Below are 144,179 nucleotides of genomic sequence, written 5' to 3' on the forward strand. Positions count from 1 at the left end.
AATCGAAACTAATGAAGGACATGTTCATATGCAAGTATATTCTGAAAAAAGACACCAAGAATTCAGAACCACTGATGGTTAGCTGAGCAATTTCATAGGAAATAGCTCTGCTTTAATCTCTGTCCAAAGAAATGTAATGACAGAAACACAAAAAAGACTACAATAAAAGAAAGACAAATGCTTCAAGATCCACTTTGCTGGAAAACTCCATTGCATGTCTGTCAACTAACCATATAGCAAGCAATCTTTTAATTGACACATATTACTATATTATCACACTTTTCTGGAAGAGGAAAGAAAGTGCAATATTTTTAAATGTTAAACTATATCTTAAAACAAAATGGACGGATACAGTCAGACAAACCGAAATACTTTTTGAAGCCGAAGTGGAAAAAAAGGAAGAATTGAGTCTCTCTCTCTCTCTTTTTAAGTTTAAAATGGTGTGGCATAGCTATCACAACCACCAATATTTGAAGAAGAAAATAATCATCTCTCGGAAAGGATGACTATCTCTGTTTAAAAAAAAAAACATTTTCAACTATTTATGTGTAACTTTTCCTATTCAAAGCTATTTGCCTGTTATTTTTCAGTCTCAAAATCCCAGTCACAGCTCCACTATTTGAAATTCTTGCGGGAACTCCTTGAAAAGTTCTCCTTATGCGATGTGCAATACAGATATTTTCTGAAAGCCTGTTCTACGTACAACACAGTATGAATGGTGCTGAGGGGAGAAAGCTAAACTATGGTCTCTGCACTAGAAACTCTGTGTCTACTGGAGGCAGTGACAAAAAAAAAATTAAAAGGTAGGATGACAAGAACTGTATAAAAATGAAGAACTTTATTTTTTCTGAGACTCAGTATTTTGCTATCAGATTCATTTTTCTGTATGTGTACTTTGAGGGTAAATTGCTTCCCATATTCTTCGAAATCATTGTTTTGAAATGAAAACAGAGGAAATGTGTTATTAGCATTTACCAGAATATGTATTCTGTAGCTTTATTTCCATTTAATCAGGGTAAAGTTCCTGATTTGAATGAGGCAAATTCATTCTGAACCAAAGTGGAAAACTTTAAAATGAGTTTTTGCTGAAGGAAGAATTGTGTTAAGTTTAACATTAGGTTACGATATGCAAAGGGTATGTAAAGTTACAGATAGTTTTGTGGAATTGGCTCAAATTCATCCAGTGGATCAAGTTGCGTATTTAAAGGACTTTGTGATATGGTATTTGAGGAGTCAAATGCTACGTTGACTTACACTTATGCATCATTGTATTATAAAAAGATCCAAGAGAAATTTGGCTATGCCATTTAGCAGGTCTGACAGCCTTTGTAGGAGTGTGAACACTCAAGAGGCCATGTAAAAATGCAGTGTCTATGACTGAACATTTGTGCTCTTATACTGTTGGTTTGGGTTACAAAGTTTACGATGTTTTTAAAGGCACAGCATCAATTCGATTGATTTTAAAAATTGGACTATTAATGTCAGTTTTGCCAGAGCTTTGGAATGAAGTTTTAGACAGATAGCTAGGGAATTCAAATTCTAGAGGGACGTTTAGCGTCAATGGTCTGAATATCTGACTAAAAAAAGATTTATCATTAGGGTGAGACTTGCTTCGATTCCTCACATCCCATTTGGCAACGCTGATGCCAAAAGGGATGACTATTTGGAAACATCCTCGGCGACTGAGTTTTTCAGTGTTGTTCTGGATGTTTGGCACCATACAGCCGTCGTCCTCACTGATACCCGTACCCTTTACAATGATTCCCTAACACGGAACACTATTCCATGTGAGGCATATTTTAAGAGCCTATAATTTGAATCGGTTTGAATACTAAATCCTGATGTCATTCAATTTACATTTTATCAAAGAGACACAGTGTTTTCTTAAAATAATCTTAGTCTTCCAGTAACTGCCTAACACTATTCATAATACAGTGTAACTCTTCGCAGACAAATTCGCTGAAAATTCTGCTTTTGCGATCCTTTATGTAAATTTACCAGTTCTCTAAGAAATATCTTTCCTCCCTTAGAACTGGTCCAAAAGTTTGGTAATTTCAAGTTAAAGTGCCCTTTCCCAGTCGATGACTTTTCTTTAATGTACTTTCTCTTGGTCACTTAATAGAGTTGTGCATTAATAAAAATCTATGGATTAAAGCTATGGAGTTATTTTTCTAATGAAAAGCCTCCCTAAATATCTGGCATTTCGGATCAAATTTTAATGTTTCCAATTTTGAAATCTCAGCATAAAACTGTTGATGTCGGTCCCCTTTGATAAATTATAAAGGTAAACTTTAATGAACATTGAATGGGATCACCTTTGCTACTTGGGGTAATAGAATAAAATAAAACAAGCAAACACATTTTTCTTACTGCCACATGCCTCTCCTTAATAATAACTTTTGTCTCTTCTGCAGAAATAGATGCAGTGTAAGTCTCATTAAATTACCTGACTGATGGAATAAATACACAGCCCATAGCTCGGCAGTCCATAGTCAACTGAGCAAGGGTCTTGATATCTCAGAGTTCTGCTTATTTACACATGCCTTGGACTCTTCTCGCAGATATGTAAATTATTCTGGTTAAAACTAAATGCTAAAGTCTACACCATTAGTCTTCCACTTCATGATCTCCACATGGGGCTGTTAGAGGGATAATGTACCATACAATACACGGTTTACTTTTAATTAATAGAAAAAAAATGTGAAATGAATATTAAATGTAGCTTAATGTGAAAGAAAGCTCAAAGCAGTTTGGTTGTTATTTATTTATTTTAAAAAATATTCAGTCCTGCCTTATCATCAGGAAATAAGGAATGCTTTAGAGGACCAGAAGCTGCGCTGGGGGCTTTGGAAGAAAAAGCCAGCTTGGGGAGGCCTTAACAAACCAGATGATGGTACTGGGCTCAGCACAAAGCAGGGGGTGCTGGAGGGAGAGGCCCAGAGGCCCTGCTCTGTGCCTTCGGAATCCTAGCAGAGCTTTTCCGCCGGGCTCTCTGCATTCCCTGCTAAGATTGTCCCTTGCTCTATACCATACGAACTGTAGGATCTGGTATTAAATCTTAGACTAAAAAAGCTCATCAAATAGAGCATTTAATTAAAACACAAGATCTGTTTGTCTGTGTTATAATTCAATGTGTCAAAATTAATGCCTCTGTTTTTAATAAATAGAATTACCAATTCGCAAACAGTTTATCACACTGTTCCCAACCACAGAATGGAATTTTAATTATATAACATTATTTATGGCAATGAAATGATCGTGTTTCATAATATTTGCCAACAGCACAAGTTAGGATTTAAAAAGAAACGCTCTCTTAAATAATCCCTTGCTCCAGCGGATTCCCTTTTGTCTCATTTGGCTCACCTAGGATAAGGTAAGGACCTTGGGAAAAGACAAAGAACAGGAATGACTCTGGCTAGGCTTTCGGGAGATAACAAAGTCCTCACTGAAGGCACTTATTTGCAAGATTAAAGGGTTTGAAGTAAAGCCTGAAATTAGTAACTTTTCATCTCCTTTCACCCAGACAGCCAGTGTTTTGTAATAAAATAAAGACCTTGCACTTTCAAACCTTCGTGCCAGACAGACTGTGAAACTGAATGCTACTCAATTTTAAATTATTCATACATTCTTAATTGTGATGTTATCCTTATAAATGATAGTAATGGTACCGTTTAAACCCTAAAAACCAGCAGGCACCTGCCAGTGAAACGGGTTCATTTAAAGCACAACCATTGAATCCTTAATATGAGAGGCCATTGAGAAGACTCGGCTAGGAGAAAGTCACTAAGACATTTGATTTTACAGTTAGGAATTAGGTAGCTTGATGTGATTAGCAGAAGGGAAGTGAAATGCCAGAGCTTAATTTACAGAGAATTTACAGACCATTTGGAAAAATCACCCTGGGCTTGGAGAGTACCTGCAGAAAATTCGACTAGCTCTCCCTATAAGAGCATTTACTGCAAACAGTTGTTTTTGTATTATTTAGCAGCGATCAAAATATATCTCTGGGCAAAGAAGATATGTGAGATCATGAAAAAAAATGACTTGCTCACTTTAAAAAAATATGAAAGTGTGTGTGTGTGTGTGTGTGCATGTACATCTGTGTGTGAATGTGGCTGCCTAAAAAATAGTTTTTGAGAAAGATCCATGTAACTGTCCAAATAGTTCTTCTGAGTATTAAGAGAACTGAGTTAAGAGTCTGTAAAAAACGAAGGTCTTTATGAGACATATATACCAAAATCATTTTACTTTCTCCAGCATTTAAAAAAAAAAAAAATTGATGTTGCTTTGAATTCATTTTCAGAATCCTTTTAGTGATATCAACACTTGTCATGGTGTTGGGAGAAGAAATGTCTCTCTGAAATGTGGCCATATTCTTTTGGAACATACTTGTTAAAAAAAATAGAAACTTTTTGAGGTTGTGTCATTTTTAGATGGACATTTTTATATGCATCAATTTCTGTAACCTTTTAAGCAATTTTTTTCTGCTTTTTTTCCTGTTTGTGATTTCACATTAAAAGTCTTTAATAGAAAAAAAAAGGAATTTAGCTGTTAAATATTTTATTCGGCTATCAATTTTCAGACAGGGTAAATAAGGAAGGAGATAAATAACAGATTTTTATGCATCCAACTTTGAGTCCAAGACAGGAATGTCTCTAGGACCCTAATGATACTGTTTCAGGTACCATTAAGGGATTCTAGCCTGCGTAGCATTAAAGGCTTAGTTGAACTGGTGTTAGGGATCCACACTTGAACGCCTAGAAATCTGTTACTTATTTTCAAAGCCTTTTCTTGTATCCATCAAGAAAAGGTATTCTTATGGCCACAAGTCTAAAGTGACTAATATGAGATCATAACACTGTATTCCACAAAGCTTCAACCAAAAGGGTGTTTGTTATTGTTGTTTAGTTGTTTATTTGATTGCTTGTGTGTTATATGTGTTATGTGGCCTCACTGAAGTGAATTGCTTTTTCCACATGCATGTATATGGACAATATTTCTTTTTAATCAGGGTAATAAATACAGTGGTCAGATAGGAAACCTATAATAGTACACCATTAAAATAAGGTGTCTCAGATTTGAAATGTATTTTGCACTTTGAATTTGAAATTTTAGAGGTGTAGAAGAAAATGTACTTTACATCTTTCAAGCATGTTTGCCTGATTCAGATGACTTGGATTCAAATCCAGAACCTGCTGCCTGCTTATAGCTCGTGAGTCCTTTGGCTTAAAGGGGAAGAAGCAAAGTCATATGATTAAAGCATTTAGATAGGTGATTGAGTCCTAGAAATAGTTCGATAGCTATAAACTAGTTTGAAGGTCAATTTTTGGACACTGCTTTTTGTTTTTGTTTTTGGCCGATTTATTACAAGAATTCTGAAGATCAAGTTTTGGAGAAACCAGCTTCGTACATTGTGCTTATAGCCTCACCAGCAAATGACTGGGGCCTTAGCATACTGAATAAATGAAATGCAGTAAGACCAATAATGAAATACACTTTATTTCATTGTCCCGCTGCCCCTTTAAATCTTTTTGTTGGGGGGTGGGTGGGTAATTCTTACCTTGCTCCTTGAGGAAAGTTCCAGCAGGCCCCATGATTTCCTGATTATCTTCAGGTCAAAAGAACAAAACAAACAAACAAACAAAAACCGAAAGTGATCTACTGCTTTCTTAACTTCAATATTCAGTTTCAATTCACTATTTAAAAATACCCAGTTTCAAAAAATAATGAAAAACAATTAACCTAATTTAATCTTAAATATTTCCCCATCCTCTACTTCATCATACCACTAAGGGCTGGCATGTACAGGGGAACACCATCGAAGTCTGTTTTTGCCCTACACGAGGTGCGTCAACCTCCAAGGATGCTGACCGATGTTTCTGGTTCCAAAGGCAAAGGCTGGGAGGAGGAGGAGAAGAAAATGCAACACATGATGCTTTTACTTATGCATTATATCTCTCTAGGATGTCCTCATCAGTATGCTTGAACTTTATTTTGTTTTTTAAGAACTAGGTAGTTCACCATCACCAGTCTTCATACAGCTTTCCTTGATTTCTCCAGTCAGAATTAACGGTCCCTATTTTATGTTCCCCTGACACTCCGTGTATTTCTTTATTAGGACATTTACCACTTGACACCATAAGTAATTATTTATAAGCCTTTTCCCTTGATTGACTGTGAACCACATGAAGGAAGGAATTTGTGTACAGCTTACTCATTCCTTGGGTCTCTAGACCATAACACAGCTTCTGAAACATGGAACGTAATAGTTAAATCGAATTTTTAATTGCATTTGGACAGAATGGATTGATACTTTCAGTAGAGTGATAATTTACACTTAGAAACCACTTGACCTCCATTGTTCTAACACTCAGTATATAAATATTTGTGTGCAGTGTTTTTAGTTTATGGAACAATTCTGGCACCTTCCCTACATTTGGAATTATTTTTTCTTGGAAAACTTAAGTTTCTAATTCTTTTAATTTTGATAGTAAAAATTTGTCATTAGGCAAATCTTCTTATAATAAGGAATTTATTTCCTTCACATAATTCTAATGCTGGCTTAAAGTTTTAAATTATTTAATATGTGATCAAATTATTTATAAAAATACATTGGAGTACATAGAAAATCGAGGAAAATGAACAAAATAGTTCATTATCCCGTTTCTTACAAAGGAATGGAAACGTATTTTAATTTCCCTGCCAAATCTGCCTGATTTGTAATGACTCCAAGGCAGTGAATGGAGAGATTCCTTGGCCACACCTGGCCACAGTACCTGTAATTGATCAAATGTCTCCTGTAATGCAGAAAGAAGTGGCATGTATATGCCATCTTCATCCTAACATAACCATTAATCACATGTTAAAAATTTCTTTTCAGTCATATTCACCTATGTACATTGTTTATATCATTGTAGTTACGGTGATAGGCAAAAATTCTGGTCACTTACATATGTGACTTGAAGTATAATATGACCAACTGTTAATCTTCCTCTGGTGAGCCTCATTTCTGCTCCCGAATTTATTGAGATTACCAAACCCTAATGAATTTCTCTTCAGTATACAAGATCAGCAGGAAGGTTCTATCAATTTTAAAATTCCATGTAGCAGAAAATACACATCCACAACAGTGCTGTATATATTAACTCTATAATGAACTATCTTTGTTATGTTGAATACAAATATTTCACTAATGTTAAATATTTAAGTTATGATTCTCGATTCAGAGAATTAGTACCACACCTTTTCTTGGTGTTAAAACAATTGGAATAAACTTTGATAAACTTCTGGACAGAATATTTTTCATTCTGTTATACTTCACACATAGGCAAATAAGCTTGAATGTATCCAAGAGGATGGACTTTATTAATGCCCAAACACCAGATGGATAGACACATACACACACACACGCATGAACATAGGTTTGGGCATTTAGTTTTGGTGGGCACTTTCTCATCAGAAATCACTACATAAATAATGTGTCCTAACGATTAGGATCAAGGCTGTCTCTCCTAAAGATAAACATTAACTGTAACTTCTACTCATATATCATATGTTTTATTAAACTTTTTATTTTAAAAAAATTACAGATTTGCATGCAGTTGTAAGAAATAACAGAGAGGTCCCGTGTACCCTTCACTAGTTTCCCAATAGTAACCCTATACAAAACCATAGTAACATCATATCATAATCTGGTTATCGATATCAATACAGTCAAAGCGTAGAAAAGTTCCATCATCAAAACTATTTATTTCACTGCTTTTTTATAGCCAAACACATCCCCTCTCCTACCCCCTGCCCATTTCTATAATTCTGTTATTTTATAGAAGTAAAATCATGAAGTATGTAACCTTTGGGAGATTGGGTTTTTTCCCTCAACATAATTCCTGGACATTCACCCAAGTTATCAATTATTTGTTCCTTTTTGATGATACACTGTATTCAGATACAGATTTACCACAGTTTGTTTAACCATAGAACCATTGAATATGTCTGGGTTTTCTTTTTTTCCATTTTCTGGCTTTTATGAATAAACTGTCATGAATATTTGTGTCCATTGTGAGCATAAGTCTTCATCTCTTTAAGATGAATACATAAGAGCTCAGTTGTTGAGTTATTTGGTAGTTAGTTGCACATTTAGTTTTATAAGAAACTGCCAGATCATTTTTGAGAATGGCCTTACCATTTTGCATTTTCACCATGGATGTGTGAGTGACCAGCTTCTTCAAATCCTCACCAGCATTTGGTGCTGTCATTATTATTTTTTTCTAACTATTCGGATAGGTGTGTGGTGATAGTTCACCGGTTTTAAATTACATTATCCTGATGGCTGATGATGTTGAATATCTTTTCATGTGCTTATTTGGCGTCTGTCTATCCTTGAGGTAAAATATCTTTTATGTATTTTCTTCATTTTCTAATTATTATTATGTTTTTAATTTCTGGGTTTTGAGAGTCTTTTTGGTATATCCTAGAAACCAGCCCTTCATCAGGTAGGTGGTTTGTAAATACTTTCTCCCATTCTGTACTCTGCTTATTGTCTTCACAAAGCTATCACGGGGCAAACTTTTAAATTTCAATGATATCCAGTTTGTCAATTTCTTTCTCTTATGGATAATATTTTTGCTGTCAGTTATAAAAACTCCTTGATAGACTAGATATCAAAGATCCTGGCCAATTTTTTTTTTCCTAAAAGTTCTTTTTTTCTTTTCTTTTTAACTTTTTCTAAATGTTTTACATCTATAATTTATTATTGGCTGAATTTTGTTTATGGTGTGAACCTTATGTTGTGGTTTATTTGTTGACTATGGATATGCAATTTTTTAGGCTTATTTGGGGAAAAGGCTAACTTTCCTCCATTGGACTATTCTTGCATCTTTGTAAAATGTTTGGCATATTTATGTGAGTTTATTCATTTCTTGGGTCTCTGTTCTGTTCCACTGATCCTTTCTATCCTTCTGTCAGAATCCCAGAGTCTTGATAATTGTTATCGGACAGGACTTGATATCTAGTAGAGTGTTTTCTCCCACTTTTTCTTCTTGCCCAAGATTATTTTAGCTATTCTAGAGCCCATGCTTTTCCATAGAAATTTTAGAAGAAGTTTACCTATATCTACGGAAAAACTTTCTGGGATTTTGATAAGACCGCATCAAACCTATAGATCAATTTAGGAAAAACTGACATCTTTACTAAGTTGAGTATTTCCATCTTTGGTCATAGAGTCTTCTTTCATCAACATTATGTCATTTGAAACATAGAGATCCTGTACATGTTTTGTTGATAGCTTTATACTTAAGTAGTTAACTTTTCTGGAGTAATTATAAATTATATTATGTTTTTAATTTTGGTTCATGTTTAAAATTCTTCAACTGCCCAACGGTTCTTTCCCTTCTCAGTTTCTGTCTAATTTGCAGTGAGATTATATGATCATTCACTTCTGGACAATGCTTCAGCTTCTTTATCTTAACCATTTCTTCCTTATCCTAAAGTTTATAATGCAAAACCGAAAGAAGAACCTAGCATTACTAACAGAAAATATGATGTTTTCAAAATCTACGTATAGCCATATCATTTGAGAGAATGAGGCTAGAATGAATTTTGAAGATGTAGACTAATGGGCAGAATAGAGGTTTGCATGCTGGATGATGGCGAATGTGTCACAGCCACTGATTAAAACCTTGGCTTCCATAGTTTGAAGTGGTGCACTTATGTCTGTATAACTTTTCAATCACCCCCATCATATACACCTCTGTTATTTGCACACATCCATGTGTGTATAAACACACACACATGCACACACATGTATACGTAAAACATGTGGATAACGGTCCTGTAATTTGTATTATGAAAGAGACACACAATCCCTCAGAACTGTTTAACGGATGAAAGAAACATAAATAGAAATTTCACACTCTTTTTCTCTTATCTCAAAGGATCATTTGCATGCTTAAGAAAAGTGTGCTTCATACTTTTGAGACCACAGGTTTAATAACCATATTCAAAAAGGTGATGACTGAGGGACACATCATGATCTAAACATTGTGGTTTGAGCTTAACCCTGCTCAACACTTTCATTGATGTGTTTTCATTCTTCCTCTTACGAACATTCAATCTGTTATGCACACATGAGGTGAAGTGACCTTCATAAAATTTATATTTTGGATTACATCATACAATGGCTTTCTAGAGCATATAGGGGGAAAAGTCCAAACCCTTTGTGACTGCGTGCCCAATCGGGTGCACTCTGACGCTCCCCTCTTCTCTCCTGTGAGTATCTCTCATACTGTCCTCACAGTGCTGACCTGCAGTCTTTTCCTCAAATGCACGCAGCTCTACTTTCTCAGCCTGCACTATGATTTTCCCTGGCCTTCCCCTTGGTGCACCCTGCAGCTTAACACGAGGGTTTCAGATTACATGTGGATTTTTAAATGTTGTCTTCCTTAAGCTTTCCATTAAGTACAGTTGGTCTGACTTCCACCTCCTCTTCCTTCTTATTCTCTATCTCAGCACCCCATCCTCTCATTACACTAAAAATGATAATCATTGTGTTTGCCTGTTCTCCTTTGTTTTCCATTTATCTCATCCAAGTGACTATAAACTACAAGAGGGGAGGGTTCCCATGCTCTCATTCACTTTTTTTTTTTCTTCTTCAAGATTTTATTTATTTATTTGTCAGAGAGAGAGCACAAGCAGGGGAAGTGGCAGCCAGAGCAGACAGAGGGAGAAGCAGACTCCCCACCGAGCAAGAAGTCTGATGCAGGACTCAACCCCAGAACCCTGGGATCATGACCCAAGTCAAAGGCAGACGCTCAAAGACTGAGCCTCCCAGGTGTCCCGCCCTTATTCACTGTTGCTGGCACGAGCAGTAGGTCTACACAGGATGAATGAATGGACACAGAAGATAAGCAGTAGTTAAGAAGAAACAGAACTGGGGTGTGTGTTGAGACCTATACTTGACTTCAAAAATCAATTGCATATAATCTCCTACAAATAGCAGATTTGCAATTTTTCATGACTGCATCTTTACTATGAACCAGCGCTGCCATGGCTGAAAAATTAAAGTAGGAAAGTCTCCAGAACCAGACAGGTGATAGCTTCAGTGCATTAATTTCCGTTATGTTCTCATTAGATGATGCCTGAGGTAATGTGTTTCATTTAGGTGGGATGTGTGTATATATAGATATATGTATATATCTATATATACACACATATATATATACACACACACATATATGTGTGTGTATATAAGGATAGATACATATATATGTATACACACATATATATGTGTGTATCTATCTATATACACATATAGATAGATTTATATCTATCTATATATACACACACATATAGATATATACACACATATATATGTGTGTGTGTATATATATAGATATATAGATATATAGATATCACCTTAATGGTTTTGTTTTTCTTGAAAGTATCATTCATAGTCAATAAAATTTGCCCATTCTGTGTGTAGTTTGATATGCTAATTTTATAAAATCATCTACACCCCACCACTATCAAGATCGAGAACAGTTATTAGAGTGATACTTTAAAAGGGAGCATCAATAATTGAAGTGTTTATATAAGAAGATCAAGATTATGGAGTATAGAACATATGCATGATGGGGAAGAAATGGAAGGGATTGGGCATATTTTGACTTGGAGAAAATGCAGGAATGAAACATGACAAAGTCCTTCACATATTTGAAAAAGCATTGTTTGAGGGAAAAAAAAAGGATTAGATGACTTTTCGGTCTTCAAGGCCAAATATATGAAGATGACAGATACGTAGATTGTAGCTGTACTATGGGGAAGATGCTTTAGGAATTGCTGCATTGCAAAGTAATGAGCTTCCCATAGTTGCATTTAACCAACAGTTAAATATGTCAGGAATTTCAAAGCAAAGCTTCTTAAATTGGGTAGAGGTTAGAGAGGGTCATCTCTAAGCTGGCTCTTACAAAATATTTGTTGAATGAGATCCCCAAGGGTTAGGAGGGGCAGGCAGTAGGATACTCAGAGGGAAAATGGGATTTGAGTTGAAGTAGGGAGGCCTTGGGGGTTTCAATTAGGTACAGAGGAACATAGGTGCAAGTAATATTCAGAAGAAAAAAGTATTAGAAAGGCAAAGGTATGCAACAACACATTTCCAATCAGTTTGGATTGTTCTAAATAAGCACTTGGATTTTATGGATCACAGACCACTGAAGTAGGAATAAAGAGAGTGCTTTCTTACATTGCTTTCTTTATCCTCTTCTTTATTCCTACAATATAAGAGAAGAAAGATTTTTATCTACTTGCACAAACTCCTTGGTCTCTTAAGCAGGACTAATGATCTTAAATTTATAAATAGCATACAGCTACAAACAAATATATATTTTTCATTTAAAAACACCATGTAGGTTTGCTTTTCTTTCAGGAAGATAATGGTCCTTTCCCCCTTGTAGTTCAACTGACAAAGAATTGGTAGATTTTCTCTATAATTTGCTATTATCCTAAAACTCAAAAGCAAACCCAAATGCCATCAGTGGTTATAAGCTGTGATGTGTTTGAAAATGGAAATTTGACCACTTCAAATAGCAAAATCTTCATTTCCATTAGAGTTTTATGAACTGTCTGATTGTAGATCAGGATAAAACGAACACTATTCTGTAGCCTGCTACGATGCACCAGGCGAGATGATGAAAACAAAAGCAATTATTTGTACTAGAAATAGCGTATTTCATTAAGCATTTCATGCATGAATATAGCCACATTGGTGCACATTACCTTTTGTTGGCTTTATACGCTCAAACTTATAGAGAGGTCTTCTATTTTAGCTAAGGAGATTTGTCTCTGAATATCTGTCTTGTGTATATCTTTTAATTATGCATCTTAAATACAATATTTTATAAACCACCTACATTTAATAAACTAAATGGTCAATTATTTTGAGAATCATCTTCCCCATCAACTCATGAAAGACTACCCATTAAAGAAAATTTAAAAAGTTTATTTTTAATTACTTCAGCAAAAGAAAATCAGGATAAAAATTGAATAAATTATTTACATAGGATTAAACACAAGTAAGAAGCAAAGTTTAATAAATCAAAATTGACAAGAATGATGAAATATTTTATTAAAAATAGAGGTTCTGAATATGGTTTTAGAAAATAATCAATGTGGTTTTGGAAAATAATCAGAAAAATTGAAAAAGTCTTACTAAAAAAATGATGAAAATGTTAAGTGCAAAATTACGGTTCTGAATCTCCAAGCTAGAAATCAACTCTGACAAAATCTAGGTTATTTTACTTTTCTCATTGAAACAAAAATAATGTGATTAGAAAGTCAAGAGTTTTAGACTTTTGTTCTTTTTGAGGGAACTGACAACAAATATTGCACATTGGAATAAAATTGTTTGACCAAACAGTTGGCATAAATGAACATTCTCAAAATGAGTTTACTGAAATGTTTCTCCTTTTGTATAGTTCAGAAATACGGACTTTTTGTTTTTTTAAAGATTTTATTTATTTGAAAGAGAGAGAGAGAGAGAGAGAGAATGCGCGAGTGATCGGGAGCAAGGGGAGGGGCACGAGCAGGGGGAGGGGCAGAAGGAGAGGGAGAAACAGACTCCCTGCTAAGCAAGGAGGCTGATGCATACACCCTGGGATCATGGCCTGAGCCAAAGGCAGATGCTTAACAGCCTGAGCCACCCAGGTGCTCCCAGAAATGCAGACTTTAAAAGGCAAATCTTTCTTTAGATTCAAGATCTTCAGGTACTTCCATCTTGGATATAGGAACAGCTTATTGGTGATGCTTGTTGGCTGGGAATAGATTATCTGGATGTTGGTCATCTAGGCTTGCAAGTAGATCTAGAAATTTTCATATCTGTATAATCCCCGATGCTTTTTTTCTGTGCAGTAGAGTTACAAGGTTTAAATTGGGGACATATTTGGAGATTGAATCTATCACTTTTCAGCTCTGTTACTTTGGCCAAATTACTTAACTGTTCTGAGAACCAGGTTTTCACCATAAATTGGTTAATAATACCAACCTTTGAAAGATGGATGTGAGGATTAGAGAGAATGTATGAAAAGTAACCATAGTTGTGTTAGGTTTATAACACATGTAACAAAAAATAAATGATTGTATTTTTTATGAAGGGAGATATAATCAAAAGAGCATCATCATGTCTGGGTAGAAGAAATGTGACTCATTTTTGGACTATTTGGTCAAACCTGAGAATTACCAGATTTAGCTCTACTGGGGACTTCTGTACTCTTGGCTCCAACTATTCTCATCTTTATTCATTGTTAGTCCTTCATTAGACAAGCAGCTATTGTTAAGTGCCCACTAAGTTTCAAGCATTACTCTAAATCCCAAATTTACAAAGATGACTGGAATAGAGTTCAGTCCCTCTTTCCATGTTCCCGTTCCATTAGAAGAGGCTGATTCATAAACAAAAGTACATTAAATGCATTAGTGGAAGGACAGACAAGGTACCATGAGAGCCTAAAGAGCAAGCACTGAAATTTTAGAAAAGCCAGTGCGGGGGGACTTGGGTGGCTCAGTCAGTTAAGTGTCTGCCTTCGGCTCAGGTCATGATCTCTGGGTCCTGGGATCGAGCCCCACATCTGGCTTCCTGCTCAGCAGGGAGTCTGCTTCTCTCTCTTTCCTTTACTCCTCCACACTGCTCATTCTCTCTCTTGTTCAAATAAATAAATAAAATCTTAAAAAAAAAGAAAAGAAAAGAAAAAAATGGGAATTTCTAAGTAGAGGTGAGATATGGGTTGAATTTTAATCTATGAATAGCAGTTTGCCAGGCAGATAAGGAGGAGAAGGGCATTCCTGAAAAAAAAAGTCCAGCATATGCAAAGGCAGGAAATTGAGGAAAAGCATTACATGGGAGCTGGGTTGCACGTAGCTGAGGAGAATTGTAATTACATGGTGGAAGTAGGAGAAAATAAAGCTTAAAAAGTACACGGAGATCCCGCTACCATTCCATGCAATGGAGGTGATCCTGCAAGATGTTAAGCAGGAATCAGACACCGGACTTGCAGTTTACAATGAATTATTGGCATTGGTGTTGAGGATTTATGTATTTCATGGATGGGAAGTAGGTGCAGGGGGATCAGTTGGAACTCATGTAAGTGCTCTCACTCGTAGTATCTACTGATAATTTAGTATCGCAATGTTGTTAATCCAATCTAATTAACTTTTACACATCACCACTGTATGCGAGTGTCCATTAATGAATATGATCCCTAATTGCTTCAAAAAATTTTTACGTCATTTTCTGCTGAAATCTCTTGATTTATGTAGCAAAAGTAAATTTATAAGGTGATTCGAAGTGTCAAATAGTATTGTGGTTTTGTGTCTATTTAAGTAGTCCACCAACAAATTTCCTTTGCTGTTTGTGGAATTATACTGTGCAAATGTGCATAGTAAAGTGCATTTTTAATACTAAAACAGGTACTTATGTACTCAGACCTGGTTTAAGAAATAAAGTTGACCAATATCTTTTAAAGTCATCAGTGTCCCTTCTTATCACATTCCCTGCCTGTCCTATTATCCAGATTTTTGCATGCCTCTTCCTTTATCCTCCATAAGAATTTTGTAGTCTTGTTATTTCTTTGTTTAAGCTTTTCCCCCTGCCCCCATGCCAATTTAAGACAGGATTAAGATTTGTAGTGTCTACCCTATGTCTGATTGACATACATGAGAATATTCCCCAGTTGGTATTATAGCACAGAGTTGGTGAGGTGAAAGCACATTTTATGTTAGCACAGACTCAGAAATACTTGGAGCACTGGAATGCACATATGTTATCTTTGAACTCCTGCCAAATCATAAAAGAATGTAAAGAAATAGGAACACTACTATATAGAATGAGATATTGTCATTAAGATCATACATTCTTTGGTATCTGTTGTTCACATTTTCTTTAAAACAATTTGAAACTACTTGTACACTGTGACTGCTCGAAGATTATAAATATGCTTTTCCAATTCAATAGTAACTATTTTCTGGGTCTTTGACATTCTATGTAAAATTGTTCCTATCAAGTCCTTTCAGTAGTGCCCAGCACAAAATAAGTATGCAAGCAGGGCTAGCTCACAGTGTTGTTGTTGCTATGATTAGTATCATTGCCACCTCGATTTTTCCAGTGACATCCTACTTACTCTATTGAAAGAAATACAGTGGAGAGAGATGTTGCTGTATAATTTGGGGAAATCTTGCTACATTAGTGGCAAAACATTACTTTCAATATTGTGATGTTTTGCATATAGGTGGGAATTCAGTGACACTAGAATTAAATTTTTGTGCAACCTTTCCCTCTTTCCATTTCCACCAGGTTAACAATCCCTTATGAAAGCACCCTTTTCATATGGTTTAAAACATAAAGCTGCAGTGATCGATGCGACTATGACTTACCGATATGTCTCTTCTTCCTGAACCCACTGAGCTGTCTTCATGGAGGGCCATGTGACTGACTTTGGCCAATGAAATGTGTCAGTTCTGGATGAAGACCATGAAAAGCCTCTGCGTGGAATTCCCCAGCCTCTGTTCCTTCAGTAGAAAGCCTGGAAATTGTTTGTTGAGAGGGTGGAGCAGCAAGACTGAAACCCCTTAGCTTGTTACGTTGCCACGCGTAGGACAGCAGCCCAGGAGGGTGACCTGACCTCTACAAACATTGCATTGCACGAACTAGAAATAAATCATGTGCTAAGCCACTGAGATTTTTGAGGTTGTTTGTTACCTAGGCTGTCTTGACTAATACAAAATACTGCATTGTTTTTCATGCACAACTAACACTGGCATTCTTAAAGAAAAAGAGCACATTACTCATCTTAATGGACCATCACTGTGGTTATACTAAAAGGATGAAAACTCGGGAGATAGATATTTACTGCTGCTGGAGTTCACTTGCTTTTGTTCAGTATTCTAACAGTTTTTTCCAGATATTTAGGTACACATAATAAACTGACTGTAGCATTTTACCAGTTTAACGTGTAATACTGATCATGATGTAATCATTTATTGCAAGGATTAGTATTGGTTATGAACATACACAGACAAACATATTAATCTCTAACCCTTGTGATATCACAAATAAAGTCATCCAGATCATGATGACCTTGCTATTACGTATGAAAATACTGCTTGATTTTGTATCCAACATCAAAGTTGACCATGTAAGTTTGTGGATATAACAGATATTTGCTGGTGGAAAACTCTTTATCTGGTACTGAACAAGCCATAGCAAATACTGATTGGACAGAGTTTATGTTAGGCAGCTTAGACTTAAGGAACAGCCTCAAGACAAATGTCTCACAGCACATTTACTACTCACTTCTTTGTCTGTCATGGGTTGACTATGACTCTGCTGTATGTCATCTTCCTGAGAGCCGGGCTGAAGGAGTAGCTGCCAGCTATGACATTGCTGGTTCTTTGGCAGGGGGAAACAGAATATTAGAATCACATGATTACTTCTCTTAGAAGTGTCACACATATCTTTCCTCAAATTCCACCAAACAAAGCAAGTTATATGGCCAAATCAGATATCAGTGTGGGAGGGGTAGATAATCCCCCACAAGAAAGGGAAACATAGTTTGAACAGAAATACAATCTGGCCCAAGTTTAAGCGGGAGCTTGGTTAAGCTAAGGGTGGATTCAGGGAAAACAAAACAAAACAAAACAAAACAAAAAAACCTTTCACATTTCCAAGAGCACAGGTCACTATCAGCAATGCTGGTAGAAAATCAGTTGGGAAGCAATGATGAATTTCATCAAGGAGTCTGAGAACCTCATCTCTACCCCACACCAAAACAGGAAAACAGAAGCTCGAAAGAGTAGGAATGAAAAGGAAAATTAAAAAACAAAAACAAAAATAAAAACAAAAACAAAACAAAACAACAAAACAAAAAACCCAAAGGAAGCAGGTATATGTTGACAAGATTAAGACCAGAAAATCTGAGGTAGATTTCCAGCTCCAAATAAGATCTTAATCCAAAACAAAACAAAAAGTTTGGATTATATGCAGTTTCAAATATATCCACAAAGAGAGTAACAATCAACCCCTTATGCACTTTTCATTTGTATTTGGCAATTATTAAAGTATAACCAATTTCATTTCATTGCTGTTATTCTCAGAACTCTGATCAGATTAGTTTGGATCAGCTGCTGATCAACATCGCCAATAGATTTGAGTAGATCGTATTTTCAGAAAAGATGACAATACATTCTACAACTCAGTGAAAAGAATGTGGTAGAAATGACTTCTGGTCTCGGTTGTAGAAAGAGATACACTTTCTGCCTGACTTTCTCTCTCTCTCTCTCTTTCTCAAGACTCATGCCTTGAGAGCTCTGAGCTGGCATATAAATTCATCTACCCTGAAGCTATCAAGCTGGCAAGACCCCAGGGAGATAGAGAAACACACCTAAGTCGGTCGTACTAGCTATTCCACCTCTCAGCTCTGTAAGTCTTTTTAACCAGGCACCAAATTTGTGAGCCTTCAGATGATTCTAGTTCCTGGGCTTTGAGCCACCCTAGCTGACACTAAGTGGACTAAAGTGATTCCAACCAAAGATAAATATCATGTTGTTTTAAGCCACTGAGTTTTAAAGGTGTTTTGTTGTTATTGTTGTTGTTGTTGTTGTTGTGTGTGTGTGTGTTTTGTTTTTGTTTTTCTTTTTAATGCTAGACATTGATAAAACCATCAAGGAATTCAGTTTACTCCAGCAGGTATTTATAGATTTTCTACTATGTGCCAAGCATTGTAGAAGGTCATAGATATTCAAAGGGAAGTAAGACTTGGTTCCTACCATCATGTAACCCACCGGTCAACAAAATGGAATATAAGGGTCATGATTTTCAAGGTTCTATGAAATAGGGCGGGCCTTCATCAAAATATTCACCATTTATTACATGTGTGTCATATTATCAGACATTATGCTAGATGTTTGACATAATTATTTCACTAAACCTGAAATGAATCTCATGGAGGAAGCATTAGGAACCTCACTTTACACTTGGACACCCTGAAACTCGGAGAAAATGAATAAAATGCTCAAGGTAACCCAGTAAAGGGTAGAGTTGGAGTTTCTATTGTGATATGCCCGACCGTTGTGAATGCATAGTCTTGTTTTTCTATAATAGAATCTTTCAAATATTTTGAAGAATCTGTTTTAGTTGAATGAGACAAGCATTACCCATTTCCAAGTTAATTCCACCCTGATCCTAAACGATATTTAAAGTATACTCTTTCTTGGTCCACAAAGGAGGCAAGGATTCTTGGGGGTGCTTAGCATTGCCTCAAGTTCTAGCAGCTAGAGACTGGGGTAGGCAGTGATGGTGGCCTGAGCCGGTGGGGGCCACACACTCAGCAGTGGGGTCCAACTGCCTGTGCATATGTAGGGGTAGGGGCAATTGCAGACACACATGTAGTGGTCAGGGTCAGGGTCAGCCATGCAGGTGCATGAATAGCTGTGCAGGTCCTGGCCGAGGGTATACACTCCTGAGGCTGCAGAATCTGGCCGGAGGTACATGCACAGCCATAGAGGCTGGTGATGGGAGTCTGGCTGGCAGGGTGTAGGTGCACAGCTGGAGGGACTAGTTGCAAACAAGGCTGGGAGTGTAGGTCAGTGACAGGAGATAGCCCACAGCTGGGCCTCTGAGCAGCTGAGGAGTCCTGGTTGTCGGGAGCCCATCACTGTGGCTACGGGGTCTCACGATGGGTGCATGGCAGTGAGGCCAGTGTCAGAAGTCAGGCCAGGAGCATGCATATCCATAGCTGGAGAAGCAAGCTGTAGGGGAGCTCCGTGGTGCAGGTCAGTGGCCGAAGATGGGGCCGCACCTGGGCTGTTGGCATGCAATTCCATGGCTGCAGGATCTTGCCACTGAAGCACACACAGCAGCGGAGGCCAGTAACTGGGCTGTCGGCACACAGCAAGACCGCTGGAGTAGCTAGTCCCAGATGCGTGCGTGCGGCAGGGTTTGGAGGAGGAGCTGCAGGGATCCAGGTCGGAGTCTTATACTTTTGCTGCTAGTGCAGATCCTAGGTTTAGGCAAGGGGAAGGGAGAGAGCAGGGAAGGACTCAGGCGACTGGTGTCTGCAAAGGCAAATAGCTGTGGGCAAAACCTGGTGAAATCTGCAGGGGTCCCAGGAGCTGTGTTGGGTTGGTTCCTGCAGTGCTGAAAGCTGCTGGGATCTTCTGCAGAACAGGTCACTCTAAATAGTCGTGTCACCTGCTACGTGCCTGATACTGCAAACCCCTGCTCTTCTTTCTTGTTCTCAGCTATCTTTATACATCTTACATTTGTCAGTCTCTGGGTAGGGCAAAACCAAAGTGGGTCCTTCATGTGGGGCTCCAAAAGGCTGGAGGAGTGGCTTCTTATCCCTGCTCTCCCTTTCCGGGTGACAGGAACTCTTTCTAACTGGGGCATTTTCTCTTGATGCTAGGCAGTGCTGCGGGGGGAGGATGGGATGATGCAGGGAACACGAAGCTGTTCTTCCTTCCCTTTTCAGTTATTCTTAGGCTTTCTTGTTTCACCGTGATCCTGAAGTTTAAGTGGACCCTTGAGTCTGCCCGAACTATTTTGGTTCATAGATACCTGTCTAATTGGGATTTTTTTGTGGCCATGGAGGCTGGGGTCTCCTTCTCATCCAGTTGGACCCCTTTGCTTCTTTCTTGAAATGCTTTTCTTTATTTGCCTCCAGGGATGCCGTAATATCATAATATTAACTACTTCTCTGGCCTTTCCTTTCAGTCTTCTTTGTTTGCTTCCTCTGTTCTACCTTTATCATCGGCGGTCCCTCGGGGCATGGTTCTGCTCCCTTTCATCTTGTCTATCTATATAAACTCCTTAGGTGAGCTCTGTAGTCTCAGGGCTCCAATGAATCTCAAATTTATCTCCAGTGCTAACTTGACATTCTCAAAGGCATTACTCTAAGACTGTGTAAGTCAAAACATGGCCAAAGCAAAGCTTTTATTCTCCTTTTTTTCCAAGGAAGAGGTTTCTCCCCTATTCTTGTCTACATAAATGATCTCACATATACTTGTTGATCATCAAAAAACTTGGAATTATCCTCTTTCTATTCATACTATTCCCACCTCTTCTACAAGTATCCCCCATAAACTCTGCTTCCCTAATATATTCCAAATCCATTTAATTCTTCCCCTTTCCACTACCTGTCCCCTGTTCAAGCCAGCATCTTCTCTTGCTCGGAGTATGGCAACAACCAATTGACAAGCCTCTGGTTTAAATCCTGACTCTTCCATTCTTCCCACCTCAGCCTGAGGAAGCTCATAAAATCCTACACCATACACATATTTCCAGGCTTAAGAACTTCCAGGAACTTCAAATGGATCTCAGCTTATTTTTGCCTTTTGACCTTTTCACTAACTCTTCCTTTTAGTTGAAATGTTCTTCCCGTAGATTTGATCACAGTGAGCTCCTTTGTGTCATTCAGATATTCACATAAATATCACATCCTCAGAGAGAGCTTCTTAAATCCTCAGTCTAAATTTGCATTCACTGTCATGTGCGCTCTTAATTTTCTGCCAAATACTTATAACTACCTGAGAATCTCCTTGGTTATTTGTTTGTTGACAATCTGCCTCTTGGAGTGCAAGCTGCCTGATAAAAATGACATGCTTTGCCTCTTTCCCACTATGTCTGAGAATCCGTATCTATCGCTGTAACATAGTAAGCACCCGATACATCTTTTTTAATGGAGAGAAAATGATTGCATCTTCTAAGCAGACATATACAGAAATTCTAGAATAATTTAAGGATAAATTTATCCTATCTGTGCCAACAACCAATGTATGGGAGACCTTATTCCCAGTCTAAAAACTGATGCTGTAGGATGAATGAAAAGCGGTTGCTAAGTTCTATTTACTTCCGTAGCTGTGAAGTGGCAAGAAGCTAGGGAAAAAATGCAGAGAAGCTCATCAGTTAGAAGATTGGCAGGAAAAAAAAAAAAAAAAAAAAAATCAATGTGGCCCAAAGTTCCCAGCTAAAGGAAAAGTTTACAAAGGATTTGAACCTGTTGTGTGAAGCACATAAACGAATGCTATTAACGGCATTTATGAGTCACAAATAGTTGTGAAGGGAAAGACAAGAAACTAACCACAAGGTCAAATGTCACTGAAGGCAAGTTTATAGCAATCCTGTTGGACTGGAGCAGCAATGGGAAATGACAGTGCAACATCATAAGAAGTACATTATGTTGAGCTCAAGAACAAAGCTGATGAGTAGAAAATATTATATAAAGAGCAAACATCACAATAGAAGAAAGTGATTGTCATTATTGATATTCAAGATGATTAGATTATGCACTCTGGTAGGCAACTTATGGAATTAAATTCTCTCTACCCCAATGGGGACAATGGGAAACTAAACAAATATATATATATATATTTTGTAGTAGAAGCAGAGGAGGAACATCTAACTGGTTAATCTGACTGAATTAATTAACTAATTAATTAATATACTTGGCATCAGGTGCTTCCTTTAACAAACTCCTGAAATTTACAGCTCATCCATATAAAATAGGTGAATACTTAAGCATTGCTTAAGAAAACTCAGCTCACTAAACACTGTTTGGTTTATGTATTCTAAACCTGTTGGACTGTTGCACAAAAGGAATACGATTTGATTTTTAGTAGTGTGAATTCCCTTCCCTCCTCCTCAAGCAGTTGAGGTTGTGATGTCTAAGCCTTGCCACTCTTCTTTAGCCATGTGGCTCACTCTTGAACAACAAAAAAATTCAATAGAAAGGACCAGGAAAACAATAAAAAACATGACTCATCCACCCTCTTCAAATAAGTCCTCCATGTTTAATATGAATAAATAGGACAGTTTCTTACAGCAATCAGATGGTTCTTGACTGTTGGGGCCTGATTTGCATTGTAAAGGCTGAAGTAGATAGAAGGGGTATGTGCATGCAGGGAACAGAGTTCAGAGAGTCTGAGGGGAGGACAGGATTATACTTAATAATGGATATATTTTTGAACTCCTTAGGAATGTTTTGTTGCCTTGTGACTGCAGAACACTGTGGGATTTTGCTGTCCTGTTTCCCTAGGGTCTTATCATTAGATGGCTACCTAATTAGCACACAGCACATTCTTGCCTATGTTCTATTTGCACTGCAGATGCTTTCATTTCATACATCATTCACAACCTGCAGCAATTACAAAGTGGTAAATGACCTTATGCGATAATTACACTAATAGACCTGTATTGTTTCATTTGGAGAAGACTGGAGAAATGGGCTGTCTGACATGTAGGAAGAGTAGTTGTAATTTTGTTCTTTCTTTAAATCTGGAACATAAAGCAAGCAAAGGTAACTTTTGATCATAAAGGCTACGTCATATACTAAATTGGATGAATTCTTAGGTAGAGATTTCTCCTTGGAATGAATATAAACTTCCAACCAATAACTCCATTGTACTTTTACTTGGACAAACATTATTTGGATGTATCAATTAGAATTGATAGTTTAATAAATCAATAGTATCCTGGACTGTTGAAATCAGAAAAGAGAGAGAATGATTATTTTACCCTAAAACTATTTTAAACCCAGTTTTGTACTAATAGTTGTAAAAATCCGTAAATGAGCTATGATCCTAATCTTTAAAGTGGTTGCAGTTCAAGCCAGTGGTAATTTTCAGAGGAAATATACACTCATAAAAGATGAATGTCAATACAGAAGGGAAAAAAAAAAAAGATAAAAATAAGTGGTCCATGTTGGCTTCTTACCCCCCTCCCCTCCTTCTATATGGTGAGGTACCTTCAGAAGTTGTCTTGAGATGATTTTTAGAAAAAAATGTGTATCATCTGAGCACAGTAATAAAATAATCTAAATTTGTACAGCTAAATTTATACATAGAATTTCTAAACTGTAAATGTAGTCTACAGACATATTCACACTTTTTGGATCTATGCTTATGTATGTAAAACACTTTGAGGCTTACTCTATGATCTATTAATTAAAATGGAGTTTTATCAACTAATCAAGTGTAATAATTTTAGAGCAACTTTCTACACAAGCCTAATGTTCAGAAAATATGAAGTCTTCAATGATGAAATTCACAAAATATTGAGTCAGTCACAGTTTTACCAACAGCTTAAATATGAGTGAAGTACTATAGTATTTTTTCTGTAACTTTATTTGTCAATGGGTGAATACTATAATTAAAATGGTAAATGTGATCAAGTGAAAAAAACACTAGCTTTATAGTTAGAAAAGATGTGTTCTAGCCCTTGGAAAGTTTGTATTTCAGGGCACTTGAAATAATTAAACAAGAAAATCTGTACTTGTGGTATTCCCAAACTTCCATCATATCCATGATCTGCTCCTTGGGAATTCTGTTGTTGTTGGCTTTGATTTTAATCTGGAAGGTTTTTTTGTTTGTTTGTTTGTTTGTTTATCTAACAGAGGTGAGACTGTAAGACGGATCATAGATTTAACAACAGTTCTTGGCAGGGGTAGGTGGATAATAAAAGAGGGAACATGGGAAAGAAAAGAAGGAAAGAAGGATGAGAAGGAAGGAAAGAGGGATGGAGGGAGGAAGGAGGGAAGGGAAGAGAAGAGAGAAAGAAGGAAGGGAAGGAGAAATAAAGAAGGAAAGAAAATTTAAAAAAGAAATAAAACATGGACTTTTAAAATGTGTGCATTAAATGTAAATGCCCTCATATTTCAGAATTGTAATAATGTGGACAAATAAATAAAAGATATATAATGAAGGGATTAAAAATCATGTTCCCGGGTATGGCACACACACACTCACACCCTGTGCATGTACTCACTTGAATACACTTCTCTGACTGACTACCCTAATGGGATTGGAGAGTCACTTAATCTGTTTGAACTTACAGTTTCTTCACCTCAAGATGACTGAAGTGATAGATCACAATTCTCTAATATGACTTGCACCTTCCGATAAATGATCTCATTCTATACTCAAAGTATAGAGTAGATTTTCTTCTTTTTTGGAGCAAAATCTGGGACTCATCTAGGTGGGATACCCACAAATCTCAGGGGCCAGCAATCAAACATTTAATTTCTATTAGCAAATGAAAAACACTTAAGTGACTCCACAGAATTTCTGCTTATATTCCGTAACTGCTCTGGTTTTGCTCCATGAGGTTTTCTGTAATACTTCTAATATGGTCACCATTAAGGTCAAGTTTGTTTTCCGGCTGCCTGGCAATTTCTCTCTGCCCCTCACCAGCAGCTATCCTCAGAGACATTTTCTTCGAGTCTTTCTCATTTAGTCACCCAGTGCTTTGGTGACCCTCACTCCTACTGGGTAGTTTTAAACTTTGCATCTCTTGTAATTGTAAGGGTTTTTTTAAGATTCTGTTTTGGTAACATCATGGGACTCACGCCCCCCCCCCCCAAACTAGCTGCCGTCTGACAGAATCAGGGATTGCATTATTTCACCCTCTTCTCATCATCACTATTGTTATTTTATTTATTTATTTTTTAAACCACACATTGTTCTTCTCTGCTCAAAGCTTAGCATTCTGAACTCTTGAGCAATATTTCAAACAGGATGAAATGAGGTAGTGGGCCACACTGTGCCAAAGTGAAATGCTTGCCCCTTCTAATCAGTGCAGTTAAATAAAACCGACTTTGTTGAATATCTTATTATAAAGCATTCCTAAGTACACATTTCACATGTAGCTGGCTGAGTAAACAATTGGAGTACTGTAAGTTGCTTCACAGCATAAAGCTGAATAACACATTGAAACAACTTCAAGTACCACAATTCTCTTTTTGAGACCCGTGTTTTTCTTCATTAGAAAAGCCTTTTTGATATGTCACTTTTGGGGGAACTGAGAATCTTAATTTAGGCATTTTTTCATTTGATGTTTCTTGCCCCTTTCTTTTGTGTGGTGGTCATACTCGGAAATCAGCTACGATAATGCAAACAGACTTCTGTTAGCCTATGCTAATCATGCAAATACCCTTTCTGAGGCTACCCTACATTTTTGAGGCCATTTCCCCCTCTTATGCCAGTGGCAGTGTGGAGAGAGGGATGAAGGAGGAAGGCAACTTGAGAGAAAATCATTAACCAAGGCAATCTTTGTGATCTAGTTTGTTGGGTACCCGGGGGGCTAGTTTCTGGTGCAGGAGGAAAACAGCCCAGGCTTGTGTCGAAATTCATGCATGTGCTGAAAAGTCAGATGAATCAATTCAATGTCCTGACTGCCATCTCCTAGGTTTATGATTTTGAGCAAACCACTCAACTTCTCCAAACCTAAGATTCACCTTCTCTAACATGGGATCGTACATAGTTCTTACTTCTCCAGGCTGAGAACTTGAAATGTCACTTTCTTCTACGTTAGCATCTGCACAGCCTACAAACATGTAATACTGGTTAATCTTTACTATTGTTGCCACTGCTATTAGGGTATGGTGCTTTAAACATATATGATGAAAAATGACAAAGACAGTTAAAATGCTTTAGCCAAATCCCATTATCAGGCAGATATAACTTCACTCAGAGAATTAGTTGGAGGATGTATCACTTCTCACATCTGTGTCTTTACCTAGTATCCTCCTTCTTAATTTTTATGACGAATTTTTAAAAACAGATGGTTAAGCAGTACTTTTCTAGAAAAGATAAACTTACAAAATGAAGCTTAAGCATCATCAGAAAGAAGAGTAATTCTTACAATTAAAGATGTAGAAACCATTGATCTCGACAAAATTTTTTGCTTGGTTTTTTTTTTTTTTTTAAATGTATTTCAGTTTGTTCACTTGAGAAAATAATCCCAGTTATTTTTTGGCCTATGTTGAAATGTCATGAGTAGAATGGAACAGCGTAATTTTTCTCCCCTGGGGTTCAAGAGTTTATTCCTTCTGATACAACAATAAATCAACTGACAAGACGGAATTTCTTTGCAATACATATGCAACAAGTTAGGTTGCATTGGCAAGTTGAGCTTCAGCTTGAGTATAGAAACTCTGGAACATTATGTTATAAAGGAATTGTGCTTGGAAGCTCCTTAAAGAAGTGACTACGAAAGTGACTAGGAGAAGAAGGTAATGTGATTAACACTAGAAAACCTTAAAAAGTGATCTCAGCAGCTTTGGAAACATCTGCTGGCCAAGTCAAACAGCAATATATATTGGGTGAGTATAAAATAATGCTGATTTGCTCTATCTTCCTAACACCGTTATTTCCTTAGAATGGACAGGCTGGTAGAAATGTTACGTGAATTAGCATAGCTTTGTCTTATGCTCATTGCAAATGGAGCTTCTCAATCTAAGAGTCCACGCTCAGTATCACCATACCTTTATGTCATCATCTGTATGGAAACCCCCATAACCAGATCTGTCTCTTCAAGAGACAAAAGCCAACTTTGTAGTCATAGACAAGACACAAACGCTAAGCCAGCTCATATTTTCCTATAGCTTCTCTTTCTAGTTAAGTCTGCAAACTAATTTGGATTAAACTAAAACAGACTTTTGCTCCAAGCATTTTGGAAGTTTAAAGAGTTTGGCTAATTTTGGTTGTCTTTTCAAAATATTTCTTATATGGCTTCATGTCTGCGTCCTGGAAGGGGACCAATATGTGCTTAAATCTTTCACGAAGTTGCTCTTTTCTTCTGCCCAGGCTTCTGAAAGGCAGCAAATACATTGAAGTTCTAAGGATTTCTGTCTGCTTTTCTCAAATGGGATGCTGGACAAAGTTCATTGCCACGAATATTCAAATTCAATGATGAAGAAATAGAGACTATACATTTTAAATATACTATAATTATTCCTAAAACTTGGTAGGCATGTACAGCAATTTTTAAGAGAAATAAGAACAGAGCAGTAGGCTTTAAGTCCTTGCTCATCTTTGTTTCTCTCTCTTTCATATTCACTATGATTTTATTTCTTGCCAGTTGAACCTGAAAGCAGGTTATTTTAATTTCTGCTTTAGATTCTGTGCTATCATTGGTACATGGTACTACATAAGAAATCTACTCTTCTAAAAAATCTTTGCCACTGATGCCACATACAAATACCGTATGGACTAGCTCTCAGAGCCAAGGCAGGAAAAATCGCCAAAGGGTAAAAATAGTTCTTGATATGATGATATGCTGCTAAAAGCCACATGGTGTTTGGGTGCAGCATTTCACAGTCAAACAATCATAATTTCATGCCTAAAATGTGCATGTTATTTCAGGAAAATACAAAATCTGAGCATTGCACATTTGCTACAGAATGACCAGTGAGTGTTGCTATAATGATTTGTTTTTCTTTTACAAATGAATATTTCTTGCTGAGCCTTTTCATGCCATATTGCCTGGGGCGGCAATGGGAGTCAGGACAGGCGGAGGTGAGAATAGGAGGGAGTACTGAATATATCTGGTCTTTTCTGCTAAATTCCTATAATTCTACAAACTAGGTAGGGTACAAAACAACCCTCCCTGCTATCTCCTTTGAAATGTTAAGTACTATAGTCTTCATCTCAGAAGAAGTGAGCTTTGTGAAACCTCTGCCTAATGGTAGGGAACAACTTTTCAGTAGGAAGGTTTATATCCGGTCCCTAAGAGTCCTGGAATTTCCAAGAATTATTAATAAATGTTTATCACAGTAAAACACCCTCTCCCTTAAAGTTGTAATGGATTTGAGAGAACTCAATGGGTTTGAAGCTATGGTCATTGCAATGTAGACAGAAGAACCCAGTGCCAGTTCCAGGAAAATATTCCTGGTTTGTTTTTTAAAGAATTATCTATCTATCTATCTATCTATTTATTTGTTTGAGAGAGAGAGATTGAGAGAGAGAAAGAAAATCCTCAAGCGGACTCCACATTGAGCAGGGAGCCCAATGCAGGCTTGATTCCAGAACCTGAGATCATTACCTGAGCTGAAATCAAGAGTTGGGCACTCAACCGAATGAGCCACCCAGGAACCCTGAGAAGGATAGTGAGGTACAAGGAAGAATTGACAGGAGACAGAAATTGGGAAAAAAAAAAAAAAAAAAAAAAAAGGAAAAAAAAATAATTAGGGTGTATTTTTTTTGTTTCATTTTGTTCTGGTAACAAAAAATTGCTTACTCAGAGAGAAAAAGAAGCTCAAAGTTGTTATTAAGCAGCAGTTGAAGGTTTGCAGTATCTCACAAACTAGAAAAGTATTTAAAGGCCTGGAGACAAAAAGTATCTGTTGAAAGGTCATTACACTTGTGAAGATGGATGTTTAATCCAGGGGTCAAATCAGGGTAAACGGAAAAGGGTCTGATCCCTTACCATAATAACAATTATTGGCATTTCATAAAGTTCAATGTGTTCCAGGCACTTTACCAAAATTAACTCACTCAATTCTTTACCAAAAACAAATAAACAAACAAACAAAAAACCCTTATAGGTATAAATGCTATCCCCATTTTATAGATGAGAAAGCTGAAGAAGAGAGACATAAAGGTATCCCAGGCAGACCTCTAGAGTACTGGCCAGTTGGTAAGATGGCTAGTTTTGAGAATAGTTGAGAAATGAGGCTGAAGGTGCTGGACATACCCTGTCCATATGAAGACAACATAGAACTGAAACCGGCGGGTGGGGGCGGGGGGATTCCTGAGTGTTGGATTCATAAAAGAAGACTATATTAATAGGGAATTATATTATAAAAAGTGTTTAATGTAATTGAGTGATGTTACTCCATACATATACCATCTAATTCACTCCATACTTTCTAGCCAAGTAAAAATACATTTTAGAGCTGGGGAGAGTCTTACCAGCTATCGAATCCAGTGGAATTCAACCAGTTTCTGAAAGAAACTCACTTGGAGGGCAACAGTCACATGGAGGACACACCCTGAAATGAAGAAACTAGGGCCAAAGTGCTTAGTTCAATGCTTCACAGTTAATTAATAATGCAGAAAGCGCTTTCCCTCAGTTGTTCTGATCCCCAGCTAAAACGATCGTTTGAGTCTGTGTGGTGAGTGATAAGAAGGAGAAGACAATAGCTCCAAGATCATGTTGTTAAAATGGCTACTGGGCATATTTATGACTATCTATTATGTCTTAAGTGCTGTTATGATGCACAGAACAGATATAATTCCAATCATCATGTTTCCATAACTAGCAAAGGAGAGAAATTGGACAGTTGCAGTGTAGTTGTAATAGAATGCAGTGTTCTTAGATCATGGAAAACAAGTATCAAATCTGGACTCACAGATTTGGGAAAGGTTTCCCAGATGGTCTCTGAAAAATGGGTAAGCACTAGGCAAATTTGGAATTAAAGGAAAATAGATCCAGCCAGACCTGAAGTAAATTTGTATAAGGGAGAACCTAGAAGAAGTGTTGTTTGACTTGAATGCAGAGAATAATGGGACACAGTAAAGGTGAGTTTGAAGAGGTAGGCAGGGGCCAGGCATTAAAGAGCTTTCCATGGGGCACCTGGGTGGCTCAGTGGATTGAGCATCTGCCTTTAGCTCAGGTCATGAACCTGGAGTCCTACGATTGAGTCCTGCATTGGCATCGCTGCTCAGTGGGACATCTGCTTCTCCCTCTGCTGCTCCCCCTGGTTGAACTGTATCTCAAAGATCTTGAAGTGTTTTTAAGAAGATAGTGTTATCCATCAGATTTAAATTGGAGCAAGCTCACCCAATGTGTGGTGAGAATAGACTTATGACAAAGAAACCAGTGAGAGAGGTTACAGTAATAATCCAAGTATGAAGGGAAGTGGCTCATTGTTTCAGAAAACCCATGAAGATGGAGTGGAATTAATAGATTTGAGATGCTTAAGAGGCAGAATGATAGGTACTGTACTGACAAAGAACGAATAGGACTGTTGCCCTTATAAGAAGAAGGGACATGAAAGAAAGCTATCTCCATGCTTGCACAAAAGAAAAGCCATGTTAGGATACAGAGAGAAGGTGGCTGTCTCCGAGCCAGGAAAAGAGCCCTCACCAGAACTGAATTGGCCAGCACCTTGATCTGGGACTTCTAAGCCTCCAGATTTATAAAAAAAATAGTTTTGTTTGTTTGTTTAAGTCACCCCATTTATGAAATTTTGTTATGGCAGCCCAAATTGACTAAGCTTTACAGTTTGTCATGTACATCAAACCTGGTACATAATAGTAACACTTGCTGATTTTAGAAACATGAGATGGTGAGTTTTAATTATGATTCTCAGAAGAGGAATCTTACAAAAAAGAGAGGTTAAAGAGAAAAATTTTCAGTCTAGCATCACAGAAGTCAAGAGAAGAGAACTTCAAGGAGGGAGTGGTCAATAGTGTCAAATGCAGTGGAAAAGACAAGAAAATTAAGGACTAAAAAGAATTAATTGGTTTTATCCATTGGAAGCTTGGATGAGAATGATTTAAATGGTGGGGTATGACTGTTGATAAATTGCAGGGGGCCGAGTGTGTTGTCAAGAAAATGTCCCACTCTAGCATTCTGCGGCAGGAACAGAACTGAAGGATGGCTCCAGGCATTGTCCTTCTAGATTGACCACCATTGCAGCAGAGGCCATAATTCCCTTTGACTGTTCAAACCAACAACTGAACAGAGAAGGTAATAATGCAGGTCCGATTCTGAAAGACCTGGCATTCCTTAACTGGGCAACTTTGGTTTGAGGTGTTCTCATTTGCGGGGTTGATATTATGCTAGAGCTAAGCTACAGTCTGAGACTCTTTGTAAGGCACCTTCACCCCTGCATGCTCTTGCTTTCAAGGGCTCATATCGGCATCACAATATGAAAGCTCTACTCACCTTCTTCTTCTTCTTCTTCTTTTTTTTTTTTCTTTTTTAAGAGGGTGGGGCGCACACGAGAGGGAGAGAGAGAATCCCAAGCAGACTCTGCAAAGATCACAGGGGAGCCCGACGTGGGGCTCAATCTCACCACCCTGAGATCATGATCTGAGCTGAAATCAAGAGTCCACTGTTTAACTGACTAGACACCCAAGTGCCCCTCTCCTCACTTTCTTATATTCTCTTCCCTTCCTTCTTTGAAGACATCCCCTCAAGAAATCATTCCTTGTGCACTTGATCTTCTCTCTCTCTCTCTCTCTTTTTTTTTTTTTTTTAAGATTTTATTATTTATTTGGCAGAATGAGAGAGAGAGAGAGAGAGAGGGAGAGAAAGAGGGCACAAGCAGGGGGAGCATCAGGCAGAGGGAGAGGGAGAAACAGGAAGCCCAAGGTGGGGCTCAAACCTAGGACCCTGGGATCATGTCCTGAACAGAAGGCAGATGCTTAACTGAATGAGCCACCCAGACACTCCTTGATCTTTTCTTAGTAAAAGATTTTCTCCTCTGAAAAAGCAAACTGACACTGGGAAATCAATAAGATGAAAACTGGAGACATTATCACTCAAATGACATTTTCCAGAAGTGTGGTTACAAAAAAGTGACCATTAAATGGGTAGAAAGGGTTCTCTGAGAAGTCAGAAAGGATAGAATGGAGTCCAGCAAGTAAGTGGCCTGGGAAAAAGAAGAACCCTTCCATTTTTACACAGAGGGGGAGGTGAAAGTGGAAAACATGCAGATGATTGTGTAGGTTTCCTGGTGGGATCTTAAGGTGATCTTCACTTTCTGGTTTCTTTGTATTTTGTGAGATAGGAGGAGAGTCTACCTTGAGAGCAAGGGGGATGGTTAGGGGCCTGAGGAAAGAAATCTGAAGTCGATGTTGTGGTCCATGTAGAGTGTTAGATAGAGAACAAACTGAAGAAACACAGGAAGACTTTGAGGCAGATTCAAAGCCCAATGTGAATATGGTTGATTGCTTTTAACTTTTAGATGAGCTCACTACTATTGTCATTGAGTGAGAGAAGAGCTAAAACTGAATTTCAGTTTCAACTTCCCTGTTTTCAGATAATCCTTCTGACTACATAGATCCCTGTCACTATGCTCTGTCATTTGGCCACCTTGAATTGAAAGTGTTTCTGAGATTTTGAACTAGAATGGCAGTTGTGTCACAATCCCTTGCTCTTCAAAGACCCTGAGAGAAAGTCCCTTTATCAGTACTAGAATGATTCTCTGCCTTTGGTATGAATACTGCTACCTGAGTTCTAGTTCTTGACTAACAGAAGTCACAATGTTAAAACAAAAAGATTTCTCTCAATCTCTCCCACCCCTCCTTACATACCTCTCCTGAGGTGTATCTTGTCTTTCTGATAGACCCACCATCTAATCTTACCACTCATAATAACAGACAACCCAAAGCGAATCCCTGAGGGATGATATATAACCTTATGGATAGCCTGAAATACATTGTCATACTTGTAATTATTGTTTTATAGCATCACGTTTGTAGTTTTGGATGGAGGAATGAAGAGAAGTGAACATCTAAAGTATCCAGTAAAAAGGAAAAAACAATTATTAACACAAACTGCTGATAGCAGGAATCACAGATAATTATGAGTTTTATTTTTTAAGACGCAAATGAAAAGGTAATAGGATTAGCTAGGATACTGACATTGGATATTACCATATTGCCCACAGAAAAAGTGAATATCAGTTTCTTCATTGTATTTGTTAAATCTCATCAACAAAATCGTTGGTAGATTGGGGTGTAAAAAGAGAATTTGAGTATAAATATATTTCTTACTATTAATTATAGCTATCATTTACTGAAAATTCCATTACCTAAAGGCATAATAAAAAATGAAAAGCAAAGACTTTGACCTGACCACATAATGAAAAAGAGAATGGATGAGGTGTTCCAAAATAAAACAACAGAAAATGAGAGTAATTAGGAGATAAATCAATCCCAAATTATGTTTATTAGACTCCAAGAGATACTAGGTAAAAACTATCTGCATTAATGGAGGTTTTTTTTTTTTTTTTGCATTAATGGAGTTTTAACAATCATAAGTAAGTATTCATTGTATATTTTCTATTTCCCCTTCCTTTGTATGACATTTATTTGCTTTCTACAATGTTCATGAAAGCCCCCTATAGATTGTAGGGGATTTAAGATAACACAAATTCACACTCTCTTCCTTGGGGAAAAATGTTTATTTATGAGTACACTGAGGATTTAAGAATCATTATTAAATATTATGAGATCCTCATAAAACACTATAGAAAATATGTATCCTTATTCTTTTCATCAATGAGGTATTTTCTTCATCCTGCTTTTCTTTGAAAATGAAAAAGACATCTTTTCTATTTTCAATTTTTAACAAGAGGTGCATATCTTTTTTAATGTTTAATTTTAGCTAAGTTTTCTAGTCACTGTAGAAATAAAGGGTACTGAAACTAAGTAGAATTTCCTAGAATTGATTGAATTGTGTGTGTGTGTGTGTAATGCCAAGAAAATAAAATGAAATAAAAGATATTTTAAAAAGGATTTTCAAGGTAAAAAACAAATTTATTCTAATTATACAAACTCTCAATATATATAATACTTCATAAGTTATTGCTAGAAGGTGTTCATGCATTTGAGATACCATAAGGTCATTAAGATTTTCTGAATAATTTGAAAAAAGAACTTCACGTGTTATACAGTTTTTGTGGGAAGCATATGTTATTTCTTTCTTAATCAATAACCCATATATCATATATTAGTTAGCTTCTTTTGAGTACTTGTTAACTTTTAAATCACTATGACATCATTTTCAAATTATTTCACTTAAATAGCTTATTTAATATTTAAAATTTTTTTATTTTAAAAAAAGAAAAATGTATTTAATATCATTGTAAAATTTTCACAAACTGTGCTTTCATATAGTAAACAGACATTTCATGTTAAAGGCTTAGTATTTGTAAATATCAGATATTTTTATAATAATACAGATGATGTCTTTTAGGTATTTACTTTAAATTCTCAAAAAAAGGGTGTCCTATTACTACCAACTTTTTAATTTTATGTTTAAAGCATGCACATTGATGGTAGTTTTGAATAGCAAACAGAAAACTTAGAAGTTCACAAGCCAGCTTTTATATTCATGACCTAAATTTGTGTAACTTGCTTAACTTTTATAGGCTCCATTTTGATTCCTGTGGTCCTTGACCCATCTGGTGTTGTTTGTTATGAGTAGATTCAACATTTTTATGTCTTTTCTTACTATATGAACTAATTCATTTGCAATCAAATTTAATACAATTACGAATAAATAAAACAGACACTCTGTCAAACACAGAACTGTGTAGTTACAACGGAAGTCTCAGGATGGAAAGTCTACATGTTAAGGGAGTCTTTCTATCTTTAGTCTCTTTATAATGACTTGCCCTTATGACAAAAGTAAGAAAGGGTTGACCCTGAGTCGTAGAGTAATGCTTTCCTGGATGATTTCTTGATAAATCAGGCTCTCCGTTGGTCTTGATTTCCTCTGGAGAACATTTATCGGGAGGGTTTTGTTGTTTGTTTTGAAACTCAGTCAAACTTCATGAGAAAACAGCTTCCGAAATCATTCTCAAAATTCAGATTCACGCTATTTTTAAATCGGATTTGAGAGTGACAGGCAAGCAAGCCCCTGGCAGGGCCAGGCTCAGCAGAGGAGGCAGAGCCTGGGGCCCTAGCAGCTGAATGCCCCCGGCAATCTGTAAAGACAGAGCTGCTCTCTGAACTGGGAATGCACCTCACTGGACAGATTTGCTTGCTGGAGACATTTTTTTTTTCCTGGTTTTGAATCAAAATAGAGAAATCATTTTGCCATGACATTATTAAAAAAAAAAAAAAAAAAAGGAAGTCAGACAAGACTTAACTCGTGAGGTGTATATTCTCTTCTCAGTCTGTGCCTGTAACTCCTCCTGACAGTGATGGCAGTTATGCAGATGCACGCAGAAGAAAATAGACTCTTTTTAACATTAAACATCAGATTTGGGTCTCCCCAGAGAATGCTGGTTACTGGAGTGGCTGTGAATGATGCATTCTCGTGGAATGCTGAAGCCATAAATCAATCCTGAATCATACTTTTCCTAGAGTTCTTTCTCTCTTCTGAAACCCCAGTGTTTCACGCCTGCACCGACTCTATTTCCGATGCAGCCTAAATACATTTACCGAAATAAGATTCAAATAATTAAATGTGACTTTTATAATTGTTTTCCTCTGAAGATCCAGAGCCTAATCTGGCTCTGGTTAATCGTTTAATTTGACTTATAATACAGTGTCAGTTTATTTAGTTGGAATTAGTTTTCTATTTCTCTCCTTTTCGTAAGCGCTGCCTGTTTACTTAACAATATTTGGCTTTGCCTAATGATATGTACAGAAGACAGTGCTAAGTGGAACATCAGCTGTTTACATCAGCTCTAACAATTAATGCATGTTAATTTTTAATTACACTGATTGTACTAGAGGCAGAATGTATGTTTCTTCACAGAACAGATGTACCAGTCAGCTTGGCTGGTGAACATGCATATCGATCAGATGTTGATGCTGCCAGCAATTCGGCAAAGTCTGCTGAGCGTCGGCTTCTAATGTACTTACAAGTTTACGGCTCAGAGTCCTGGTGGAGGCAATACAGCTCGATGCTATATCCTCTGATGTTTACAGATAATCACAATATGTCTGTTTTGTGGTTAGCATTCTACAGTGTACGATTAGGAGATTGAATAGGTATGAGGGGATCCAAAGGTGTCTTCACTTGTGGATTGTTTTCTCCACCCTTGTTTTGAGGTTGGGTCTTCTAACATTTTTATTTTGCCATTAGAATTATTATTATTATTACTTTTTAACCCATGATTCTCATTGTAATGTTAGCCACCTATCACATGGGACAAATGTCACCACAAGGAGAAATTGAAAAGGTAATATGGTTACTGTACTGGGAAAGACAACCAAGCCAATTTAAAATTAAAAAAAAATGGGCAAACGATTATTGCTGGCATCTAAAATAAACTATTACTTTGTCCAATATATGAAAAGATACTAAATATCATTAGTTATCATAGAAAAACAAATTATAACCAGAATGAGATACTACTAGAGTCCTACCAGAAGGACTAAAATTAAAAGGATCAGGTGATACCAAAGGTTGTCCAGGCTATGGAGCAACTGAAACCCTCATTTATCACAAGTGGGAGTGTATATTGGAAAAATAATTTCAAGAAATTGACAAATGTTAATAAACCAAACATACATATATTCTATGACCAGTAAGTTCCATTTCTAAGAATATGCTAAGAACAAACAACTGTTTATGTCCTTCAAAAAAATGTCTGAAAAATTGCTATAGGAGCTTTATTTATAATAGCAGAAGACCAGTAACATTCAAGAGGATAATGACTAATTATCGTATATTCATACCATGAAATATTACATGGGAGTTTCACTTCAGGCATGCCGGTATGAGGAACTCTGCAACTCAGCAAAACTGGTGAAAATTATAAATAAAAATAACCATTTAAAGTTTCAAGGAGTAGTCCTAAGGACATATAGCAAATGAAGAAATATTTATTCAAGAAAATATACTATAACTCAGAACTGTGAGAATCTGTGATATCTGAGCAAAGACTCATGCCCTTCCTCTGTCCTTCCTCTTACCTCAAGAAGACAGAAACTTGGGGCACCTGGATGGCTCAGTCAGTTATGCATCTGCCTTCAGCTCAGGTCATGATCCCAGGGTCCTAGGATCAAGACTCACCTGGGGCTCTCTGCTCAGTGGGGAGCCTGCTTCTCCTTCTGCCTGCTGTAACCCTACTTGTGCTCACTCTTTCTCTCTCTCTCTCAATGCCAAATAAATAAATAAAATCTTCAAAAAAAAAAAAAAAAAAAAGAGAAGAAGAAGAAGACAGAAACTCTACTCCAGACTGCAATAGCCAAGAACATAGGTCTCCTCCTCCCCTTGAGCAACCCAATGAAGTTCTCTTTCCTAAAGGTGCAGAACATCAGCATTTCTCATCTTGCTCCCAGCTACCTTTTAATGAGGTTAAGTTCCTGGTGAGTGTGGCTGAGAGGTGGGGGCTCTCTTCTTCTGTCTAGTGCCCTCTGATAGAGCAGAGGCTCTATCTTGGGCACAGTGCAGCAAAAATACTGGAGGCCCCAATTGCCCCTATTCTGGCCCACTAGGTGGCGTTCCATGCTAAGAGCAAGGGAGGCAAGCGAAAGACTCCTATCCATTGAAGTGCTCATCTTCTAAAGTGGGGTGTCACTTAAACAGAAGCTCACCATGGTTTCTGCCACCATACCAAAGTCGTGGCTCAGAGATTTTGCTTAGGGATGACAAGCAAGCCATAAAACAGTGAACTCCAAATTCCTCTCCAAAGGAACTGACTTTATTTGCAAGATTAAAGAAGTTAGGCTTCTGGGCATTCTCAAAAACAATGGACATTTTGGTAAAAGGCAATTGATAAGAGATTAGTAGATTTATAGGATTTATGGGCTAAACTGTAGGACAGTTTACTGGAGATAAATGGAAAAAGAGCTATCTGGAAGAGCTCTCTTGGGATCAGAACAATCTTTGACCATGGAAACTATAACTTCAAGGTCCTCAAATTTGATAGGATTAGTCTGTGATAGAATTTGCGCTCCAGGGCATTGTTGACAATAGAGCAACGAGCCTGCATTTAGTGGAGCTTATTACTGGAGAGTGGGGAGTGTGGTGGGGATGGGAGGAGGAGAAACAATCGAAGAGAAACCTGCCAAATACATAGTCATCCCAGGGCCCAGAAAGAGAGACATGAAGGTATCACAGGGAGACCTCTAGAACATTCCCCAAGATAATGTGCTAGTGCCCTCCCTGTCCTCCCCCAAAACCTCAATAAATTGGAAAAAAAAATTAGAAATAATATAAAATATATTCTCTGACCATAGTAAGATGAAATTAGAAATAACTAACACAAAAATTTTTAAAAACTCACATATATGTAGAAATTAAACTTCTTCCTAAATATCCAATGGATCAAAGAACAACTCAAAAATTAGAAAATATTTTCAGATGAATGAAAATGAAGACACAATATACCAAAAAGCATGGGATGCAGTTTAAGCAGTAATTAGAAGTAAATTTATAGTTGCAAATGACCTCCCCCCAAAAATCAGTATTGATCTAATCTTTCACCTTAAAACCCTGGAAAAATAAACCTAAAGCAAGCAGAAGGACGGAAATAATAAAGGTTATTATCAAAATTAATACAATTAAAATGATAGAGAACTTAAAAAAAAAAGAATCTTTGGGAAGTAATGAGGTTTAGATGACATCATGAAAATGGCATCCCCATGCTGGGATTAGCAAAAATACAGGAAGACACACAAGAGATGATCACACAATGATGAAAAGCCCTGAGGCACACAGCGAGGTATCTGTCTACAAACTAGGAGGTGGGCTTTCTCTAGGAAGTGAATATACTGGTACTTTGGTCTTTGACTTTCTAGCCTCCAGACTTGTGAGAAATAAGTATCTGTTGTTTAATCTAAAAAACAAAAAACAAACAAACAAAAAAAACATGATAGAGAACATCAGTAAAACTAAATCTGTTTTTTGCTCAAGATTAAAACTGGCAAAGCTTCAGCTGGATTGACCAAGAAAAAACTCAAATCACTTGAACTGGAAGTGAAAGTGGGAATGTTACTTATGACCTTATGTAGAAAAATGATTATAAGATATACTGCAAACAATTGTATACTAATAAATATGATAACTTAGATGAACTTGCCCAATGTCCAAAAATCTGCAAACTCCTGAAACTGACTCAAAAAGAAATAGAAAACTTGAGTATATTTATGCCACGTAAAGCTATAGATGTAATAACCAAAAAGTTTACCACAAAGAAAACTCCAGGCCCAGATGGCTTCACAGGTGAATTCTACTAAGCACTTAAAGAAAAATTAATTCCAATTTTTCATAAGCTCTTCCAAAAATCAGAAGAGAAGAAAACACTTCCCATCTCTTTCTGTGAGATCAGTATAACCGTAATACCAAAACAAGACAAATATGTCACAAAGATAGAAAACTACAGACCAATATCTCTTATGAATATGGATGCCAAAATCCTCAACAAAATACTAGCAAACCAAATCAGCAACGTATAAAAAGAATTATACACCATGACCAAGTGGAATTTATCTCAGGGATGCAAACTTGGCTTCACATCTGAAAATCAATTAATGTAATAATATACCATATCAACAGAATAAAAAACAAAAAAACATATGTTCATCTTACTAGACACAGCATGCCAAAAAAACAAAACAAAACAACAACAAATGCAGAGAAAGCATCTGATAAAATCCAACACTCTTTCATGATAACAGCATTCAGCAAACTAGGAAGAGAAGGGAGCTTCCTTAACCTGATAAAAGGTACTAAGTTTAAAAAAAAAAAACCTCACAACTAACATCATATGAAACAGTGAAACAGTGGCTGCTTTCCTCCTAAGATCAATAAAAAGAGAAAGATGTTCCTTCTCATCACTTCTACTCAACATTGTACTATAGGTTCTAGCCAGGGTAATTAGGTAAAGAAAAGAAACAGAGAGCATGCAGTTTGAAAATAAGAAACTAACTATAGCTGTTTACAGATGACATGATTTTGTTTATAACCCTAAAGAATCTACTTAAAGTCTATTAGCTTTTTTTAATGAATTCAGTGTATTTGTGGGATACAAGAAGAATATATCTAAAATCAATAGTATTTCTATACACACTTGCAATTAATAACTTAGAAATGAAATTAAGGAAACATTTCAATTTATAATAGCATCAAAAAGAATATGTAAAGATACATTTAACAAAAGCAAATATTGCATTCTGAAAACTGAAATGTATTATGGAAAGAAAAAAACAAGATTTAAATGAATGGAAAAACTTCCCATATTCATGGATTCAAAGACTTAATATTATCAAAGTGGCAATATACTCCAAATTGATCTATAGATTGAATGCAATTTCCATAGAATCCCAGTTGGCTTCGTTTGAGAAATTGGCAAGCTGATCCTAAAATTCATGTGGAGTTGCAAGGAATTCAGAATAGGGAAAACAACTTTCATGAAAGAAGCACAAATATGGGGGACCCACACTTCCCAATTTCAAAAATAACTATAAAGCAATACAGTAAACAAGACATTGTGATACGGCCTTAAGAATAGACAGGTAGATCAATGGAATAGACTATCCTGGAGAGTCGAGAAATAAATCCAATTTCTTGTCAACTGATTTTTAACAAGGAGACCAAGACTGTTCAATGAGGAAACACTTGTGTTTTCAACAAATGGAATGGGAAATAGATATTTACTGGCAGAAGAATAAAATTGTACCCTTATCATATCGTAAACAAAAAGTCACTAAAAGTTTTTCAAAGACCAAAATACTAGATCCAAATCTATGAAAATCTTAGAAGAAATTTAAGGTGACTCTGAATGACTTTGGATTTGGCAAAGGATCCCTGTTTATGACAACAAAATATGAATAGTAAGAGAAAATAAATAAAATGAATTTTAACAAAATTAAAATCTTCTATGTTTCAAATGACACCAATACCTGAACTGTTTGATTCTTGTATGTAGTGTTCCTGTCTTCAAGAATCCATCAGTCTGCATACTCAGATGCACAGTTAGACCTAACATAAAATACAATGAAATAAGAAATTACATAAAATCACAGAAACTCATAAACAGAAGATGAATAAACACAGAATATGGAGGAAAGATCTGCTTGGGGGAATGTGGTAATGGTCATGAAACCACTCCGGAGGACAAATAATGTTTTAAAAGCATAATTTTCTTTGGCTCTTCTTATTTTCTGCCTTTCTAGTTTTTAACGATGGTAGAGAAAGTTAATTATCATAAGTAGCTTAATAGAAGACTTGTAGCTAGTTTGGTTGTAGAAAGATTTTACTCTCTTTACTGAATCTTAAAACATATAAAATATCTTTAAAAGCACCAATAATTAGAATTGCATTGTACTGGTACAAAGATCAAGAGACAGATCAATGAATTCATGGTCCAGAAATATATTCAAGCACATAAGAGAATGGAGCATCTCTTATCAGTGGAGGACAGAAAATTTTTAATAAAAGGTTGTTAAAATGAGATCATTTGGGAAGGAAAAAAGCAAAAAAAACAAAAACCTTAAAGCTGGATCTCTGTCAGTTACAAAATAAATTCTTGGTGGAAAAAATTTGTAAATACAAAACATTTAACCCAAATAGTCCTTGAAAAAACATAGGCTAATGTCAGGGGAAAAAAGCAGAAAACTTATTTTAGTCTTTATTTTAAAATAAATTACGCATTTTATTGGTTATTTCTTTTGCTGTGCAGAAGATTTTTAGTTTAACGTAGTTCCACTTACTGATTTTTGCTTTTGTTTCCTGGTTTTTGGTGTTATATAAAAAAAAAAAATCATTGCTAAGACCAATGTCAAGGAAGTCCATCCCTGTGTTTTTTTATAGGAGTTTTGTGGTATCAGGTTTTATGTTTAAGTCTTTAATTCATTTTGAGTTAGTTTTTGTGAGTAGTGCAAGATAGGGGTCCAATTTCATTTTTCAGCATATGGTTATCCAGTTTTCCCGGCATCATTTACTAAAGACACTAACCTTTCCCCATTGAGTGTTCTTGTCTCACTTGTCAATTATCAGTTGACTCTGTATGTGGAGGTTTATTTCTGGGCTATTTTTGTTTCTTTGGTCTGTTTATTCCAGTACCATACCGTTTTTAATTGTATCACTCAGTAGTATAGTTTTAAATCAGGAAATGCGATTCCTCTGGCTTTGTCTTTCTCAGGACGGCTAGGGCTATTTGGAGTCTTTTGTGTTTCCATACAAATTTTAAGATTACATTTTCTATTTCTGTGAAAAATGCCACTGGAATTTTGATAAGGATTGCATGACTCTATAGATTGCTTTGTGTCGTATGGACATTTTAACAAAATTAACCATTCCTACAGGATGGAAGAAAATATTTACAAATCATATCGGATAAGGAATTAATATTCAAAATATATAAAGAATTCATGCAACTCAATAACCACCCCCAACTCCCCACCCCCCTCAATAATCCAGTCGAAAATGGCAGAGGAATGAATGGACATTTTTCTGAAGAAGACATCCAAATGGCCAACAGGTACATGAAAAGATGTTCAACATCAGTAATCATCAGGGAAATGCAAATCAAAACCATGATCAGATACTACCTCGCACCTGTCAGAATGGCTATTATCAAGGAGACAAGAGATAAGTGTTGGTAAGGATGTGGAATAAGGGGAAGTCATGCTCTAGAGATTGGTGGGAATGTAAATTGGTTCAGCTACTATGAAAAATTCTGGATGTTCCTTAAAAAGTGGAAAAATAGAACAACAATATAATTCAGAGATCTCAAAAAACAGGATATCAAAAAGATGTCCGAAGAAGAGGTATCTGCACTCCCATGTTTATTGCAGTATTATTTACCATAAATATGTTATGGAAACAATCCAAGTGTCTGTTAATGGATGAATGGATAAAACAAATATGTTATATATATGTTATATATATTGTGTATATTGTTATGTAGGTATGTGTTATATATATTGTGTATATTGTGTGTGTGTGTGTGTGTGTGTGTGTGTGTGTATATATATGTGTATATATATATATATATATATGAAATAATATTTAGCCATGAGCAAAAAAGAATCTTGCTCTTTGTGATAACATAGATGGACTTTGGGGACCTTATGCTAAGTGAAACGAACTAGACAGAGAAAGACAAATTTTATATGATATCACTTACATGTATAATCAAAAAAGCCAGATTCATAGAAACTTATAGTAGAATGGTGGTTACCAAGGAGTAGAGGGATAAGGTAAGGTGGAGTAACTGGGGAGATGTTCCAGGGTATAAACTTGCAATTAGAAGAATAAGTTCTCAAGATCTAATGCATAGCAGAGTGATCAGAGTCAACAATATTGTATTATATACCTTAAAGTTGCAAAGAGACTGATTGTAAATGTTTTTACCACAAAAAGGAAATGGTGATTGTGTGGCTTGATAGAAGTGTTAGCTAACGCTAGGTTGGTAATCATATTGCAATATATAAATGTATCAAATCGACAACTGTGCTACTTAAATTCACACAATGTTATATATATGTCAGTTATATCTCAATACAAAAATAAATAAAAGTAAAACAAAATAAATCGCATTTGATAAAAGATCTAATTATATACAAAAATTTCAACCTAATTTTAAGAAGAAATATATGTCTATTTTGTCTTTTTACTCTTCAAGAAAGTAAGTCAGGGGCATGTTAAAATGCCCTGAAGCTCAATTTCTTACTTGATCTCTTGCTATATCCTCATAAATGCTCTTTTTCTTTTAGCCTTTGTTTTCATCCTCTATGATCTATTCTCTGTAGTGCAGGTAGAAGGATCCTTTACAATTAAGGCAGATGCAGTGTTGGAAAGCTCCCAGTGGCTTTTCCCATCATTGCCCACGAGGTTCTACCTGGTTTGATACCTGCCTCCTCTCTGACCTCATTTGTTTCTCTCTCTCTCTTTGGTGATCCACAAGGCCTTTGGCCTCTGCCATTCTGCCATTCTTCATACACACTCAGTAGGATCCTACCTTACCTGCTGTTTCTCTGATTGGAGACCCTTCTCTTACTTCTTTCTCGTAATTACATGCCACTCTCTGAGAGAGGACTTCCTCTACTCCTTTATGCAAATGACCAGCCCTATATCACCCAACACTGGTTCTATCTCCTGCCTCTCCTTTGTACAACATAGGAATCATCTCATATTTATGCAATTTTTATCTATCTCCTTTCACTAGATTATACACATTTCTAATCCTTTTATATCTCTGGCTCCTGGAAGGGAGACTGACACAATGTAGGTACTTAATGATAAATAGATAGAGGAAAGAATTTTTAACTATATAAAACTTGAAAAAATTAATAAAAAGCAAAATAAGCAAAGTTGAAATGAAAGACCAACATTAAACTGGGTAAATTTGTTTTCAACCTTGATCATAGAAAAGAGAAATTTAATACACAAAGAGCTCTTACATACCTTTAGGAAAAGACCAGTAATACATATATAAATAGGAGAAAAAGTAATGTTAAAAAATGTAAAAAATATATAAGGTTTCAAACCCACTAGTACTCAGTGAAATGGAAGTAGAAATACCATTTCTCACCAGGAAGATTAGGGAACATTAAAAAATGTGACAATCTGCAGGGCTGGCAAGCGTTGGGGAGGATAGAAACACTCAGGCAGTCTTGGTGTCAGGGCATGGTAAATGAAAATTGGAAAGTGATTTGGAAATATTTATTAACATTTTAAATGTGCATCTGTTGCACTTTTAGAAGTCTTTATAAACGAAAAACTCAAAGGAATGCACAGCATTTACAGGACGAAAGTCCATTCAGTTTCTTGAAATAGTAGACATGGAATGAGCCTATATGTCCTAATGATAACTCCATTCCCTAGTATAGCACACAAGTAAATTTATCCAAGTTTCTCTTCAAATAGACTCTACTGTTTTCTTTTCTTTTCTTTTCTTTTTTGTCTTTTAAAGATTTTATTTATGGATTTGACAGAAAGAGAGAGCACAAGCAAGAGGAGCAGCAGGCAGAGGGAGAAGCAGACTCCCTGCTGAGCAAGGAGCCAGATGCTGGGCTTGACCGCAGGACCCTGTTATTGTGACCTGAGCCAAAAGCAGACTCTTAACCTAACCCACTGAGCCACCCAAGCACTCCTTGATCACCTTATCTAAGGTATGCTCCAGATTTTGTCGTTTCCCAATACGTAAGGAGTACTCTAGTATTTATTAAAATAAATCTATCAATACTGTCATGAAAACATAGTCATGAGAAGTTGTCAAGATTAAAAAAATGAATCACGGGAAACTGCAAGAACATAAACCAATCTATGAACAATGATTTCTTTAGAGAAGCAGAATGGGGACTTAGCCCTTTTGTTTTATATCACACTCCACTGCTTGATTTAATTTTTACCATGGAGCATGTGTTTCCTTGACACTTTAAAATACCCAAGAACAACAAAATGCTGACATTGTCTTTAAAATAGATGGCTACTTGTACTTACTGCTATCCTTCAGTTGGAGTTGGTGTTTGGAATTATAACTTTATTGCATTATATTTTCTCTCTACGGAATGAGTGCACAAGAGAGAACATGCATTCGGCATCAGAGGACATACAAGCCTGCACACAGGTTTACGTCTGTGAGAATAACTTCTCACTCTGTCTCCACTTGGGAGGCATGGGGCATGTGGGCACCAAACACAGAGGACCTGCGATATACACAAGGGGAAGGAACACCCTTACTTTTCAGTTTTCACTCCTACAACCAGCCCCTCTTCCCATTACCACAAAATCAGTATTTTTAATAGAGAAAATGAAAATTGGCAACATGTGTCCAATGAGTCTCTGTTAGTTGAGGGGACTGGCATCTCAGCCCCTGTTTCATCCATATTGTTATTCTGTCCTTATTTAGGTGAAATTTATTTAGAACCAGGACACATTGTATTTCCAGACAGTTTTTAAATATGTGAATATAAATGTTTATTTATCTAAATAAATGTATATTTATTTATCTAAATAAATGTTTATTTATCTAAATAAATGTGTATTTATATAAATAAATGTATATTTATATAAATATAAATTTTCATCATCTTTCATAGATCCTTGTGACACAATCTCCTAACTTCTTGCTAGAACTGAATAGGACTTTTGGAATGCCCTTCTGGTGTGGGGCTGGATTTAAAATCTATAATAATACATGGAGTTAGAAAAAGTAGATGAGAACTCTACCCCATGTCTTTCTAATCCTATGACTGTTAACTAATGTCAACAATAGCCATTGTAATTGAGTGCTCAAATTATGCCAAAAACTGTTCCAGGTGGTTTATATATGTGTAGACTCTCTCTATATAAAGTATTTAGAAATGTGCTTGGTGCATATTAAATGCTCACAAGTATTAACTACTATTATTTTATATAACAAGGTAAGAACTTTTATAATTGTATATTGGAGAAAACCTGAAGCACTCAGTTTTAGGAAATTGCCCAAGGCCATGCAGCTGACAAGTGACATTATCAGGATTTGAATCAAGGCATTGTGACTCCAGCTTCCATTCTCTTAACATTAATTCCATACTTCTTTTCAGTAAAAGAAATCTAACATGTTATACTGTGTTGTATAAATGAGTCATATGATTTGATCCTTAAATGAGGTGGGGGCAGCAAGAATACTGAGAAAAATCAGTTCCTTCGCTGTATCTTGCCAGAAAATTCCAAAGAAGTCAGAACTAGCCACTCTAAACATTAGAAGAAATTATTTTACCCCAAACTTAAAAAGCATTCTTGTGTGTGGTGTAAGAAAGTAGGCTTTAAGTATAACAGAACTATGTTGCACAATAATCTGTGATTGAAAAGGAAAGGACTGGTTTTTTCAGGCTGGTGGATTGTAATTACCTAATTGGAATATTAAATCCGTTTGTCTTCCTTTGAAGGCTATTTCATCTTTTGTTTTACTCCTTGGTGGTACATCCAATTACTGAAAACAGGATGTGCCTGTAAAAAAAAATCAAAAATCGAATTCCCAGCATTGAAGAGTAAAAGCACATCTACTACTAATTGTTGTCATTGAAGCTAAGTACCACACAAAGCCACAACAACAAATGGTAATGTTAATAATTAAAAGAAGAAGAAGAGGAAAAAGAAGAACAATCTCACTATATTGTGTAATAGGAAAAACAGGGAAAATACGTTTCAAGGGTTAGGTTTCCTTCCCCAGAATCGAGACTAAAAAAGGGGAGAAACTTTGGAGAGAGTTAGTTGCACTTGTCAGTTTCATTTCATCTTACTTTGTGAGATACACAGAGGTGGTACAAGGCTCATATATTTACTGGACACTGCTCCACTGAAAATGCTGAAGTCCACATACTCACCGCCCATCTGAACTGCAGCAGCATTATTCACGGTGGACAAGTTCTTCCTTTGGCCTGTTTCTCTAATGATAACAGAATCCTTGGTCTAAAACTCAATGTACTATTGTACAAAAAGCAGTGTATCTATTGCAGTCAAACGTCAAAGGAGAAGAAAAGTAGGCCATTTTAGCATTTTGGAATAAAGCGTTGAAAATTCTTCAGAAAAAAGCTATCTATCTATCCATCTATCTATCATCTATATATCTAACTATCTATCTGGTAGAAACAAAGACTAGATGAGACCGTACCATGCTTTCAGTCAGGTCTGTGTTTATATTCTGTTGAATGTAGAAAACATGCTCCTTTATTAAACGTATATACAAACAGATAGAAGCTCCCTCATGAACTCCAATGGCAAGATGTATAGGGAAGATATTATTTACTTAAAGTATTTATTGATGTTCTACAGTTCTATAAACTGTAGAGAGATTATTTTACTTTATTGTTTGTATTGGGATGCTGCCATTTTGAAGGAACTAGAGCTGTCTCAGGTGTTTTATTTAGTGCTCAACTCCCCCTCCCCCCTAGCCAGGTAAACAAACAAAAACGTTTACTAGAGAATTCTCTTTTGAATTTACCAGACTTTAGATTCCATTCTGTGATTCATTAGCCAAAACTTTTCTAAGCACTAGAGGTTTTGTTTCCTTGTATGTGTCTGGATTGTATATTTAACTATTCTACCTCTATTTCTTCTTTTTAATGAGTGCACATTATTATCTTAGATGTGAGATTTCCCACATGTAGGGATTGTGTCTGTTATTTATTCTTTACAGAAGGCAGTACAATTCTTCATATGTGTTTTCTGAGGATGATGTTGAGGAAGAAGGGGAGGAAGATGACACCAGGCTAAATGTGGCCAAATAGTTTCAGGATGAGAGATGCTGACTTCGCCTTATGCTCTCCTTATATTAGGCGGGAGAAGCAACAGTTGAAATCATGGTATGCATGTCAAGTAGCTGTAATTGTCAAAGGTCAGAGCTGGGCTTGGTAACAAAGACCCTACTTTTAATTTCATGTGAATTAATACTTGTTAGATTTATCCTTTATAGGTATTCCAAGATCCTATTTCTGAAATCCAGTGTTTTTGATAACCCTCGAAACTTTGTGACATCTTGAAATTCATGAAATATGCTTTCTTTACATCACCCAAAAGATAAAAATGTGAGATTAATACAGTAGCATATCTCCCTCCTGAATGTGGTCAGTCCCTTCTTCTGGACTCCTGTTGGGTTACGATTGATCAATTAATTATACACCTAATTACTCAGGCCATGAGCCCTTACTGTTTCCACCTTCCCAGTGACCACCATGCCAGTCAGGATATGCTAGATTTATGCCATGATGACTAACAACCCTAAAGTCTCAGTGGCTGTGTCAGTTTCCTACTGCTGCCTACAATTTTCTACCATTCAATAGCTCAAAACAACAACATACATTTATTATCTCACATTTAATAAGTCAAAAGTGTGAGCATAGTTTACTGGAATTTTTTGCTTAGGATCTCACAAGGCTGCAAACAAGAGGTTGACCAGGTTGCATTCCTTTCTAGAGGTTGGGATCCTCTTCCAAGTTCGTGGTTTTTAGCAGAATTCAGTTCCTAAGATTGTAACGCTGTGGGCTCAGGCTGTTTTGTTAGGGATTGGTGAGGGCCTGTGTTAAGGATCTAGGGGGTCACACAGTTTCTTGCCACATTGTCCCTTCTTTGGGCTGTCCATACCAAAGCAACATTCATCTTGAAGGCCAGAAAGAGTCCCCTCCCCTGCAGTCTGTAAAGTAGAGTCATTTACAAGGTACTATAGTTATGGGTATAGTATCCCCTCACCTTTGCCACTTTCTATTGGTGGGAAGCAAAACATCAATTCTGCCTGTACTCAAGAGATGATGCACGGTTGAGACTCATTAGGAGTCCCTTTAGGCTGTGCCTGATGCAGGTTTTAAAAAATGGAGGGATTTTTGTTATGCATGCAAAATTTGCTGTGGTTCTTAGTAAATATATAGGGGTTTTCCTCCACATGGAGATATACAGCCATCCAGGCTGCTTCAATCTTGGGACAATTTATCTCAACTCAAGATCGTGATTACGCAAGAGAGCAGAGTGGTGGAAGGTCTCACACCAACAGTTAAACTGATCACCTATCTCTCCAACCCAAAGGCCAAAACTAGACACAAATAGATAAAATGGGCAATCTTCCCAAATGCCTGAGCAGAGAGAGAACCGGATATGAGTGAGCAATCCTGGTTTCCACCACAGTTATCCCAAGAAATTTTCCTTAAAATTTTTGATGGTATGTGTATGAATTTATTTTATTATCAATATACCTTTATATGGACTGACTTGTGTGCCTTCAGAACTCATTGTCAAGTTCTAACCCCCACTGTGACTATATTAGATAGGCTTTTAATTATGTCATTGAGATTAAATAAGGTCCTATGTGCAGAGCCCTAATCCAATGACTGATGTCCTTCTAAAAAGAGGAAGAGACATCAGGCATGCACAGGCATAAAGGAAAGATCATGTGAGAACACAGTAAAAAAGTCGCCATCTGCAAGTTAAAGGAGGGAGACCTCAAGAGAAACAAAGTCTGCTGGCACCTTGATCTTGGACTACGAGGCTCCAGAACTGTCAGGAATATATTTCTAGTTTTTGAGCGACACAGTCTGTGATATTTTGTTAAGGCATCTTTAGCAAACTAATACCACACAAAAGAAAAAGAAATGCAATTAGCACAATATTTAAAGCTTTATCACTCATTTTTTTGGCTTATTGTTTTGGGTGGCCATCTTGTCAATCATATGTTTGTTTTCAAATTCCCCTTCTACAGATCAGTAGACAGAGACCCTGAAGAGGAAATGTAACTTTTGCAAAGTTACCTAGTTAACTAGTGTATTCAACTCAGTACATTGTTTACTTTGTGTTTTGGGGTAATTCAAATTTTTAGTAATAAGTCATCTCAGGCTAAATTGGTTATTTAGGTAGCCTATAAAAACATTGGCTTTGGGCATAAAGGGATATGTGAACTAAGTGCACTACTTAGTTTTATTGGTTGCCCCATGGAAACTTCAATTTAATTAAAAATTCCCATGCAGCATTAATTTTAGCAACCATATCTTTGAGTTTAACAATGCATTCAAATTTTCTAGTCTTAAAAAACAATATTTGAGGCAACTAATGGTAACAACAGTGTTTTCTGGTACTATTATTAGGGTACATATGTTAATAGCCAGGTGTCTATGAATGGAATATCCAGGGATCTCATTTTGGGTAGTTTTTGTTACTAGTATTATAAATATGACTGGGGGAGTGAAGAGATTATTGTTTAAGTAATAGGGAAATTCTTCCCACCCCCATTAGATGTTTGGTCTTGTTAAGTGCACTCTTCCACAATGTGGGCAATCACTAGTTTCCTTGGTACATTTAACATAATTAATATATGCATTTGTATTTGCGAGGATCTTTCTTTTCTCCTCTTTGTTCATGACATGAACATTACCTTTATACCTGTCTTCTTTACTGGTTACCCTCATCTGTCTTTAAAATAAACTTTTGTTCATTGAATATTAGACCACCAAATTTGCTAAAACTCATTAGTGGCTCATAAATAATGTTTTTCCCCCATCTCCTTTTCCTATGGTCCTAAATAGCTTAAACTATTTGCTTAATTTCTTTTTTTAATACACATATTTAGGGTTGCTTGGCTACAGTTTTTGTGAGAATTTTCTAATAACCCTACAGCTTAACCCTCTATTTATTTTTATTTTAAAGATCTTATTTGCTTATTTGAGAGAGAAAGAAAACAAGCAGGGGCCTAGGAGAGAGAGAAGCAGACCCCTGTTGAGCAGGAAGCCCAATGTAGGGCTTGATCCCAAGCCCCTGAGGTCATGACCTGGGCGGAAGGCAGATGCTAAACCAACTGAGCCACACAGGCACCCCTAGCTTAACCCTTTAATCCATCACTGCATCCCAATCTTATTTTCTTTGAGACTTGAATCTGTTTTGTTAATTATGACAAAAGCTCATTTTCTATTCCCCACCACCATCATCACAATTAGCCATTCCAAGTCACTTTGTTGTCTGTTGGAAGATTCAGTAAACTATATCCCATCCCCAAACATCACCTGGGGCCCCAGTCCAGCGTCATGCTGGAACGACCTTCAACCTTCTTACTTCCGTGTGAGCTGCGGATAGTCTCAAAATTCAGATGCACCTCGGGCTGTCTCCAGAGAGCTTCAGAAAGTGGTGAGCCCCTATTTACAGCTAAATCAATGGGGGGTTTGTGTGATAGAGGGTTTGCTTTAGGTTAACAGACTGCTGCAGTGTTAATAAAAACATATGCAAAACTGCACACGTAGTCTTTTTCTTCTTAAATAAGTGCCCATTAAAAATAACTATATGATAATTAATGAGGAAGGAAGGTAGTACAGTGTAGATGGTTTGTCAATATTGTAGTTAGGTCATTCATCTGTGGAGCAGTGATATTCACCTACTTTCTCCTTTGTTTCAGAGATGTACAGTTAATATTTCACTTCTTGTTTTAGACACTCTCTCAAGCATTATTTTAAACAAGCAAACAGGGACCACTTCCAAGATAAAGAAAGTCGCCATTCTTTGATGATGAATTCATAATGAAGGGAATCCTCATTCTAAATGGACTTCTGTAAGGCACGGTTCCCCTGAAACTAATGTTCCTAAGTATGTGAGGAGAACCAGTTAATGAATGTTAAATTAAGTTGTACCATACTTAGAGACACGGGCAATGTTTATGTGACACTAGTTTACTTTAAAACACTCCCCATTGACCTTTACAAAAATAATACAATAGCAATTTGAGATGAATATTTGCAGTAGGTGGAAATAGTTCTGACGTGCTAATTCCCAAACCGCTGTTTGTGAAACATCCTGCTTCTTTGATCTACATTTTCTTAGGCTTCTTCAGGCAGAAACGGGCAAGATTGCCAAGTTCAACGAGACAATTTCTTACTTGAGAACAGGCGGTGCCCGTAGCCCCAAAAAGGTAGACACAAGTAGTCCAAGTTGCTGAAATAAAATCACTGAATTTGTCACGATAGTGCCTGGATAGAAACTACTACCTACCTTTGAAGAAAGCCTGGAAATATGCAAACTCTAAGAGAATATATCACTTAAGCGAAAAGCCTGTAAATAGTAATACTTGGCACTTTGATATCAAAAATGCTTTTTAAAAACTTGTCCTATTTGGTGATGAATGTCTCAGCAGCAGCGTGTATCCCCCTATTTGGGCCTTACATATTTTAAGTTGTGAGGGAAATATTTTAAATCAAAGCCGTAAAATAAGCATAGTTAGAGAGCTAACATGAGGATTTTTACTTCATTTACATTCATTACATATTATGAGTTTAATTACCTTCCTCAAATAATACCAGTATGAAGGAAAGATGCTGAAGAAGGCGTACTTCTATGATGATTTTATTGATTGTGACTGATGGATGGCATCAACATTTCATAGTGAAGAATCATGGTTTTGTTACATCAGGAAAATTAAATTGGGAGAGTTATTTTCTTTCCCAGTGATAGTGGCAGTTAGAATATTTCACCTGTAATGAGATGTGTGCGTTATGTGCCATCGTGAACCACGGCTCAGCCATTAAATATATGTAAATGAAGAGAAACACAAGAGAGCCCGGGCATAATAACGTGCAGAACAGAGAAATGGATCCTGGAAAGTGATTAATTTATTTGATGATGCCTCAAGTGAGGAATTTTAGGTCACAAATGAAGTGACAGAATGACAAATTACCATTTTAAAGAATTTACTGGGCATCATTACTGAACAATTGTCAGGTAGTTTATGGTGGCTGAGAAGATGGTATAAATATAGATCTTTTCCTTATCTGAGATGAATTATTAATCACCTTTTTAAAAATCTTTGTGAGTGATGGTTGGCTGTCTGATTGGAAATAATGTGTTCTACAATTTTAACTAAATTCTAATATGATATGTAACAGGAATCTTTACAATTAAAGTCTCAGTGGAGAGTGGTAGGAGGTTTACAGTCAATTGCAGTTTTAATGTGATAAAAGAGGATGAATCCACTCGCATATTTCAATAGATTTCCTTAGGTATATTATCCCTGCTGTGATGTTATTCAAATGTTTACAGTTTATTTTCATTTGAAAAATGACATTCAGATACTTAAATTGTTTTCCTTGGTTTATTAGTTAATGAAAATGAAATTCTAGTAATTACTATAGTTTTGCAGCCTTCCACATTATTTAAAGTGAAGTGACTGCCTTTGTCAGCGGCATTATAAATGTCATCTTCCTGTGTTTTGTTCCATTTTTGTTTGCTTTATCTATGTTATGTCCCTTCTCTGTCTCTGTGTCACTGTGTCTAATACCAGTACCAACTGGAGGGTGGAAGACAAAGTTACAATTTGAAATAAAGACATTTTCTCAAGTTTTTTTTTTTTATACGTTTTGATAATTTAAGTGCTCACTAACCTACTTTATACCCAGCACCAAACATTCCAAAAATGAAAACAAAACTCTCTCTTATGAGGTAAGAAAATTTCTGAAAATTTCTGAAAAATTCAAACACATTTTAAAATGTCTGTTTGTGTTAGATTGCTTAAGACAGAGTTCATAAATCTGTTCATGTCCAATCAGCATCTTAGATCAAATGTATTTGCTATTGCAAAGTGTTGTTTTTTTGATAAGGATTAAAGACAAGGGTTGTTTTTTAAACAGTGTGTGCTTGTTATCTAACAGAGTAGAAATGTCTAGAGAACTGTCTTTGACAAGCTTGCTCTTAAAGCAAGCAAATAGCAGTTGCTGTGTTACTTTTCAGACAGGAAGGCCCTGAAAGACTCATCTTTCACCTGGAAGAAAGCTTGAGATTTTGCTCCTTTTGCTCTATTACGTGCACCTCCTCATTTTAATCTTGATTCATTCTGAGAGTATATGAAAAATTTAAATAAGTATTCCCTGTGTTACCCATGACATCTTACATTGCTGAACTGGCAAGAAATTTAAATTTTGAATGTACATGCTACTTTTTAAACTCATTTTGCGTTTACTTCCCCTGCCCGCCTCACCCCCACCCCCCAACATGGGTGGTAGAATTTTACTGAATCTTTCTGTCGCTAGAAAAAGAAAACTAAAAGAATCGTTGGTTTTTAATTTCAGGTATGGTCTTTACATGGCATGCTGAGTTTAGGGAAATCTGAGAGCTGCTTTCCTTTTCCACAAAAGATGCTTGGGTTTCCCTGATGTGCATAATGGCACGTTTCAGGTCAGTCCACTCCAGCGTTTTCCATTAGAGATGACCCTCACCTTTCATTTTTCTTTTATTCTTGCTTGCCACAGAAAATATAAACATGCAAACAAATGAATGAGGGCATGCCCCTCTAAAGAAAATTCAAATCCTGGATGAGGTGCGAAAGAGAGACTAGGCTTGTTTAACCTAGCACCGTTCAGAGTGATCAAGTGTGCATCAGAGGGGAGAAAAACTGTTGTATGTGAACTCAGCCCTTGCGCCACACTTTCAAAATCTTTGTCTCCTGCCAGCTTACATCAGATGGGGTTCCAAAAATGCAACAAAGATGCCTTTGACTCCGAAGAACTGAGAGAGCGAAAAAGAAGATTCCAAAGTAAAACAGTGAAGAATAGACTTTAAATGAACTTACAGACACGGGAGAGGTGATGCTTTACACAGTAAGAAGACGATGATTTTTTTGTCCTTTTGCATGATTCAAGACGGGGAAGAGGAACATTTGATTAATTGAAATGTCAATGATTGGTCACTGTGTGCCAAGTGTATAAAGAAAATACAAATACGTTGGCCATGCCCTTAACAAACTTACTCACCGATGAGCAGTTGGGCCCCCAAAGATGTCCAGATACTTCTTATAATTCTATAAGCTCAGATTTCTGAGGAGTTTTATTGTACCAAGATGACTTAATTATGTTTATATCCTCTCTTTCTGTCAAGGTTGGTTTATTCTAGAAGCAGCACTTCTCTGACTATCTTTTCCCCTCCAAATTCTTGCAGTGACATCCCTCCCTTCAAAGGGAAATCCAACCACATAGCTCCAGACACCTTCCCTCTATTTCTTATTTCCCCAACATCTTGCTATAAAAATTCTCAAACACCAAGAAAGCAAACCTCCAGGTAGCAGCTGCAGAGATTCTAGCATTGGGATTTTACTACACTCAGCTTATCAAACATATAACCATCCATCATCAATCCATCTGGTAATTTTTAAATGTATTTCCAAGTAAACTGCAGTCATCATTACATTTACCCTAAATATTTCAGCGTTCCTATCATTAACTAGAACTTAATGTTTACTTTTGGGTTTTTTTCCTCTTGAACTAAATTTTATACACAATGGAATATATATACATTGTCTCAATAAATGCATACACTTGTGTAACCCAAACCTCTATCAAGATATGAGACATTACTATCACCCAAAAATTTCCTCATCCCCTTCCCATCAATGCCCTACCTCCAGCCCCAGAAGCAACTGCTGTTCTGACTTTTTTACAGCAACAATTAGTTTTGCCTATTTTAGAACTTCCTGTGAAATGGAATCATACAATAGGTACTACTTTGTGTCTGGCTGCTTTCACTACAGAAATTTTGTTTCAGATTCACCCGTGTTGTTACAAGGATCAGTAGTTTTCTTTTTATGGCTGAGTAGTGTTAGATTCACTGAACACACCGCAATTTGTTTTTCCACACTCCTATTAATGGACAATTGGGTTATTTCTAAAGTTTTGTGATCATTTATTTACTTATTTATTTATTTCATTTATTTACTTTATTTTGGGAAGGGTCATTATGAATAAAGCCAGTCTTGGCATTCTTCTTTTGGATGTGGATTTTCGCTTCTTTTGAATAATATCTATAAGTAGAATTGCTGGCTCACAAAGTGTATGAATGTTGTAAGAAATGGATAGTTTTTTTTTTGGTTTTGTTTTGTGTTTTTTACAAAATCATTGTGCCAGTGTATATTCCATTCACAGTAAATAAAAATTTTGTTTCTTTTACCTTCTCAGCGTTTGATGTTGTCAGTCTTTTCATTTGAGGCCACCTTGCATTTTTACTTTTTGTTTTGTTTTGTCTTCCCTTCATCTTTTCTGTATCTTCAGGCATTCTCTTTCTTCAAGATGAGGATGATGATTCTTAAATTAGCCTTCGAACATCCTTTGGCATTCTAGCCCTTAAAAAACAAAGAAAACGAAAATAAATTTTTGACCAAAAGTCTCCCCCCAGCTGCCAAGTTATTTCTCCAATGTCTTTAACAACTAAGCTTCTCCATTTTATCAACTAAGTTTCCTCCACTTTATCACTTGGAACTTCTTGACTTCTAGATGTTGGGGTTGCTCTCTAATCTTTGGTCCTAGACCTACTAATGTTCTGGTTATTCATGTTATTCTTCTCCCTAGGAATCGTGTTGATTTCTGTATTCAAACCAATCCCTAAACCAGCAATTCTCAAACTTATATTTCTGGTCTGAACTTTCCTCTGAGTTTCATCTTCCTACCTGACATTTTCACATTTCTATGATTCTGATGGCTCAAAGTCACCATATCTGACTTTGATCGTGAGCTTCTCCAATTACGCTATTCCTCCAGGATTCTCAGTCTTTGCTAGGATTGTACGTTTCTTCTTACTGGAATAAAGAATAAATCTAATAATTTTCAGACTCAGTTACACAAACTAAGACATAAACTTCAGAGAAAAATTAAAATAATCTAAAAGAAATACCTAAAGTACCTGATGTCTAAAAATAAATTAGGCAATAGTTAGAATGAATTAAAAATCTATTTTAAAAAATCCATTTACTGATACATAGTAGATGTAGTTAAAGTCATTCACAGTGGAAAATTTGCAGCCTTAAGGTATTTATATCATAAAAGAAGAAAGGTAAACACGAATGAGTTAAACAATTTAATTCAGATAACAGAAAAGGAACAAAAAAGAAATCTCAAATAAATGAATGATAAAAGGAATGGTGACCATAAAAGAATAAAATTGAAATGTATTTAAGAAAAAAAACAAGAGGCATGATCAAAAACTGATTTTAGGAGAAGGATCTTAATACTGTCTAAATAGCATATTCTGAGAAACTTAGAGTTTCAAAACTCATTTTAAAGGTGGAGTAATATTATAGAATAGAGCTCTGATCTGTTAGAAGTGATATCTCTTTAAGAAGAGGAAGAGACACCAGAGATTTTTCTCTCCACTTGTACATAGAGAAGAGGTCATATGAGCAGACAACTAGATGACAGCCACCTACAAGCCAAGAAAAGAGGCCTTAGCATCTTGCCAGCACCTTGATATTGGACTTCCTAGAATCAAGAACTATGAGAAATTAATTGCTGTTGTGTAAACCAGCCAGCCGGTGGTATTTTGTAATGGCACCCCAAGCAATGAGTGCAAAGAGGAAAGAGTGAGGTATTTTAGCTGTTCCTGAGTGAGGGAAGGTGATTTGGATATAAAACAATTTAACTGCAGAGGAGAAGGAAAATATGAGAAAACATACTTGGATGATTTTTCTGATTTAATATCTGTAGCAAGGAAATAACTGACAAGAGCCCTCTGAATTATCTGTGAAACAGATAAGTCATAGTAAAATCGTCTAAGAGTCCATATTTGATAACTGCCAACAACCACACAAGGTGGTTACAAAATCTTTAGAAAATTTTTAGATGGTGTGAATAGGCGAATCAGCTAACCGTTAGTAAATGAGTTCCAGGGTATCAAGAGATTTTAAGTGGGAAAGGAAAAGAAGGAAGAAAGGAAGGAAGGAATAGAGAGTGGAAGGAAGGAAGGAACAATTTATGCAACTACTTAATTTCCCACATAAAATCCAATAAACAAGAAGAACTAATCTAAGATGTCTAAATTCTAATCCTGAAAATCTGGTACCTCACATCGCAAAAGAGACTTTGCAGATATGAATAAAGTTGAAGACCTTGAGACAGGGAGACCATCTGGATTATCTTGGACGAGTCAAATCTAATTAAGTGAGTCCTTAAAATAGAGAAACTTTCTTGACTGTAGTCAGAAAAGGAAATACAATGATAGAAGTTCTTTAGAGACTCAGGAAAAGGACCGTAAACCAAGGAATGGGTGGCCTCTAGAAGCTGGAAGAATGAAGGAAACTCATTCTTCCCTTGATCCTCCAAAAAAAAAAAAAAGGCAGTCCTGCTGACATCTTGATTTTAGTGCAATGTATCTCACAATTCTGAATTACAAAACTGTAAGATAATGCATTTTTGTTGTTTAAGCCAGCAAGTTTGTGGTGATCTCTTATGGTAGTAACAAAACACACACAAATTTTGTTCTACACATCTGGACCAGAGCATATAAATAAAGACACACGAAAGTAGTGTAAATATGCCAAAACTTGCCACAGCACACCAAGAACATATTTGTCCAACCATACTTCTAATATAAGGATTCTGGATACTAAAATACCTATGAGTTTATAGAATTTCCCAGTATGTATAAGAATGTAAGCGTGTGTGCTTTGTGTATATGCATATTTAGACAAATACATACTTAGTGATTGAGTTTAAAGGAGTTAATATTAGAATATATTATCAATCCTTTCATGGCATCTTATAATAATAACAAACATGTTTAGCACTTTCTATGCGACAGGTGTGGTTTTAAGTGCTTTACGTATATTGAGAATTTTAATCCTCACAACAATCCTATGAGGTAAGTAGTTTATTTTTATCCCATTTTGCAGGTATGCAAACTAAGACAAAAAGAAGTTCAGCAGACTGGCTAGGGTGATGCAAGTTGGCAAGTGGTGGAGTGGGGACTTCAACTTGAATGTTGTAGTTCCCAAGAAGCTGCTCTTAACTGTACCCTGGAGAAGCTGAGACATCACTAGATGTTGGTATACCACTTGTGTTAAATATAATGTGGTGAAATACAGATAAAATGAGATAGCCTTTAATCAACTAAAATCATCTCACACATGACTGTGTACCAGTTAACATGTAAATAATATATTATTTAAATATTTAATATCATGTTAGTAATAAGGTAATAGAGGCATTCCTGTTAAAATCATAAACTAAGTGAGGAGAACTACTCTCCTGTTAACTTAACCTTCTTACACTCTGTTTGTTTATTGCTCTAAGGCATAGTGAATTTAAAATAAAAGGTGAAAATACAATTTTATACCTCTACAATTTTAGATTTCTAAAAGGAAATGCAGCAGGTTAGTGAGAATATTAAAAAAGTGGTTGAATAAAAATAAATTTAAAATGTCAATATATTAGTTTCTATGCTACATGTACTGAGGGTAGAAAAACAAAAACAAAAAAATCTCAAATTTATTTTATTAGAATGGTATGAATGTTTTACTAAAATGTAGAAATGAAGAAAATGCATGATAATTTTGCTTATGAAATACGTATGAAATCTTAAGGAAAACACTAGCTGATTTACTGTAACATGTTATTTTAAATAATTTGAAATGACCAAAAATGTTCGTTTTAGGAACATGAGGAATATTATATTAGAAAATCTATTAATGTGACACAACAATTAATTTCTTAGAGGAGATAAACCACATTATCCTCCCTAGAAATGCCAAAGTGGCATTTGGATTTATTTAGCATACACTCTTGAATTTTTCAAAATACCATTTTATCTGATATAAAATTATTATATTATACTATATTATATATAAATATTGATATATGATAAGGAGTATTTAAGATCAATGAGAAAGAGATCATTTCTAGTAAATATTATTGGAACAATTTGCAAAATGCTAGAGTTACTATCTTATCAAACATTTTATCCAAATAAGTCTTAGGTATATTAAAGTTATATTAATAAAACAAAATTTGAATCATAACATCAGTAGGAAGAAACCTTAAGTGTCGTTAGGAGGATAAAATACTTTATACAGAAGGATAAACAAACTTTTAAAATATACAAGTTGTACAAACCTAAGTAAAAAACACTTGTAGCTTTGATGACATGAACATAAAAAAGAGAGAGTATGTCCATAAGTAAATTAGAAGAACAATGATAATGCTGGGAGACATTGCAGAATATCTGACACATTAAAAAAAAGAATATTTGATACACAAGTTATTAATACTCTTAATATTGGAAAAACTTCTACACCATCACCAATAGGAGTAAAAGGTTTTCTGCCTGTAGGTAATTCATAAAAGATGGAATACAGAGATACAAGTGGTCTATAAATGTGCAAACAGTATTTAAAAGAATGTAACCCCAATCCACATTGGGATATGGTTTTTTTCACCTCAAATTAACTAAGTTTGAGAAAAAAAAGAGAAAAGCTTCTCCTACCTAGTAAAGTTTGAGTAAGTGCAGAGGCAAACTTACCTAAATGGAGTATAAAATAATATAGCATTACTAGCCAGAGGAAAATTTGAAAATGTAAATTAAAGAATCTTTAAAATATCCCTTATCTCATTGACCAATTTTAATTAAGGAAAAAATTGCAACATATGTTACAGTAATTTCAATTTTAGAAATGGTCAAGATAACATGACAGTGTCCAGTTATGACAATGTTCACCGAAGCATAATTTATAATAGTTAAAATTGTATTTCTATGGTCAAAGAATATCCTATTGGTTAAATACATTGTGGAACGTCTACAAAGGGATATTCTGAAACAATTAAATGCAGTCTTTTACAAGAAGCTTTAAAGTCTTGGGAAATTTTAACAATAGGTTTTTACAAAAAAAAAAAAAAAGCATTTAATTTACCCCAAAGTTATTAAAAATCAGGAAGATATGCAGATACTGTACATAAAGCTACATAAAGCCCAACATAGAACAGTACCTCTTCCATTGCCACTAGGTGAGATTTTTACCTGATTTGCTTCTCCTAATTACATGGCTCAGCATTCCCTTTCTTTTTCTTCTCTTCCAGGTGAAAATCCCTCCATCTATGTCCTCACATTCTATTTAGCATCTCTCTCTCCCTGTTTCCTCTCTCTCCTTTCTCTCCCTTTCTCAAACTTTTGGTTACAAACTACAAATTCCTCTAATTCTTCAATGCAGAAAATTTCAGTTCTGCTTTATTTTCTATCCTACCCTTCAAGAATTTTGACTTTTATACATATACCTTATTCCAGCAAATCTTCTCCCACAAAGCGACAACTTTTTGGTATAAATTATACAGTTTCCTAAATTTGAAAGACCAATGCAGTGTGGGGGTGTTTTGGGAAAACATTTAATAGCGTATTTTTCTTATTGGTTCTACATAGAAAACTATGCTAGTAAAGACGGATTTATATATAAAGATGTTCATCCATGTTTTTTTATATAGTGGTGTTTGTAATATATTTCTAAAAGATGAAGTAATCTAAATGATTAGATTTAAATTAGATTAGATTAAGTTAGATTTAAATTAGGTTTAAATTTAGATTTAAATATAAAAGTAATCTAAATTAAGTATTTCACTTAATTAATGGGTGCATTTTATACCTTGACTTGATTATATTATATACTATTATATTATGTACAATTATATATAATAATATATCAGCATAGTGTAAATAAATTCATATTATTAGTAGTATATATAACACACAATAGCATATTAGTTAGTATAGATAACATAACAGTAATATATATATCAGTAGTATATATAACATATATACATATACACATACATATACACAAGACATGTTAATTCAAAGGGATCAATCAATTGTTCTGGAATGGGCCTGGGAGTTTCTAAAACTGCTAATACTTAATATGATAATTATTATCAGTTAAGTTTAAAAAATGTGAAGTTAGTTTAATAAGATTAACTTACATCTGGTATAGAAATAGAGATGAGCTGTTCCGAGAGAAGTAGTTTCCAAATTTGGAGGAAAGGTGAAGTAGGTAATTTTAAATCACATGAGATAGGACCGAGAAGTTGTGAAGTGATATAAGGCAATGTGATCACATTAGGTTTTTGAGAACAAAAAGAAAACAATTCTTTGAAATGGAAGTGGTGTAAAAGAGATAAATGAAAAAAAGTTTTCACATTTTAATTTTTTCTCTTATCCTCTCCTGTCTATAATATCCAGATCTCAAATTAGTACTGCAAGTTTTATAAATTAGTCCCCTTTTAGTAGGACATCCTGGTCTTATCTGCAGTTACAAATTTATTCTGTGTAAAGTACATTCTAAAGTTTGAAGAGTTCTCTTATCAACATTTGAAACATGGTCCAGTTTAAGTTAATACCCCTTACCACTTTATTTTACTACTATATTTCAACTATCCTTCCCCCTTCTAAAAATTTGGGAATACGTGCACATGACCAGCTCTTTAGCACTCAAAAAATATTTACCATCTCAATCTCGAGTGTCATCTAATAACACGCTGTGTAATAGTATTTCCCTGTCATTTCTCTGATAGACAGTGACGTTATCTGACTTTAATGTCTTTTTAAATTTTACATTTCCCCAAGGGATGAAATAGTCAGTTGTAAGGTGTTGAAGGCAAAATGACTAAATTAACAAAAGGGTAACAGAATGTCATAAAACCGAGTTTTCAAATTTTCAAATTTGGACTTCCTATATAAAAGCAGAATAAGTTCAAAACCTGAGTGTCTTGGGACCTGCCAACAATTTGTTAAATGAGCTTAATCCTTCTCTGGAAGAAATGTAAAGCTATGTTTTATTTAGATTTCTCTATGTTCCTATGCTGAGCAAGACAACAATTGTGTTTTGAACTACTCTTTTTCATCAGTGTTTATTCTAGTTTACATTGCATACGTGTCCCTACAACTTTAAGTAAGCAGTATAATTCCTTGTATTTTATCCTAAGGCTCTAGGCAAATGGCAAATGTCATTTTATAAATGTTCTTTGAAACAATAGTTATAATAAAAACGAAAATATCACACATATATAATAGTTTTACCTTCTCCACCAGTTTACTAGGAACTGCATGTGTAATTAATTTAATTTAGTTTAACTCACTTTAATTTAATGCATTAAATAATTCTGCACACATATTTATTGGTTCCCCCAAATAGTAGGCAATTAATTATAACACAGTGATGATTCCAGCTCTAGGTCTTGGCTAATTTTTTTTTTTTTTTTAAGATTTTATTTATTTATTTGACAGAGAGAGATCACAGTAGACAGAGAGGCAGGCAGAGAGAGAGAGAGGGAAGCAGGCTCCCTGCTAAGCAGAGAGCCCGTTTGGCTAATTTTTTAGCTGCAACATTATATTCCACTTCAACGCTTAGTAACCTCCTGTGTGCTAATCGCTTTTTTACTATTAACCTACAAATAAAACTAGTATCAACTCTTTTTTACTATTAACCTATGAATAAAACTAGTATCAACTCTAATGTTTGCTTAACATGGTGCCATTTAAATAATTTTAAAAGGAGAATCATGGTGAGTTTGATCAAAAACTTTTTTATGACTTCCACCTAGAAAATTTTCTTCTGAAATCTGTATTTGTAGTGAATGATTGACTTTTTCACTAGTTATCAGCACAAAGCTCCTGCTTTTTATATAGTTTAGGGTTTTTTAAACAAGAATTCTGTAAAAGAGATATATTTTCTTTGGAGGTCATTCATGAGAATGGTAAGAATGGTCTTGATTGTCTTTTAATTTTCTATGTATTTATATATATGCATGTGTAATATATATTAAATGTCCTTTGTATTGTTTACTTCTGTTTTTCATTTGTCTTGTTCAATTCACCTGTATCTTTTATGTTACTGAAAACCGTATCAATTAGTTTGGAATCATTAAACCACTAAGCTACTATCAAGAGCTTAATGGTCTTCATTTCTGAGATAATAATTGCTTTTGAATCATGTTTTTTACTTCCCAAATTAGACTTCTTGTTTTGACACTATGTTACTTGCCCTTTTAGTTCTTTTTTTCTTCAATTTCTTCTCCCTGAAATTATTCAGTTTATTTGTATTTTCTCAATTTAGTCTTCTTACATTGTTTATTCTCATTTCTTGACCTACCAACTCTTTCCATTTGTTTTTTAATAATCAAAGTTATCAGTAAATATTGTTTGCTTTTGTGGTGAAATACCTTTTTTTCTCATCATAAAGTTCTTTTATCTCCTTTTTAATCATCACAAAGTCTACTCCCAAATTTCAATCTCTTTCTGTCTCTATCTCTCTCTTTCAAATACACACACACACACACACACACACACACACACACACGCTTTTAGTTAGGAGTTATGTACTTTAATCTGTAAAGTCAACTGATTTAAACATTTTTCATCATCTATCATCTTGAAAGAGAGACACTGCCTGTCTATTGTGAAATGTTTCTATTTTTGCTCCGTCACGCGGACACAGACAAGGCTGTATTATTACTTCAGATTGCCGTATTATTACTTCAGATTGCCGTATTAAGAATATGATGATCAGCAATTTATTTCTGGTGGCATAACTTGCTTATAACAGAGTTGAAGTGAGAACCTAATTTTAGCCATTCTTAACTCAGTGACCACTCCCCTCTGCATTTTTTTTTTCCTAGTACAATAATTTGGAATTTGCTGTGGGATATTGAACAAACCCTGTAACTTCTCTGGTTTAGTTTCTCTATCCATAAAATAGTTAGAATTACATTCCTTTAAATGTATCCACAATAAATACAGTTCCACTTTACATACTTTATTTGCATTTTCACCAGTATATGCTGGGTTGGTTAATTGAAAGGGCTCAAAAGATTCCACAGGGTGTACTCCTGAAAGACTGTAGAGAAAGGGAAAGTAGCACACTAGGGGAAAGAAAGAGCAGGCAATCAGAGGGAGGACCTGAAACTTCTAGTCACAGCCCTTTGGGATCCTTCTCAGCCACACAGGGCAGGGTTCCCATCTGGATCAGGAAACACCAAGATCTATGCAAAGTAGCTCACTTTCAAGGGAGCCCAAGCACACAATTGCAGAGGGGACTTTTTGTCCTCCTGATCTCACATCTAAAACCTGTCTGGATAACCTTTTAAACCAAGTACAAAACATCCATTTACATCTCCAAACGTAGGTTTGGTTCCCAGCCCCACCCATTATGCAACTCCATCCTCTAGCTCCTGGAAATGCCCTGCTATCTCCTTCCCAGGGCTGCTGTGAGGATGCAATGAGATGATGTACGTCCATGCTTTTGAAAACCCTAACTTAAGGTCTCATTTTCTCTTTGGAGGTGAGAGGGATCACACTGAATTTAGGCTATTAAGCAGTAGAGAAGAGAAGAACAATAGTATCTATTGGGCTGGGTTTGCATTCTGTCTTTAAATGTGCTGTTTCAAACGAATGAAAATGAATCCAAAGGTGTGAGAAAGTATAGCTGCAAATGGAAAAAAATGCTTTTCAGGAGCTGTGTTTTTTAGCTTTTAGATGTGCAGGCTTGTAATCCTGCAAGGGGAAATTTTCCAGGGGGCTAACGAGACAGTTTCCCACTTAGGGCTTTGAGTAAAAGTATAAAGGGAAGCCTAGATACCATATGTCCAAATATTTAAAAAGCTATATATCAAAGTATCAAGCTGCAAAATAAAATATGACTTCAATTCCTCCCTGAAAAAGGTACCTACAAAATGACTTGGATTTCTAGGTCATTTAGAACACCAACTCAAGTAAATAACGTGTCCCTCACCAGGGTTCCATATTTCTCTTTGTATCAGAGGCTCCATCAACTTGCACGATGATAAGGCTGGCATGCATGTGTGTAGACACTCCAAGGCTGGAAATCTCCGCTCCAGTCACTTACCCTAAGCTTGCAAGCAGCCACTTTTTATGCATATAGCAGACCTGGTGTCCCACACTACGAAATTCACCCTCCAGAAGTGAGGAGGAGGTGAGGAGGGGCTCACACTATTCCTGTTCTGGATACCTTAGATGGGGTGGTGGGAGAAGTTTTCAACATTCACATTTATTATGGTCCTTGATTGGTTTTGTCTCCTTTCTGACATTATACTTGGTCACTGACACATTTATTTTATGCCTGCTCTTACAGTCAATGCTTTCTCTTTATATTTTTTCACTGTTCAATTTTTATTTTACTATTTTCTCCTGCCCTTTTCCTCTTATGTTTTAAAACCGTTGCTCTTTTTCCTCTAGTGGTTTAGAGAATACATAGAATGTTTAAGGCCATATTATAATCAGCAAACAAAACTTTCCTTCAAATAAGATAAGAATTTCTTCTCTGACTTGCCTGTCATCCATACCATCTTTAAATTTTTTGACTTTTTAAATAAATACTTTCCATTTTATGCCTTTTCCATTTTAGAAATTTCCATTTGAAAGAAAAATTGCACAATCATGAAAGTAACAAGTATTTTATCTTAATTATAAATTTTATTAGTACACATTCATCAATTTTACTTGTATTCTATGGCTTCAAGGTTTGACATTCTTTTTTATTTTGTTGACATCCCTGGTGTGAGTACTCCATTTAGGAACAGTTTTTAGGTCTATGTGGGTTTCTGGGTTTGCATATCTGAAAAGTTTACACTCATCTTTAAAGATAGTCTTGTTGAGTATAAAAATATGGTTTTAAATTATTTTCCTCAGAACTTCATGGTTATTATTCTCTTGATATTTAAGAAGAAAATTTTGAGGTTTTTTTTGTTTGTTTGTTTTTAAAATATTTATTTATTTTAAAATATTTTTTAAAATATTTATTTATTTGTCAGAGAGAGAGGGAGAGAGAGTGAGCACAGGCAGACAGAGTGGCAGGCAGAGCCAGAGGGAGAAGCTGGCACCCCACCGAGCAAGGACCCCGATGAGGGACCTGTTCCCAGGACGCTGGGATCATGACCTGAGCTGAAGGCAGCCGCCCAACCAACTGAGCCGCCCAGATGTCCCGAAAATTTTGAGTTTTAAAAGATAAGGCAACCAGAGAGAAAAGAGTGAATACAAGCTAATGTATAGAAATCCTGCAAAGGCTAGGAGGTTCCTGTTAATGAGAATAGCAAGGGGTCAACTGAACATGTATAGGGTATATCCATGAAAGGCACAGAGTAACATCTTCTGAAAGGAGGAAGACAAAGAGAATAAATTAAGCCAAAGAGAAATTTAAAAAGAAAGCCAAAGAAAATAAAAGGAGATCACATTGGAAAATGTATCATCTTTTGAGCTCTGGGCTGGTGATACAGATTTGGCAAAAATGGTATTTAGAATCTAAATTTCAGATGCTAATTAAAGCTATGGATATGAAAGAAGGCTGGACAAAGCATATATAGAGTGAGATGAAAAGTTACAAAAGTAAAGTTTCACTTACATAAGGATGCAGAGTGTTTAAGATAAGTATGAGAGTACACAGAGGAGGGTGTGTGTGTGTGTGTGTGTGTGTGTGTGTTAACCCACTGGAATAGAAATACCGTAGTGGATGGTGTTATAAGGTGGATGATACACTCCTCCAACCTTTCTTCTTGTATAAATACTTCCGAAATAAAAAAATGTAAAAACAATACTTAATTTTGCCATTTCATTAGCCAAATTTGCCAAGTAGACTAATGAGAAGAGAAGGCAAATATGAGAGGAAGGCACAATAAAAGTATGCTTAATTAAAAATAATTTTTTTAGAACATTTAACAGATAACCATTGCATGTGTCAGAGTTTACATAATTTCTGAATGTCCCAATAGGTAAGATGTATTGTTGCCAAAAATAAGTTGCTCTGTCTTTGAAAATTCATTAAAATTGTCTCAATTTTAGTGCAGTTTGGGGGAAGCAATACCATCTTGAATCCCCTAAACTGATTGCTCTATGAGTTACTTTGTGGGGTGGTCATTTTCTGAGAGCAAACAGGAGAGAACTGGAAAAATATGACACCAGTTTTCTCCCTTTTCAAAGTTTGTAAGGTGCTTAGGGACTTCAGAACTTGATTTTTTTGCTTGGGTTAATTTATCTCAGAGAGGATGAACAGATGAGCAGAGCTTGCAAACAGACTATCAAGAACCACTTTATATTAAGTCATGCTCCTGAAGACACTAAAGAACAGAAGCTATCTATATTACTATGGTTGTACAATATCATGTAGGCTGTAGAAATGTTTAGGAAGAAAGGTCTAGCATCAAATTTTTCTGTTGATGTGACTCACACTAAGTTATGTAAATTCTGTGAGATTCAGTTGCCTCATCTGTACCAAGAGCATAGTAACACTCTCTTAAATTAATATGAATTTTAATGGGTTCCCAGCTCAGACCTTTACACATAGTTGTGCACACAGCAAGAGCTAGCCTTCCTCTCTGACTTAGGCACCAGTTGTGAACACAAAACAGTTAGCTGTAATCTCAGGTGTCTGAGATCATGTCTTTGATATGATCCAAGATACGGAGTGAGAAAGAGGAAAAAATAAAATGAAATAAACAACTGGAATAAACATATGTATCTTCTTCATCAGGAGTTATTAATTTAATTAACTTAAAATAAGAAATAATTAATTAAATAATTAAGAGTTCCATATATTTAAGGAGGGGGTTAAATTCAATATTCATATCAGCAATGAACAAGTGGAATTAGAAATTAAAACAAATTACCATTTCAATCAAGAAATTGCTAAATGAAATACTTAGCTATGTCAAAAAATATACAGAAAATATGTATAAGCTCTGGGTCAAGAAATTATGAAGCTCTAATGAAGATCAAAGAACTAAATAAATGAAGAGATAATTCATGTTCATAATGGGAGGATTTAATATTGTCAAAATTTCAGTTCTTCCCCACATGATTTATGGATTCCTCACAATCTCAATCAACATCCCAGCAAGTTATTTTATGGACAGCAATAAACTGATTCTAAAGTTTATATGGAGAGGCAACACAACATTGGAGGAAGAGAACAAAGTCAGAGCACTGACACTGCCTGGTTTCAAGTCATACTATAAAGCTACAGAAATCAAGACAGTGTGATATTGGCGAAAGAACACACAAATAGATCAATAAAAAAGAATAGAAAGTTCATAGAGAAGAGAAAAAATACAGCAAGAAAAAATAAATGTGTCTGTTAGAAAAGTAAGAAATTGAATGTTTATACTCTTTTTACTACCAGTTATCTAGCTATAAAATTCTGTCAAAAAACAATTGTCAAATTTTGATGTAATTAGTAGAAAATATGTTATATGTGAGTATTCTTCAACCTAGATCCTACAAACTGTAAGCAGGATGTTTCATCTTGATCTTTCAAAGAATTATTGTCTATCAATGAAGAAGATAGCTTTTAGTTACCATCAACTTTTTTGCACAATATTCTTGACATAAAATAAGCTTAAAAAATAGTTATTGTGAGTAAACTTGCAATATTTTTGTTCTCATGTAGAAATAGAAGATAGCCAGTCATGGAAAGCAGCAATGCCAAGCCTTAGCGGGAACAAAGCAAGAAACTGGAAAATTTGTGTTGCTTTATATATGACTATAGGAATTTCTGGTATGTAAAGGAAATGAATAATATAAAAAAAATGCTAGAGAAATGAGTTCAAACAGTTTCTCTGAAGTTGTTTTTTTCCTGCTGAGTTGAGTTTTCAGGGTTAAGCATCACCTGACAGAGAGTGTGTCAACCTTGAAGTATCTATCCTCCTGATTCACTTGATCCTTTCTACCTTATGTATCACTTGCCCAGCGAAGATTCCTTGGTGACAGCCAATGCCTTATCTCCTAACATTTTTCGCTGGGTGGGCCTGATCTTGAATAAATGTAAATCTCCAACAGGGCTTAAACTGTGCCTGTCATAGAGGAAGGAGAGCGGTTCTGTCTTGCAGATTCAATGCAACAAGATCCGGAAGATTCTGGAAACTCCCACCACTGTTGGATTCTGCTGAAGTGTTCCCCTGTGGTACATGGCTTCCTCGGGGCTACTTGGAGGGGACAGGTAACTGACATTAAAAAAACAAATAAATAAAAAGACATGGACTATTGGCTAGAAAGATACAAGAGATAAGAAGGCACCAGCAATGGCTATTTTGAAGCATTATAGTTCCATAGGGCCAGCTTGGTAACGTTCATTGCTGAACATTCGGCTAAGTTTTCTTGCAAAGCTCTGACTGGCTTGGTCAAGTACCACCTTGGATTAGCTTTTCCTCTATGTTTTATTCTCCTTTCCCTCTTATTCTTGTTGCCTTGGGATTACAAATCTCCCTCCTCCTATTTGCCAAAAATTTAAGCATATAAACTTTGCCTTTAGAGGAGCCTGGCCAAGACAAGTTGTCATATTTTTTCAGTGGGTAAGACAAAATTAAATTAGATTACCATAAATTACCAGTCCTGTTATATATTAGTATGTGTTACCCAATAAAATGCTCTGTAGCGAGTGGTGTTTGGAAAACATTGCGTAAAACAAGTACAGTCAAGTTTCTTTACTTAACAGACTTGATTTATATTGTTCTTTTTTTTTCTTCCGTGGAGCATCCACTGGGGCTAATATGCCCTGAAATACATATGAAAACAACATTTAGAGAGGAGAAATAGTAGAAAACTTAAAGTTCCATAGAATCCAGGGAGGTAATAGAAATAAGCAAAACAAGCCGGCAGTATGCTATGTGAAAAGGGAGAGAGCTTGCTCCAGCTGAACTGGAGCACCTTCAGAGGATGGGTAACGCATGTGATGTGGGTTCTCAGCTGCTGCACCAACCAATTTTTGGGGATATGCCAAAAAAAATCTAGATTTGACAAAATCATGAAATCTTCTAATGTTAAAAGTATTGACAACGGATTCTAATGTTTAAAAGTCATTTCATGGTCCAAGGATAATAAGTCTATGGGCAGGCAAGAGCCAATATTTTAAACAATGGTGAGACTATTCTTAGAGCACTCTGTGGTCTGTTTGTTGCCTTCTAGGCACTGAAGGCTGAAGGAACAAAATAATTTGAAGAAACATTTCCTACTGTCAAGGGGCTCAGGAAGATCAAGAATTTTTCTTATCATTTTATGTCTACTTTATGGAGGTATATATGATAAATTTTCTCAGATCCTCCCAGAGTGGAAATTTATCTTAGAGGAGAATTTGGTGTCCCTGTTCAGTCTGGAGCACAATTCTACAATGCATTAATTCCACGTCATGGTGCATTAAACCGATGGTAAGTTGTTTACTCTTTTTTTATCCTTCCATTTTGAAATTAGTGTGAGGATCAGACAAACTTTTCTACCTATATTTTATACCTAGCTATGTGTTTTTGATACAACTGAAATAAATTCTGGGTAAATGCAGAAAAGATTTTTTTTTTAAAGTTGAGCTGAGCTGAAAAAATCATTTTCACCAACTATTGCAACCTAGGGAACTATAAGAAAGACGATGCTGATTATTGATAATACCTGTCTCAATATCCACCCCACTTGTGATATGATGGTATGTGGGCAACAAAAGAGTTAAGTTATAGGGTTATTGTGAGGTGCCTGGGTAGCTCAGCCTGGTAAGACTTCAGCTCAGGTCATGCCTCTGGGGTCCTGGGCTGGGAATCCCTGCTCAGCAGGGAGTCTGCTTCTCCCTCTCCCTCTGCGCCTCCCCTGGGCTTGTGCACTGTCTCTCTCAAATAAATAAATAAAATCTTTTAAAAAAGTTACAGGGTTATTGTGACTATGTTGTCAGTTTATTCATGAATTCATTATTGCTACAACTAAAATATTTTAGTGAATAATAATGCTCATTATTCTTTCACTAAATATCAGTCTAATTGCAATTATCACTGGCATGAGTACCACAGTTGGCAGAATTCTCAGATAGGGCCCCAAGATCTCCATCCCCTGGTGTTAGGGTCATGCTTATGTTATATAGCAAAAGGGATTTTGCAGATGTAATTGAGATTATTAATCTATTGAGATTATCCCAGTAAGCCTGACTGGATCACATGAGCTCTTTAAAAGATGGGTATTTTCTCAGGCTGTCAGCAGATGACAAAGTAAGAGAAATTCAAAGCTTGGGAGAGGTCAGCAGGAAGGAGGTTTTGTTTTGTTGGGGTGGAGCGGACCTCAAAGTGGCCATTTGGACCTAAGATCTATTCCTGATTGACAGCCAGCAAAAAAAATGGGGACATTTTCTTAGAACCATAAAGGAAATGAATTCTATCAATAACAATAAGAAATGAAAAAATTAGGTATCTGCCTTATATTTATTTTTCTTCTCTTATTACCTAAATAGGAACACTGGTAAAACACTGAATATAATTGGTGGTATGTGGTATCATTGTCTTATTTCTGACTATAATAGAAATGTTTTTAAGTTTCACCATGCTTTCTATAAGCTTCTGTTAAAATAAACTTTATTAGGTTAAAAAAGCTCCTTTCTTTTCCTAGGTCCTTAATAAGGAACTTTTCTTCTTTATTTTGTGGAAAACATATTTTATAATGAAAGATTCTTTATTTCTTAAAGGGCTTTTAATTTTAATGTAAGATGCTTTGTGCCTACTGTCTGTAAGAAAGTTTAAATCACCAACTCAATTTATTGGTATAATCCTGTTTATATTCCCTCTTTCATTATAAGTTAATTTTTTGCAGTATTATTTTTCTAGAAAAAAAAATCTATTACAAGGAAGTTTTCAAATATTTACATTGAATTGTTCATAGTACTTTCTTATTTAAACAACAACAATAACAAAAATTAAAAAAAAAAAAACAGAAAACAGAAAAATTAGTTCTAGGCACTTCTGATTTTTAGCTCCTAAATGTAAAGAGCTTGGGAATTAGCAATTCTATTATCACAATAAGAAAGAAAGCTGAGCAAACTGAAAATCAATGACTTTTCTGGGGCCAGTGAAAGAATTGAGATCACAGGAAAAATCACCTTGAGATCTGGAAAGAGAGGTGAATACAAAAATGCACCACGAGATCACCTTTGTGGAGGAAGCTACTGGAGCCATAACCTAGTAGGAAGCCTAAATAGTAGTTTTGATGAATTGGTGGAGACTTGAGTGAGTTATCCAGAGAGCGAAAAAGTTCTGGAAGATCCAGTCTTAGAAAGTTCCCATACTTTCATGAGTTTTACTTTCAGGAACCCCACCGAGTACTCATTCTGAAAAACCAAGGAAAAATACTCCCTATCATTGGCAGAAGAGAGGGAAAGTAAACATTTGAAATACATCCAGTGAGTTTTGCATAACAAAGGCATTTTCTCTAGTGAAGAAAGACTTTCAGAGTCTTATGTCACCCAGTCTGCAGAAGGGTAAATGACCAGCAACAGCCAAGTCTAGCCTTTCTACCTCACCTCAGGCAATAGAAAGAAAAAAAAAAAAAAAGTGAAGGCCACAGCCTTCACTAGCCTAAAAGACTAGAAAACCCACTAAAAAATTGAGATTTAATCATAATATTAAATAATCTCCTTCTTTACATCTTACTACCACATTAGAGGACTCCTGTGTGATAACAGCTGATCACAATTGAAGAATCTGAAGTGCATAAATTCTGTTTAAGAAGGATTTCTTAGGGAAACCCAAAGATAACAGGTGACCAAAAAACCAAGAACATTAGAGGAATTTGAAACTCTTGGAACCTACAGCTTTAGCAATCATTAATCACAGTCTACCAGATTAACATACAAACTCACAGTAAAGGCATCTATGTGTTTTCTGCTTTCTTGGAACAGGTTGGGAATGAGTTAACCAAGTTGTTCAAATCTTGTATAGGCTATAATTTAATTTTGTCTGCTTAATCTAGAAGGTCCTGAGAAACATGTCTGTAAGCAATTTACATGTCAGTGCTATGGCAGATACTCTAGAAAATAGTCTGAAGAAAAGACTAAGGGAGAAAGGGTAAAGGAAAGGAAACTGAGGTAGGAAATGTGAACCAAAGCTAACTGATGTGCTACCAAGATGGGTGCTGCTTCATGATAAGCTTCAAAGAGAATAGCTCTATAGACAATGTCCACTCAGTATATGGAATTCTTCTGGAATAATCTTTTTTGTTTATTTATTTTAAAGAAGCCCATGAAAGCAAGTACATGTTATGGATTGAGTCCTGCTCCCTCACAATTCTTATGTTGCCCTAATACCCAGTGTGACTGTACTTGGAGAAAGGCCTTTATAGAAGTAATTAAGGTCAAATGAGGTCAAAAGTGTGGGGCTCTAAATCCTACAGGATTAGCATCCTTATAAAAAGTAGAAGAGGCACCAGGGGTGCATGTACACAGAGGAAAGGCCATGTAAAGACTCAGAGAGAAGGTAGATGTCTACACACAGAAGAAGGAGGTGTAAGGACAAACCAAACCTGTTGGCACCTTGGTCTTGGACTCTGAGCCTCTGGGTCTGTGAGAAACAAACTCTTGCTGTTTAAGCCACTTATCTGTGGTATTCTGTTATGACAGCCCTAGCAAACCAATATAGTAAAGAAGGGGAACCTTCCAGACTCTCATTTATCTCTTTAATTAATGGGACCCCAATACTAAAATATTGCATCACCCCTTGGACAGCAACCCAAGATGTCCTAGCCCTTCTTCTTGCTACAGAGTTTCAACCAATTCCAGAAATGTCATTAAAGCTGGGAAACTCCAGGTGTGTAGCTGGTTGGTTGAGATATGCAGTGGCCAAAGATAGGTAATTGGCATTTTCCTGGGCAAGTGAATATTTGACACTGTACATGGCAGTGTATTGTAGGAAGTGAGTCACATTATAAATTTGAGGATATCCTTAAGATATATGTCACATATAATAGAGGAAGTAGAGAAGTTAATATTAGAACTTAGAAGACCATATTAACTAGAAGTCTTCAAAACATTTTATTCTCATTTCTCTTAATATTCATTTTGCTTGAATGACTATATCTTACACTTAGGTATATAGTATCTTGGGATTCTCCGGTTTAACACTCTCATTTTAAAAGTGAGAGAACTCAGGCTCACAAAGGTAGTATTATTTGCATATTTTGTTGATACTAGGGAGTTTGCCTTACCTAATTTGTTTAGCCTTAGACTTTGGTTCTTAACCCATAGTAAAATCCAAGGGACTTTTCATTATTTTATACTTATGATCTATGAGGATATATCAATAAAAAATAGCATGAGATGAGGCATGAGAAGCTACAAGATTTCAAAGGACACCCAAGTTGAACTATCTGCTCTTGTTTTCCAAATATGGTATCGAATAAAACAGAACTTGAACTGAATAAGGTGTTGAGCATTAAAAGGTAAAGCTATGATGTTGACTTCAAAGTTAGCAGATGAAACCAATCACTTCCTTACCTTGAACTGTAAAAGGTCAGTTAGCAGAGAGAAAAATATTAGTGAAGGCTTCCATTTAGTGTAGCACTACTTTAGGTAGCATTGGATAACCAGGTGAATAAATTTACCTTAGTGGCTGTCTTTTGTCATTTATTTTTCTTGAAAAAACATATTAAATTGTAATATTTTTAATTAAGAGAAAAGAATATGATCATTTGAAAAATATGGGCATCAGGAAGAATGAAAAAAGATTTTTAAAAAATCATTACAAACTGAAACAGGAAAAATATACCACATTTTTTAAGCACCTAAGTTAATATTGTGTCTATAATACATTTTTGGGGGCCTGATCTTAAAAGCAAAGGTAATCAACAGCATTTAATCTATATTCCGTGTTTGAAAATATAACAAAAGCAAAATGAGAAAATCCACCTAGATTTTGTTCTTTACTTCTGTTATACATAGAAGCAAACATTACTGTTTCCTGGTTTAATGCTGAGTGAATAGGTGATAGCTGGCAGTTCATCCAGAATCGTTCATATGTAATCAGTAGACACAATGCCTTATGTGACAGCTCTTCATTTAGCTTAATTTACTGTAACTCACATGTATTAATATCCTAGTAAGCTCCCTGGTGTCCCATTTCTGGCGGTGTGTGTGTCTCATTTTCTCTGTATGGGATTCCCTTGTGAAATATTTGGGAACTCGATCATGGAAAGCATCAGGAAAGGAAGGATGCTGCTTGGAGGAGTAGTTTTTTTTTTTTATATGATCAACTAAGTAATCTGTTACTCAAAAGGTGATAAAAACATGTAGTTTGGATAAATTGCTTTAACATTTATTGCGAAATTTATAATTATATAAATTGCTGAAAACAATACCATTAAATAAATGTAATAGTGCTTGTTTTTCTTGCTGTATTTCATTCTTAGATTTCACAAAAATTTATTAAATTTATACTATGGGTAAGCCACACTCGTATATGTTTATAGATCCAAAACAGTTTGTTAGAAATTCCATTTTCACTAGTATGAATAAATAGATACCTCCCACTAAAAACAAATATGAATGCTTTATAAACATTTATAGTTTATTTATTTGTTGTCTACTTATTTATTTATCCTAGGATGGCTCATGTATCCTTATTGTATGCAATGGATTGTATTCTATTAATATAGTTATTTATGTTTGATCCTCAATTTGTGTCAGGTTTGTTCAGTGGGGGCCTCTTAAATCTAGTTTTTGTGTCTTTTTTGATATGAACTAGTAAAAGTCCCAGACTCTTTTCCATTTAGATATGCACAAGATCAAACCAAAGCAACACAATGAGCTGAGAACTAAATCAGAAAATTAACTGTATACAGACTAAATCCCAGACTCTAACCCTTGAGAAGCATATGGGCAAGATAGAACTGAGACATAGGGAGAGCCTTGGAAAACTGAACTGACATTAGAACCATTAGCCACAGAAGAAAACAGATTTGAGATCTGTACCTAACCAAGTTGATTTTCTACTAAAACAAAAAAATCAACACTCTCCACAAGAGAAAAAATAAACTCAAACATAATTTTTAGATTTTCAAGATGAATCAAAAATTATCTGGCATGCAAATAACTAGGAAACTATGACAAATTCCAAAGGGAAAAGACAATTGATGTTAATTTCAAGATAGCCTAAATGTTGAAACTATCATTAAATGACTTTAAAGCACCTCTTACAACCATGCTCCCTGACATAAAGATAAATGCTTTGAAATAGAAAGGTAGAAGTACTCAGATAGATAAAATCTATATTAAAAATGAAAAAATACAAAATGTGCCAATAAAGGATATTCACTTGATAGGACCACGGTGACAGAGGACAGAGTTCATTCACTTAACGATAGATCAATAAAAGCTATGGAATCTCAAGAACAAAAATAAATGAAAAATCAAACAACAAAGACTTAGAAACTTGGGAGACAATATCAAATGATTTAGCATTTGTCTCAGAAGGAAAGAGATTTGTGCAGAAAACATATTTGAAATGGTGACCAAAAATGACCAAATGTGTCAAAAGGCATACATTTACAATTGTACCAAACTCAGCAAACATAAATAGAATAAACTTAAGGACGATGATGTTCAGGTATATCATAGTCAAAATACTGAAAACCAAAAATAAAAAAATAAAATAAAAGCAACCAGGAAAAATGGCATGTTAGAGGTTTGCACTGTTTTAAATGACTGTGGATTTCTCATCAGAAACCAAACCAGTCAGAAGACAATGGAGTGATATATTTAAAGTATTGAAAAAATTTGTTAGTCCAATATTTTTTATCCGTAAAAATGTTATTCAGAAATGATGGTGAAATGAAGTCACCCTAAAATGAAGGATAGTTAAGAGAATTTTTTTTTTCCAAAAGAGTTTCTGTAAAGCAAATGATAAATTTCCTCAGGTTTAAGGAAAATGATACTAGAAGGAAACGTAGAATTTCAGGAATGAAAGAAAAACAAGAGAAACGGTAAAATCTGGGTACATTTAACAATATTTTTCTTTTAGGTTATTTAAAATACATATGACTATAATGACTGCTGAAGGAAAACATAACATTATCTCATGGGATTTTCAATATACGTGGATAAGATACACATGGCAACAATAACATAAAAGGGGAAAGTGACCTGTATAATTATAAGGTTTCCTACATTTTATGTAAAGGAGCAAAACATCAATTCCAAATTGGTGATGAAATGTAAGGTATATATATTATAATACCTAGAGAAATCATTAAAAATGTGTAGAGAGATATAGCCAAATAATCAATGGATACATTAAAAAATAATTCTGTGAAGTGTTAAAATAGTACAAAATAAACAGAAAAGAGATAATGGAAAAATTTTTAAAAATGGGGAAAACTAACATACAATGTATATCAAAATACAAACATAACAATAATTATATTTATGCATATAAAATTAAACATCAATTAAAAGGCAGAAATGGCCATAAAGTCATAACAGTACAGATTTTATATGGAGTTAACTAGAGAGCTTCAAAACATGGAGACCAAAACCTAATATTACTGATAGGATAAATACATAAATCCATAATTATTCATGGATATTTCAACTCTCCTTTATCAATAATACTGAATAGGTAGAAAGAAAATCAGCAAAGATATAGAAGATCTGAGAAACATAGTAAACAACCTTGACTTTATCAACATTTATCACACTCCATCAGAAACCATCAGAATGTAGGCCTTTAAGTGCAGGATAACGTGCATATAAAACAGTAATTATTTAATCATGGAAACAGAAATTATAAAAATAATGAGAAATTCCATATCATCAGTTATAGTGGATAAAATTTTGAAGATTGACAACATCAAATGTAAACAAGAATGTGGGGCAACTGGAATGCTCATATGGTAAATCTGAGAAGATAATTTGGAACAATAATGTTTGGCAGTTTCTTACAAAATCGAATATGTACCTACTGTATAATTCAAATAATTCCACTCCTAGGTTGTTTACCCAAGAGAAATGAAAATAGATCTTTACAAAAAGTTTTGCACAAGAATAGGTGTAGAAACCTTCTTCAAAGATAACCAAAAAAATGAAAATAATTCAAATGCCCACCAATAGGAGAATGTATGAAAAGATTGTGGTACATTCAGATCAAAAATTTAGGAAAGTAAGTGGGCACAAGAGGAGAAATAGGAAGGGTCCTGAGAAAAATATTCTAAACTTGATAGGGGTGAGGATTACGTGAATGTCTATTTTTGAGAAAATGAATTGAATGCTATAGATAAGTACTAGGATGTAATGTATACAGGATGAGTGAAGTTAACACTGCGAGATGATAGATAGGAACATTGTTAAGAGAGTAGATCCTAAGAGTTCTCATCACAAAGAGAAAAATTTTCCCCCTTTTTTCTTTTTTTTCTTTCTTTTCCTGTTACTGTATCCATGTGAGGAACTGGATATTAGCTGAATCTATTGTGGTCATCATTTCACAATATGTGTATATCAAACAATCATGCTGTATGCCTTAAACTTATAGAATGGTGGATGTCAATTGTTTCTTGATAAAACTGGAGGAAAAAAAGTTTTATGTATTCTACAAAGAGAGAACAGTAAACAAATATGAATTCCTTTTTGTGGTAATAGAAGTTAGTAACTATGAAACTATTCTCTGTGTATTCTAGACTCAATTAAATGAATAAACATATTGATACTAATGAGAGTAAAATTTTTCATTTTTGGGAACTTGAAATATCAGTATGAATTATGCTTCTCAAGGGTTGGAGTCTGGGATTTAGGCAGTAGTTAATTTTTTGATTTAGTTCTCAGCTCATTGTGTTGCTTTGGTTTGATCTTGTACATATCTAAATGGAAAAGAGTCTGGGACTTTTACTAGTTCATACACAGAATTAGCCTATCCTTTTTTCCAGATCATATCTCTGGAATTTTTCTCATACTATCCAGTTGTCAGGAAACCTTTCTCTTGGTTCTTCAGCTAGAAAAATAAGATTTATCTCCAAAACTTAGTTTCCCACTGCAAATCAGTTCCACACTCCTGGTCACTCTCATGGCAAAGCACAAAATGAAAAGAAAGAAAAAAATTAACAGGGATTCCTCCTAAGTATTTGGGCCACAAGTTCTGCTTTTCCTAGTTTCTCCGACCAGAAAAGTGAATTTTCTCTCAAGATGCTCCATCACTGGTATGTGCTATACAATTCCATGTCCAGTGCTACCCTCAAAGCAGAGAGATGGGGAAAAACCCACCATGATTTTCAGTTCTTTATTTTCTTTGATCAACTTTGCTAAGACTCATACACATACACACACACACACACACACGTGTGCATGTGTGTGTGTATATATATGAGTAATATATAAATAGAAGTAATATATATACATAGAAATAAATATATTACAAATATTTTCAAAACAATAACTTTGGTTTCTTTTTTGTTAGCTTTTAAAAATTTACTTGGAGTTTTTTCCTTCAAAATGTTTTGTACTCACTTTTGTTACTGTATAACCAATGTTTCATGCAGCCTTAAAATGTTGATGTGGTCTATCACATTATTTATTTTAAAACATTCAATTTTCTTTATCATTTTTCTGTAATTCATGGTTTATTCAGTTGTATGTTGTTTAATTTCCATATTTGAAGTATTTTCAATATATTATATTGTTGGTTTTTTAATTTAACTATTTTTATCATGAAAATATTCATATTTGTATTTTTTATGATTATTTATTTCTTTGTGTTCTTGAACAGACTTATAATTGCTTTAAACCCATTGTTAAATTTCACATTTGAGTCAGCTCTATTTTGGTTTCTATTGGCTTCTTTTTCTATTGAAATTCTCATGTATATTTGCATGTCTAGTCATTTTTGAGTAATTATTGGGCATTTAAAATAATGTGTTGTAGAATCTCTATATTTTATCTTCTTTTGAAGTGTATTATTTTTGATCTGCTATGCAGTTAACTTGGCTGAACTCAAACTCAATTCTCGCTTGAAAGAAGGTGAAACCTCTGCTTTTTTTTAGCCTTCCAGGTATGTCACCTCACCTTGAAATCTTCCTTAAGCATGAACAGATTAGAGGTCAGATGAAGATTTTGGTGCCAATTATATGCAACTTTTATGACTTCTCCTTCTGTGGCTATCTTCCTGCGATTTCTTCCTTCATCTTCCATGCATTTAAGGAATCCTACATTGTATCCTCTGTTTCCTTAAGACTGTTTCCTTAAGGACTGTGCCTTTCTATTTGAGTTTTAGCTGTCCTGTACTGCAGGAACAGGAGAATACACTTACCAAAAAAATGTATAAATCCAAGTCCCATCCACTATGGTGCCATTCTTTCAAGGGTCAGGCTCCCTTATTTCTGTCTGAATTTGGTTATTCTTCAGTGTGTCAAAAGAATTATTTTTTATATTTTGTGCAGAATTTATAATTGTTATCTGCAAAAGACTCAGTTTGAGGGTAGAAACTGTCATTACTGAAATCTACATTATTCCACAAATATATGGAAGTATTCTATACAATGTTTGTGAGGTATATTTGGCTTATGTACATAAGTATATTTATATTAATTTTATTAATTAAATCTTTATCATAATTTTTATTTTTGTTGTTCTTTTGGATGAAGAGATTCTTAAATTTCCTAATTGGATTGTTTTTTCCCTGAAGTTCACTTTGCATTATACTTTTTCTTTCTCTTTTTTTTTCATTACACAATTTATTGCTATGTTATTCAGGTCATAAAGGTTCATAATTGTTACACTTTTTCTAATGTAATATGACGTTCTTTTACCTGCTCATTTTATTCTTCTTGAATTATACCTTTGCATCATTTAATTATTACATGATTTACTATTGCTCATTTTTATTATTATTATTTTTTATTTATTTGACAGACAGAGATCACAAGTAGGCAGAGAGGCAGGCAGAGAGAGAGAGGAGGGGAAGCAGGCTTCCTGCTGAGTGGAGAGCCCTATGTGGGGCTCGATCCCAGGACCCTGGGATCATGACCTGAGCCGAAGGCAGAGGCTTTAACCCACTGAGCCACCCAGGCGCCCACTGCTCATTATTTTTACTTAATTCTTTTAGAATGTAATTCTTGAGGACAAATATTTTTAATATGTTGATAGACATGATCCCATTTTCTAAACTTATATGAAATGAATGATGGTGGTAAGCTATTGCTTAACTACTGGCTAAAAGCATACTAATAGAAGTGAATTTTATATAAAAGCAAGTAATATAAGGTATTTGCTTGAAAAATTTTAGTCAAAATATTAATTGTCTTTAATTTTCAAATGTGTTGGGGTCAAGTCAATATATAATATTTTCTTCACACTTAGACTAGTAAGTTTATACTATAAGGATTCCATTATTACACTGCATATTGTAATAAAACCCTTTGTTTAATGTGTTTGTATCTAACTTTACATTTGTCATTTTCTTTAATGTCATTTTTAAACAAATGGGCAGCAATAGAGATGCCTTGTAGCCATCTGTAGTTCACCAATTTTGTAATCAAAGTGGCAATAGATATTTGCTTCACTCTTGAATATTCAGCATACTTTAATCTAAACAAGTTATCAGAAACTAAATCATATACCAATTTGAATTCCAAAATTGAAAAGAAGCTCTTAATGTGTTTTACTTAAACTTTTCTTAAGTATATTATAATTTAGAATTCATTAACACATTTTTACTGAACTAATGTTTAATATCCAGTGACAAATTAGATTTTAAGTCTATAGTTGATACTAAATTGATTAAATATCAAAATAGACAACACCAAATTAATAGTCTTAATATATATTATTTTTTTTCTGTGTAAGAAGTGATGAAATATCCTGAAATAGATATTTTCGTTAGGATATGATATCTTTCAGAGTATTTGTATGTGTTTATATAAATTAACATAAAATTTTTTAAAACAAATGAAGCCTTTTTCATTTTGTGCATTTATTTTGAATTAGCAATCAAGTAAGGATATACTATTTTTTTAATTTGCAAAGTACAGATAAACAATAAACAATAAACAATAAACAGATGATAGGAGTAATTTTAGATTAATTAAAATAATTAGATTAGTTTGTCCATAGACCTCTGGTATGCAACATTATCACAATTGTTAGACAGTTATGTCCCTTCACAGGGAGCACACCATTACGTTTGAGACTAATAGTTAATCAAACAAAAATCAAACTTTATCCTCATAACAGAGAATTAGTAAAAAAGCATGACCATAAACAGTAAGTACAAAAAAAGTCCAGAAAGTGTTCTAAAGTATTCACATTCTAAGTGACTTTTCATTAGATGAAAGAGATAAACTTTGTTTAGTATTGAAACACAATGGATTAATTTTTAAAGTTAGAACACCCAAATTCTAGCTCTGTCTCTGCCACCTACTCAGAATGTGTTCTCAGAACAATCACTTAAATACTTGAGTTTAATTTGTAAAATAGGAATAATACCTTTTCTCTCTTTCTCATAGAGTTATCAATAGATAACTTTCATTCCTCATAGAGAATCAAATCAAATAGTTTTATACCTAAAAGCACTTTCTAAACCTACCAAAAATACATAAAAATTCTTTTTATTTGTAGATAGTCATTTTTACATATTCCTTTAAATTCTGTTCTTTTATGAAGTGATTTGATACCTTGTACTCTATTTTCCTTTGAATTCTATACAAATATGGAAGAATATTCAAAGTCTTGCCATATTGCAGAGTTTTATCATGAGAAAACAAGTATGAAGTAAGAATGGAATAATCAGAGGAAGCAAGCAAAACCAGCAGTCCTTTTAGACTACAAGGTTCTGATCTTGATCAATCAGCAAAGACTTTATTATCTACTGTGTACTTATGAAGAACCTTGTAAATTGAAAACATAGTCACAATATTGTGTTGTTTCTCATTTTAAAATGTGGTTTACTCTTTAATCCTTTCAATCTGGTCTAGTCTTTGACCAGCATAATGTGGAAATCACATTGTGTGAGTCACCCAGCATACTTTCCAAGAGGTCTTGCAGCTTCCACTTTCATCCTTTTAAATAAATGTTGCCTAATAGCTTCCATGTAAAACATTGCATTCTAGCCTAGAGAGTGGGAGACCATGTGGAGGAAAATGGAGCCAAATCCAAATTCCAAATTAGTTGGTGAGGTTATCTTGAATATTCCATCCTGGCTGTCCCTAGAGTTAACAGCAAATCCAACAGAGGAATTATAGAGTCAGCCCTCAGATTTGTGAGGAATAATAAATTATTAATGTTTTAAGCCACTACATTTTAAGGCGTTCTTCTGTACTATAGATAACCAATAAAACTTTCAAGGGGAGGTAATACCTTGGCAAAATCTTATTATTTTCTCCTATCTGTAGTTTTGACCACAGTCTGACTAATGCAAACCCTTTTTGTATACTAAAATAAAACTTTGACAGTGCTCAGTTCATTGTTGATTTTCAGTTAAGTGAGACAAATTAGTAATGACTGAATAATAATGAGCGGTAGTTGTCCAATTCTGTGTATATATTTTCAGCTTAAGTCCTGCTGATAAAATAACTATTTCTATTTCCCTCTTCAAGAGGAATAAGGGTCATTGTAGGCATAGAGATTTTGCTCCCAGCAAAGGATTTATGCTTTGTATTCCCTCCTATGTGGTTCTCTGGTCTCAATCCTGTTAGAGATTATATCCCACCTCTTCTTTGCTAAATTTTTCAGTGCAACCAAAGCATGCCTTAGACTAGTGTTTAATGTTGGTTTTATAACACTACAGATATTTAGAGTAAGAGGAATCTGCTTTGAATAAGAAATAATACTTTATATTGGGGGAATTTAAAAAAATCTGCACTTACCATTTTATTGGTGTTATATTTACATATAATATAATATATATTTACATATAACATACTGTTATATTTAGATTTGATATTTTGTTACAGTAATCACTATTATTTTATAATAATGCTATAAGATCATAGGAAAATATATGTTGTTTTTTGAACAGAAGTATCTTAGAATTGTGTTAGTAGGTAAAATTCTCAAGGAATAACTCCCTGGTCAGTTTTGATAGTAAGTGCTAAGAAGAAGTAAACAGAATTGGAATATCCTTCTAATAAGTAGGTTTAGTTCTTTTTTGTTAAATATTCCTTTCTTAAGGATTAAGTAAATCACCTGTATATTCTAATGTAAGGTTCCAAATTTGTCCATTTGCTAAGATTTAAATTTGTAACTTTTCTAAGATACTTGGGGATGAATGATGTCTCTTGAGAGAAGTTATCATGCTACTCTGAGAATTAAGCACAAATTTGGAGAAGAGAAAAAGGTACATACTGAAACAAGAATGCTATGCTTTGCTTGCCTCAGCATTTTTTCTTCTTCCATTTTAATGTTAACAATTATAATTTATCAGCTAGGGCATCACAATCAGTTGATGTCTGTCATTCAAGTCATATGTATGAGGTATAGTATGAGAAAAATCTTAGCTTCCTCATCTTTGAAAATTAATATATTTTTTAAGAAAGACTTTTTTTCTCACATTTTAATTTTAACTTATCTTTACACACAGTGTGGGGCTTGAACTCACAACCCCGATATCAGGAGTTCCATGCTCTACTGACTGAGACAGCCAGTTGCCCCAAGAAGGATTTTTTGAGCTACTTTTACAATAACAAACTCTTGACTTTCTGGATCCAATTCCAACATGTGTGTGTGTGTGGGGAGGGGGGTGGTGGTGGGAGGGGTTTCTCCTCCATACTGCAAAGCAATTCTTCAGACATGAGTTGGGTGTTCTATAATTTAACTCAATTCTGACACTGTCTACCCAGAGATCACATCAGATTCCACAAGTTAAGAATTTGGTCTTCCACTATCGGCCCCTCCCCACAACACACACACTTCAGATACATTGGGTACATGGCAATCCGCAGTTCTCACCTGTGTTTCCAGTCAACTGACTACAAATCATAGGTTCTCAAAACCCATTCCTCAGGTTTAATTTATTTGTTAGACCCGTTCTAACTCTGTAACTTAGAGAAACATTTTACTTACTATATTACTGGTTTATTATAAAAGGAAATAACTCAGGAGTAGACAGATGGAAGAGATGCATAGGGCAAGGTATGGGGAAAGGGCACTGAACTTCCCTGTATGGTCCATGTACATCACTCTCCCAGCACCTCTATTTGTTCACCAACCCGGAAGCTCTCTGAACACTCTCCTTTTGAGTTTTTATGAAGCTTTATTATATAGACATGATTAATTAAATAAAAGACCATTGGCAATTGATTTAATCTCCAGGCCCCCTTTCCTACCCCAGAGGTTGAAGATGAGACTGAAAGTTCCAGCCCTTTAATAAGCACAGTTGGTTCTTCTGGCAACCAGCCTCCATCCATAGGCCATTAAACTAACAGAAAGACACCATCAATGTATTTATCACTAGGAAATTTAAAGAGTTTTAGGAGTTCTGTGCCAGAAATGCATACAAAGACTAAATGTATATTTCTTATTATAAATCACGATATCATACAAACATGTCTTTCCAGTGCTTCTTTTTTTTCTTAAAGATTTTATTTATTTATTTGACAGACAGAGATCACAAGTGGGCAGAGAGGCAATCAGAGAGAGAGGAGGAAGCAGGCTCCCCGCTAAACAGAGAGCCCGATGTGAGGCTTGATCCCAGGACCCTGAGATCATGACCTGAGCCGAAGGCAGAGGCTTAACCCACTGAGACACCCAGGCGCCCCTCCAGTGCTTCTTTTAAATGGTTATATTAAGATAGTTCAGCTTGGCTGGTAATTAATTAATTCTTGATGCAATGTGACCAAATTTAAAGAAGTTTCAAAGTGACTCAATTTGAATTTTATAATATTCACGCTCTAATTTTCTAACAATGATTTAAAAGAATAATGTCTCCCATTTGGGAAAAGAAAAAAATACATTATGCAAATATAAATTTAAATAGATGTAAACATTATTAAATGTCACTGTAAATACGGATAAAACAGTCCACTTGACCAGAAGCATTAATAGAAACTCAGCTGTCTAGTGTTGAGTGGATAATGAAATAAGGAAGAATATGCAGATGGGTTAATTGTACTAAAATCTTAATGAAATAATTTCTTTATTTAGAATTTTTTTAAAGATTTACTTACTTATTTTTTAGAAAGAGGGAGCACACATGAGTGGGGGAGGGACAATGAAAGGGGGAGAGAAGCAGACTCCCACTGAGCATGGAGTCAGACGCAAGGTTAGATCTCAGGAATCCAAGATGATTACCTGAGACAAAATGAAGAATCAGTTGCTTAACTGACTGAGACACCCAGGGACCCCTACGTAGCTTAATTTCTAACAAAAGTTCGAACTGGATACCTTGGCTTTAAGGTCATTTCAAAGCCAAATCCTTTGGAACATTTCTGTGCCATATTACTGAATACACTGCTGATAGGTTCCTCTACACTGATTTTTTACTATTTCCATAGCCTTGCCTTCTCTGCAATGTCATATAGTTGGAATCATACAGTACGTAGACTTTGGCTTCTTTCACTTAGTAATATGCATTTAAGTTTCCTTCATATCTTTTCATGGTTAGATGATAGCATTCTCTCTCTCTCTCTCTCTGTCTCTTTTTGCATTGAATAATATTCCATTGTCTGGAGGTACCACAATTTATTTATCCATTCACTTTCTGAAGGACATCTTGGTTGCTTCCAAGTTTTAACAATTACAAACAAAACTGCTATAAACATCAGTGTGCAGGGTTTTGTGTGGACATAAGTTTTCAAGGCTTTGGGTAAATACCAAGGAGCATAATTGCTGGATTATATGGTAAGAATATGTTTAGTTTTGTAAGATACTGCCAAACGTCTTCCAAAGTGACTGTAACATTTTGCATTCTTACCAGCAATGAATGAGAGTTTCTGTTGTATCACACCCCTGTCAGTGTTTGATGTTGTCAGGGTTTTGGATTTTGGCTATTCTAATAAACCTGTACTGGTATCTCGTTGTTACTTGAATTTGCATTTCCCTGAAGACATATGATTTGGGACATCTTTTCATATGCTTATTTTCCATCTGCATGTCTTCTTTGGTGAGATATCTGTTAAGGTCTTTGGCCTACTTTTTAATTGGTTTGTTTGTTTTCTTTTTGAGTTTTAAGAATTCTTTGTACATTTTGGATAACAGTCCTTTAATTGTTGCATCTTTTACAAATATTTCTCCCAATCTGTGGCTTGTCTTCTCATTCTCTTGATAGGGTCTTACAAAGAGCAAAAGTTTTTAATGTCAGTGAAGTCCAACTTACCAGTGATTTCCAAACTGTTGTTACTTTATCCAGGGTCACCTAGGTTTTCCCTTATGTTGTCTTCTAGGAGTGTTATAGTTTTGTGTTTTACATTTAAGCCTATGATCTATTTTTAGTTCATTTTTGAAGGGTATAAGGTTCCTGTCTAGGTTTATTTTATTTTATTTTTTTCATGGGAATGTCCAGTTGTTTCAGAACCAATGGTTGGAAAGACTATCTTGACTCCATTGTACTGCCAATTGCTCGTTTTTCAAAGATCAGTTGATTGTATTTATGTGGGTCTATTTCTGGTCTCTGTATTTTATTTCATTAATCTGTCTATTCTTTAGCCAAAGCCACACTGGTTTCTGTATCTGTTCTGGTTACTGTATCTTTGTAAGTCATGAAGTCATGTACCTTCAGTCTTCCAACTCTATTCTTCCTTTTCTAATATTGTGTTGGCTCTTCTTGGTGTTTTCTGCCTCCATATAAACATATTATATCCATTCATGTTTGTCTTAGGATAGATTCTCTTTTGTTAACTACTCAAAAAAGAATCTGACTTTAATATATCAAAATTTTCCCTTATGTATAGTACACATTCTGAATACTTAACAGTACTCTTTTTAAACCTTGAGTTTTTGTGCAGTTTTTCACTATTTCTTCATTTCTAATTCAGGAGACTCCACTTCCATGTGAATACAGTTTTAAAGAAGGACTTGACATCTTTTCTGACTCTCTCTCCCTATTCTTTCTTTCCTTCACAGTCCCTTATCTCTTATGCTTTGAGAGTGAGGCCCTAATGAACAAATCATTTGTACTTTTTAAATGAAATCAAAGTGTTGTAAAGATCATAAACACATGGAGAGAGGCAGGAAGAAAAAAATAGCTGCAGTTATCAAACATTAAAGAATAAAAGGAAATATTTACTTTTATTTCAAAATTTCAAGTAACTGTTTTGTATTTCCCTGGGATTCTAGTCACTGTATTGAAATGTGGAAAATGCAACAGCTGAAAAAATCAGAATCTATTATAGCTTTCAGAACAGTTGCTGTTAGGCTAATTCTGTCAATATGAAGACCTTTATTAAAATGAAACTATATTTCTTGAAGTAAACTTATTTTTAGTATATGTGCTGCCGAAGCGAGCACTTGAAGTAAACTTATTTTTAGAATAGAAATTCTAAATTATCAAATTGTATTTGTGGTATAAGTTGACTTAGAAGAAAAATGAATTAAATGAATAAACTAGTTTCCATAAGATTACTGTAGTAAATTTTGCTTCTATATTTTCATAATTAAAAATTGCCTTATAACTACCGCAGACAACAGTCAGTGAATCTCAGCCTCATCATACTAGAGGTTGGCAGTTCTTCATGTGAGGGATTATATTTAGAAATTTATTTGCCTTATGAACTGACAGAGTAAAGTTGATTGGCCTCCAGGCCTGGGATCTTGGGTCAGGCCATTGATAAAGTTCAGTGGCTAAGAAAGAGGTCAGTGATTACTATTTATAATTTGTTTTCTGATAATTTTATCATGCACATGTACTCAGAGGCCATAGGTTGCAGTTCACAAATTGAAACAAATGAATAAAAATATGTAAAACTAATTCTGTCAGTTTTCGAAGACTAAGATATTTGTTATAGTCATTTAAATTAGTATGACTTTAGGTATTAACTAGAAACTACAGGTGGACAATAACAAAATATCATCCTGGTTGTTCCCCTTTATGAATTTTCAGGTATGAATATTTATAAAAATGTTATTGATGAAGAATTACAAGTCAACACAAAATATAAAGGGTAAGTCTTTTCATGTAAATTTGTTTCACAATTCTTCACTGCTATATCTTTTTGTTCCTTAATGATCAAGAGTTTGAACATCATTTTATCTCTTTTATATGTATAAAAAATGTTCTATCTAAAATACATTTTATGTACTAGTTTCTAGATTTGTCATTGGCCAAGTATTCTCTTACTGTTTATCAAATCTCTTTATTGGTAAATTCTGCCAAGATTTTTTTTTTGGAGTCAAATATTTTATTCTGTTTGACTGACATGCACAAAATCTATATTGAATTTCCTGTAGTATTCCTAGAAATTTTGTTTTAGGAACATTCTTAATACCTTGAAGAACATAGTATACAGATACACCTTAAAACAATATTTTTACCAAAAAACAACCAAGGTTTTTGTCTGCATACATAGTCATAATCAAATCAAAGCTATTATAAATATTATGAGATTAAATTATTCTGAAAATGCTTTTCCTTCATTTGTCTTTTGCTTGATTTTCATGGGACTCTGTATTGATAGGGAAAAATGGGGTCATTTCAAATCATGATAACTGTGTAACCTCTATCTAATTAAAATGGGAGCCCAAGGAGGCTGGAGAGTAGAAGTGTACCTGTTTCTTATGTGACTCTACAATGCAGAGGATGTAGGAAGGAAAGTTTTCCTCAGAATTTTGTTCTTGAAAAGCTGAAGGTAGGTAGCAACATACAGCAAATAACATAAAAACTTCAGAGTGTATATGTGGCAACATAGGTCAATATTTGATTTTGAGACTGGGACAGCTAGGACATCCATTACTGGGGATCACTCATTGCCATGTTCCTTATATTTTCATAAAGATAGGGCTTTAACTGGCCTAAATAAGTGTGATGTATTTAAATGGTTAATTTTTTTTTAAAAGGCAATTTTTTTTTTTTTAAGATTTATTTACTTATATTAGAGAGAAGGAGAGAGAGCATGAGCAGGAGAGGCAGAGGGAGAGGAAGAGAGAATCTCAAGCAGACTCCGTGCTGAGCTCAGGGCCCAATAAGGAGGCTCAATCTCAGGACCCTGAGATCAGGACCCTGAAATCACAACCCAAGCCAAAATCAAAAGTAGGTTGCTTAAACAACTGTACCACCCAGGGGCCCAGCCAAAAGGGCAACTTTTAAAAAATGCCTGTTAAAAAGTTTAATTATCATGTAGAAGATGATCATGTTGTTTGGGGATGGGTGTTAATGCCTCTCTTAGATTAATACATAAACTAAACATAGAAATGACTTACTGGTTAAGTGACTTTTACTAGAGAAAGTGATATTCTGAGGAAATGAGGGGATTAAATTTGATCCCATAAGGTGATCAGTTTTATTTGGTGTAAAGATCCACAGTAAGATAGATTACTATGTACACAAATAAAACTTGGTGTGATCACTGTTAGTGGGGAGGTTGAATTACCTTGTATTAAAAATAAGGGCATTGGAATTGGACTATGTCTATTTCAACTTTGGTTATGGCTCATTCTAACTCTGTACTAACTATGGGGAAGTTCCTTAAATTCTCTAAACCTCAATTTCTTCATGTATAGATTTGAATTAATGGGGTTGGTGTGAGGATCAAAATAGTGTGTATAAAACTGTTAGAACAGTGGCTGACATATGTAAGTATCTAATAGATTTGGTATGGTAAGTGAGCTTTAACATGCTATAAGATAGAATGTTTCTATGTTCATTTTATAGAGATATTTTACAGGTGTTCGTTGGAAATGAATGTTAGTTGTCTCTCTAAACATAGTTCTCGGTGGGTTAAGCCTCTGCCTTCGGCTCAGGTCATGATCTCAGGGTCCTGAGATCGAGCCCCGCATCGGTCTCTCTGCTCAGCGGGGAGCCTGCTTCCCCCCTCTCTCTGCCTGCCTCTCTGCCTACTTGTGATCTCTGTCTGTCAAAAAAAAAAAAAAAAAAAAAAAAAAAAAATACCTTGCCTTTAGGACCCTGAAGCCCAGTTGAGAATTATCAACTGGAGAACATTGGCTTACCTTAAAAAAAAAAAAAAAAAAAAAAAAAAAAAAAAAAAAAGGTCCATTTCCATGGACCTCAGGAGTAACTAAATCCATAAAGTGATCAAGCAGCCCATAAGCTAGGCTGCAGTGGCAGCTGCTAGATTTACTTTCCACATTTTCATAAATGTGTTGGACAATGAGCCCAAATGAAAATATAAAGCTTATTACTTATGTAACAGTTTTACAGACTCACAGAGAAGCCTGTGGTTGTACCCCAAAATGAGGGCAAGGGAGTACTGCATACAGTTGAAACTAGGAATAGGGATGAGAAATGGTTTTGTGAAAATCTCCCATAAGATAGAGATGAGAAACTGTAGACAACAGTGGTTTATTAGGATGTCTGCCCTTGGAGACATCCTGAAGGCCATTCTACCAAAACTGAGGCCGGGCATTGCCTACATGGTCTATGTGGTGACATGTGAAGTGTCCTGGATGCCATAGTGAAACTATGGCCCTACAGTGCCAATTAGATTAAGAAGAGGATCAAAAGTTGAGGGATACTCTTGGCCTGTTCCACCCTCTCTTAAGAGTTTCCCAAGTTAGATGTCCACAGTTATAAACACAATATTCTGGTGACAGTGCTAAGAGATGGTGTTTCCAGAGTGCTAAGTGATTGGTGAGGGTTTTTACAGACTTTGTTAATTCACGTGCATCACGGTCTCTCCTTCTCCAGGGGCTGATATGGACGAAATCCAGGCAAGAACAGAGGTGTGGTAGACGGGAAAAATCATGGAGTGGATAGGTTACATAAGCTGCTGTTCAGAGTCTTAGGGAAAAACACATTGTTAGGTTTTCTCCAGATGTTGTGATTATTTACACTGTGTTTTTTTTTTTTTAATTGGAAAAAGTTTATAATTGAAGATTAGGATTGTATCAGGACTCCTTTTATAATAGGTGTTAAGTTAGGACATTTGATGCAACAAAATTTATCAGAGAATCTTAGCTGTGAATAATGCAATTTTACTCAGCATTGTCCCTCTGCATCTTTTTCTCTAGGACCTGAGATTACAGGAGTACATTGGGATTTGGAGGAAATTTTCACTGGGAGCATGAATACAGCAGAAGGAGATACCTCAAAAATGGAAAAAAGTCTCCATAGGATTGAGTGTCTTTCCTTCTCAAAACACACATTCCATAAATATTAAGCACTTCAGTTTTCTGATGTGCAAACTTTCATGTGCTTTTGTGAACATTACTCTTTCTGCTCAGAATGAAACTCTCTCCAAACCCTATAAATCTGATGAATGCTTACTTATCATTTAGAATTATCTTAAATTCATAAATACTTTCTTCTTCCCTACTTTCTCATCAGATAACCCTCACTCTCCTGTGCCTTGTATATACTTCTGTTACTATGCTTACCACAGTAAACCATTTTATTTCTTTCTACATATTTATTTGTGCTTATTAACCATAACATCTTTGAGCTCCAGTTCATGGTTCCTGATTTTGCATCCTTGGTGTAGGATCCTTTAAATTTTTGTTCCATTGAATTGAATTGAATTGAATTGAATTGAATTGTTGTGTATTTTTCTATGAAACCATCCACACTCTTCCCTCATTTCCTTCTGACCTATGGCAGGTATTTGAGAGATGGACAAGTTTAAGGGCACAGTCTTTTTGAAATGGAGCAGAACAAAGTTAAATGAGCCACAAAGAGAACAATTCCTACCATTAGACCACAGAAGCCTAATACTCAAACCAATGAGCACACCATCTTGAGGGCTGTAATGAAGCTAGAAATACATATTCTCTTTCTTTGCTGTGGTTTGGCCTGTAAGAGATCTGTATTTCCAGACTTCCAGAAAACAGAAACTATTAAAATAAAGTAAATTCTTACTGGTAAAGTTATTCACATATTTAGTGGAGAAGGTAAAACTAATATGAATGAAATGTATTTTAAAATCATAAAACAATTCAAACATTTAAGGAACTAGAGTAAGATTGAAAATAATTAAAAATGTGAATTACTTCAAAGGAATTTCATAATACCTATATTTTCTCAATTTCATAGTAGAATCATTTAGTTTAAACTGTTTGTAAGTTTTACTATCCTTTAGTTTGAATTAGTAGTAAATTGTCCCCAAAAGTCAGATGAATAATTTATGGACTTCCTTCGTTCTATGAGATGCTTTAAAGGAAATATAACTATTTATTTATCAAGAAAGTAAACATTTATCTCATAATAGGGGCTTGGTGGAATTAAGATTTTGTGTTCTATATTCTACTTAAAAATATCTATTTAATATATTTTACTTTGCCACTGTAGAAATAAAATACAAAGATGGAATTTTTCATTTGGGCTGGATAGTTTTTTCTCTGGTGGATCAAGTTTTGACTCAAGACAAATGGCCTAACAGATATTGTAACCTTCTACAGATGTTTTCTGAACTTGTCAGATAATAATGATCACCAGGGATACTTGTTAGTGCATGCAGATTACCAGTTAAATTTGATGCATTTATGTTGGACTTTGTGAACCTGCTTCTTTTAATGTGGAACCGGGTTATTCTCAGTTTTCAATATATGTGGACAACTGCATCTCTATACTATCACAATGAATGAAAATATTTGGAACTTTGGCAGGTGTTTTTGGTCATTAATCACCATCTTTCCCCTTGAAATATGTATTTTTCTTTCCAGATTCATCTTTCACCACTAATCTGTTTTCTAAGGATAAGTCCTATCGTACAGCTTGCATGCTCCTTTTTTCTTTTGTCCATGATGTCTTCTGTGCTTTAAATCCTGGGGCCTATGCATTCCCTCATTTGCCATCTGAGACTTAAATCTAGGTCCTTGAGGCATATTTCCTTGACATCATGTGCCTTATATCTACCGTGATGTGCAGCATTCATCATAGCACCCTTTTATTTTAAATCTCCCCAACTAGACCGTGAGATTCTTATGGTCAGGCAAATTACTCTTCATCTTCCCAGATGACCATAGATCTGATATCTATAATAAATTAAAAAAAAAAAAAGGTTAACAAAGGAATGAAGAGTACAAATTCTTTAGGTTCTATCTTTAGGCAAGTTTTATATTAATTAAGAGATCATTAACACAAAGACATTTAATTAACTAGTTTAAAAAGTATGGGGTATGTGGGTGGCTCAGTGGGTGAAAGACTCTGCCTTCGGCTCAGGTCATGATCCCAAGGTCCTGGGATCGAGCCCCACATCGGGCTCTCTGCTCAGCGGGGAGCCTGCTTCCCCCTCTCTCTGTCTCTGCCTGCCTCTCTGCCTGCTTGTGATCTCTGTCTGTCAAATAAATAAATAAATAAAATCTTTACCAAAAAAAAAAAAAAAAAGTAATACACACGCATGTAAATAGTGCAAGGTAATGAAAATTAAAAGTAAATTTTACCATCTCCAACTCATGATAGATAACCATTATTACTAGTTTCTTGTTTATATTTCTAGAAATGTTAATATATATATAAAATATGCATATGTACATATAGATGTCATATATATTCATATATGCACAGATATACAAATATCCCTACATATATGTTTGTTTTGTGTACACTTTTATACAAAGAAAATACAGTATTTATATCTAAAAATACTATATTTATATCTTGAAGAAAATTTCACATCAGCTTATATAAATTCACCTCATTTCTTTTATTGGCTATTCTATTTTATGCACGCATCATGATACAGGTACCTAGTCCCCTCCTACTGGATATTCAGGTTATTTTCATTTTTTCTCATTACAAACAAGACTGCAATGAATATTCTTGCATATAAATCTTTGAGCAGTTTTTCTTCACAATGGATTTCAGATAGGTATTTCCAAATTAACCTCGAGAAAGACTATCACAATTTGTACTCCCCTAAAGAAGACAAGAATGTCTGTGTCTCTATACTCACATTAACTTTGTATTATTCAGTTAATATATTTGGACGATCTCGGGTGTTAAATTGGCATTTATTTCCATATGAGTGAACAGGAGTGTTTGTGTGTGTATATTAAATATTAGTATCTGAAGTACGTTTGTTCTATATTTTCTTTTATCTTATATTCTATTATATCTCAATTTTTCTCTGCTCTACAGCTCTTCCAAAGTTTATTTTTATGCTTTTGGTCACTACTTTTCTGTTCATTTCTGAAGCCCTACCTTTAATACCTTATTTCAGTTTTTAAATATAGGAAACTGTTCTTCAACATTTGCCTATTTGAAATAGTTGACCATTTAGGTTTATGATTCATATAATGTCAGTTTGCCAATTTTGCCATTATACCCACTCTAGAGCTCTGGGTTTTCACTACCTGCCCACCTAGAGTTAATAATGCTTATTACCTAGTTAACAAGTACAGAAAAAAACTTGTAAAGCTAAGAAAAGTTCTAAATGTGAGGTACATAAAGAATATTTAGAGTGGAAGGCACAGGCTTCTAGTTATGGAATGAATAATTCATGGGGATGAAAGGCACAGCATTGGGAATATAGTCAGTGGTCTTGTAGTAGCGCTGTATGGTGACAGACGGTAGCTACACTTGTAGTGACCATAGCATAACGTATGGACTTATCGAATCACTGTGTTGTACACCTGAAACTAATGGAGCATTGTGTGTCAGCGATACTGCAATAAAAAAGAATATTTAATTAAAAACGTGGCATGCTTCTTGATTTTGTGGATCATCCCTGCATGGGGGCCATGCCGATCTCTGTATCGTTTTAATTTCATCATATGGGCTCCTGAAGCAAGCACTAGACTTAATTTTTCTGATCATAGAGTTGCCTATTCTGGTATAATTTGTGTATGTACACGAGCGCTTGATGTGAATGTGTGTCCCAGTATTTAATTTAACTTGTACTCCTACTTAAGGGCTTTATCTGTTGGAGCTGCACTTGAGGAAAAGCCCTGAAATGATCTGCATTCTAAGTTTTGTGTATGTTCCAAGTTTTAGCATATTTCATCCATCTTTATCCAATTCCAAAATAATAAGGGTAAACGGGAGATAACTTTTAGTTATTCTCGGATTTTGGTAGTTTTTAAACACTGAGTGTCACACGTATCTTAAAGTATTAGATCTGTTGCCATTTGGTATCTCTTATCTCCATTATGAAGTTTAACATCTTGCTTTTACCACCCTAGTTTTAAAAATGTATTTTAAAATTTTGTGTCTTAGAATATTGATGCTCACACATAAAGAAATGTTTATGTCTGTTAACCTTTTGCAGGGGTATCTCTCTCTTTCTCTCTCTTTCCATCTCGTTCTCTCTGTCTCCTTTTCCCTTTCTCTCTCTCTCTCTCTCTCTCAGGAAGTCAGGAATAGAAAGCAAGAAGAGACAGGTAATTGACCTCTTGACCAAGTTGTTCTGTTTGGTGAGGTTGTACCACATTGCCCTTACGAGATTTACAGTAAAAGCCGAGCAGAGGTCTGGAGTAGAGGGACTAACAGTGTTAGGATCAAAGGCCTAATTGTTTGTTTTCTTGAAGTTAGGGTTATTGGCAGCTGCCATTACACCATCCGTGCTGCTGTCACCCAGCACAGCCAACCAGCATGCACTAATTGCAGTGGCCTTTTCATCAAGTAAGATCATCCCACTAAACACAAAGAGCTGTCTTTCCATTAGCACAGACAGTAGCCAGCTAGATCAGCTGGGCTCCTTGAGTATGATTGGACTGTCATATTGTTATGATTTGTTCAAGTTTAGAGCATTTAGCAGATACCCTTTGCACCTCTCTTTGTACCTGAATACTATAACCTGACTGCCCCTATCATTTAAGAGGGTACTATAGCTTTTCAAAGTTCAGCAACGCACAATTGCAGGCAGGCAACTGGTTTCTGACAAGAGATCAATACTGTCCTTCCAAACGCTGGAGTCAAGCTGCTGGGTCTGTCAGAGGGATGTGTGCTGTAATTGGATCATGGATGCTGCGAGTCATCTGAGTTTCCCTTCAGCACTGTCACAGCTGTCAGATGTCATCCCTTTGTACAGCTGTCACTGCGGGAGGGTTGGGGCTCTCTTTCCGTTCTAACCCAATGCAAATGTCCACTTAGCAGATGAATATTGAAGATATTAGACACTTCTTTATGCCTTTATGCAAAATAAAGATCTGTGTCATCTGTGAATTTCATGGAAATAAGTTGCAATTTATTCACTGTGAGAAAAGTGAAGTGAAGCCTGTAAAAATGAGAAATTATTTGGTTCAGGCTATTAAAAAAAGGAATATTTTACAGAATAAACAACAATATGCAGATCTTTTCCTTGAGATGGAAAAACTAATAGTGTGAAGTATTTAAATGGTCACCTTATATTTGGAAGATATTTAAAATTATATATGTACCTCTTATTTCATCCATATTCTTAGAAAAGAGATGAATCTTGGATAGATTTAGGTTCATTTAGATCATTAAAATTTCTTGGAAAATATAAGCCCAATATCTCTTAATGCATCAATATGATAAGATTTAAGAAATGTAGTTATATTTAGAATCAGGTCAAGGAGTCTCAAGAAAGTTTTTAAGACAGACAGGACAATCTCAATAAAATGAGTCTGAGGTTTTGGCCCCCAATAATTTTTTTCTAAATTATTACAAATGAAATAGAGGGACATGTCCATACTGGGCAAAATAATTATATAACTAATGAGTGGCTTCTATCAATTTCAGTGACTTTTGCTTCTGTTTAAATTAAAAAGAATGTCCAAATAGAAATCCATTTTATTTCACTGTACTATACTTATAACACTATGTTTTTAGGAAGTGATGAATTCTTAGCTTTGGCATTGTATAACTTGAGTCAGGTACATCTGCAACATATAGTAAAAATAAAGAGATGTCACTGATGTGGCTTTGGCAATTATGGGTCCATGAATTTCCCTAGACTACCCCAGAACAGAGTACAATTTTCATTTTTTTTTCACCATTTTTTTTCTGCCTCTCTAAGCTGATGTCAGAATCATTTTTGGATGGCCGACAGAGTAATTTTTGATCTGGGTGGCTGACTTCCTTTTTCTTGAGGTCCAGACCACACACCACCTTCTCTGTCAAACAGGCAGCTTGCACTCGCCCCACTGACAGAGTAGCATGAACCCTATTTTCCAATATCTAACCTTAACGTCCTGTCATCTACCAGGGGAATTACACTGGGTCAGCCTCTCAAAATATCTGAATTTTTTGCCTCCATCTGGCACGATGGAGTGACCTCCTCTCATGTGACGTGGCTCAAGGTTTTTAGAGCCTAAAATTAGTGACTGCCAGAATCGAAACATATACATTTGGTCCACGTTGGGGGGTATGGCAGTGGGAAGAAAGGGAGCCCACAACAAGCAAACACACCCACTGTTTTCATTTAAAAGATGAGGTGTTTGAAATGATGATAACATTCCCTAATGAGGAAAAGAAGTCACATTTTTCCTGCCTCAATTAGCATTTTTCTTTCAGTGGGATTTTACTTTTATAAGAAACAGGCTAGAATCCTATGAAAATTAAAATGTTTTACTCCAATGAAATGAATTATTTAGCAATCAACTCCTAGTTGACTATCGCTGGTATAGTAAAATGATCTCTAACAGTTACTTGGGCAGAAAATATAGGAATGAACGAAGTAAAAATTTTAAACTTAGTTTCTTAAGGTTATTCTTCTGTGATGATAACTGTGAACTTTACATGCAACTCTGGTGACTCAAGTAGGCACTCCTTTTTTTTTTTTTTTTTTTTAAACATGGTTTATGGCTAATTACATCAGAGATCCAAAACACTCTTTTTTACATTTGCATTAATAAGGGTGTCACATGATCACATTGAAGTAGAAGTATACATCAAAGGTAGATTAAAGGTTGGTTAAGCATCAAACCATGTTCCATATGTAAATTTATAGCAATGATGTGCTGTAGAAAGATAGCTTACCCTCTATTTCTCTGCTACTAAATAAAATTAAAAATTCACAACTCTGCTTTATGGGATTTTAAATGAATTTGATCTCTCTTTTGGGCAGGGCAAATAAGTGTTTTGTGATGTATTATTTTATAAAAAAAAAAAAAAGACCATCGTTCTGGCTCATTTAATTTTGCGAGTGAATGATCTAAGATTAACTACAGACTAGTCAGTGCAGTTTAAAAGCTGAAAGCAATTTTCAGCCATAGATGGTAATGCCACATTCAGTCCACAACCGAATGACTCTAAATGACTAAGCTTCGAGGTCTTTGTATATGACCACAGGGCCTGATAAAGCCATAGGAACACAGTAAAAGCACAAAAATAGTTCCAATTTATTTGGTGCCATCACCTTAATGAGATTAATACAGACGTGTTCATGTGCCTAATTGGTGATTTTGTTTTAACTAGTAATGAAGGATTAAAACTTCAGGCAACAGGCTGCTTACTGGAGAAGGGGATTTGAGGGGAAAAAGTTTTTAATTATAAAAGGAAGCCGGTTAAGGATACCACAGCAGAGTTAATAATAATCCTTAAAAAAAATAAACTGATTAAAAGCTGTACCCTGGATTGCTCCCGCTATTTGAGGAGAAAGCAGGATTTTATGAGCAGTACCACATACTGCTTTTATTTACCGATAGACCATTTGGCATACAAAAACCTATAGAACTGTTACTTCCGGTGAAAAAGCCTAAGAATTGAAAAAGCATTGGCCCCCAGGCCACTGTGGGATTTCGGTTATGCAGTATCGTGTTCTAATTTATTCTTTTAACAGTGACTGCAACGGGATGACCTGTAGCTAGCTGTCCTAGGTCCCACAGCATCCCAGTAAACCAGAGCCCCTTTGGAGGAACGTCACCTATGACTTGCATCGGGATTGCCCTCCTCAAAGTCGAGTTGTAACCGTTTAAATGCTAACAGTCTTGAGCATGCTGCCAAAACACAAACACTCAGCCTATGTCATTAAAATTTAATTATAAGGGGGCAGCTGAGCCCCGTTTGAGTTTTGAATCTGAAAAATCTTGTTTAAAAAAAAAAATAAAAAATGAAAGTACCAACCAAATCTATTAGCATCTGTCTCTACCAGCCCAGTGAACTCTATTTAAATAGAATTGCAGGTTTTATCAGAGTTCAACAGCATGCTCACAATCCTCACATTAAAACCTATTTTGATTATGGCTCCTCTGTCCTAACCATGAGGTGGACCATTGTTTTATCTTGCTGGTGGCGGTGAGTGATCTAACTTGGGCCATGTGTATCTGCCTGCACGCTCTTTTTTTTTTTTTTCCCCTTTCAGCACAAAGAGTAAAATAAAGGAACTCTATCCCCACACTGCCAACTGAATAAAACAATATTATTTCAGCAATTATTCGCACCCCCCTCCCCCGAAACTTGGCCCCAACGCTGACGGTCATTTTGATGAGGGAAAAAGCCCTGAAATGCACGAATTTTGTCTTTGATGTTCTATTATGAACCACTTTAAAAGGACTCTGGGTAGTGATATGGTGCAGTGTAAGATGCTACCTTCCCAGAGAATGAAGACAGAAATATATTTTACATTTCTTGTCAGATTGAACTTTAAGACATCCTGACTGCTTTCTCTATAATTTAAACATCACAGCCAAAATGGCAACATGCTTTGTTCAGTTCCAGTTGTGTGGAGTTTTAGTGCTTCATTGATTCAGAGGAAGTCTGAGGCTGGCACCCCGAGCCGGGCGTCAGAATCGCTCTCTCACTGCAGCATGTCAAGCCATTATATCTGGGACCAGAATGTCACCGTGGTCTCAATGGTTCGTCAGCTGAAGGATATGGTTAACAAATGTAAAACCAAACTTCAGAGGAGTTGGTTTTCTGTGCTAAGTGATCTGTATTCCCTCTGAATTTACTTTCCCCTAACCCCGTGAAATTAACAGTACTTTCTGACATTCGACCCCCTGACCTCACACATAATAAGAATTTAAAAAGCACCATGCATGAGTGTGTCTCTGTAATGCAAAACTGGAAAAAATGACCATGTCACAGTTTTATTATACAAAACCTTCTCAATCTCCATTGCATGCTTCATATATGAGCGCTCGGTTTAAAGTTATTATAAAGAAAAACACAATTTTAAGAGTAATAATTCACCGCTCGTGACTTTTATAGACAATAAATTGTAGCAAATACGTATTGCTACCAAAAAGCTTTGTACTCCATTAATGCAGATATTTACCAAGATAAGTGTTAGAAAGAGTCCGCTGGAAGACTCTGGTGGTTCAAAGGCAGGGGCGACGGGGGAGCCGGTTGCCAAGGGTGCAAGTGCAGGCACAATGTGTAGGTCTCGAGGTTTAAGAGGCAGAAGGCGGAAAGTGTTATGTGGAAATGATTTTGTGTTATCAGGCTCAGGGGATGACAGCATACAAGAGTAAGAACAAGGTGCTATGTGGCTTTTTCTTCACTGTGAAGTAAAGATTGGCAGCTGGAAGTAAGGCTTACAGACAGACCTGCACACAGGACCTCTTCACCTAGGACTCGTAATCACTACTCAAAGGAAAACGCATTTACCAGGGAAAAGCGGCTGTAGCCATCAGAAGTGTGCTTAAAACACCACTTAAATATCACTTTATACGCTATTACTTGCAAACTGTGGCTTCGTATTAAATTATACTTGCATAGGCTTTTGCTTAGGTGCTGATAATGCTTTTGAGGTTGCATTGGTGAAGAAGAATTTAGGCTGCTTCACAAGAGACGTGACCAGAATATTCCACGCAGCTGACAGTGACAGGGTGAAAAATTGCAGAACTGTACTTTCTTTCCCCATATAGATTGTAATTTTAATTGTCATTGTGGCCCTTCTGTTTTAATTATGGGACTTCTTTGATATATACCAGGACATCGTATTGAATGAAAATATGGTGCTATAATAGTCTCTTTATAATTAATGACCACATGTAGATCTTGGTGCATAAAAGGGAAGGAATAAATGAACAATTTATTTAACTAGGTTTTGGATTTCTTTCTGTCTTCCAGTGAATATAAAATGATCGTAGGGCTTCTGAGAATGTTTGATGTAAGAACTGCACAGAATATCTAATAAAATTACTTTAGGCTAGATTACAAAACATATTATGTTTTAAAATGTTCTGCCCACAGATGGTAAAATTGTTCTATTTACCATATTATTCTTTTAACATTTTATCTCAAACAAAGGATCTTCTGAATTTGTCTGCAAGTGTATTTTAAATGTGGCTTCTTAAACAGATTTTACCTGTGATATAATTAATTTTTACAAGTAAAATGAGGGTTCAGGAAAGAGACTTTCGGAGCTTGATTTATCAAATTGCAAATAAATAAATAAATAAATAAATAAATCTCCCTGAACTTTTGCTTTCAAAATACAATAGATCTGTGCTGCATTTTTTCCCCTCTGGATGGAAGAATACATTTTTCTCAGTTCCAACCACTAAACAGAAACTGTTTTTCTACAAATCAAAAATAAGTCCTCTATTCCTAGGCGATTTAAAACCCTTAAAATCTGTGAAGAGGACATGGGAAATTCAAAAAAGACTTAACATTGTTCTCAAACTCTCACATAACAAGCTTACCATATAGGATACTGCGACATAAATATGCTGGGCTCATATACATTTCAAGAGAGCCAGACCTCTGTGGATTTCTGGAAAGCAGACCTATTTGTCCAGAGTCTGTCACTGTAGAACAGGAAAATACCCCCTGACAAGCTTCTGCTAATTTTCTTGTGGCATGGAGTTCTGTGCATACATTCTCTACAGTATGACTGCAGTTCAATTGCAGAGCACGATGAAATTGGATCGGCAGGGACAGGGACTACCCTGGGGTCAGCTGTGACCATGCCACTTCCATGTGATGTCTAGTTGGGGTGATGGTGTGTAAATAAACGTAGAGAATTGCAAATCTTGTCATGGCCACGCAGAACAGCTCAAGCATTTAAAGATGGTTGCCCGCAAACCTAACTGGAAGGTGGTTGCTCGGTGTGGTGGCTGAGGAAATACTCAATCCTCCGCCCCAGTCGCCGTCGTCTTGACATATCGGAAAGTACTGACCCAGCATTATGTTGCTGAAGGGATTAATCACTAAATTGTTTTTCACTGTGGTGGAAAGTAAAGAAACAAACTAAGCATGTTTGAATTTGGTGCTTTTAAAGCTATTATGCGGATAGAAAGACACTTTTTTTATATATATTATCCTACTTTGATTTATTTGTTTTTTTAAACGAGGTGAAGCATCTTAATGTCCTACTGCTTACTGAATTTAGCGCATTAAAGTTCCATGAGTTCTTGTCATTATTGTGAACTTTCCTAATGTTAGAAAATAAAATATTATAGAATTCACATTTTCTGCTTATGAATCTAATTTTATTTAAATACTACTTACAGAACTCATTAAAATATACTTAGGTTTTCCTACCTTCAACCAATAAGATGTATTTTTTACCAGTTTTGCATTTATACATATCTGTTTTTCTGTTACTTTTCCCACATGACAATTACCTTTCATTACAAATTTATAAAATCATTTACATTTTAGCAGTTTAAATGTTTCTGCTGACATTTTGTAACTATTACCCTCTTCTAGAATGGCATATGTTCAGGCAGTTAATAAAAAATTAAATGGAATAGCACTAGACAAGGTGAAGCTTTGTATCAGGGTGTTCTTCACATTTCTGAAAATACCATCTTTGTGTTGCAAACTGTGAAGTGAGGTTAGGGCTGTGCCAATATGTGTATTTGTCACAACTGTCACAGGGACTGCGAACTAGCCAATCACGCAGACCTTAATTAGACAGTTATATTTTGCTTTTTAGAAATTGTCCTCATGTAAAATGGTGTCTATGATTCAAGAAAGGTGCTGAGAGTTAAGAGGGCAAAGAATGCCAGCAGAAAAACACTTTAATTTTTTAAAGAAGACTTATTAACTGCTGCATGGTTTCTTAAATATAGAAACGAAAGATGCAATGCAAAAGAAATTGTATAAATTTAGCAGGGAAGAAGGGTATTAGAAGGGTTTTTGAAATAGCAAGAGGCTGAATTAAACAGCACTGTGGTGTAGTTTGTTGTCATATGGATTTTTGAAATTACAAATTTAAAAACGCAGAAAATAAGCATTCGAACAGTGAAGAGATCATAGATGTTTTAAAAAATCTTTATATCTGTTCACAATTAGGACATCGACTTCACTGGAAAATTTCATTTAAATTGTTTGTTACAGAAGGTAAATTATGTATCTTTGTCAGATTATTTATGTTTTTGTATTTTTTTGAATTCTAGAAACATCTATATAGCGTAATTTTATATTTAAAAATGAACTCAGGTATCCTCCTTCTCAAAGTAAAAGGTATTTAACACCTTGCCATATTTGAAAACATGCTTTTAACTTTTATAATATATGTATACACAATTATAAAGTTTCATAGAGAATGGAGCAGACAAAAATATATCAGTAAAATTGTGCCTGTGTCGTAATTGTATCTTTATACATATTTTCCTTGTCTCTAAAAATACACACTAATATACCTTTTTAATGTTCTTATCTCCATCCATTTTTACATTTTGAAGATTGGAAATTGAAATTACATTTAACTTTTAAGTAATAAATCACCAAGATACTTGGTAATGTTTGCCAGCAATATTGCCTTTGGATAAAAATATGATGAATTTTATAATCTTGCATATAAGTAAAAGTAAATCAGGATGATTTCAAAAATATTGTAAAACTTATTATAACCTTTTTCTTTTATATGATTTCTGAGTTCTTAAAGTTTTTAAGCTAATTCCAAGCAGAGCAGAAACACTTTGAATTCCTGGAACCTGAGGGTGTGAGCTTCTAAAAAATTCCAATAAATGAAAGCAACACTACATCACAAAGAGCCCTTTTTAGGAAATTAATTATAAAGCCCAATTTAGATAAAAGAAATATGGCTTATTGGTTGTTTTTTTTTTTTTTTAACAGTGAAAATTTCATGTATTTTATGAGCAAAAAAAAAAGTCTAATTTGGGGTAACTTGCATGGTTCATCCCATTTTAAATCTTTATTCAATAGGCATATCATAGAAGTTTTAACAGTCATAGCAGATTAACCTTGCCTGTGCTTTTGGAGGCTAGTCATCTGATGAATTTACATGCAGCTGGATGAAAATGCTATTTGGAGAGAGATTGAGAGTTTATTTGATTAAATCCCTTTCTCCACTACCTTGACCTCTTTCTTGTGAAATAATCAGAACTGTTTAGCAAGAATATTCAGGCATTAATAATGAATTGCTTTTGAGCTGGTTTCTTCTGCATGCAACAAACCCATGGATGTCTCTGCCTTTTTTTTTTTTTCTTTTTCTTTTTTTAATAGTGCTTTATTTAACGAGCACTAAGCTTCAAAACAGAAACATATCTTTGAGGAGTTTTGTTTTGTAATATGTAGGCCATTTGGCTGTTTGTAGTACTAATTGCTGTGGTTTTACCTTCCTCTTCTTCCAAAGACAGTCTCCCCACAATCTGTATAAAGATGGGATGTGTTAGGCCAGGCCAAATGCTTCAATGTGATTGGATAGCAGTTACACGGTTTATCCTCACCAACTATAAGGATGATCTGGAGAGTTCACAGAATACTATAAGCTTAAAGAGTAACATTGTTCATGATTCCTTTGTTGGTATATTTATATACTTTGCCTCCATAGATCCACAGTTTCTAACAGTTTTGTTACTCGTTTGAATCAGTTCACAGTTGTTTCCCTGAGCAATTATTAGATCATATTTCATAGAATCTTTTATTTTTAAGGGACTTTAGAGATTGGTACAAGCTATTTTTTAGAGAAAGAAAATTACCTGCAAGATTAAATTAATTTCCCATTTTGTACAGCAAGGTACAGACAGATCTGGGTTGATTCCAAATCCACTCCAGGCCAGGAAAAAGCAGGGCAAGATATGGCTATTGTCCCCATCTACTTAAAATACAGTTGAAAGACAAGATACATCTAAAAACTAGTCAGCAATTAATACTAGTTACAGATCAATGAAATAGGGGCTTCTTTCCCTGAAAGCTGAAAGGCAGAATTTACCTCCTTCACATCTCCTTGGTGTATTACTGGATGAATCTCAGGCTTTATTTGGCAAAAATAGCATTGGTCAGTGTTTGGAAGCTAAGATAGCTTTCAAAAGTGTCACTCTGCCGTGAAGTACTGGGAGCAAGTGGAAATCTTCGGAAGTACACTGCTTATCACTCCTGGTGTATTTAGCGCTCTCGACAGTTAAATTTTTCGGCAGGTAGCGTATTTGCTGCATACATACCCTACTGCACTGTCATCCATTATAAAGCTATAGTATCTTGTCTTCATACTAAATTAAGCTTCATTATAATTTGTTTCTTAATAACATGCACTTCACTGTAATATGTAAAATGCTTGGCTTTCATGAACAACTCTATGGAAAAGCTGTACAGTATCTCATTTGCATTTAGAAATTACATTACGATATACTAAGCTGCAGAAAATCTAATCTAACAATTTAAAATAATAATTTCTAGGGCTTTACAAGGAGGATACAAGTCAGATTACAATAACACATTGTACTATTTCTCTGTTGAGTAAAACAGAATTGGTTCATTATTTTTTTAACCTCAAAAGTACCCAAGAAAGATTTAATTCTTTAATAATGAGAATAGCATTATATTGAGAGGGGAAGACCATTTAGATTGCTCATAGATGGGCAAAATTTGTCTTACTTAATTATAAATTAGTCATTTAAAAAATATAATATCGCTAATGCTAAGTTTAGGGAAAAGGTTTTATGAGACTCAAAAGACATGATAGCAATTCTATTATACAGACTATATGACTTATTTTTAAAAAGTTTATATTCTTAATTATGAAGTAACATGTAATTCAAAAATTAATCTTCAAAAGTAAGAGAAACCATATAAAATAAAGTTAATTTTTATAGTGAGATCTAAATATGCCTACTCTAAAACTTTTGTTATATTTTTGATGTTTAGGATCCTATAAAGAACATACAATGTCGCAAACTGGATGGATTTGAGGGTAGGGTTTTTAATGTTGATACATATATGTTAGATTCCTGAAAAATATGAAATTTTTTAAAATAAATACTTGAGCACCAAGTATATAACTTACTCTCAAGTATGTTGGAAAACACAGTCTTCTTGCCACTGAGTATTTCATGATGTGTCTTAGAAGTAGTATTTTTATGTATTAATTTTAATACAAGAATAAAATGAGTGGCATAGAAGAGTAAAAACCTCAGCACTTAAGGAAAGAAGCCATATTTAAGAGAGAATCAGAAAGTGCTTGATAGAGAAAGTTTTATTTTAGATGAGGGTGAAGTTAAATTCAATGAAACCCAACAAGCATTCATTATCATCCACTATAATATGACATCTGCTGTGAAGGAACTTGCAATCTCGTTGAAGAAGACATTGGAAGGAACAACCAATTCTACTGAGCAATTAGGGAAAGCCTCATGAAAGAAATCACATTTGACCAAGTTTTTAATTAAGAGGTAAGTGGGTGGAGGAGGAACCATTCTGGAATAATGAAGAGTATAAGAAAAGAAAAAGTTTTAGGGTGTAAAAGGGCAAATATCTTCTGGTTAATCACGGGAAGGGGGAGCCTTGTGACAAGTGATGGGACAAAATAGTAACAGAGCACGAGGCCCCTTACCAGGAGAGTGACAATAAATGTCCAAACTTCTCTTCTTTTTCATTCACTTTTTTTTCCTTTGCCTCTCATTTTTTTCTTTATCTTTTTGAAAGATAACTTTAGCAGTTCTGTAAAAGTGGGAGAGTAAAGAGAAACAGTCAAATTTTGCTGCAGATCAAGGCAAAGTCAGCTTCTCCAGATAAGCTGAGAATTATCTTAACTTCTGAAATAATGTTTCGCTGATTATATTTGTGTTTAAGAATTTCTAGATCATTTCTGACTCAATTTCCATTTTAGAAGACTATAATATGAAGAGAGGTTGTAAGTGAGAAATTTAAACCACAATCCTTGCAGCTAAGAAAATCAACTTTTCCGTTTTCAAATTATGCAAATTTATTATAAACAAATTAAATTCCTGGGTTATTGCTCAGCCTTCTCTCTGCTTTATTCCATAAATAAAACTTTATTGAGTTATTGAGTAAGAAGTGAGTAGATTCCTTTTATAAGGCTTGAGTCTTGGGCTCCTCCTGCATAATACTAAACAAAACAGAAGACAAGTATCAGTTGTTATCAGTTTTCTTTATATCATTAAGAAAAACCATAGCAAATGAAATTAATTTTATCCAAATTTATATCTTAAAAAAACTTTTTTTTTGTTTTGTCTGCTTGTTTCTTTTGTAAATAAGCTTTTCTTAGATTCTAAAATCAGTAAAATGTGCCAATTTTAAAAAAAATATTTAAAAGAATGGTATTTATTCTAAATATACATCATATTTGTGCCAGAGACAAATATTTACAATTTAAAGCAGTATCTTTTTATCACTCAGAAAATCTGAGATACACCTTAATTATGGAACTAGATAAAGTTCTAGAGTGACTCTAGAACAATCATATTGAGAGGTATTATGTTTTTGCTACTTATTATTTTGTATTACTCAGTTCAGTACCCCTTCTCTGGGTAGTCTGCAAGACTACTAATACTCAGAGGATGTAACCAAGGAACTAATGTAAAAGAAAAAGAGATAAAAGAGAAATATATACATTACCAACAGTGTCAATTTATTTCTTAATTCTAAATACTATAATGCCAAGTGAACTTTGACTTTAAGCCTAAATTCTAATGAAGACTGAAATTGAATAAATAATGACATCAGCAAACAAAGTAGAAGATCAATTAAAAATGGGATAAAGTCTCTAATGCTCAAAATATTTAGATGTTTAGAAGAATGTTTTATCTCTATTTTGTGCAACTAAGATGAGGTTGGCATGATATTTTAGTACATTGCTTTATCTAAAAACTGGACTCTGACTATATCCTAGAAATTTAACTATTTTTCTAAAAATCCAAAATGGAATTAAAAAAAAAAAAACAACAAAACTCCATTGTTTAAACCAAACAGCCTTTCTGGTATCATACTACCTGGTTGACCAGCATAGTCTTCATATCATCAACTTCCAATAAGGTTATTGGAAGTTCACATTCAGTTCCACATATTTTGCTTTATGATAAAAGGTATGCAACATAGACAGTAACCTTCCTATAGGAAGAGGTTTGGAGGTTAGAATCAACAACAAAGATAAGGGCCATGTTTTTAAAACTGAGTTTGCCCTGAGAAAGCTGCCACGTAAGAAGCATATAAGTTCATTACTTTAGTGTTCACTCCTCATTTTTCCCAGAAACCTTTCATTGTGCGGAGCAAAACATGTCAGGCCTCAAACGATCAACATATCCTCTCAGTTGGAAGAATTCCATCTTTAGTTCGTGACTCCTTCTCATTTCAGTTAAGTCTCAGTGTCCGGAAGTTTTAGGTTTCATTCCTTGGCTACCTGAGCGAAAGTCTTGAAGTTTCTTTCCCAGGTTTTCTTTGCTTTCCTTAGGACAATAAGCACATTCCACAATGAAAAGGGGTGAAATCTCCTAGGGTGATCTCAGTCGTAGGTTGGTCATGGGACCTGGTCAAGGAAGAAGTAGTAGGGAAAAATGATGCATCCAAGCCAATTCCGAGATATTGGGAAGATAGTGGTGCTACTACAGAATTAGGAAATCAAGAAGAGAGCATGTTTGAGAAAAACAGTAAATTCAATTTTACTTTGAAACTTACACTTAAATGATTTACTAAATTCATGACAACAGTTTTGGCACAGTGTTGAGAAGAAACCCACATTTCAGGAGCGTAAAAGTCGGTAGATAGTGAGATACTAGCAATCACAAATATTTGATAATAAAGATAAACCAAAGATAAGATTACCTCTAGAGAAGGAAAAAGGAAGGCATTTTCCAGGGAGAAGAAATCGTGCCTAGGATTAAAGGCTGTAGGGAAATGAAGGATGATGACATTCAAATGAAAGAAGCATCACTTTCTTGAATAAAGAAAGAGAGTAAAGGCAAAGAAAAAAAAGTTGAGGTGCTGAAATGAAAGTGGGTGCTCAAAGCAGATAAACTCCATCTTCTCATGAAATAGTAGTCAACCAATCTGCACAAAGTCAATCAGTTATTCTCTTGATCAAGGTGCAGACTGTTCCACAGAGCTAAAATTAGGAAACATAATGAAATTCCCACCCCTCTCCACCACACACACGTACACACACACACAGCCCCCCAAAGAAAAGAGGAAAGAAAAAAAGTGAAAAGAATCCTGAGACATAGTAAGAGCCTGATTATGGTTTTGTAGAATTATTTTACATTTATACTTGCAAAATACCCTATTAGAGTGGGTTTACATTTTCTAATTGGTTCCTCCATTTATGGATGTTTTTCTTTATAATAAAATTTTAAACACTGTGTGAGGATAAATGTTTTAGAAGCTTTCCTGGGCCAACTTTGTGAAAATTTTCCTTACCATAAACTGAAACTTTCTCTGTACCTTTGGTGCTAATTTATCAGAAGAAAACCTACTCCCTCATTAGGACTGCTTATCAAAACTAGCACATCCTTCTTTGGTTTCAAGACTGCAGACTATACATTTTTTTAAAATAGTAATTCCTAATATTATTGAATTTTTTCATCAACGAAGAAAAAAATATACATTATTTTGACTCAGAGAACTGCGCACATATGTAGAAATAACTTATAGCACAAATGATATGAACAATTACAAATAAAGATCTATTGAATGACTTATTTTTTGTTTTGTACATATTTATATGAAAACTATTTTGTTTTGATTGAACTCTATACTATCAATTTAGATGAATCTATCCTAACGTTTCTGAAGATAGAGTGTCATGAGGATAACATGAAGGCAAAGATTCAGGAATAGAAATCAAAAAGACTTTGAGAGAAATATTGAAATATTTTTATTTTTTGGAATTTTTATTCTTGATATTGTGATAAAATAGATTGCATATTAATCTCCAATGAGTAAATTTCTCTCTGAGGGTGGTTGGAATACTTTAGATTACAAGTGGGTATTTCTTTACTCATTGCATTTTTTCCAGAACATAAGAAAATGATTGGAATATTACTTTTTATGGTTGATAGCCTGACTTTATCAGCTTTTTTTCAATGTTATAGAATAAGTCCCTATGTTTATGACCATTTCCTTTATTGTGAGTACCTATATTAATTAAAAAGAAAATATTCTTCATTAAGTTATACTTCTCATACCATGTCTAGAAAAGGTTAATTTGCTTAAATAATATGATAATGTTATTTTCCATAGATTGCTTTCTTTATTGACCATGATGTAGATCCATTAGTTGTTGATATACATGATCAAATGTGGGAACATTCTAATGTTATAGAACTGCTTTTCTTTGAGATTAAATGTAACTCAGAAAATAACCCTCAGAGAATGTAAGAGTATGTATAATGTCAATTATACTTCAATATCAAAAATTAAGAAAAAGAAGTTGTATATAAAAATTCTCATGTAATATTAGCTTTGAAATCATTGTAACTGGCTTAGAAATGTTGACAAAACTACAAAACTACCTACTCTTTGAGTCAATAAAACAGTTCATACCCAGTATTCAGTCCATTTTCTATATTAAAGTTAGTCTAATATTAATGAAAATTGCAACAGAGAGAATTGCATTAGTTTCTGACAAGATTATAGACTGCAAAAGGAAATTTACAATCCCTTGTCATAGCCAGGGCCAATTCAGAATCCAGATACCCTCTGTCTTGTCAAAGGTTTTACCGTAGGCCATATATACCCTTCCCACCTGCCACATTTGCAGTAGGAATTTTCAGAACAGATTTATTAATACTTCAACAGCTCCCACGCTGGTATAGTCTACACTGATTATTTAAAACACTGATTATCTAAAGCATTATCAGAACTCTTCGAAGAAATTAACCATTACTGGAGTGAATTTTCCCTCCTTTCCTTCTTTCTCCTCCCTTTACCGGGAGAGGGAGTAAATGGAACACTCAATCTCTTATGCTTTCCTCTTCCCAAAAAAAAAATAAAAAAGAAAAAGAAACCACTGTACCCAGAAAATTTAGGGTGATTCTAGAAAAATAATATTAGGATGGTGATTCATTTTGTGTTTCAGAAATACAAACTTAATCTGAAGTTTTCTCTTCTTTAGAGTACTGGGAATTTAATGCATATTCAAACGTCTGATTAGTTCTAAATATCATGTTATAGAAGAAATTTGAATCATTCATTTGATTTACATTCTCTCACATTTTCTTCTCTTTCTCTGTATTTCTTCTTCACTTATCAATGGTCTTTTCAAATATATCTAGTCCAAAATTAAAATTCTTAAATTCCATATAGCAACTGCAACTTTAGTTTCTCTTATATTTTTGAGATGTAAAATGAAATTTTCATTAATTCTTCTAATTGTGCGTTGATATTGCTTAAAATGACCTAAAATATACTTACTGTGTGCTAAAGATTGCTCTAGATTCTTTGTATAAATAATCACTCTAATTGTAAGAACAACCCTATGCCGTATTCTTTGTATCATTATTCCATTTTTACAGATGGGATATTGTGACACAGAGAGTTTATGTGACTTGCTCTAGACCAAAGATCTAATTGATGGTAAAGACACAAATTTTAAATTGTGTAGCTTCCAGTTTCCACACTTAGCCATAGGCACTGGTGGCTTATCAAGTAGGAGTTTCTAGGGCCAGAGTCAAAACTTTATTCCCAAATCAGAACAACTATTTTGTCTTTTTGTAAAATTCATCCTTATGCATAGTGGTTATGGAATACAATTTTAATAAGGTTTTTTAGAAAAAGACCATCAACTTTGAAGTCAGGTAAAATTAACTTGAAGTCTTATTTTTATGGTTAGCTTGTTGTGTGCCTGATTTGGATTATTTTACTTAATTTCTCTAATCTCATTTCTTCAGGGTTACTAGGACTAAAATAGTTACCTATATAAAGCAACTAGCTCAGAGCCTAGTTTACTGTTGGCTTCCTTTCCTTTTCTTATAAGAAGAAAATAATCTGTTTTCTTTTATCTTCTGCTATTCCATGGGGGTGAATCCTGAAGGAGTAGACAATTTGTACCCTTCAGTCTAGGTTGCAGAGGAACTGGGCATTTTATATACCCATTTACAATATTTAAGCATTTACGCATGCTAGTTTTCTGTCTGTTAATTAATTAGGTTGTGCCGTAATAGAAACCTTCAACCCCCCCCCACTTCTCCACAGTATTTTACTCTGCTGTTCACAAACGAGCATCTTGTTTTATTGATTTCACTAGAACCACACAAGGAAGAGGGAGAAACACTCTCCACCATTTCACAAACAACCACTGCTTGCCAAATCATATTTTGTGTTAAATTTGCTCTTCCTTTATGGGGAATATAAGTAGCAGTGGATCAAGTTCCATGTGCTTTGCGAAATGCCTAAATAAACTCATTTAAAACTGGAGATTATGTCTATTGATAAAACACTCTTGTGAATATTTCATGGAAAGCTGGGCCACATTTTTTTTTCTTAAGTCATTTGCCTTTTCCGATAGATCGTAATGAAGCCTATGGAACTTTTGAGAATGAAGAAAAGTCCTATTGCACACTGGGAGGACATTTTGAATAGTAATATATCTGATCATTTGGAAGGAGTATAATATCTGCTATTTATCGGGACTTTGTTTCATGTGTCACTTTGAGGTACTGAGGCTACATAGAGTATAATATGCTGAATGATATTAACAATGAGCCTCAATATAAGAAAGGTACTTGCTATCTTGTTAATAGGACAGAAGGTTCAGGTAAAGCTGAACTTACTGACGGTAGAAATAGATGAATGGAAAGAGTAAGCCAGTTATAAATTGATTTTTATTTAATACTTTCTAAAGTATTTCTCAAAGATGAAATGTATCGGAATGGAAATGCTGCTTTGTTAGCCATTAGTATACTGGCCCAAAGTTATTCAACTATCTGCATGCGTTTTGGAAGTAGTTGAATTGCATTTAAATTCAGGTTAGTTATGTGTTAATAACATAAATGATTATCAGCAAGAGCTCTTAGGGAGACCCAGCAAGAGGGCAGATGTTAACACTTGACTCATGCAATATTTTTGTTGTTTCTCTTTGTATCACATGGAACTTTCAAAACAAGTCCAAAATCACTGAAATGATTCAAACAACATATACAATAACCAAGAGAAAACTGAACATGTACAAATTAAAATAGACCTAAGGAACCTTTCCTTTTCTGATAAATTTTTGTACTAATTCAATACTTAGGGCAGATGCTGGGATAAATTTTAAGAGTTTAATGGCATAATCAGGTATTTACTCTAACCATGTTTGGGTTTGCTTTGTATAAAACAAATTCCCCAAATAGCTCCTCTGAAATTTAAAGTTCACTACCATTTATGATATATGAAAACGAGTTGTTTTTAGCCAGTATCTTTTCCCCCCATATTTTATTTTACATTTCATTCACTCGGTTTCACTGTCTGTCTGGTTGATGATCATCTATGTAATATATGTTAGGAATTTTCACTTGAAGGACCATGTATCTTTAAATGTCTTCTTTTTATTCGTCCTAGTTCTAACACATGTAATTTCCCCTTTAATTTGACATCATTTAACGGCACATTACACGTCAATGATGTGATCTGTGAATATTTACAATGTTCATGTCATTTTTATTTTCTAATCCAATTTAAGTAGCTCTGCTTTTTATGACATCATGAATTCTTCAGTCTTTTTGGTCTTTTTGGGACTAATTATTCCATTAGTTCCTTTGAACTAGCTCTGTGTTGTCAGTCATTTCTTCCCTTTTGATCATAAGACCTTTGCTGCCCTCCTTTGCATGTACAATCAGCCTTAGGTTTTTGCAACCAAGCTAAGAAGCGAGTGCAGTCCTCATTCTTGCAAACTGCTAGTCACGATCCTTTCTGTTCTCAAGGCAGTCTGCAGGTAAATCTTTCCATTGTAAAACCATAGCTTCTAAAGTTCCTACCTACTGAAAACAAATTTGGATATGTTTAATAATGATATGTATAGTAACAATATATGTTTTATGTAAAGAACTTTCATGTGCTGAGATAGGGATTTAAGGACAACAATAACAAAGAGTAAGAAAAATAACCAGATAAAAAACAGACCACATTTCACTTGTCGCAATATTCCACAGCATATAGTCTATGTTTATCGTTTAATGCTGGTTTTGGCATAATTACAAAATGTCTTAGATTCAACTTTTGACAGAATCTAGGCTTCCCTGGTATTTTCTATATCCATTTGCCTGCTACCTTATATGAAAGTTTATAAATGTGATTAATATTAAGCAGCATAAAGGCAAAAGAAAATTTGGCGTGATTAAAGCATGACTTTGTCTTTAACCCTCTTGTTTACTGGGAACTTTTAACATTTCCTCTGTGATGCTAAGGAGCTCTGCTGTCTGTTGCTGCCCTCTGTAGTGATGAAGAAGAGAGCACAAGATCAGCTTTGTTAAATGCAATAGAACTTGACTCTAAAAATTTTCTCCAGAATGCAAATGCAGCCTATTTGAGATTCACATACTCTCTGAAAATAAGAAGCCAATGGGAGTATTTTTGCATCTGACGTGCTCTTCTGCAAGCAATAGACACTAAGAAACATAAGCAGCCTGCCTTTTTAGGTATCTTTTTTATAAATTGCAATACAAGTAATTTAGTTAGATAGAAAGTTCCCCCAAGAATATGTAGATCTAAACTAAAATTAAAATATCTATTTAAAAAGTAGACTTATGATTTAAGGTTTCAGATAGGATAGTAAGGGCTAAAAATGGTTCAGAATTTCTGCCTTTATAAGCCAAACAATCTTAAACCATTTAAGCCTCCATGAGGTTGTTTTGTTTTTGTTTTTGTTTTTTGTTTCTGTTTTTTCGTCATCGTCCTTTTTCAGATGGGGATAATTATTGTAAAGCTAAACTCTCATAAGGAATGTGGTATAAACTATCAAGTCCTACCCAAAGAGCAAGCATTTTTATTTCTTTATCTCAATTTAGTCTGATTTAACTATGAAATAGTTAAAACCTCTTCCTCCCTTCTCATTCTACTCTTTTTTTTTTTTTAATATTTGATTTATTTATTTGACAGACAGAGATCACAAGTAGGCAGAGAGGCAGGCAGAGAGAGAGAGAGAGAAGAGGAAGCAGGCTCCCTGTGGAGCAGAGAGCCCGATGCGGGGCTCAATCCCAGGACCCTGGGATCATGACCTGAGCCAAAGGCAGAGGCTTTAACCCACTGAGCCACCCAGGCACCCCCTCATTCTACTCTTGAACATTGATCCCACTGCCCCTTCTTTTGGGAATAAGGTTCAAGAGGATTAGTCCAAATGACAGGCAGTTGTTGAACTCAGGAGGAACTTACTAGGACGGGGCTAGTGTCTAGGGAGGGAGACAACAGAAATGTGCCTTCTTGAAAAGAAGGCTGGCAGAGGATAGACGGGGTGTAGAGCCCTAGCTAAGCGCGCTGAGGCTCAAAGCAAGGAATTCTTGGCAGGAAAACTGAAATCTAAGCCCTTCTATAACAATAAGGCTATCTTTGCTCAAGTTAGGGTCAGACCAGAGACTATGGCGGCCCTCTGGAGGCACAGCTCATTTCAGACATCCTCTGAAATTGTACTCTTTTTAAACCCCTCGTTTATATGATACTCAGCAGATGTGAGTTTGAGTAGCAGTTCTGCTATTAACAGATGGGCTGGGCACGCCGTAGCCAAGTTCTTCAATTTCTCTGAGCCTCAGTTTCCTCATTTGTAAAATTGGGGATAATTGTAAAATACTATTGATGAAGCTCTGGATCTAATGTCCAATATTGAAAATAGTAGGTATTTAATTAAACTTAACTGATTCTAAATCTGGTCAAGACGAGAGCAGGAGTTAGATAAGTTAACCTGTAGGTAGCACCAATGACTTTATTTAAAAAGGGCTGTGAAACTGTCTTCTGAAGTTCAGAAATTATATGACACAGGTGATTGTCTATTCTATATATTTCCATTATCTCACTGTAGGAAGTTGGTCTGTGGTCAGGGATCAGCTCATGTACTCAGTGTTCTATGAGCCCATTGTCATGTTCATTCTTACGTTGACTTAGACTTTGACTTTTCAAAGACCCCATTCCTGAAGTGTAAGTTCTGCAGAAGTCTGAGTGAGACTCCAGGACATATGTCTACAGTTTGTGAAGGTAGTTCAAATGATTAAGTCTTCAATATTAAGAACCAGTTTGCCTAAAGGATACATGTTATAATTGATTTTGTCTTTTTTTTTTTTTCTTGTCTAGTGACATTGCCATTTGGAATTTTTATAGAGATCATATTTAACCCTTTCAATGTATGTTGGGGGAACATGTGCAAAAAAGTAAATGTTTATATAATGGATCATGCATCCTTTTTCTTTCTTTTAGCTTAAAAAAAGAAGTGGCCAGTTCTTAACCCTGTTAAAAGTGAACTTTGGTTCTGAGGAAAGTAAATGCGTTGGTTTTAGAGAATATCTGGATTTGAATCCCAAATTTAATTCACCATCTTAGCTGTGTGAACTTAGGCAAATTCTTATGCATGTTCGTGCTTCAGTCTCTGCTTTAAATGGGACTAATTATAGTACTCACAACATTTCTTTCATGAGGAGTATACAAATTAACACTTGTGAAGCATCCACCTATATTTCTAGGTTTGCAAGGAATCATACAACATGATGTAAATCCAAGGTTTAGAAATAGTTACAGTTTAAACAAAATGATATATAGGCTTTAAAAATAGTTGCCTGGTTATATAGAATTATTGAATCACTCTATTGTATACTTGAAATGAATATAACACTATGCATTAATTATATTGGAATAAAAATTATAATAAAATAGTTTTATTATTATTTTATGTTTGTATAAATATGTATCATATAATATTATCTAGATATATATTTATTATATAATATATAATGTAATAATGTATGATTATTATATTACATATTATATATGTATTTATATTTTATTAGATATGTTTTCTTTGAAATGATTATAAGGCTATAAGTTATGCAAATTCCATAGAGTGGTAGTGTTAATTAGAAATCTCTGAAGTTTCTCAAGAATTGAGTCATGGGGTTCCTGGGTGGCTCAGTTGGTTAGGTGTCTGCCTTCAGCTCAAGGATCAAACCCCATGCCGGGCTCCCTGCTCGGTAGGGAGTCTGCTTCTCCCATTCCCTCTGCTGCTCCCCTTGCTTGTGCTCTCTCTGTCACATAAATAAATAAATAAAATCGTTTAATAAAAGAGTACATTGAGTCACAGAATATGGGCAACATTCTCCATCACTATGAGTTCAGAGTTGCTCTTTAACTGTCAGTTTATTCTTCAAACATTCAGCAGTTTGATGAAGAGCATCTCCATTTATTTTTTTTTAGGTGCATTTTGTATGTTTCAAAGTCTTTTGCATGTTACATTATTGGTGACTGGTTGCTTGTACAAAAGTTAAGACGGTTGTTGGTACTTGGCCTATTTGGTGATGCCTCCTATTTTTTAGTACCCTCTTTTGTAGTGTGCAATTTAATCAATGTTTTAACTGTGAGTCAAAAGTACATATTTTATGAATTCTCCTTAAAGGTTTACGATTTTTTCTTTTACTACTAATATACAAAATGACCATTTTATGTCTCTAATGATTGTGTCTCAATAGCCCAATACAATTACTAATAGAGAACTACATGGTCTGAAATGAGCTCTAATATAATTATTTCTGTCCCTGGGTTGTGGGCAATTCAATTTTCAGCACTGATGTACTTAGTTAAACATGGCGGATTTACATACCTACAGTCATAGGTATGTATCTAAAGAGGCCAACTAGTATCATGAATAATAATCATTTCATTTTGCTATTTATCTAGTGAAAATCTGGATCCTGAAAGCCTTATATGATTTTTCTCAGGTGTTCAATATTAATGAAGGAGAAGAAATTTATATGAATTACTAACGTTTATAGGTAACTGAAACAGAGTTTGTCAAAAGTAGAAATGGAACTTCAAAGATTGTGTTTTAAATTTTATTTTTTTTCAAATGAATTTATGAAAAACTATTTCTCAAATCTTCTTTATAGACAGCTGATGTTTGTTCTTTATTATACTGAAATTTGTAGTTTATTACATGTTCTTGATAAGGTAAGTACTAAAATACTACCTAAATGACTGAAAAAGAATAATGATGATAGCTTTGACCATATTAAAGTAGTTATTCTGTAGTTTCAGTTTAAGTAGCCTTCTACTCATTTTTGTACTACTCTATAATTTCAAGAATTTAGCATATTTAATTGGCTCTGCCGCTAAGGAAAATTTTGGATTGACTGCTATGTTTATACATTTGTTTAACACCAAGGTTGCCAAACTACAAGGGCTACAGCAAACAGAATGATTCATGAAGACTATTAATTGAGGTTTTGCTACCAAAAAGCATCTATTCAGTAAGTATAGCCCAAAGTACTTACAGATCCAACTGGCTTAGAATATTTTTTCCACTTTCTGCTATGGTGCCTGAAATGTCTATAATTAGAGATATTCCTCTGAGTTCAGGCATTATCACAATTGTTATCTGGAAGTTTAAACTGTTATTGCACATTGGCCCAGGGACACGTATGATCTTGCCCAATATGTAGCTTAAACACTATCTTTTTTAAAAAGATTTTATTTATTTATTTGAGAGAGAGGGAGAAAGAGAGAGAGAGACTGTGAGTGCATGAGCAGGGAAGAGAGGGAGAGGAAGAAGCAGGTTCCCTACTGAGCAGGGAACCTGACACAGGGTTTAATCTCAAGACCCTGAAATCATGACCTGAGCCAAAGGCAAACGGTTAACCCACTAAGCCACACAGGCACTCCCTTAAACACTACTTTATTTTTTAATTTTTATTTTTTTAAGATTATTTATTTATTTATTTGAGAGAGAGAGAGAGAGAGAGAGAGACAGTGAGAGAGGGAACACAAGCAGTGGAGTGGGAGAGGGAGAAGCAGGTTCCCCAGTGAGCAGGCAGCCCGATGTGCCGGGCTTGATTCCAGGACCCTGGGATCATGACCTGAGCAGATGCTTAAGGCATCTTAAGGCAGATGCTTAAGCACTGAGCCACCCAAGCACCCCTAAACACTATGTTAAAAGAAAAAAAAAAAAAGATAGTAAGTTGGATGGAAAAATCTCTGCTCATGGTTTATTCTGAAAAGAGTAATTTCGAGTGACATAAACAATGTAAGGTTTAGCTCTGATATAGAAAGTTATTATGACTCTAATTTGCTTGCTGTTGAGCCCATGTAGTCATCCTTTATAAAAATAAAAAAAAATGATATTTCTTAAAGTAAAATTAAAAGTATATGACTTCTTTGGACCTGGTGAGATTCCCTCGTTCTTTTATTTATTTATTTTTAGACTTCATTTATGTATTTGAGAGAGAGAGAGAGAGAGAGAGAAAGAAAGAGATAGCAGAAGCAGTGGGGAGGTGCAGAGGGAGCAGTAGCAGCAGGGGAAACAGTCTCCCCCCTGAGCAGGGAGCAAGCCTGAGGCAGGGCTTGATCCCAAGACACTGGGATCCTGACCTGAACCAAAGGCAAACACATAACCTGAGATTCCCCCATTCTTACACAACCTTTTTCATTTCAATTTTATTCATGTATTCTCACAATATAATTTCTTGCCTAATCTTTGAAAGCTTTGTATTTAAGAAAATGACTACTTTCGAATCCCAAAATAATAATTTGTGACCAGAAACAGGATGAACCATAAATATTTTAGTTTATAGGTTTTTAATTTTTCCCCAATAGACACTGATGTGGGAAACAAAGGCAGAAGAAAACGTATTAAATTCGTTACTACCTGCAGCCCATCGATAAGTGCCTGAAATATGCACAGTGACATTACTCTAGGGACCCAGCTGCCTCAATGTTGACACTTTACTAAGGGCAAAAGGCAATCCTAGCCTGCCACTTGCCCTCCTCAGTCCTATAGGCCTTCTTTGACATATAAAAATTCCTTTGGAAACTTCCTTGATCTCTAAACCCACATGCATGTTGGCAATCATCCCCCAAGCATATGGCTCAGGAATAAACATCTGAAGGGGCTCATGACTAATGTTTTATTAGATGGTAAAAAATGATCTTTTCCCAAGAACAGTTAGCCCCCTCAAGATCCTGGAAACTTTGCTTCCAAATTTCTTAGAGACTTACACTATCTCTAACCCCCACCCAACTTGAAAGTATATAATGGGCCACTCCTCAAGACCCCATTGCAGCTCTTTCTGCCTATGGGTCTTGTCCCCTGTGCTTTAATAAAATCACCTTTCTGCACCAAAAACATCTCAAGAATTCTTTCTTGGTCATTGGCTTTGAACCCTAACATCACCTTTCCTACATCAGACATGATTGATGTACTCTAGTTTGGTTTTCCCTGTGATTAATGACTCATATTTAGGAAATGGTATGGCCAATAGAAACAGAGTTCATTATGATATTAGGCTGCTCATTTTTTAAAAATTTTAAATTCATCTTCAAAAAGGATGCTTAACTTATATCCTGAGTGGTACAGCATTCTTAGTTTTGTGGCACTCATTCTTTTAATTAAGTGCTTTACCAAATATTTATTACAATTCTTGGCTACTGGCTATGTACAAGTCCATTATTAGGGTTAGTGTAGGGATAGGATGACACAGAGTGAAATAAAATATGGCTTCTGGTTTTTAAAACACTTTCAGTTTAAAAGAAGAGATAGTTTGCACACAATTAGCAGTGGAGGATAATTGAAATACAAAAATGGAGTTCCTCAGTAAGAAGGTTAAGACCACATTTCAAATTGGAACCCTAGAATACTAGTTGTAATATAGTCTTTCAAATTGTTTTCCAGAAAGTAGTATATAAATGTAATACAAGGGACCATTTCTAAAATTAAAGAAACAAACAAATATAAAAAGTTACTTCCCTTATAAAAATAGACATTCTTTTTCCAAAAATAAAATTAAACTAAAAAAAAAAAACCTACACTGTAAACAACTGTAAATTCATTAAACTTGTCCTTCCATGTATGCATATATATTTTTTCTTTAAGGGTCATACTAAAAAACTGTTTTGTAACCTATGCTTGAACTTAATATATTATAAACTGCTTTCTATGGTTATAAATTATCTTGATAACATTTGCATATTCACCACTTGTTTATTCATCTAATTTAAAAAAATACTGAGAATTTGCTGTATCCTAGACACGGTCATTGTCCAAAGATACAATTATATATTTCAAAGTTTGTGTTGCTGATGATGTCAAACCATGCTAGAATTTAGTGCAAAAGAATGGGTTAAGTAGAAGACAAGGAAAAAATAAATATTTCCTCTTTATTTAGTCATTGTTGAGGATGTTAACTAAGTATTTGGATAACAGGTTGTTCAGTGAACTACAAGACAAAGTTATTGAGAATTATTTAAATTTGTTCTGCTTACAAAACAGAAGATGTGTCTATTTATTATAAACGTAGACAAAGGTTATACAATAGACTGAAAGGTATAATAGGGAACTATGCATTTATAGGTTCAAGTCCTCGTTCCATCACCCAAAAGCTGTATGACCTTGGGTAAGTCAATTACTAAAAACTGGTTGAAGACTTTCCATTCATTACTGGCCTAGCCTTAGAGTTGTAGTTCAAAGGATTCCAGAGTAGGTAAAGAAAATTATATTTTTCTGTCCCTATATGATTCTGATCATCTAAAACAGGAAAGCCTAAAAGGAATGCAGGTAGAACTCACAGCTATACTATTTCTTACTAAAGTTATATGTTTTCATTCTACAATAGTCAGTACAATTTTTATAAACGTCTGTTTGTTATCCATCCATCCATCCATCCATCCATCCATCTCCATCCGTTCATTGTAGGGGCCCAAGGCAGGCTGGCCCAAGATGCGCCACATTGGCCTAAAGATTATCTCAAAATAAAAGTAATCAAAACCCAGCAGGTGCAGGAAAAGCTCTCGGCCTCCCCTGAACTACCACCATTTGCATTAGAAAGGAGAACCGAAACCAAGAAGAATGTTATTTTCACCTAAGAACTTCATCTGCCTATTAAGGCAACCTTGTTTTTCCAAACAACACCTTTCATCTTCTTTCTAATGGCCTTTCTCCCCTTTGTATCTTCAAACTCTACTCCTCTTCTTAGCTCAGACAAGCTTCATGTTATCTCACTGCCTTTGGAATTTCATGTCTCTGTGGATTCCCCATGCACATGCCTAGTAAATTTGATTTTCTCCTGTTAATCTGTCTCATGTCAATTTGATTCTAAATCTAGCTAGAAGGACCATCGGCCAGAGGAAGATCTTCCTCCTTAACGCACCCATCCAACTCTCTGTCTTTCTGTCTGTCTACCTATCTAATCAACATTACAATATTTTTCCTAGATATAGGGATGTGAACTTAGACTACATTGCAGAGAGAAAGAAATAGAGAGAGGAAATGTAATATTATTTTCATAAATATAAGAGAAATATGTATTTAAAACATGTGTCTGTATACATTTATGTGTGTACCGGGTCCCAAATTTTTTCCAAATATTTTCCTGTGCAGTTCTTGTTGACTTGTTTGAAACTTTTTTTTTTTTTGACCTAACCAAATATTAATGTATCAGAAATCTCCTTAAGTGAGAGAATGTATGCTTGCCAGTTGGGTGGGACTGGTCCACATGTATGTAAGGGAAATAGAGAGCTCTCCATTTAAAATTAGTGTTCAAAACAGAGAGTAATTAGGTTTCAAAGAAAATTCAGCTAAAGTTGTTCCATGACTACACTATTAGAATTAAGAGGTAACTTAGATTTCCCAAGTGATAACAGATAAATTGCCATTTAGACTATAATGAGGTTTGAAAAAAGATGCTCACCAAGATATCAGCCATAACTAGAAAGGCACTTCTTAGAAGGTCCACCCAGTGTGCATTTATTCTTTTATTCTTATAGAAGAGACAAATTGTCTAAGCATTGTACTCTCAATAGTCATCATTGATGCCCCCCAAAATATTCCTATTGACCCTAACTATCTCTACTGACTATTTCCTCCTTACCGGCTTTTCCTAGTTCTCTGCTGAGCTATTCTGTCATAAGCCATCAGAGCCAGATGTGGTGGGATCGTATAGAGAAATAGAAATCATAACTTTCAATGTTGTAGTAATTACATTTTCCTTGGAATATCCAGAGAAATATGATGCAATCTTTAAATGCATATGCAAATCATGTGCAAATTATATGCTAATACATGTGTGGCCCGCCTAACTATTACATATAACTGAATGCAGCCCTTGGGAAAATCTTATTGGAGATCATTGGTCTAATGAAAATTGCTGCTGCATGCTAATTATAGTGACATGTGTGCTGCTGTATTGCCCCTTAGTGGTGAGGGGGATGACAGAGGTTAGTTGAAGTTGGATGACTGACAGAATTATGTCTGTGATCATAGAAGTAAATAGCAAAACATCTCTATTCTCTAAAATCCAATTTTTATGGCTTTACATCTAAATTAAAATGTAATATCAGATAACTACTGACAATGTGTTCAGAAGGATAGACGTCTAGAAGACAAGACATAAATTACCGCTTGACTCAGTTTAATCTTTCTTTGCTACCGTATTTTCATGAACTTTTCATTTTTTTACCAGTTGGCTCATTGGAAACATGCAGATTATAAAAAATGTACATTCAGAGAAACAATTCTAACCAAGTGCTAAAAGGATTTAATAATTTCTTGGAAACAGGTAAATACATGCTCTGCTACGTTCTGGCTGTATGACCTTGAGCAAGTCTCTCAACATCTCTGAGTCTTCAGTTATCTAAATAGGAAAATATAATAATAAAGTACATACTTCCTTGGGTAGTTAAAAAATCACATGAAATACTGTTTTGCAGAGCCTAGACTATGAAAGATAAGTGCTCATGAGCCTATAATTGTATTTAAAATAGGTGATTATTAAAATTATTTTTTAGACCTAAATATCTTCCTAGTCTAGCCTAATTTTTAATTTATGATATTTGCATTTCCTAATTAGAGATATTCAATAGTTGAGAGATGGCTCATTCTTATTTAAGCTATAAACCAAGAGAAAAACAAAAAAAATACTTTCAATTATGATGTAGAATATTAAACAGGAGTCTAATGTGTGATTGTATGTAGGAGTTCTCATACCACCATTTGAGGCTTATGACTAAGAGATGAAGAGGTTGAATTGTGGGGGGAGAATGAAAGAATTACCTTAATTATTCATTAACCTAATTAGCTTAATTAATTTAAGCAGTTTCCCTGCTTGAAAGAAGTACTTTCCTGAACTTGTTCAGAAATTACATCTACTTTCATTAAAGCCAAAATAGACATAAAATGTTTAGTGGTAGCTTATGAGAAAGTTCAGGAATCAAAGGATTTGCTGATCTTGTTCCTTAGGAAATAGCTCCTGGAAAGGATCCCTTGATTTCTAAGTTTTATTGATTCTTCCCAGGCCTCCTCATGTGTCTTGTTAGAAGATAGTATTTTACCATTTCCAGAACTATTCCAAGTTGCAGAATTAAGCACATTCAAGAACTTCTTGGTTAAAAACAAGGATATTAAGATTGTGGGGGAACATTCACTGGCTTTCTAGCTGTAGAATATGTAGCTATTTTTCAGTTTCAAAGAGGGAGCAAAGCAGGTCTTGTTGCATTAAATAACTACGCATTTAAATAACTGTATGTCTGTCTTACACTAGGCATAAGTTTGGGTAGTTGAATATCTCCCTGCCTTTTCTCATTTAGACACATAGTGGTTAAGGAAGTATGAAGGCTATCTAGCTCTTTATAAGTGTTAACAAAGAAAGATTTTGGAACTAAACATATGTTAGGTCTTGATCCATAAGAAGAGTTATTTTACAGATAGTGTGTGTTTACTTTTAGCAGTTAATGCTTTCAGGTTAATCTTCAACAGCGAACAGTTTTCTTACCATACAAGCAGCTTTAAGAACAGTCCTTACTAAGTGCTTTTCTATTATGAGGATAATGACAGCAAATACTTTTTTTTTTTTTTTTTGGTGTGACCCTTTGACTGAATGTGTTCTATTTGATACCTTAAAAATTAAATATAGGGTTGTGTCATGATGGACACCAAGTTGTGTCTTAAATCTAATGTCACATTTTCCCTCACACAGATGACTTAATTACTAAAAATAAAGTCATTGTCCAGTTCTTAATGACTTAATTGTTTGGAAGCATATTGATTTATCCTTTTTTATCTCAATAAACTCTTTACTTCCTGTGTTCAGCAGGAGGAAGTATGTTATGAAATAAAATTGAAGGTTTAAATATGTTTGATCACAGTTTTCTCCTACTATAAAATGTGTGAAGCCAACAGATTCAGCACTTTTAGCTTCAGGAAATGCTTGACTCTCTGCAAGGCATGTAATTGAGTGTACCTGTGGTACAGGACTATGTCTAATCAGTCGACTGTGTAGCTGGGTAGAGTCAAGTGCCATTCATCTGCCTCCCCTGAGATTTGTGGAAACAAGAAGGAGGAGCAGGCACAAGACAAAGATATATAACCATGTTGACCAGTGAAGTTCATGGTTAACAACTTAATTATCTAAGTTCAGCTATCACTCAGAAACAAACCTGTGCAATTTATGCACATTTTATAATTTACAATAGAAATAGCATAGTGCTAAGGACAGGGCTGCCAGAATTAGAATCTACATTAAGTGTGTTTAATTTAATTTTTCTAATTATATTTCTAATAGCTTAAATATCTGCACTGATAAAACGGTTAACCACCTGCATTTAAATGCCACCTGATGCGTTTATTTTGGAACAGTAACAGATTGGTATAATTTGAGCTCAAGTTCCTCTGAAAATTCTTCTATTAATGGGTCCTAAATTAATCTTTGTGCCTGATCTGCAAATGATGTTATAAGGCAACAATCATTGTGAGAATTGCCATTACAGGATAATATCCTGAGTTTTTTTTTTTTTTTTCTTCAGTTCAAACTTGGATCATTGGATAGTTAAATTAAAAATAGAAATTTGCACTGGCATTTCCATTTTCCTATAGAACTTCAATGTTGGAATAGTGCCTGGCTTAAAAAAAAAATCAATTCAGTGAAATGTTTGCATAGCACCATGTGAGGAAGGTTAGGTGAATATGCACTACACTTACTGTACCAAGTGAGCAAACACATAGAGAATGCGTCTATTTGCATGTAATTTCTATATGTTCCATATATTTTGGGTTGATGATATAATATATAATGGAACTTAAACTAATTCATTGCCCAAGCAGTATAAAGTCTAACATTTTGAAAATCTGATGAATGATACAGATCCTTTCCTCTTCTCTCAAAACAAAATTTTAAAAATTGCACAAAGAATGCATCAGCATTTCATCAAGGCAGTTGAATGAAAGCATTCTCTTTCCTCTTGTTTAGAAATGAACCTAGTCCTAGCCAAGCTTGGAGAAGTGAGTAGATCAAATAAGCCATCTTGTCCATCCTTAGACATACAATTATATTTGAAAATGTTAAGTCTTAAGATACTGAAAGTAAAGACTTCCAAAGCTCTGAATCTAATGATACCCATTCTCATTGTACTGCTGCATAGTCTAGGCTGAAAATGCTGTTTTTCAAGGAAGCGTGTGGTAATGCAACCATGGGAAATAATGTGGTCGTCCCACAGAAGTACTGGTGCTAACTCAAAGTGTGATTTCAATTATCAGTGATGTTAATAATACTGATAATTGTTACTATAAAATCGATATAATCTTTTTAGTTGAACATGATACAGAATAAAGTTGAGCTGGAAATCATGGACATAGGTGCAGGTGCTAGCTAGCCCTAATGCAAATATGTGATCTTAATTAAGATGTAATCTTAATACATTTGTAATGTATTTAATCAATACATTATACTTTTTGCATCTGCAAAGTGTGTGGAAGTTAAGCACGGTGACCTTGCAGGATAAAATTTCCATATTGGACATAATGTTGTAAACAGCACAGGGCATGAGCTTTGGCGATAACAAGACCTGGGTAAATACTTAGACTGTAGTCGCTTTTTATTTATGTAACTTTTTTCCAGACCAACCTCTCCCATCCTCACTTTTTTTCTGAATGCATTTGATATAACTAAACTGATCCAACAGGGCCGAAGTCAAGATTAAGGGTTAGTCTTTGGTTCACAGTAGGTACTTAAATGTTTGTTCATTTGGTTTTCATGATGACTATCGCTTTACATGACCATGAATGTGCAGAAGGGCAGAAGCTGCGTCTGTAGTCAATGATGATGTGATCAGAAAAATATGGACAGGCTTATAGCAGCAACTCCTCACAGGACTGTCACAGCAGCCTTTGTCCCACATGTCACAGAGTGAATTGACTGTGTTCTTCTGAAACTGAAATCCTTATTTGAAAGCTTGACCTATGTATCAGAAAGGCTTGGGAGCTCATGAAGAAACGCAGGAGGCTAAAGCCAGGGCTCATCCCTGAGAAACTCATAGAGAATTTTGTTGTTCTTCCCACAACCATACTTTCAAAATGGACTGTATGGCAAGGTTGCAGATTGTCCATGGTTAAGGGCCCTTCCTGTAGCACTCTCCAGAATTATAAGCTGGAACAAACACCATGTCTTAATCTCTCAGCAAATGTAAAATGGCTGAAGGTTCACTTTTCCTAGATACTTTGAGTTCTTTTCTCTCTTGGGCAGAAAGAATTGAGCTCAATATGACTTTTGAAAATACATAATTATGGGAAACCATGTTTTGGATTGACAGTGGGGACAGAAATGGCATGCATGACTCCTGTTTGGACAGGGGTGACTATTGGAGAGGAAGTCAACCTTGAATGGCACTGAGGAGTAGCATAATGAAGCATGAATTGACAGGTGGTGGGAGATATCTAAAACATTTGAAGGACCTATATAATAAAATGAATGAAATAGGTTGACTCGATCAAGGGACATTATGGGAAATTATGCCTTTACTATACTATTTGTTTCTGTGATAAATGAAGAACTCTATTTCCTTGACTCAGGTTTAAGATCTTTTCTATGTATAATTTCTTCCAAATCTACTTTGGGGGAAGAAAAGAGATTCATTTGTAAAGTATTATTATATTTGTCTCCTGGTCCAAACTCTGTATGTCATTTTGTGCTACCCAAGATGAATATTGTGGTAATGATGGTCTTATTTTATTTCCCCAGTAGGAAAGAAAAAAAAAAAATTCCAAGTAATGGTCAGTTTTGAGACCATCAGAAATAGCCAGTATATGTCAAAAACATATTTGCAAAAAATTACTTAGAAATTTCTTCAGTGATAAATGGATAGGGTAAAAAAGTATGGCAATTTGGATTCAAGTCATTCTTGACATTAAGGAGAATGATGCTTCTTTACTCGTTCCAATTTTTTTTCACTTTCAACCAGTGGTGTATTTTGGCTCAGGACTTGCCAGTGGAGTAGTGTTTGCATCCTATCCATACAAGGGTTACTAGTCTTCTGAGAAGAAGAGTTACTTTTAACTGCTTTGAAGCCTTGATATCACTGAGTAGAGAACAGCAGCAGAAAACCAGAGAGATTTCAGAAGAGCTGCACTCTGACACAGGACTACCTAAGTGGACCAGGAATAAGGGTTACACTGCCAATTACTCTCCTCTCCCAGCTGGAATAAGGCCAGACCACCAAAAGACATGTGTCAGGAATCAGTTAAGAGGTCTACTTGTTGAGATTTGAAGATTGTCTGATAACAACTTGTTTGCCGCTACTTTGTCTATGTGAGAAGCGACCTATCTGCTCTATTTAATTGTGTGAAAATAAAGATGGCCGCTCAAATACAATTGATATTTCAACACACTTCTAAAGCACTATGAAGATGAATGCTCCTGGCATTGAGAAGAGCTTAATCAAGCAAATAATGAAATTTATTGAAAGTGTTGAAATCACTATGTCCTTCAAACTTGTTCATTGCCCTCATGATAATATTTGAATCTTCATTGACTTTTCCCATTTGTATTAGTCATTACCCAACTGGTTTACAGTGGGCTATAGCTTCTCCTTCACCAGTGTCTCCCAAACCTGGCTGCTCCTTGCTATTCCCACCACTGCTGTCTTAGTTCAGAATCTTAGCAACTTCTTCAGGAATGACCTCTTAGTGTGTCTTACTGCTTTGATTTCTGTATGAAGGTCATCCTTCACTTTGCTTCTCATTTCTTGTCTAAAGACCCTTATTGCCTGGACACATTCTCTTGGGTCCAGATCTGGGGGAAGAAGAAGGAAGTGAGGCCCAGTAACAAAGATTATCATGGAGTAGTCAAGATGGAGATGAAGTAAGATGGTAAATGCTTCCCTTTGGTCTTCTTGAAACACATCATCTCTTTTAGCTAAGAAGGTATGCAACTGCTTTTCTGAAAGTATACATTTTTTAAGTCATTGAAAGGAGAAATTTTCTAAGAATCATTCTTTTTTAATAAAATAAAGACTTTTTTTCCCCAAATAAAGTAACATTTATCTTTTCTTCGTGCAGAGGATCAGCATGTATAATGGAGACTTTGGAATCAGAAATTAGGTTTATAGCTTGTCCACTTAAGCACTTAACTAACTACAGCACCTCAGTTTCTGAGCTATAAATTTTACTGACCTCTCCATGTTAATTTAATGCTACACTCCAGTTCCACTGAATTTTTTTCTAATTCTGGAGCAAGTCATGTGTTCTCCCTCCAACTTTCACACATGTTGTTTCCTCTGTCTGGAACATTCTTCCATAATTTAACCTCAACCAGCTACTTCTCACATCCACATACATACACATGTGTATACCTAATTTCTTACCATACTTCTGACCTTAGCTTAAATGACACCTCCTACAGGAAGCCTTCTTTGACACCTGATTGAAGTTAAACTTTCCATCCATTGACTCCCATGTGACCCTCCATTTCTTCCATAATAAGAGATCTTACTGAATGATGTATTTATGTCTTCCCAAAAAGACGTCAGTTCTGAGAATGAAAGTCTGTCCCTCTAGCCCCCGACTCTATCCTTAGTCCCCAACCAAGCCCCTGGGAACCCGAAGTCACTCAGTGAATATTTATGGAATGACATCCCCAAATGCGTTTCATTATTTAACAGAGTCACATATCCGAAATCTCACCAGTTGAACTCTAGACCAAGAGAGTCTGGCACACAGTAGCTACTCATCGACATCTGTTCAAAGAACGATGATAAAATGAATGACAACGTGGATGAGTGAGGGAGGTAGTAAGAACACAAAAGTCTCTCTGTCTAAAATATCCCTTCATAAGACTTGACGTCCTGAATAATGTTGTTTGTTGAATAGCTATCAACCAGGGCCTGGGAGAATGAAAGATGTAAAATGACAGGAAGCCGAGCAGGTTCCAGTTTGAGCGCAGGTCATTGGAACCCTAGGAAAGAGACAATGAAGAACCCAGGAAAATGATGAGGGAGGAGAAAGAAGGAAGAGAAAGAAAAAGAATGAAACCACCAGCTTCTATTCATTATTTGACTCCCAGTTGTGGCGAGTGAGATGTTCTTTTTCTTTACTCCCCAGGGAAACATTTTGGAAGGCTTCTGTAGTGAAGACTACAAAGACAAAGGAGGCACATGCAAGCTCAAGAAAATGAAATCAGTGTTTAATTACAAAATATTCTACCTCTAAAATTAAAGAAAAAAAGCTTAAATAATTCAGTTTGATTTGGTCTCATTAGTCTGATTTCCTAGTATTTAGCCTTAATTATGTGATACATAAGCCCTAATTATGTGGTACATATACAGTGCGCTCTCTAAAGTTAAAGATCAGAACGGATACTGACTTAAATGATAAAATATGTTAAATTATTAATGATAATTAATCTTACAAAATAGGCATAATTAGTTTAAGTACTTTAGATATTATTCTTAATAGCATTACAAATAATATGACACAGTTTGATCATTTTTAAAATAATTTATCGGGAAGCAAGGCTATGCACGCAGTGTTTTTTACTCAAGAGGGCCAAGGGATTGCTTGGTGCTGTCAAAACATCTAGCTGTCTTTCTTGAAAATGTGAGTTAGCTTTAACCCATTAAATGCTGTGTCCTCAGCAAAATGGGAATATTGTTTTCAAAGGACATTTTTTTTTTCATTGCTACAACTATCTGTACAAATACAAGTACCTATGCCATTAACAGTTTGGGGGATATTCTTTGTTCAGTGCATCCTGGGTACCATGCCATGAGTTGTCAGCACTGTTCAGTTTGTTTTAGTGTTTGACCTTTTAACTCCTAATTTTTTTTTGCCTTCTACTGAGATCAAATTAAAGTTTTGTTATTCAGTTTTGATGCCATTGATCAGAGCCTTCTGTATTAACTCTTTTCCCTGTCCTGGAATAAACTTGCTGTTGTCTTTTGATAGCTAACATGGAGTTAAATCTGAAAAGTTCTAGAGGACTATAAAAGGAATACAGTTTGCATTTAAAGCAAAATTTTGATATGGTTGTTTCTTTATTGAATGGGGCAATTCATGGAATCAGATCATTGCTCATCTCTGCTAAGTGGAGTTTAGAGATGAAGCATAAGATGATACATCACACATCAGGAATCATATTACTTGCTCTCTAGATCTTATTTCAGGGTTCCAAGCAGAGGCTTAAGAATAATCTTGCTGAATAGTATTGAGGAAAGTTCATATAATCCAACTGCTGAACATAGCCCACGAGAATCACCAGAAACATGATTTTGTCCAATAAAATCCTGATGTGATTATATTAACCCAATATATATAAATCTGTCTTGAACTTTGACATTATAAGATACCATGATAGTTAAAAGTAAGTAAAGAATGTTTAGGAATATCTGTTCTATAGTCATACAGGACAAGTTTTTAATATTAGAGCTTTGTTCTGATGGCATCCTTCCACAATGTTCAAATCCAAACTCTATTCTTCCCAGGCATCCCACTCACCATTTAATGTGTCCTTCAAAGCTTCCATCACCAACATTTTGAATATACTTCTTCCCAATATTCAGTCTCCCCAATTAGATGTAAAGCAGTGTTGATCTAATATTCATTCAAAGTTGGCTATATTGAATAAACACTTGCGAAGGACAGAGATGAAGGTTGACTTCTGAATGGGAAGTCTGGCGAATGTGGGATCAGTCAAGGAAAGGAAATTGCAACACTGTCCTAATGATTTACTGAGAAGACTCCAAGGATTGAAGCAGTCACTCCCATACATTTTACTTTTTAAATTAACAATAGCAAGCTTTCTCCATGTGAGATCTTGCGTAGCATCTCAGCATATAAAACAGATAATACTGGTATGTTAGGAGTCAATGAGAACAATAAGGGTACTTCACTGAAAAAAAAGAAATGTAAAATTTGGATATTGCAAATGGCCACACCACTGAAGCTCAGCATTTAATTGATTTCTCAATTTGTGTTAGTTACACAATTTCAAGAAATCCACCTAGGTACCTTGCAATAGAGTATAACAGATTTTATAGTCATTTTATACCATGGCCTTGAATATTAGACTGTGATTCAAGTGATTATGCCAGTATCAACAAAAGAAATTGTCATTTGAGGGACGCCTGGGTGGCTCAGTTGGTTGGGCAGCTGCCTTCGGCTCAGGTCATGATCCCAGGGTCCTGGGATCGAGTCCCATATCGGGCTCCTTGCTCAGCGGGGAGCCTGCTTCTCCCTCTGCCTCTGCCTGCCTCTCTGTCTGCCTGTGCTCACTCTCTCCGACAAATAAATAAATACAAATCTTTAAAAAAAAAAAAAAAGAAAGAAATTGTCATTTGAGGTATCTAGAGAAGCAATTGTCGGAACTGCTGGTTCCCGTGGTTTTGTTTAATCACATTTTACTGTGATCCATATACTGATATGTGTGAATAATTTTATACATGATATCCTTATAAAACTCTTTATTTCACATATCATATTGCTTAGGACATACCTTAGATCATATAATGGACTCTTTATGAGATCTCTGATGAGAAATTCCTGTTTGAACTTTGTATCAAAAAGACAGGAGGTTTTGAACCTAAAAAAAAAAAAAAAAAAATCTTCTGAGCACTGTGAACTGTGTAACTGCCAAATCTTTTTTATTTTTTTATTTGCTTGAGCTTCTTTTGCCTATTTTTTCCAAATTTCTAAAATTGCTACTATATAATTTTATAAGTCACCTTAAATTTTATCTGAAAAAAAAAGCAGATCAAGAAACATAAATAATGGAAAATTTAAAACAATCTTTCTCCCATTGATTTTTCCCACTCAAGAAGAATGAGACCATGCCTAATTCATTCTTTCATCTTCAGAACTAGAAGAGTGTTTGAATTTAAAAATTATATATCTCCATTTATAAAATTCCTATAATCACCTATTGATTACTAATAAAAGTATATGACAAAGGTTTTTAATGATGCAGTTCCTTTTTTTAAAAAAAGATTTTATTTATTTATTTGACAGACAGAGACCACAAGTAGGCAGAGAGACAGGCAGAGGGAGGGGGAAGCAGGCTCCCTGCTGAGCAGAAAGCCCGACTAGGGGCTCTATCTATCCCAAGACCCTGAGATCAGGATCTGAGCCGAAGGCAGAGGCTTAACCCACTTAGTCACCCAGGCGCCCCGATGCAGTTCCTTTTTAACTCTAAACTTCTTTAGCATCTCAAAAATTTGCAGGTACCTAGTAATACCCTTTACTATTTAATAATTACCTTATTGCATATAGTCATCCTTGCATTGTTCTTTGTCCTGGAATGCTTTTCCCCACCTTGTTAGTTTTAAACCAAATATCACTTCCTCTCTGAGGGCTTTTCTAACTTTGTCAGAAGTATTAATCACTCTCCTCTTGAATTTTTAATATAATTAGCTTTAAAACTGTATATAGGTTCTTACGAAACTGTATCTTAATCATCCATTAATATAACTGTTTATCCTGAAATTCTGTGATCTCCTTATGGATAAATAAGCAGTCTTTCCCATCTTTGTGTCAGATGCATCATGAATGTTCAATATTCTTAACTAAATTTATACTGTTAAACAAGTTAAAAATGATTGACTATCAGTCCAATTTAGTCCAATTTTCATCCAGTAGCTTAAATTGTAAAAAATAGCCCATATGACTGATGTGATTTTCAGTAACTTTGGCTAATTTCTAGTTTTATTTTTACTGCTGGAGATGAATTTTTAAAAGTTTCTGTAGTTCTTTTCCTAAAGTTAAAGATAACTGGTCTGATTAAAGTCTTCTATGTTTCTGAAACTTGTAAGAACACTAATATACATTTTTAAGATTGGAATATTTGTCAACATGAAACTAAATATACACATATATATGTTATTGTGTTTCAATGAATAATTAAGCAGGAAAGCAATACGTTAAGCTGTATAATATTTGCAATTCTACAAATAAAGCTAAAAATTCGACATTACACGGGTGCTATACAAAGCACGAGATTGAAATATTTAGCAACTTTGTGTTTTTTACCTCTGTTCAAGCTTTTTAAATGGCAATGGAGATAAGTTGGCAGTCTCAAATCTTAAGAAATCTAAAGAGGCTAGCTTGAGGTTAGTTAGCTTCATAAAACTCAGGTATAATTTTGTGTGTACTTTAATACCTAGCAACTGTTTTCAACCAAGAACAAATTGCAAAAGGGATAATAAATATTTGGAATGTCTGTTTTGTAAGTGCCACGTCATTGTAACACTTATTTTTGACCAAATAGGACACTACTAGTGCTTTGACATAGAAGACTTATTTTTCTATTTTTGTTTCTATTCGTCCCATCGGTCCCTTGACATATATTTACTGATTTGTAAGTATTTTCCTTGCCTGTTTTGCTTGGAATTAAATTAATGGAAGTTTCAAAACCAAATTGTCAAAAGAAACTCCTGGATTTATTTTTTTTTTATTTTTTTTGCCTCTTGAAAAGCTACAGAACAACCACAGTTAGCTAATTACATAGTGTTAAAGTTATAGCAGTACATAGTTTCAAATTGGAATACTTATGAGAGGTTTTCGCACTTAATGAGAGAATTTGTGATAAACGGACATTAAAACTGATTAGCTGCATATCACCTTTATATTTATAATCATTTTTAACAGTATTTAATTGTTATGATACATGATAATAATCTCAATATGATAATATAGTCATGGAAAGTAATGATCCTAATTTGATACCAGGCTGCTGTCTGCATTGTCCAGTTTAATAATTATAACATCAAAATGTTGGTATAAAGTAGATTCATTTTTCGTAGGTATTTCTATCCTGGGTTTCTCTTCCCTGAGCCTTCCAGTTGCTTATCAAGCAGTTAATAAGATATCGAAGTCAAGACGTCCAAAGAAAACGTTAAAGTCAATTGTTAATTCTATTTTTCCTAATTTCTCATTTGTTGGGTATCAGATGCAGAGGCATTTAATACAGTTTTGATTCTGAGGAAATGTTTACTAGTTTCAATATTTTAATATTGTGTTTCTTTTCCTTTTCTTGCCTAATTTTAGTTTTTTAAATTATTCATTTGATGATTTTCAGTGCCGTGTTTATTTTTTAGTCCTTAGGAAACAAATATATAGGTCCTTCCTATATTTTTTCCATTCCTCATTTTTCTAGAATTCATAATTCAAGGGAGGGGAGAGAGATAAGTGAAAAGGGAGAAGAAAGAGAAAAGGACAGAGACTCACTTTCCAGATCGAGAGCTCAGGAAGGTAGACAGAAGGTTGAAGCTGTCCCAGAAAGATGGGAGAGGCCAGTAATGGTTAGAACTCTATAGAAAAGACAGAGCAAAGCACCAATCTACCACAGGCTACTTCTGAACTAATTCAAGACATTTGGGAAAATTTAGTGTGAATATACAACTGGCCAAATTTCAATCAGTCGTTAATCAGCTTTCACTCTGCTAAGCAGGATAGATCATACCAACATACTTATTATACCCTGCATTAGGTGATGAATTTCTTTTGAATCTTAAGCACTAAGTCCCATCAGTTTGGAAGGGAAGAAACCCTGCTTCCTGACTGTAATAATCAGGTAAGTCTTCAATGGAAAAGGTGGCATTTGAGTTAGACCTGACACACTTGTCACAAAGAAGGACAGAATAGCAAGCTTTTCCTCCATGTCTTGAATATTCCATGTCAAGGGAGCTGAATGCATTGCTTAAGGAGAGGTACTAGGTAATTAGGTAGGGCTGGCTGACCAAGATTGAAAGCTGTAATAAGGGTTTCAAAAGTTAGGAAATAATACTCATTTTACAGAAAGAGATTTATGTGATTGGAATTTAGTCATATTAAATTTAGTGGTGATATTTTAGGTGCTTTATACTGAGGGGAATCTGAGAGGCTAAAATAAGCCTAGAAGTTAAGCTGAGACCTTGGTATATAGAAGTAAAAGTGAGACCGACTGAAATGAAAAGTCATAAAATGTTCTTGAAGATGCTTAAAATTTTTAAAAATTTTTATTTATCAATGATTTCTTATATTCTGTTAGATACTGTTTTGAGTACTTATAAATATTAATTCATTTATTTTATAAAATTTATTCCTAAATATTTGGATAGAATGAGAAGGAATTTTAAAATAACCAAATGTGTGTCAGAAGAATTAGCACAACACAAATCTAATGGAAGTATAATTTAAAACAATTTGTGTCACTGGATGGCCTATAGTTGTATGTTTAATGAGATAATCTATGTGAAAGAATTTAATAAACAGCAAAGACTTGAACAAATCCCAAGATGTTATTCTAACTATTCAAAATTGACCAGAAACATTAAAAAAATCATATTTGGATAGGATTGGAGTCAGTCATTAGATTATCAGAATTACCAGAGAACTAGTTAATATATAGCACTTGCATCTAGGGAATGGTGGGAAAAAAAATAATGTTTGCATGGTAACAGAGCTATATAGCCATTATCTGGAAACTGTTATGTGATTATTTTTCATGTACTTCTTAGCATTTTTTGAGATGGAAAATCCATGGAATGTTCCATTTTCCTTTTTGCATTAAGAAGGCTTTCATAAGAAACTCATTGTGCCAGAGTGATAATTTTGCATAGTTTAATAGTTCCCATGAATCATGAAACTACTTTCAACCCACACATCCTTTGACCCTTGTCAGCTTTTATACACAGTCCCAAAAGACAGAATTGCCAAGCATGAAAAATTATTCTGGATTAAAGACAAAGATGAGGGAATTATTTTGATTGCTGTATCAATGTGCTTTATGATATGCAAAGCAAAATGATGCACCATATTTTTGTGCATTAAACAGAAGTGATAGGATTAAGTCAGAAAATGAAATTCTGTGGATCCCACAATGGAAAGAGTTGGCTTGATTTTATTATTTTTAAAAATAATAACCATGGGGGCACCTGGGTGGCTCAGTGGGTTAAAGCCTCTGCCTTCGGCTCATGCCGTGATCTCAGGGTCCTCGGATCAAGCCCCACATCGGGCTCTCTGCTCCACAGGGAGCCTGCTTCCTCCTCTCTCTCTGCCTGCCTCTCTGCCTACTTGTGATCTCTGTCTGTCAAATAAATAAATAAAATCTTTAAAAAAAAATGATAACCATGCTAACTTTTATTTGAGCTACTGTGTAAGTCAGTTTCAATTCTGTTAGTTACATAATCCAGAAAAAATATGTTGTGGACTTCTTGGAGAAAAATCTACTTTGTCCTTTGAAAATTTCATCTACTCTCATTTCAAATAGTATTTGTAGGCTTTATGTTATCAAATGTTTATCTGTTGGACTAACCATTCCCAGATTTCTAGATTCATACAGTTAACCTGCTTGAACTTTCTTACTGCTTGCCCCTTACATACCTCAAGCGTCACATGTTCAGAACTGAACTGATGGTCTCATCAGTGCACTCACTGCCACATATGTCAGTCCCCAGATATCCTCCTCTTTTTCTTGTTTGCTAGAGTGTGAAAGCCTGAAATCTAAGCATTTTCTTTTACTCCAACTCATACCTTCATCGCTAATGAAAAGTTGTTGAATTTTGTCTCCTAAATATCACAAATATGTTTCTTTCCTTCCTGTGACAGCCCAACTGTCACCCACATCAGTATTTCTCTCCTGGCTATCGAAATTAACCTCTGAGTTGATCACCTGACACCACTCTGAATTGCCCAGTCAGTGCTTCCCACGGTTATCCAAGTGATGATGCCAAGATGCAAATCTGGTTGTATGCCACTTAAGATTGTGCACTTGTTTCCTAATGCCTAGATCATCAATCTGAACTCCGTTTTGTCGCTATACTACAGAAAGTTCATGCCCCAGGTTTAATAAACTCTCTGAAACATGTTTGATAATGACAAGACAGGACATGGTAGGTCTTATCCAAAACAGAGGGTGGGGTGAGGTCGCCTGAGGAGTGAAGTGAAAACTTGGGTAGAGAGACACGTATGCATCCGTTCATTGTTTCATGTGTTTAGTAGGCATATACTAGGTAAGCGGCATTGTGCACCCAAAGACTGGTATGACACAGTCTTTACCCTTGAGTTGTTTTTGTCTCCCATGAAAGACATCTAAACTGCCATTTAAAGCTATACGTATATTTGTGAATAGGTTAAGAGGGGACACCTGAGCGAAATCTTGAAAGACAATGGAGTGTTCTTCAAGAAGAGAAAGGAAATTGAGTTCTTTGCAAAGTGTAGGCAGAGCTGTTCTAGGTAAATTGCAGAAATGAAGGGCAAACACCAACCATATGTTTATATACTCTCATTAAACGTTTACTTGGGTGGATCAGATTCATTTAAAGTGGCTAGGATGCAATGAAATAATTATTCCAGTCGTGGTCTTACAAAAAACAACAAAACCAAAATAGATATATGTCATTCAGTTTTTTTAGGAATTACAATGTAAATGACACACTTATTTTCTGATTTGAGGCACAAGGGGTTACACAATATATATAGTTCTTTATTTTTCAGTTTATGACAACGATATCCCTTTGAAGTAGGGAAGCTGTGTACTAAGTTGAGGATATTGGCTCTGAACACTTCCTGGTTGTCAGTAATCACCACTACTCCTATTTCTGTCTATTATTTATGGACATAAGAGAGTCAATAAGGGTAAAATGATGACAAAAGGGTGTGAGGGGAAAAAAAGGCAGTGACATTAAGATCTACTAGGGTATAGCCAAAACTGCTGAGCTTGATTTAAGATTTAAACACTCAAACTAATTTAAAAAGGAGGCATTCTTCAACATTCTAACCTTGAGTCCTGAATATAATTAAAACTTTATGATTAAGCTTTGATGGAAAAATTTCCAGGTTTTCCTTTTCAACTTTTGTAAGTTTTTTTTTTTTTAAACTTTAACTTTTCTTCTATTTAGAAGTATAATTGCTTAAATTTACCACTTGGGCAATTTTAGTTAACCAAAAGAGCTAGGGGATAGGCAAATTTTCTGTTCCATTTTTCTTTTATTTTTTATTACCAATATGTTTACTGTTAACTAGGGACTTAAATGTTCAGCTCCTTTTTGCTCTGTGTCAAAAACAAACTGGCGGCAAGTTAGAGTTGTAGTTACTTTGATGAGAAGTTAAGATCCCTAATGAATTCTAGAAACTAGGAAAGTTGGTTTGTGAGGGACATGGATATGCGTGAGAGATGTGCAGAATTAATCCAATGAGGAAATTTGAATCATGCCCCAAGGCCCACGATGCCTGTGAACCAATCATTACATAAAGACTTTTTTGTTGTCCCATGCTTTTGGCCTCTTAGTGAGGTTATTCTTTTGGCAAATGATCTATCTTAATATTACACAAGGGAAGCTTTGTATGGACGGTGCATCATCAGAGTTCTCTTGTTCTATAATAATGTAAGGAAAAGAATGTGTGCAATATCAAACACGAGGGTCCAGAATAAAAATAGTATTCCTTTGTTACATAAATGTAAAAATAATAGCAAAAAGCAACAACTTAAAGAGAACTCTGGAATTACAGAAACTCAGAATCTTTGGAAGATTATCTTCAAATTACATGTTCAGGTCACCAGTGAGAACATTAATAGTAGTAAACATGTAGTAAGAGTCTTCTATATGTGCCAGTCTTTGCATTATGAAGTTGTTAGGGATTATCTCACCTACTCCATATACCTACCAAAGCAATCAGTCGCGTTATTAATCACATAATCCAGATGAGAAAACAGAGGCTCCCATATGTTGAAAGCTTACTCACAATCACGCTTTCTGACCCAGAATTTAAGTCAAGTGACTTTTGATGTGGTATCTACAGCCACCATCTGGATATTTCCTTCCAATAATGATGTAAATTTTAATTTCTCAAGAAATGCTTAATGTTACGTAAGAAAACGTTTTGTGTACAGTTACACTAAAGGAGATCTTTGGTGTTAAAATTTTGCATGTGAAGCAGAAGAAAATTCTGAAACTCTGTCTGCCTGTCTTCCATATTCTTAATCTTTCTAAATTGTATTTGAATCATGGGTTATTATTTTAGGGTTCATGTATTCCTAGGAGGCATACGGATGTGCTTTGGAGGACTGATGGCCTTCCAGAATTGTATCTTAAACTTCATGTACATGCAATGTGTTATATGTTTCAGCAATGTCCATATCACGATCCTTCCCTACCAGCTTAGCAAGATGGAATCTCTACTCCAGGAGGATGCTAAGATGAAGCTCACTCTTTCTTATAGTAAAGTCCAGGACTTAGGTTTCTCCCAGAGTGTCAGGCTATTAGCATTTATAATCACTCTTCAATCTTGATGTTGCAGATCCTCTATTCTAGGCAAAAGCAGCAGTGAGGTTGGTAGTGACCTTTGTCCATTCAGCCCCCACTTGAAGGGCACGAGCTCTACTCTGGGTGTGAGAGGCTGAGAAATCCGAGTCCGAGTCCTTACCACAGCTCACTCATAGGCCAACGGGTTTCACAACTGAGAAGGGTAAACTCAAGTCAGAGGCTATCACCCCCCCTACCTATAGAGGAGGGCTGTCACTCCGAGAGAAGCAGGCTGCTGTTCCCACCCCAGCTCTGGAGCAATGATGCAGAGGAACTGTCCAGGGGAAGGGGCGATGTAGGAAGAGAGAGCTCCATGACTCTGCTTGAGGGGATTGACTCTGGAATAGAGTGAGGAAGTTCAAGCCTAAAGACACTGTGTCAAAAGCAATGGAGATTTTGATGGAAAGTACTTAAGAGGAGGCTGGTGGAAGGGTGTCTGGGTGTTTGGTTAGCTGATCATCTAACTCTTGACCTTAGCTCAGGTCATGATCATAGGAACAAAACCCAGGATCAGGCTCTGTGTTCAGCATGGAGTCTGCTTGTCCTTCTCCCTCTGCTCCTCCCCCTGCCCTCTCTCTCAAAAATAAATAAATAAATAAATAAATAAATAAAAATAAAATCTTTAAAAAAAGAGGAGGTTGGTAGATTTATGACAGCAACAAGAACAGTAGACTAGATAGAAGTTTAGAAGTCAAAATACATGCAGGACATTTATTTGGACTTTAGCAGTTTTCAGTCTGACTACCTCTGCCAAGGATTAAAAGTCTGTGGACCGGGGTGCCTGGGTGGTTTAGTGGGTTAAAGCCTCTGCCTTAAGCTCAGGTCATGATCCCAGAGTCCTGGGATCGAGCCCCACATTGGGGTCTCTGCTTGGCAGGGAGCCTGCTTCCCGCTCTTTCTCTCTGCCTGCCTCTCTGCCTACTTATGATCTCTGTCAAATAAATAAATAAAATCTTAAAAAAAATAGAAAG

This window comes from Martes martes (genome assembly GCF_963455335.1).
Source record: "Martes martes genome assembly, chromosome: 3".
NCBI classification, from domain to species: Eukaryota; Metazoa; Chordata; class Mammalia; order Carnivora; family Mustelidae; genus Martes; species Martes martes.